Genomic DNA, 113,633 nt, shown 5'->3' on the forward strand with positions numbered 1-113,633 from the left:
CTCTAGAAAAACAAGTAGTATCAACCAACATTTTCCTGTGTTGAAAACTGTAAAATACTAAATACACAGCTGGAGTAAACTGACCCAATTCCATTTAATTGGAGATACATCAATTTATTCCAGAAGAAATTCAGCCAGTGAATGAACGAATAAATTTTCAGAGGGGAAAGGAAAGCCAACAAGACAAAACCGCAGAAAATATCCATGGGATCTCTCTGGCTTCATTCTATTGCCTTCTCTGAAGAATTAAAAAATGGATAATTATGTCCAATTTAAGTTTTGAGAGATACTGTTTGTTGATCAGTGCATTTCTTGAAAATTTAATTCAAAAGTTTCTTTCTCAGTCATTTGTCTTTGAAAACCAAGAAAACAACAATGTTCCTAGTGTTTTCTCCAAAGATGAACATAACAAAATTAATTTAGGTATTATTATAAAAAAAATAATTGAACAGTTTTAAAATTGGATGGTTTCTGAAATAAAGTCTCATGGAACATTTTTAATGTTCTGAGACATACCTATGCTAGAGCAGACTTTCAAGCCCTATTCATACTGAGAACTATTTTATTCCTTGACTGTTTGCACTGAAGTTACAGTGAATTCTCAAAGAGCAAATTAGTGTCAGCATACACTAGATATAGCTCCAGTTAAACTCCATGAACAGATACCATTAACTTCAGTGCAGGGTAGAGAGAGTAGAGAGCGGGGGCCTGCCTTTAACTTTCTCCTATATTCATATTTAAAAGTCTTGAAAATAGAATTTGAGTAGTTACACATCAGGGCTGCACATTCCACACTGGAGAAGAGCATTTTAGTGATGTATGTTCTTCTTGGGGGAAAAGACAGTCTTTATGATAAGTGTTAGAATTGTTCCCCATCAAATGGTTAAGAGACTTTCTGCATGATGGGAGAAAATGCAGTTGTGTGTGTAAGACAGCAAGCCTGGATCTGCACTCAGATCCCACTCCCCCTGGATATACAAATTTGTTCAGCCTTCATTTTTTATACTAGGGGGATTAAATTAAATCTTCATGGTTTTAGCCAAAGGTGTGTTCAAGAGTTAGTTTGTCCTCTGATTTTTATGGGCAATGTTGAACCATAGTGCTGCAGTCCTTGATAAGCAGATATGAATATCAGTGCTCCATTTAACATTTTAAACTCTAACTGTCATATACAGAAAATATTACAATGATTAATACATATTGTTGTGGGAATAACCATGTAACAACTTTTTTTTAAAGTGATGAAACATGATGCTCAATTTATTACTGAACTAGCTTTCACACTAACTTAAAAACAAAATGTGGTCCTATTTGTATATGAATAGGCCTTTTATACTTTGGAAGTCATAGTCATTCATTAAATACTGGTAGATGATTTTGCCTTTTTTACCTTTTATTGTGAGGGTAAAGTCAATGCCTGTTGTTTGAACTGGCTCCTTCCTCAGGACTAATACACTGCTTATCTTATCTGACCCATGACCTAATGTCACAGTGACCCAGTGCTCTGAAACTAAGGTATCACACACCTCATATATTCTGTACTGAGGGTAAGTTCATACTGAGCTTCCTCCTGACACCATAAATCTATCTGTTACTCTGACTCTAGAAAGGGATGATCCAGACCTGTCCTGTTCTTGCAGTGGTTCTGTGATGTAACAGAATAAGTTACATAGATGAAGGTCATGAAACAAACAAATAATCATCATTATACATAATATAAGTAGCAATGTTGAGAAATCATTATATATTTTTATAACTCTACACTCTGAAAAAAAAAACAATAAGCCCAATTCCTTTTTTGGGAGAATCTGAAGTTTTGCAGTGTAATACACTTGGACTGCTGTAAAGAAAAAAGCCTTGGGAATTTTCTTCTTTTTAAAATTCTTCCACCACTGACTTGGGCATTGTTCCTCCAGGGATAGAAAGGCATCCTGATGCAATATGACAGAGGATCATGGGTCGTTTTCTGAAGTAGCAGCTGTTTTGTGTGTTCACAGTGCTTCCTGAAAAAGGGTTGGGATGCTGAGTCCACTAAACCAGGTGTGTTCCCTCTTCCTGCTTTCAATCCTGAGGCACATGGGGTGGTCTGGGTTCTCCTCACCTCCCTGCAGCAGTGCCCACACTTTATACAGTCATAGTTCATCAAAATAAACATTAGACAAGTATTCTCCCCTTCAGATAAGTTAGCAGCCATGACAGCTGTAGCCAAGCATGCAATCACCAGCAGTACCTCAGCCTACAGAGCAAGGCCTAATCAGTGCAGGGCACAGAGTTCTCCATGTCCTATCTGTGGTGTCACCATTTCATCCCCAAACTGACTGAGCTGGAGTCATGACACAGCTAAATTTCAGGGCTACCTGGTTTCCTGTCAGCACCAACGCCACAGGAGCTAATCACTCTGTGACCGTGAAGTCTAAGGGTTAAGATAAACTTATTAGTTATCTTCTAGTGCAATGGAATTACATAGTAAACACCAGTCCTCAAATATGAAGTGACTCAAATCTCAGATGCAAGTTGTCTAACATTTAACCCTACTGAATGACTTGGGAAATAGTATGTCCTCAAAGGGAAGGGGAAATCCTGAAGCCACTGAAAACAGTATGCTGGCTGATGAGCCAATGATTATAGCTGCAGTGGTGGACTGTAAGGCTTCAGAATTTGTTTTCCATATCTGAATACAAATAAAACCCTTTGAGCTTCTTAGTAAAACTAAGTTGTGTCAAAACAATCTGTTTTCAGATTGAGAATGTCAGATTCCACACTCCTCTTCTTAATTTTATTCTTTTATCTGGAAATGACAGGCAATGCACACGACACATTAGGAAGAGTCCCACCAACTACTTCACAAAATGCACAAAGATGTGGCTTTATCTTAACAGCATATAATAGCAAAAATAAAATTTATATACAGCTATTCTATAAATCTAGACCAACAGTATCTTTCAAAACATGCATACACCAAAAGCTAGACAATATATAAATAGCATTCCTACCTGGTTTAGGTTTCAAACCTTGTATCCAATTCCCACAGTTATCACTCCATTGGTGGTGTGCCAACATCAAACTGGGATAACATTCAAAAAAAACCAAAAAGTACCGTTTAAAGCAATCTAATGTTTAAAAAATCCCTTTGTGAATGTACTAGAATAAGCATACGGCAATTTAGCCCAACCTAGAACACATTCTTATTCATTAGACAATATCTCTGGAGAGAATATCAAACATTATCTTGGAGGCTATGCCACACTTACAGATGCTGAATGTTTTGAGCAAAACATTCAAGGAGTGAATGTTAAATATGAAATAGGTGTGAAGCTTTCTTTTAAAAATCTTTTGAAATGAGGAAAACTGAAGGCTAAAAATCACTTTGCTTAGCCAGCTGATTATATCTATTTTATCCTGCTACGGTTGCTTGGGAGCTGTTTGGCTAATCTCTGCTTTGTAGTTAGGCTATCCATTAGCAGGATGGAAATGGCATCACTGCACCATAATTCAGCAATGTGAATACAGAACAAGGAGAGTGCAGAGCTATCTGTGGCAGTACAGCAGCAGGTAATAAGACTCTGTTACTCAAGCAGAATGTGTTATGTAAAGACAATTGCTGTGTAAAAGCAATAGCTCTAATCAGGTTAATTAGGCTGTGTTCATGTTTCATCTATGGTGCAAGTGCCCTGTAAATTCAAAGCAGTCTACCTCCTCTTACTGCACTCCTTATACAGCCATCACATTCTCCAAAACACTCAACACCATATATTTTCTTCTTAAAAAGAAAAGAATCCGAAGATATTGCCCATTGCTTTTTAACAATTCCTTTTCTACATTGTTTATGCCTAAAAGAAGAAAAAAGGAAAAGACACTGGTTATGTATAAAGCCTGTGCCCACATTAAATTGCCTTCCTCTGCAACCAAATTAGGCACTTGGAAGTTGTTTGTGGAGGGTCTGTTTAATTGTGGTTTATTTATTTTTCGCATATTTTCTTGTTCATTAACATGACCTGTTGAATGTGTAAGAAAAATTGTATTTCTTTTAAAACGTATGGCTCTTACCTTTCCTCCTTTTGTCCATTTCCTTAAAGTGATAAATCTCCTGTTTATTCCCTCAGAACTAGCTGGAATGAGGTGTCCACTTTGAAGAAAGGATTAGAGCCCAGTGCTGTGACCCTCAAACTCTAGCTGTGTCTCCTCTATACTTACTGAATTTATTAGGTAGTTCCTTTAAAGTAATAATGGGTAAAACAGTTCTGAGATCACTTTCTCCTCTCCCCCAAGAAAAAAAGCCTGGGTAGAGAGGAGTTATTTAAAAGAGAGAGTACATCCTGCAGATGAAGAGAAAATGGCAGCCTGCACCATCTTAATTATTGTAGTTGTTATTTTAGCAATCGGGTATCCACATGCTGATTGTAAGCTTGGACTCAGTGTGCTTCATTAGAAAAAAGAAATGCAGTATTTTCACTACCCATTTAGAACAAATCTGTTCATGTTACACCTTAATTATAAAACCTTTTATTAGACTTGAAAAATGCTGTAGTTCTGTTTTAATACGTATGTGTCCCTCACACAGTATTTCAACGTGCTATTATTAACAATGCTTAAGTAAATATTCTCTCTCATACAGTTCTGTATAAAATAAAAACTTATATATTCTGTCCTGTGGAATTGAGCTAGTTGAGCTCAGTATGATAGCACAATATTACTGCAGAGGTCAAGCTGTGGCATTGATGAGCAGTGTCATAAAAGCAGGGTGATCGAAGCAGGAGTTTTGCATGTTACCACTTACAGTATTACTTTGCTGCTGTGCATTTACTTCCATTCTGGCTGCAAAAAATGTAACTGTTTGTAAGGAATTTCTGACTACATCTGACAGCATCAAGGTGTGCTGCTGGATTTCACAGGGCTCTCTAACATGGTGTGTCTTGTCACAGCTCACAGAACTCAGCACCCTAGGAGAAAACATCGAGGCAAATCTGTGTGCACTTAATTTTCACCACCTGAGCTCACATTGAACCAACAACACAGTTATTAATCTCTTGAAATGGTTCATATGTCTACCATATATTTTAATATTTTACTAGAGAAATTTAATTTCAGGGAAGGTCTGACTACCCATCCAGTTCTGTATCATTCCCTTCATGAAGGAAACCTGTGATACTAAAATCCTCAGGATTTCAAGAGGTTTCGGTAGTGAAGGAGCCTAAGAAAGGGAGCCCTCACTTGACTCCTGGTGGAGCAATGATGGAGTAGAGGGACCATGCAGCTCCATCCCTGGCTCCAGCTCAGGTGCCCTGGCACCACAATAATGAACTTCATTATTCCTCAATCAGGTGGCACCACTCCAAGTAAATGAAGAAATCATGTAAAGGACTGTTTGATGGGGCTTGCAGTAAATGTACCTTCAGGCCTAAAGGTGAAGACCTTAGTACCTGAGTTTAGATTTCACCCTTCTCCACCCTGAAGAATAATACTAGCAGAGAAATCCTTGTTCTCCTCCTGGAAGATAAAGTCTGGTTGCCTGACTTAATGCAGTATTTGCTGTGTTGCACCTTCCACAGCCTCAAGGAAATACCAGGTATACATTCCTGAGCTCTCCTTCCTGTCCCCTCCGTAACCTTTGTAAGCAGGTGGTTTTTTACATGATATTTAATTTATCATTTGACCAAAAGACAAGCTTAAATTCAAAGTAAATGTTAAACACTTGCAAAAATTACGTATAACTGAAGTTAGGGAGCAAACTCCCTCCTGACATAATTTTGCTAAGGATTGATCTAAATGTTATTGCTGCAAGTGGGAAATTCTGGATATATCTCCCCAAGAGTGACAGCGGCAAAAACCCCATGAGAACCTACTGAGAAGCTTCCAGTGCTCCCAACTCACTGAGGTCCTGCTGGAAATGTAACTCGCTTTTTATTAGATTCTCCTTAAAAACAAAGAGATTAATTTCCCTCCTGTTTTCATAGTATAAGCTTCCACTATTAGCCACAGGCTAATGTGATGGTTGTACTGACAAGCTTTGTCTTTCCAGGTGTGGGTAATAAGATATGCTTGCAAAGACAGACATGGTAGATACCATGGAAAGGCAGTTTCTTGTTGCATGGCTATGAGCTCTAAGGGGTCTCAAGTCTACATCTATAAATCAACCAGAAATTCTCCTCTAAAAGTAGAGTTTCAATATGAGCAAGGTTTGTCTCCAAAGCAGTGACCCTTATGAAGAGTAAAATATCAGGAGATTGAAGACATGACTGTAAAAAAAGCTAAATTATTTCAGTTATGATGGAGGAACCATATTTGCATAATTTAAATTTTAGGGGATTTTTACTGTGTAAATAAGATGTAGAGAAATGGGGAAAAGTAGCAAGCAGGATATTTTGAAAATAAAACCTGTTTTCAGCACATACCTGCCAAGGTATGCTGCTGAATTTCACAGGGCTTGCAAACACAGTGAACTACACAGAAAGTAAGGTAGCTGAAATCATGAGGTGATTTGAAGTTGTCAGCATTCGTGACCTCAGAAATGTTTATTTTTTGATTGATCAATATGCATTCTAGAATACACTTATTTGTCAAACTAATGTGCCAAAAGAAACATGTGATATCACATGCCTTTATAAAAGAGAAACCCATCACGTTCACCTTTACTTTATCCCCATCATGAGGGGCTTGATATTAGCCCTGGTTTTAACCCTGGTGGGTAAGTATGCAACTTATATGCTTTGATGAATTTAAAATTGTATATTCAGGAAAAGGTTTCAGAATCTGAATACAGTTCACTTGCAGACATGAACTTTAAAATGTTGTAGGAAAAACACTTTATTAATTCTTTTGTTGTTTAGGGAACAAAAGGCATTTAGCTAGTGCTGAAATAGAAGTTAATTAGAAAGGGTTATGCTATATGTGCAAGATGAGATCTAGCCTTTTATACCACAATACATTAACATTTTGGAGTTGGTTTGGGTTTGTTTTGTCATTTCATGCCTCTATTTTTTTTCTCTTTCAGGGAGCCAGCATCTTAATTACCGTAAGTAATTTTCCTATCAACTAATATAATTATAATGAGTGAAATTAAAAATAGAATCTGAAAAGTATATCAATGTTTAATATAGCTTTACAACAGCTAATTTTGTTCAGGTGCAATGCAAAAATTAACAAATTCATCTTTTTTTGTTCCATACATTCTAATACAGGTAGTTTAATATGTTCTGTACCTTCTGTATAATATTTTATGGGAACCATTTCTTTGCAGAACCCGATTTCAGTGAAAACAAGGTTTATACATTTAATTACGAAACCATGCTTCTCAGTGGACTTCCAGAGAAAGGACTTGCAAGAGCTGGAATAAGAATAAAAAGTAAAGTGGAAATTAGTGGTATTGGGCCAAAACTTTGTCTTATTAGGGTAAGAAAATGTATTCAATTTGAAAGGTAAAATTCTCATCATACTTAGCTTCTTTTTTAAGCTTTTGTGAAGTAATTAGGTTTCATTGTGTGTTATGCTTACTAAGGGATAATGTAACTAACACTGTTATTTTTTTATACAGTGCCCTAAATTCTATTTGCACTTTGCCAGGTAATTCTCAGCTCAAGCCAGCCTTGGGCTTGAAGGATTTCTTTTGCTTTGTGGTCAGGGAGACAATGGAATGTAATTTGAAATGCACAATAATTTATTACTGGATCAATCAAATTGTTCCGAACTATACAACCTAGGATTATTTAATCAACTGATTTCATAACCAGCAGACAAAAGTCAATAAAATATGCCACAGTAGTTGCATGTGATTCAATGTTTAGCATAATTAATGTCATCTGGTAGCTTCTTTTTCTGAAGGGTCCTGAGTGACATTCTTTTCATCCTCAGTTGTATATTTTTACTGCATGCATAGTAGTTACTAAGGGTTTTGATTATGTGAAATTTACTTTTGCCTTTAATAGGAGCCTATCCCCACTTATAATGAGTGAATAGAAATGCACACCTCAACTGCTTTACACAAACTCCACTTAGTCCTCTGTATACAGAGAAGAAAAATGATCATTCTAAAAGCCTTAATTTGGCAAATTGAAAACTTTAGATTAAAAAGTACAGTGACTGTCTGATAAATGCTTGTAAATGTTGTAGCCTTCCAGCCTGAATTAGCCTGCTGTTGCTAGGTATTTTTGTAAGCTCAAATTATAACAGATCTAGATGGGAAACAGTTTTTCCATGACATTTGTAAGGGGATGGATTTCAAAACATAAAAAACAAGGAAATAAGAGTCATACATATGAAGTGGTGACTAGAAAGCTTCCCCATCAGAAAAGAGGAAGAAGCAGTCTTGTCCTTACCCCAGATCCTCCTTCATTCCTGCTTAAACAGCTTTTGGTGTGCCAGGGTGAGTCTTCACCGAAAATTGACTCCTGTTCTCTAAAACCTGCTAACATGATTTTACTGGCCCTACTGCATTTTTGAAAAGTTTCCATTTCAGAAATAATTTTGGGCAAGAAAAAGAGAAAAGACAAAAAAACATAACAACTTTCGGGGCAAGTTCTAAGCTAAAGGTAATAGTACATTTATTCCCTTCTTCTCTAGGAAAAGTTTATTTTGCTGCTGTTATATTTAAATTAGACAGTTTGGAGGGATGGTTCAGGGAATTAAACTTTCATCTGCAGCCTACTAGTTCACATTCAGCCCAAACAAAAAGCTCTGTTCCCTGGGCAGTTTCCAGCTGACAATTTTTTCATCACAAACCTACAAGTAAGAATTGCCAGCTGTGTTCAAAACCAAGCAGACAGCCTAAGTCCTGCCTGGGCCCCGAGGGCTGGGGAAAACTACCTCGCCCTGACCCTGCAGAGCAGTCCCAAACCTGCCTGTATGCAATATGCCAGAAGCATGTCCAAGAGGCAGCATGAGGGATTTGCTCTGTAACAGCCTTCCCTGTAAGCTTCAGTTACTGGGGTTGGCAGTGATCTCCACCAACAATAACAAAAATAAATATGAAAGTGCCGTCTCCAGCGATTTGCTGTATGAGGATTTAGTTTGTGTGGCTTTTTGAGAAACTAATCCGCATCTTGCACCACACTGCCAGCCTGAGGTGTCAGAGAAAAGTCTCTTTAAATTGTCAAAATGTATAGAAGGGAAGGGTCCTCTGAGAAACTAAGCTAAACATGCCTGTTCCCATGGGGTAGGAATTATTCAAGTTATGCATAGTTTAGCACAACTTTCTATTTGTTTGGATGTGCCCCAGTTTGAGGCTGGAGCATGAAGTGCAGAGTGGGGTTGGAGACAGTGCCTCAGCCTCTGGTTCCACAGCAAAACGTGTAGGGAAGTACAATTTCTGTAGCCTGCTGTCCACTGCTCAAACTAATTCCGTGTGTCTGGCTGGTCTAGAGGCCACGTGTTTATTAGTTTCAGGTTGCTGCCTGCGCTCTGTGACCTCAGTGAGGGAAATGGCAGAGTTCACAACAGGAGTTAATGATGCATTATGCAACATTAACTTTCTCCTGCAATTTCCTGCAGACCTTCCACACCACTTTTGGGTAGCAGCCTGCTTCATGTAGTTCTTCTCTGGCTCATTTCTTTGTACAAGTCAACCTTTGGCAATACGGATTGTCTATGAAACAGAATAGAGTGCAGTGGCTGTAGAAATACAGCCTGTAGAAATACTTCCTTTCATATATGGAAATACGTGTATTAACACTAGTTATGCTAAATGACAACTACTAAGTTTCCCCTTTGAAGAGTTTTTGTGTTCTATAAACAGGTAATTTTGATGTGATTAAAGCTCTAGATGCTTATTTATAATGAAAAAAAGTTAACTGGGGAAAAGAAATGAAAGAGGAATTGTATTTCCCCTTTGTTCTAGATTCACTCAATCGAAGCTGCAGAGTACAATGGTGTCTGGCCCACGAGCTCATTCTCTCGATCACTCAAACTGACCCAGGCCCTGACTGGGCTGCTCAGTATCCCCATCAAGTTTGAGTACAGCAATGGCCACGTGGGAAACATTATGGCTCCTGATTCTGTCTCCGATGATGGGCTGAACATCTACAGAGGGATTATGAACGTGCTGGAGTTGAGCATAAAGAAGATACAGAATTCATACAGTTTACAGGAGGTGAGTTTGGGGTTTGGCCATGGTGGTGGATCTGTAAATGCATAAAATTTCACTTCAGAGTCTTCTACCGCATTTTCTGAATTCATCCTTGATATGAACTTCAATTATAAGAAAGACCTAAGTGTGGGAAATCATGATTAATTTTCATATGGGACAACATTTGATAGAGATGTGATTAAACAGGACAACAGAGCAGCAGATTTTTAAACTGGTTGATGAAAGCATTTCAGAAAATGCATTTGCAGAATTAAACCCTTAGAAAATCTGGCTTCTAATTTCAGAGAAAGTAAAATGTGAAAGATGAAGCCTACATAAAATGTGAACACTGTATAAAACAAGCTTAACAATGCAGTTTAATATTAACTTTAAAATAACAGTAATTTGACTTTTTCTACCAATCATATATACTTTAATCTCTTCTAGCTCCTCTTTTAGGAAGAAAATAGTATATATGTCATAACATTACTGTAACAGCTTTGACAGTTGCAGTTGATGCTCTGTTGGAATTTCCACTGTTTTTCAAGTTTTAATATATTAGTCAAGGTCAATCATCTGATATTACTATTCACCACAGAAATTGCAATGTGTTTAGTTTTTGTGAAACCGTATTTACATTGATTAGACTACATTCAATTCAGAGATCAGCAAAAACCTTGAAATTATTATACTTTTATGTTACATTTATTGAAACTGTAGACCAGAGTAACCCTAAATTTTTTAAATTTATTTTTATGTAAGTAGAGTTGTTTCTGGGAAACGAACTGTATGATTTAATTTTTTTCATGCTGTTTGCCACACATAAAAATCTGTGTGGTGGTGTTGGATATTCTGTGGCACTATTTTCTCATATCTAGTTTCACATCTTAATTCTTTCTAATTCAGTTAGCAGTGTATACTACTCTCACTGCTAGGCAATAGATGTGACTTCACCTCCTAGAATAATTTCCAAGTTTTCTTTGCTTTTCTCAGGCAGCTGATTAATGAGTTTTGGCACCCTTGCTTGACAATCTCTAGTCACTCTGCAAAGGAAGATAAAAATTAGAAGTCCCAAAAATCTGAGCTACAGAAAGGTTTAAAGGACAAAGCTGGGAAAGTGTACATCCCATCCTGTGGGTTCATGGTTAGCCTATCTGAGCTAGCCATAAACTGCAGCCAGAAAGTTCACTTAGGCAGGAGTGTGCTTCATCCCACTAAATTCTCTGGGCTGGACATTCCCATTTAAAGTCTGGATGTCTCTACCACACCCTGCAGTGTGCAGAGCCCCACACTTGTATTTGCAGAGTACAAGTCTTTCAGAAAGCTTGGGCAATTCCTATTTCTAGCCTACCAAAGACACAGTGTCTCAGGGAATTCTGTTAAGCTGAAGATGACGTGGGTATGTCTTGCCTCCTAAACACCACGTGACCATTTCACTGCTCTCACATAGCCCAGAGCTGGTCTCTGCACTAGCTATGCTATCCATAACAATAAAAAAATAAAAAATCAGGAAAATATCTCTTCCTCCTAAAATGCAATGAAGCATTTTTTCTCTACAAAATAAGTCTCTAAGACTGTAGAGACTTAAAAGTTCTTATATATTCTAAAAATATTATTGCAGAGCTCAGCTGAAACTGTGAACTCAAGAAAACCCACAATCAAAACTCTGTTATCCTGAAATTCTTTTTAATTATTGCTGGTCATATTGTGACAGATCACCTGATATTGCAAGGCCTGTTCCATAGGCATTTGTAAGCTATCTATGAAAGCAAGTTTGGAGGGCAGAATGTCATCTCCAACCTTGAAATACTTTGCTGTTAAGATTTCATTCTGACTGGTCAAATTATTTTGGCACTTTTTAATTAATATTCCTCAAATCATATTTCATAATCAACAGCTCTAACTGAAAACTGTTACTCTTCTTTCCTGAGGCTCCAAGTGAAACTTTGGGGAGATTTAGTTCTCTCAGTGGGACTCTGATTTGGCTTACTGAAAACCTGTACATGTAAAAAAAAAGATGAAAGTAATGATCATCCTGATTTTGCTTCTGGAGAGTATAATGAAAAAAAAAGGTATTCATTTCTACTGGTGATTTTAAAAATGCAGAATTAAACAGGAAATTTCATATGGTGAAGTGAAGCTTTGCATAACTTCTCTGATCCTGTTCTCATTTTTGCCAGGCTGGGATTGGAGGTATTTGTAATACAACATATGCAATTCAGGAAAACAAGAGAGCAAACCTAGTCTATGTGACCAAATCCAAGGACCTGAACAGCTGTGAAAAGAAAGTTCAAATTGTCACAGGTTCAGCATACACTCATCCATGCAAGACCTGCCAGCAGGTAAATCAGAGTGGTATTATGTACATGTATTTTATATTCTTAGGCAGAACACCATTTGATATCCACATAATCTCTTCATTTGAAATACTAAAAATGAGGGAAGAATCAGATCTGCCGTATCCGGTTGTCAATATTTTCTTTCTGTATGAACATGATCCCACAGAGAAGCAGAGGTCTCTGCTGCACACTGTCATGTACTGCAAGCACACTTGAGCTAGCTCAAACTAGCTGGCTTGGAAACTGTTAATTATCAGCATGAGTTAATTCACCTATTCTGTTGAGTGAAAAAAATACTCACAATGTCCATTTTCTGCTATTCAAGACAGGTACTGCTGCATTTTACTATAATCCTGTCTTTGAAATAAAAAATTGTGTGGTTTATGCAGCTGCTCTCCTCCTTAGAAAATGTGTCTCCTTCTCAAGGGAATGACCAATTACTTATATTTGGGAAAAGGAAAAAGCAGCTAACACTTCTTAGCAGTAGAAATAATGGAGAAAGGCAGCATGCCTGACCTCTCCCATGGAAGTGAGTGTGCAGAATTCACATTGATTGCTCTTATGGCCAATGAACAAAACAGCCCTGGATAATAAATGGGTTGAAGTGGGTGAGGTAACATCCTCTAGTCACAGGATTTCGAAGTTCAATAACTTTTTATTTTCTTTGTTTCTTTCCTTTTTTTATATTGTAAAGAGGAACAAGAATTCCCAGGCAACTGCTACTTACAATTACAAAATTAAATATGCACGTAGTGAAGCTGTAATTACACAAGCTGATGTCGAAGAAATCCACCAGTTTGCACCCTTCAATGAGATAACAGGAGGGAATGCTATTGTAGAAGCAAGGTACCTTACATATTCCTTTGATTCGGCAACTAATTCAGCAACCCAGTAATCTGAGTAAAACTCCATAAGTGAAATAAATCCTTTACTTCCACAGCCTATTGTTTGCCAGTATTTAATTACATAAAATCCCAAACAGCTCATAAAAACAACCTTCACTGTTAGTTATAAACCTGAAACATGCACATCACTATCCAAAGTTTGTTAGCTAAACTTGGCAGGACTTGACTATTTTATTTCTCAGGGATATTTGATTTATGCCGTAAAAGCCAAAACAAATGTAATTCCATCTGAGAAATTGTGAACTAATATATTTGAAGTAAAATACTTTGAAAGACAGTTACTAAAGAAAGAGAATTCCCTGGAAAACAATAATGCAGTAAGAGGTCCTTGGAGACTAGTTCACAAGAAACCTAGATAGGACTTTGGATTCCTAAATACCATGGGCTGCTTGCAAATCTGCCATCAAAACAGTTTCTTGATAGGAAATTGGGTTTTATTGCAAAACAATTGGGCACAAAGCATGTTAAATGCATTTGCTTTTTTACAGCAAATTTTGCATACTTCATAATGAAATTTGGGGCAAAACAAGAATATGGTTGTCTATGAAATTGTGCTCCTAGCTCAAGCACTCAAACATTTAGTATTTGAAAATTTTTTCATCTATAAAATTCATCTACTGAAAAAAATTTCAGCTACCCATTTAATTGTGAGCTCTGTAAATAGGAGTGCCCTACTGAAGGGAGAGTTTTTTGCATAAATGTCACTGTGAAGAAGGTGTTCTTCAATCCTACCCTACAGCTGCTGTAATCTTCATTGCTCCATTATCTTCTGCAAGGATCTGTTGGTATAATATATGGTTTTGGAAACAGCAACATCAGAAAGTTCATGTCAATAACTCACTGAATAACTTCATTTATTTAATGATCATGTTCAATTTGGCTAACCAAGCAAAGAAAAAAACAAACAGAACAGTGAAAGTGGCTGTTTTATCTTTTGCAATCAAGGTGTAGATAGACATAACTGCAGTGCTCTTACTGAATTATAGGTTGTTGTGAGTCACCTACAGTCTGGAGACAATGGACTTATGAAGTTTTACACTCCCCTTCTGCAGCCTGTAGAGAATGTCTTCCATAAGTTCTTTCTCAGCTCTCAGAAGGGTAGTACCTTTACTTTTCCCATTTTCTCTGCATTTTTATCATTACCCAGCTGAAGGGGACAAATATAAGATAGTTGGGAAGATGTGAATATCTCACTCAAGTCTTCAGGAGTTATTTCCACAATGCATTCTCTGTTAAAAAAAAAAAAAAACAAAAAAAAGCCTATCAAGGCCTTAAAACACCTGGATCTGAGTTTTTCAGGCCTGTTCAGCATAAGACTCTTGTAGCACATTTCAAGGCCAAGAGAGGTTTTGCTATTGTTTCACCACTTTAATCCTATCTTTAGCACTCATTTTCTCTTCTCTTCAGAATATAACATTTTCCCATCTATTCTAGGCAACTATGCCACTTCCCAAAACAATGAAAATGAAGACATAATAGATGCATCATGATTTGAAGGGGAAGTTAAATCTGTCCAAGTGTACCTGATGTTATACTTTCTGACCCAAATGCCCTTTCAATAATATTGTACAAAATGTCAAGAGATAAAAGATCTCTGCTGATTCTGTAGCGATTTCTATTCAAATTCCAGTTGCTTGTCTGTAAAGCAGTTATATGCTATTTTTCTGCAGCCGTTCTCTGCAATCCATATGGAAGGAGCGAATAGAAATGATACAGAAGATCATAGAGATTCCAAAATAAACACACCAATTTTCTGCAGAGATTTTGAGATACTCTGTAGTACAGCAATATTGCTTTTGGAATGTTTTCAGTTGTTCAGTACAAATGCCTGACTTTATTATAGTGTCCTAAATGACCCATTTTAAACATAATTGGTAGGATAGGTTGCATATCTTTAGCTGAAAATGTAAAAAGATAGCAAATATTTGTAGAGACAGTCTTTCAATGAAATTATCCTTAATAACAAATGATGAAGGTTTGTTGGTTCTTAAAAAGTTTTCAGAAGGTTGAGCACTTTTCGAAAGACTAATCCTGAATGTATGTGGCCATTTTTGTTTGGTAAATCCAATTTAAAGCTTCAGGAGAACCTTCTTTTGTAGTCCTGAGGATATTCAGCTTACCAAACAAAATGGGGAGGAAATTGTAATAGTGCAAGTAAAACTATTGTAGCATTTCTTATTGTATCTAAAAACTTTCCATTTGAAGCTTCCAGGAGACACAGACACATAACAGCTTTTATGAACTTCTTAAAATGTTTAAATTAAATTATAATTTCTGAGCAAGTTTCCCATCTGTGTTTTTCTACAGTCCATAATTTACTCCTTAAGGCACAACACATCCTTCCTGTGATATTCTTCAGGCCACAGCTTCTCACCTCCCTCTTCTTCCATAAACTCTCAAGCCAGGTTATTCCCAAAGGAAGGCAAAGGCTGGCTCTGATTGGAGCCCCGCTGTGCAAGTGCATACCTCCTCAGAGTATGGTTCTGAGCATCACATCCAAGTGCATCTCTTTGTAAATATCTTTGCCCTGACAATAACAAAATTTTTTGTAGTTGTGGGGAAGTACAATTACTGGGGTTTTTTTTAGTTTGTACCCTGCATCTTGTGATGTTTTCTTCCTGGGGTTCTCCATTCCAGGCAGAGACTTGCTTTGACTGATGTGCAGAAGCAGAGGGCAGAGGTCCCACCAAAAGAGTACCAGAATCGTGGGTCCCTTCAGTACCAGTTTGGCAGTGAACTGCTTCAGCTTCCTGTCCACTTATTCAAAATAAAAGATGTGGAAAGCCAGGTAAACTCAGCCACTGGACAGATTCTTTGTTGGAGGCTAAAATCTGTGCATGTGGGATACAATGCATGTGAGCTTCCTGCATTTTCATCTTTCTGCAGATAGAGGAAAGCCTGCAAGAATTAGTAGAGGTGACCTCTGACCAGCTTCCCAGTGATGCACCCGCAAAAGCCCTCAAGCTTCTGCACCTCTTCCGTGCAGCAAATGAGGAGAATTACGAGTCGGTGTGGAAGCAATTCTCCAGTCGGCCAGCATACAGGTACAGGCAACAAAGGTGGTGCTTTTCTGCTGGAGAACCTCTAGAAAGCCTGTCTCCAGAGGCAGATCTGGAAAATGCTGCTTGTCTTTCCCATTACAGGCGCCACATTTTGGATATAATTCCTGCAGTGGCCAGTCACCGTGCACTCAGGTTCCTGCGGCATAAAATGGAGAGGCAAGAGCTCACCAACTGGGAAGTGACTCAAGCAGTGCTTGTGGCTCTGCACTCCAGCACTCCAACTCAGGATGTGATGGAGGAAGCAACGGTAGGATTCTCTAAACACTCTCTAACCACTCTTTGCTGATTCTAACATCTGTTGTATTTATTCCTTTGACAAGATAGTAAAGGCTTTGAAAGTATAAAGGTTTTATATCATCTAGTGAGGTTGAAAGGGCTTTGTTTCCTGGCTGTCTTAAGGGGAGGAGAATGCAAATCAAAAGGGCAAAAATTACTCCAGAATGAAACAGGAAATAAAGAGCCAAATAACCCCTGTCTCTGAGGGGTATTGCTGCATACAGTGGATTCTAGTTGCTCTTTTTCCAAATGTGCTTTATAGTTACATCAAATTAGTTCTCTGACTGTCTACAAAGACAAGGGAGCAAGAAATACATATTTGTTATATCCGCATGTTTGTCCTAATTGACCTAGAAGGATGGGTATGAATTTGAGAAGATCTGTCAAAACCAAGGGAATTATGTCAATGTGAAGGCCACGTAGGAGAAAGTGTAATTATTTTTGCAATTTTTTCTATATGAAACCCTATATGCAGGGTTTCATCCCAGTCTCAGATGCAAGAATTTATCTGTGCCTACCCTAGGCAGAGACAAGGAACCTCAGACCAGGGTTTTACCCTCAGCGAAAGCCATGACAGCCTGGTTGTTACTGTGTGGTGGTGCTCAGCTTCCCACATGAGAAAGCAGTGGGTTGATGCCTCCTGTCAGCTCCTACATTTATACAAAGTATTCCTGTCTGCCCAAAGCACTGAGGTCCATTCACAACAAATCTCAAATTCATTGTATCTACAGCTGAGGCAATCATAAAACATGATGAATGTTTCTTCAATAATGTGCATTTTTCTGTTCCATAACGGGGTGATTTCCTCCCTTTGGATTATAGCCTATGCCAAATTTAAATCTGAAACACTATAAAAGCAACAGATCTGCCTTCCAGATGTTACTTGGAATTGCTTTACAATTACACTATCAAATACAGTACTATCCACTGATTAACAGAAAATCCATCAACAAAATAATATCAAAAGCCTGGTTTTGTCTTTCATTGGGCAGAAACATATTTTTCAATAATGTTTCTCTTCATTAATGGGGGTAACGAACAACTGCCTTCTCCCCAGCTCATTGTAAAAAAGCATTGCCCGCGCTCGACCTCTGTGCTTGGGAAGGTTTGCCATCTCAGCTACGCCTCACTGTGCCACAAACAGTGCTCCTCATCTGACTCCTGCTCCGAGTGTCTCCAGGTAATCACACTGTTATTTATCATTTAAAAGAAAAATTAAGCCTTGAGTTCTTTCTTCATTATTCAGAAAGCTGTATTTCACTTCACTGCAGTGTTTCCTTTGGGGAAAGGAACCCCAGTTGGTTAAATACAACATTTTTATCTTTAGATTAGCACACAAAAGAGAGTGAGAGGAAGAAGCAAACAATTCATAACACTTTTTATCTGAGTATCTCTGAGTGCTTTATTGCCAATTATTAATGAAGTCCCATGACATTGCTCAAAAATACTTTAAATACAGGTATTATGCATATTTCTAAATTAACTAAGTGACACAAAAGCCTAGGTTTTTGTCAGAATTAATGTATCCCAGCCAGAAGCAGAGCCCAATCATCAACACAGACTATAAGGTTGTTACAACAGTAATACCCTCCCTGTTCTACACTGCTTTTAATCAGCAGGCCACGAAACAATTTGAGTAGTCATTAAATAGCATTTCCCAGTTCTAAAAACGCATGTCGTGGTTCACAGAGGCCAACTACCCAGCCAGTAACAAGAAGGGAAAGAGAAATGTGTGTTCAGTCTTTGGCACCCATCAATCCACCATCCCCAGTGAGAGCAGGGTGTTCCAGAAACACTGTGTGCCTGACATGATTTTTTTTCCTGTAGTACATAGGCATGGGCAACCTTCCTACACGTTGCCTGTGTTACAACTGCCACCAGTGCTCTTGAGCTAATTAAATCTGAGAAGCCCTATGTCAGAGAATGAAAATCCTTTCCTGAAGCAAGTGACTGTATAGGCTTATTCAATGAATTCAAATGTCCCTTCATTTGATTAGCTATATCAAGTAGACTGTTTCTACACCATCGAGGGATCTCAAATGTGTTTCTTTTAAAGTACAGAATCTGTATTTAAATTATTCTCTAATATCTCAGTTTCTTTTTTAGAGACATTTGTTATCATTTAAAACTGTTATCTATCAGGATTTAGTTCTTTTCTCTTATTCAGCCTTCAGACAACTACTTTTAATCTTGCCACACTAATGGAAGTGTGATCCAGTTGCTTACAATGAAGGCTGTAAAAAGATTTTCTGGCAATGATCTCATTTTCCATCTATTAATCCACACTGAAAAGAGGCTGTCATGTCTGGTTAAGGGCACCACCACTAGCCATGTATTCAGGGATCTTTTTTAAGGGTCTGAAGGTTTAATTGTACCTGTATTTTTGCACCTGTCTTCAACCATGAGACAGAGATGCTCAAGCATCATTGTTTCAGGGTTCCCAATTAACCCTGAGAGGCAGTGGGAACTAGGTCCTAGCCATTATTTTTTCCTTTAAAAATCTTACCTGATAACTTTAAGGTAGAGTGATGAAGAAGCTGTTCATTGCAGCTGTCTTGGCTATACTTGTTCTATGAATAAAATGTTCTATTCATGAGGGAAAAAAAGACTGAAAATATTTAAAATAAATGAATTGAACAAACTGAAATTATGGAAGTCAGACCCCTGAATAGGCTGCTGGATGGAATATAGATAAGAGCTGGAATTGAACTCAACAGATTTGTTTTCATTTTTCAGCTTCTTCATGGCTTTGCAGGAGAGGCGTTGAGCAAGTCTAGCACAGAAGAAATTTCCCTGGCTTTGAAAGCCCTTGGGAATGTAGGACATCCAGCCAGCATCAAGCACATCAAGAAGTTTTTGCCAGGATATGCAACTGGTGCCTCGGATTTGCCACTCAGGGTCCATGCGACTGCCGTGATGGCCCTGAAAAACATAGGCCTAAAAGACCCCAAAATGGTAGGAAAACAAAGCTTCCTCCTTTTCCCTTGTGACTTGCACTCACAAGGCTGTTAATAATGGGTGATGAAGGAAAAACAAGTCTTTTTTTCAAATATTGCATTATTTTTCAAAAAAAAACTTAGCCATTCCTTGTTTGGCATGCCTTGTTTCTTTTGACATTAACCTCCAATATTTCAGACTGCAACAAAAAAATCCCATTAAAAGGATAAATTCATTGTTGTTGAAGACAAATCAGCATTTCCATTGCAAACATTTTGTTTCCAAGGACATTAGACAGAAAACTAAATTATTGATCCAAATGTGTTTAGTACTACTTCACCTTTGGTATGTGAGAGAACCACAAAACAAGGTTTTCAGGGAATTGACATTGAATGCTGAGTGCCACATCTAATCGTAATTCAAGACCAGATTTTATTGTAAATAGACACCAAGGGCTTGCATCGTAATTACAAATTTACAGACATTGTGCGGGTTTAAGTCATAAACAGAGCATTTACTAAATGTGACTTGTGTCCCTCACTGGGATAATTATTAGATCCCACATACAATGGCTACACCAGCATACTCTCATCTACCACAGACCTCACTTTACAATCATTTTCACTTTAAAGCAGTCTGCTTTCAAAAGGAAACCTTTTCAAGATTTCCAAGATTTGGTCCTGATGTTGAAATTTGTTGTTTTATATAAGTAAAATCTTAATATAAAAAGTAAAATAAAAGCTTTCTTTAACTATTCACCCACTAATCAGTATCAGGGTTTCCATTACACTCATTTTTTGCATGTGACTCCCAGTTTGAGTGCACATATTGATCCACAGACAATAGTGCGCCAGGATATGCTTTTAACAAAAAGAATAAAGAAACAATTTAGTAGCGTGCAGGAGCTGGATGGGGAAATGCAGGGGAGGGAGGGGAGAGAATTGCAAGGGTAGGAGTTAAGGTATTTGCTGGGGAAGAAAAAAAAAAACCAATTTGGTGTTTGAGAACACTGCATCTCTGATTGCTCTTTGGCCTGGCTTTCCACATGTGCCCCAGACCACTCAGTTTCATTTTCTATGCATTTTCTTTGGAGAAAATTGATCTGCAGCAAGTTAATGATTGTGACCACTTTTTTCATTGTTCAAAAAGCAGTCTAATACCTGGTTTGTAGCTAGGTACACACCAGTATTTGGATTAAACATACTTAATTCATGGCCTTTTTTACTGTCTAATTTGAAAAGCCTCGTTTAGGAAGTGGCTTACTGCATCTTTGTCACCTCTTATACATTGGTATTTGATCACCATATTCAAATTAATAAAACCAATCAGGGTTTTTCCAAAGTTTGCTGAAGTTTTCTGGATCATTCTTCATTACAGCTCATGGATGTGCACTCTCCCTGGCAGGATAGGGCTGTGCAGATGGTTTGCCAGAACAGTGGCGCATCATCCACACCCATTTTAAAGCTTAGGACCAAAGGCCTCAGTCCCCGCCCTGGAAACTGCAAATATTCCAGTTCAAAATTATTCTTGGTTGTGAATATTGCTGAGGTCAAACACATCAACCACAAGTAGTACTGAGGAACTTACATTTATTGCATTAAATTTTGGTTTAAGCTGCCGATATGGCATAGAGATTTCTGGTAATAAATCAGGTTTTGTTTGTTTCATTCTAATTCTATTATTTAGGAGAAGATTCCCCAGAAGATCAAATTATTAGAAATAAGTTATACCTTTATGAGTAGGGATAAGTGATCACTGAAATCACTTCTCAGGTACGGAATGGATTCATGAAATCTTTTACCTAGCGTCAGATAGCTCAAAGAGGTGTAAAAGACTTGATGTAGAAGTTATCCAGTGAAGTTCCTCAGCTTTGATTGTGTAGGAAGTCAGACTACATTACCATAATGTCGCTTCCAGCCCTCAGACTATGAAACCAGGAACAGTGTTGCCATAATAATTAAATAATCCAAATTTTTACTGTGCTAGTGATGAAACAGATCATTCATTGGTGTTGGGTGGTTATCAGCAAAATGTTCAAACATACAGTAAAACTGAATATATCTATTGTTTTCAGGTCCAGGCTATTACCCTTGAGATTTTCCTGAATCACAAAATTCATCCTCGAATCCGAATGTTAGCTGCAGTGGTTTTGCTTGAAACCAAGCCAGGTCTTCCAATAGTGATGACATTAGCTGATGCTGTGCTGAAGGAGCCTAGCATGCAAGTGGCAAGTTTCATCTACTCTCACTTGAGGGCCCTGGGTAGAAGCACAGCTCCAGATCTTCAGGCGATGTAAGGAAAATTCCTTTCCTAGAAGAAAAACCTTGTTGCAAACTAATTGAAACGTTAATGTGCTCACTAAACTTTTTCAGGGCTTCTGCCTGCAGAATGGCTATCAGAGCACTAAGTCCCAAATTTGACAGATCTGGGTATCAGTTCAGCAAGGTTTTCCGCTTCAGTATCTTTAAAGGTAAGATCCAGAAGATTTTGTGGAGAAATATATACTGGTGAATGTGTGAAAAAAAAAATTGTATAGTATGAGAGCCCAGTTCTCCTATCCAGCTGTTAGGCTGCTTGCTGTTCCTCCATATTTACCTATCTTCAGTGAAAAAACTATAATCTCAGGCTCTCCATTTGAAGAGTGTTTAGGTCCCTGTGTGTTTTGCATTGTACACTGCCAGCATGAAATTACCAGAGGGGTTGTGGGGCTCTAACCCTCTGTTTTCATTAGTCGGGGAGGCACATGCTCCTGTATCAAACACCATAGTCTCAGTGGTGCTTAACAATTTCATACTATTGTTCAGCACCAAACAAACAGAAGGGACCTAAATTACTGCTGAAGTGGATTAATTTCTGCCGGTGTTGAACACCTACAACTTCTGCTGCATTCAAATATGATGCTAAATACTCTTCACCCTAACAACTGTGCCCAGTGAAACAGACAACTCTGAAAACATTCAGATGTGACAATTCATTGCACCCATGAGCAGCTACGTCAGGCTTACTGTCTAAAGATTTTTCTTGCATCTTCCTACCAAGATTCTTTACTAGAATGAGCAGATCCATGCATGATATCTGGAGACTGGCCAGCTACATCAGAGGGAGTTGCACATAAAAACGTAGCGAAAGCAGGGAAGGACCAGATTAGAAGACAGATTCTTGCTGGGCCACATTGTAGTTTTTGCTATTTTCCGTGTGTGTTATTTTTCTCAGTAGATTTTTTAAGCAACTCCCTTATGTAAATGACCATGACAGCCTCAGAGATTTGGCATATGTATCTGGCAGACTAGGGAGATTAAATCTCCAAACACAGTTTCCTTACACATGCTGTTTATCTATCAGGACTTGGATGTTTTTAGCACTTTTGTTATTCACTAGTATGTGTTAAGATTCTTTTCAAAGTAATCGATATTAAGAGACTCTGAAACATCTGAAATCCACAGGGCTTGAGTGTACAAGTACTTCTGCCTTCTTTTTAGAGACAGGGGTGTGGTTTGAAGGACTTTTGTAAATCTTATTATTGTTCTGCCCCAGTTTTGTGGGTTTTACTTGACAATTTAATGTGCTCTATAATAGAAATAAATATAATACATACTGCAAGCAGCACAGTAAAATGCTATACACATGCTTGCTGCCTCAGTGATGGAGACAGCAAGTGCCCAAAGAAATACAGTCACTAATATACACCATGTGAATTTTGTACTACTTAGAATACATTCAGGGATAGATACATTTTCTGTTAATATGAAGATACGTGCTTCTTGGTTTAGGTACTCATTTTGTCTTCTTATTTTTGCTTTTAAAATTAAGCCATCTAAATTTTCACACAGTGAGAAAGAAGGGTGCAATATGCATGAGGGATGCTGGCTGGGGGCTATGTGAAATGGAATACTTTATTCTGGCTGTAGCCTGGAAATGCAGTACAACAGGGAATTGCTGTTACTTCCTGGTGAAGCCCATTGTCAGAAATTTGGCTACCACACCTAGGTAGGTCCTCATCCTGAAGAAAAAAAAAACAAGATCTTTTTCTCACACATGCTAAACTTAGACTTGGATAACTCAGCTAAATTAAGTCAATCTCCTACTACACTGGTATGGGAAGAGGACCCATCCTCCAGCTTTCTGATTTGATTTGTTTCCACTAGCCACAGGTAAAACGTGTTTCAGTGAGTCCATTCTGGAGGAGTTACCATAGTGACGGCTGTAATACAGTACCTACCTCCTTGATAAAAACAAAAATCTGCCCTCAGCATCGCAGATCTTTGTGGTGCTAGATGCTGAATTTTTAATGACAGGCTATAATGTCAGCTGAATCTACCTCTAATCTGGAATTTGTCACACACGACCACCACAAATAGTGCTTCATGCTCTACACATTGCTACTGAAATCAAAGTGGTGACCCAGGTTCTTCTCAGTGTGAGGACTGAGAGAATCTGACTCTCAGTATGCACAGATTCATATAATTAAATGCAGACTAATGCTTATATTTACAAAAGACTGCTTTCTTTGCTCACTAAGTTTTCTTTCCCTCATCTTTGGGGCAAGACACTTAATCAGATATATGTAGGTGTCATCAAACTCTCACAGTGATGCAGCAAATATATTCTTAGATCATTAGCACTGTGTAATGCCTGAGGTATGGAAAATATTGCTGCTGTCTTCAAGTCAATGAATTCTATACAATCATTTCATCATTTATAAGCAGTACTTCTTATTAAGTATCAGGAAGTACCACGGAGTTTTTAACTAACAGTTTTTGTGGTTAGAACATAAAAGATAGCTTTAACAACTTCAGTAAAAGTATTGTGCCTTAGTTTTAGTGTCCTGTCCATGACGCATCTATGATTGCTCTGGCTAAGCTCATTCAGAGAAAAACTAGTCTTCACATTGCCAAGTTTCCTGTCAACTCACTAGTAATGTCCCAGTGTGGCATCATTTTTCTTTTTTATTTTTTTATAGGATCACCATTACTATCTACTGAATGTTCTTCACTTATTCCTCTGTCCAAAGTGGGGTGGCATAAATACCTGTGTCTTGATTGCATGAGCTGTTTCTGAACCTCACATGTTGTAGGTAGATAGTGCCCAGCGTTTTGGACAGACCAGCAGATTCCTACAGCAAAACAGTGAAGGCACTGTAGTAAAATTACAGTTCATACATACTTCCTTATCCTCCAAATGGTGTAGGAGCAGGGGAGGAGGGCTAGAAGGAAGCACAGCAAGGGTGCCTACATTTCCTGTCAGCCTTGTTCCTCTTGAAACCTAAGGAATCTTAGAAAAGCTGTAGGATTACTTTAATTCATAAAACAGGACAGGATATAACTGTGCCAAGACCCAGAAGAATTCCTGAGTGTGCTCTGCACTGATTATCGGTACCTAAGAACATTATAGATGATAAATCTAAGTAGAGACATAAAGAGAAACAAATCGTTTGCTCAAAGTTCACTCAATAGTTAACAATAATTTAACAATTGGTGCATTTCATGTGAGGGTTACAGCATTTGGAACTAGATGTATTAAATTGCTTCTGAGTCATTTGAGAGACAAATCTATAGCTCACCATCTGTCCTTACAGGACATCTGTATCACTTTCCCTAAACTATTAGCAAAGGATGGCAAATCTGTTTTCATTTCTCATCTCCTTTGTCAAGGTGCCCTAAATGATGTCTCATAAAAGCATTTCATAAGCTGATTTTACAGAGTGTGACGGGATGTAAATGATATGGACAGGCATATTTTCTGTACTTGGATAAGCTCAAGAGGTGGGCCCATAGGAATCTCAGGAGGTTTAACAAGACCAAGTGCAAGATGCTGCACGTGGGTCAGGGCAGCCCTCCACATAAATCCAGGCTGAGAATGAACAGATCAAAAGAGCCTTGCCAAGAAGGACTCAAGGTGCTGGGGAGGGAGAGTCTGGACCTGAGCCAGCATGTGCACTTGCAGCCCAGAACGGTAATCATGTCCTGGGTTTCAGCAAAAGAAGCCTGACAAGGGAGGAGATTCCACGCTTCTCCTCCGTTCTTGTGAGACCCCACCTGCAGTGCTGCATCCAGCTCTGGGGTCCCCAGCACAGCAAGGACATAAACCTGTTGGAGCAAGTCTTAAGGAGGACCAGCAAGATGATCAGATGGATTGAACACCTCTCCTATGAGAAAGGCTAAGAGAACTGGGATTGTTCAGTCTGGAGAAGAGGCAGCTTTGGGGTGACCTAACTGTGGCCTTCCAGCACCTGAAGCAAGCATGCAAGAGACCTGGAGAGAGGCTTTACACAGAGGCATGGAGTGACAGGATAAGGGGGAATGGATTCAAACTCAAAGGGAGTAGGTTTATATTAGATATTAGGAAAAAATTCTTTACTGTGAGGGTTATGAGACACTGGCAGAGGTTGCCCAGAGAAGTTGTGGACACCCCAGTTCTGGAACTGTTCAAGACCAGGTTGGATTCAGCTTTGAGCAAATTGGTTTACTGGAGGGAGCCCATGCCCATGGCAGGGGGTTGGAACTAGATTATCCTTGAGGTCCCTTTCAACCCAAACCGTAATAAGATTCTATGATATAGCAGAAGCAACTGGAAAATGGCATAACCACCACACAATCAGTAAGATTATAGCTTTGCCCATTATTAGTTAAAAAAGGCAGAATATTCTGTTTATAACTGTTATATAACATCAGTTTTATAGCTGGGTTTTCTGGCCTTGCTCATATGATGCTGATTATTAAATTAGTAAACAGATATGATCTGCACACTCTGACCTAGAAACTAACTGTGCTGTGTCTTACTGCCTATTTATCTGTAGATTTCCTTATGAGTGGGCTGGCAGCTAAATATTTGGTATTGAATAATGCGGGTACCTTAATTCCAACTGTGGCAATGTCTCAGCTGAGGACACATTTCCTTGGAAGAGTGGCTGATCCTTGGGAGGTAATTCAGTCTACCCACAGTTTGCCCTCTAATCCCTTTTTACAACCATCATCCAACTGGTATTTCTACTTTACTTCTTCCCACAGGTGGGAATAACAGTTGAAGGACTGCAGGAGATATTTGCTAAACGTTACTCTCCTGAGAGGGACTGGGAGACAGACTATGACTTCAAGAAAATCCTGAAAACGGTAAATTCTGAGGGAAAATAAAATCTCATATTGCTTTCTCAAATGCTATGAAGAATCAGGCTTTTTTCATCTTTTCACACAGCTCTCTGACTGGAAGGCATTCTCCAGTGACAAACCTTTTGCATCAGGTTACTTGAAGATGTTTGGCCAAGAGTTGTTTTTTGGTGGACTTGATAAAAACGCCATCCAAAATGCACTGCAGGTATCATTTTTAAAGCACCACTACCCAAGCATCAAAAGCTCTAAAATACTGTTACTTTCATACATTCTCTCCTTTTTTAAATTCATGGTTGAGTTTTTGTCTCTAGTATTAATCAAGGCAAATAAGGTCAAGCTTTGATCTGGGTTATTTACAATCATTGCTGGCAGAATTTCCCCTGAGGCATAGTTAATGACACGGATCATGATATTCAAGTTCTGCTTATTTAGACATGTTGAACTCTGTAATTGCAGGCATGGTATGGATCTGATGAAAAAATCCCTTCACTAAGGAGAATAATCAGTAGCCTCCAAAGTGGTGTAGGGAGGCAGTGGACCAAAGCTCTCCTGTCCTCTGAGATCCGTCGCATTGTGCCCACCTGCACCGGCTTCCCAACAGAGACCAGCTTCTATTACTCTTCTATCACAAAAGTGGCAGGAAATGGTAACATATCTCATTGCTTGAGCAATACAAATGTACTTTCTAGGACCAGAGGGCATTTTTAACGCTTTCTTTGCTTTCTTTGTAATAGTTCAGGCACAGATTACACCTTCTCCAAAGTCTGATTTCAGATTAACTGAGTTACTAAACACCAACATTAGGCTGAGATCAAAACTGAGTCTAAGGTAAGTATTTAGTATAAAATAAAAGAATAATATTTTCAAGTGACAGAGGCCATAAAAATTCAACAGCTGTTCGCTGCGTGAACATAATTATACCCTCACTCTACCTTTTCAGCATGGCCAAGGAGATGACCTTTGTAATGGGAATCAACACACGCACAGTCCAGGCAGGGCTGGAAGCACACACCAAAATGAATGCTCATGTACCTGCGAATGTTGTTGCCACTATCCAGATGAGGGAAAAAAATGTCAAAATTGAAATGCCACCATGTAAAGATGAGACAAACATAATTAGCATAAGGTAAGACATAGCACTTAGTATCTTTCTATGTAGCAAAGCAGAGTCTTCTAAGTAAACTGAAATATATTTAGGAATCTTGTCTTTGACTTACAGTTTGGATAAGTGGTGTTGATTGGTATAGTTTATGTTTCTTTTAAATGAAGTGACATGCACTAAATCTTTGCTTGAAAATATGTGTTACTTTCTGTGGTCTTCACCTGAAAATCCTCCTTTGGGCTATATCTCAGTTGTGGAGACCCATAAGCTATCTGAAACACAAATGACATAAAATTTCTATCTTGATACAATTATTTGAACTGGAAACACTAGGTAAGATATAAGCCAGCTGAATCCTATCAGTTAGAACAGTTAACCCGTCTATATTTGCATTTGATGTGTGTAGTGGTTTAGTCCAAAATACTCATTACTTTTTATCTTCTGTGACATAAGAATTAGGAGAAACGCAAAGCAGGCACCAAACTTGAAAGAATATAAAGAAATTTATAAAGAAGAAAAAAAATTATACCACACCTTCAAAACTCTTCTTCTCCCCCTACCTTTCTCCCTTCTCCCACTGACAATGTAAAAAGACAACCCTTGAGAAGTTCAGTCTGTTTACCACTTCCATAATAACCTTGTTCAGTCCATTTAGGAAGAGAAGTCTCTCTGCTCGCATGTGAGTCCCTTCCCCCAACTTGCAGTTTTTCCCACAACTGCTTTCGAGGGTCCACTCTTGAAGGTTTTTGGGGTACAATTTTAAGGTTGAGCTGTTCAGAAACAAAAGTTCTCTTCACCCATCTCTGGGAGCATTTCATCTCTAAGAACAGAAGCCTTTCTCCTTCCCTGGGAGCAAAAGGTCTTCCTCATCTTCATCGTTAGGACTATCTCTGGGAGCATCTCTAGGAACTGAGGTTTTCTCCTTTCCCATTTGGAGCAAAAGTCCTCATCACTTCCATCTCTCCCTGTCCAAACTTCTCATGGAATTACAGCTGCGTCAGCATCTGCTTATCTCAGTGCACGTGCTTTTGCTCACAAGCACGAGTTGAACCTCCCCTGCCCCCATATCTTCATGAAATTACAACGGGTACTCTGATATATCATAGCTTCACAACAGAATTTCAGCTTTAAGCATCTCCTCTTTCTCTTCCCTCAGGTTTTCAGCTCTTCACAGCACTAAAAGGGTTAATCTCACCTAGGCCTTGCAGCTGGAATGTGGCTTATTGCAGTGGGGATGGGGAGAGCTGAGCTGCTCCAGCTGCCCACAGCAGAGCTGTGGGGGGGGTTCCGTGGCTGGAACAGGTCCATCGGCTCCAGGATGGCCGTGGCCCGGCCCAGCCTGGCCCAAACAGAGCCTGGATTGCGCCCACTGGCCCCCACACGGGGCCCATAGCCACCTGTCCCAGTGCCAGAAAAACGAGACAGACCCTCTGCCTCGGGGTTTCTATTCTTAAGTGTGGATCACAGAGGTGGTCACAATTTTAAGTGGCTCAAAGAATTGTCCATATTCAAACTGTCCAGGTGATAGGTTCTGTCAGGTCCCAGAGGAAGCTGTAAGCACCCCTTTGCAAGCTGGGACTATGCTTGCTAACCTATGACAATGCCTTGAAGCATAGAGGGTTTGGTGTTTCTTATGGTTTTACCTTGTTCCCCTGTGGCTGCCATTTGGTTTTCTTACCTGTTAGGTCTCCTTGATTTATTATCAGTGCATGCAATTACAATGCACTCTGGAAAACTGTTGTAGCCAGATGCCAAACAAATGAAAACAGATGGAAATACAAGTGAAAAGAGTGGGAGGAAACAGGAAGTCCAAGGAATCAAAGCAGTAGACCAAACTTAGAAAACCTTTACACACCCACACATGAAAAAAAACCTGAGAAAGAGAAGCTGAAAATTCATCACCAAGGAAAAAGCTTCACTGACAACAGAAATCGGCGATTATACAAACCACTGAAATGTTAACAAGTTTCTACTCTAGGAATACAGCTGTAACAAAAGAGCTCAGTTGCTTGATCCAGCTGCAATTAGCATTCATGGCTGCTGGCCCAGAGATGCTCTGCAGGTCTCCTCAATTTAGCCACCAGTTAGGCTAATCATTATTTTCCCTTGCCCTTTGATAGTCACAGACCATTTGACGTGCATTTGACATCTCATCCTCCTCCCTAGACAATTCCTCCACTCCATCAAGTGTGATTGTAATAAGGTCCTCTCCGTGCAGAGTAGGGAGCATCTCAGCATTTCAGAGATCAAAAGTTAGCTGCATGGGTTTTTTGGTTCTGTTTCTTATGGAGGCCAGGACAGTCTGCTCCTAAGGTCATCAGGGACAGCAGGCACCAACTCTCACTAGTTCTCACTGTTAGAGAGGGTGAGGCAGATATTAATGAACTCAATAAGGACACTGAACTGAAATGAGAATATTGAATACTGATAGGGAGTTTAGAGCCTCAAGCAGAGCTAGAAATATTAGAAGGAGGATCTTCTCTGCAAACAAATAAAAAATATTTTCCTCCTTTGACTTAAGGGGAGATCAAATGAGACACAAAAAAGGGTTAAATGCATTGCCATAAAGCAGAAAGCAAGTCAGTATCAGAAACAAGCTATTACAGCAGAAAAGCCCATGAGTTCCAGCACAAGCCCTGCTCTAGACCCTGCAGCATTACCATTTATAAAGCGAAGTAGTCACTTGGAAATAGCTCCATAATGCCAAGTATATGAGAAAGCTAATACTCCCTAGATGACTTCTAGCACCATCAATTTCTCTCCAAAAAGCATTCCCATTCACTGTTACAAAACAAATGGCCAGTGGAAACCACACAGAGCAATGAAACAGCAATGAGTGCAAGTGAAGGCAAAGCAATAACTAGAGAATGTAACATCAAAGCACATCACTGAGGAGGTCAAAGACCAAGCAAAGTAAAATCTTAAAGGTGTAGAAGGCATGGTAGAGAGAAAGGAGATATATATATAGAGAGAGAGAGAGAGGGATGTGCTGTATAGAGTGAGTTAAAAATTTTAGTATAACATAGTCTTTTTCTTCCTTTTGGGTAGATCTAACAAATAATAAAGATCCAATTGAAGTCAATATTTTAGAGATATTGTGACACTTTCTCTTGTTAGCTTTAAATTCACCATTTAAAGAAATAGTTCTAGAAAGCTATTGATCTTTCATGTGTTTCTGAGCTCTGTTCACAATACTTTAGTATTGGGCACTGTCTTGATGGTCAGCGGGTTACCTTCTACAGTCCCATGTCATTAAAGCTAGGTAGGATGTGATATTATTTTCCCCATCATCTCTCACATTCAGACACAGGAAGCAAACAGTTTTCAATAGCATTAAGTTAATTTATATCCTACACACCATAGAGGTTATAACCTTTCACAGCAGTGGGATTTATATAAATTTTCAAGAGCCAAAGAGAAATTCAGGTAAGTAATCACAGACTCAAAAGGAAAAAAAAAGAAAACTTTGGTGATAGAGAGATTGTATTCCCAAGACAAATCAGCACATTATGGGCTCAACTCTCTCTGTAGCAAAAATCAGAGCAAAGTAATTAATCGTACTATGAAGAGAATATATAGCATGTGTTTCAATTCAATCCTATCAAAGTTAAATTTAATTAAAAATAATGGTTATTTTTAAGACTTTTAACATAATTATTTAGTATATTACAGATGGTTACTTCAACATACTTTTAAACAAAATTTACAAAAAGTAAAAATCAAATAAATTTCAGGGGAAATTAGAGCTTTGTGATTAAAGTATAAATATGGAGAAAGAATGCACTTTGCTAATATTCATAATGACATATGCACATATTCATAATGACAGGCTATGGAAGTATATACATAATCTTGAATAGAGCTTGTATCATAAGGTTTTTTGCTTGTTTTAACTGTAGGATAACCAGAAATTGCTTCACATGGGCATCTTACAAATAAGATGAACCAGGAAATTAGAAAATTCTTTGTCCAACATGTTTACACCAGGTGTAGCAGAAAATGCAGAAGAGGCAGTGTACATTGTGATGTTGTGAGGCAGCAAGGTGTGTTTGGGGGGCAGAAAAGGGAAACACCTGGGCCTCCAAGTCTCTGGTTTTGTAACACCTTTGCACTAAAGTTGGAAGGAAGATGCGTAGGAAAGGCAGAAGGTTTTGTTTCACCACAGCAGAAAGAGAGCTAAAGATGTGGCTGGCTGATTTTCTCTTGCATCTCACTTATTTAGATGTGATGTCATGCTGTGTTTTAAAACCTGGGAAAATAGTTTTTTGTTGATTGTTTTTTGTATTAAACAGACATTTGAACCCTTCTGTCCCCATGTTAGGGATGCATGTAAGGCCACACTCTCTGAAACATCAGTGGGTCCAACATAGCTGAGTTGCTTGTCCCTTACCCCTGCAGTGAGTTTGGCTTATATTATAGCACAGCTTCTTCTCTCATCCAAAAAATGCACTAATACATATTGGAAAATCTTCTTTTTATTTTTTCTCCCTTGTGCGGGATCAGAGAGAACAGATTCTTTCATACCATAGCTTTAGGCCTTCTTTGTGACTGTTTTTTCTTGTTAAAGCACCAGAGCAGGCACTTGTAGCCTATTTTTACTGTTCCGTGTGATTCTGACATGTGTCACCTGTGATGCAGCTACATTTGTCGGCTCTCTGTGCTCAACAGGGAGGAATCGATCCTCCACTTTCATTAGGTGGCAGGAGTAGACTATTGGCATAAAAATACTAAAAAAAATTGGAAGAGAAACCCCAGGGCTTTCTGCTTGGGGATCCAGCCCACAGTTCAGTGGTCATTTGAATTATTGAATGGTATTAAAATAAAACCATTTCCCTTTTTGTCTCTTTACCCAGATGAACCACCTGACATGCAAGTTGATTTGTATTTTCTTTTATCCCTCAGCTTGTTAGGGAGAATATTTTATTTCAGATTCCATTCTTCAAGGTTCTCCTATCACCCAGCGTGGAGCGTTGCTGTCATGTCCTTATCTAAAAAAAGAGAGAGATGGAAAAGAAAACAAAGCCCACAGGTGACACACGTTTTATTGAGGTGTTCCACATGAAGAGCAATTGTGCGCTTTACACTGCACACAGCACGGTAGGAGCCTTCAAGAGGAAGAGAGGGCTATCAAATGAATACAAATTCATCTTTCAAATAGGTTAGATCGGAATTGCTCAGGCTAGTACAGTGTGGACCGTATTAAAATAGAGACCATTTTGAGACCATCTTTCCATTCACTGTCACAGCAGCCACCTCCATTGGCAGACCACAAAAGCCCCAGGGCAAAGAGATCAGCTTCATCCTTGAGAAAGAGCACATGGGGAATTTTGAGATGGATGTTAACTGATAAATGGCTAATAAGATAGAGCTAGCACAGTGTTAATAGCTGAGAGAAATAGGCTTTCGTCTCTCAAAAGCACACAGCATTCGAGATGTTTCTCTGTCCCAAAACAAAACTCGTAGTTCACGGCACTGGAACAAGTTCCATGAAGAATGTGGGTATGAAGCCAGAGGGTCAGGATATTTTGCTGTGAGAGCCTCGGTCTCATGCTGCACTTTTTATCACTTATCCTGGATCCTGACTAATACAATTGGAGTTTACAACACTGGAAACAATGTACTGAATGTATTTACATAAAATGGGCTCTTTAACCTTCCTGCACAACTCTCCATGATGTCTTGCCAAGTCATGGCCAAGCCATGAGTACCAGTGAATTTAAATCAAGCTGGAGACACTTAATGATTTCATGCTCCTTTCTTCAATAAAAATTGTACAGGAAAGAGCTTTCAGTAGCCACCAGTCCCCAGAATGTTTTTGAAGTTACGGTAGTATTTTTCCAAATATAATGTTAAATTAGAACTAAGACTAGTGCAGCAAACACACAGAAGATGAGTTTAAAAATTTAAAAGTCCAGGAGATCAAAATAGGAGACTCAAAAATTTAATAATGTAATCCATAGCCAGGCTTCTAAGTGTGCTGTTTTTCATGGAATTACGGTATGAAGATCCGACCAACTGCAATGTTTTTAACCTGTACGCATGGTTCTAAAAGCCTAACTGAGCTATCTGCCCCTGAGATTGGTCTGGGTCTTTATTTACTCTTAGCAGTCCTTGAAACCACAGCTAACAGGAAGGATGCTGTAAATATCTGTAATGCAATTTGCAAGGTATGATACTTTATGCTGAGTGCAGGCTACAAGGCATTATTCAGGTCTTTTCCTCAGCAGTGCTTTATCAACACGTTTCCTCTAATGTTTATTCTGCAGGTCTAAGACATTTGCTGTTACACGAAATATTGGGGATTTGACTGCTAGTAAGATGACTGCAGTTCTTTTACCTGAAGCAGTGCCCGACATAATGAAGACGTCCTTCAATTCAGATTCTGCATCAGACGAGACTGATGACATCAGGGTAACTGATGTAGTGTTTGACTACTCTTTTTTGGGCTTTTAAACAGGAGGGAACCATTTCTTTTCTCTTTGGGAAAGGGCACAATTCATCTCTGACCAACGCTGCTTCACTCAAAATAAGTCAAGTTCAATCTAATAACACAAATAGCCCTATAGTAACGTTATTTTAAAATCTGGAGTGTAATACATCAGACTTGCAACACTTTTTCTAGAGCAAAAGTATTTTCTTTGGTAATTAATTTTGCACTGCCATCTACAGGCTCACGATCTTTAAAGGACTTTGCAACCATTATGCAAGTATCACATTCCTGCAACAGTCACAAATGTTCCACAAGATGCTCCACTGCTCAACTTGTACAGTTGAATTTAATGCTTATAAGTATCCTGATTCAAGGACAGATTGCAGTTTGTGTCACAACTTCCTGAGCCAGGTTTCCATAAAAGCCAGGATAGGCTTTCTAAGATGGGCAGCGTTGTGAAGGCATCGTGTGACCATTCGTTCAGTGAAAGACTGACAGAAGCGAGGAATACACTGTCTTGTTCTGGTTTTGTTGTCGTCCTGCAACTCTGAAGGGTTTTCAGATAAAATAAGAGATGCACAGAGGACAAGAGCAGCACTTTCCTATGAAGAAGTCAATAGACAAATGTGCTATCAGTGATAGCAGTTTCCAATATCCTGGAACAAGCTTTCTCCTGCTTTGTGTCTCTGTGCTGCCCTTCCTGAAAACTCGGCACTCCGCAGTTATTCTTAAATGAACAGCAACTGAAAAATGGCACTGAGTGGAGAATTTCCCAATATCACTAGAAATTACAGGGGTTTTGGTAGGGCTCATGCGAGGCTGGAATCTTGTGAGACATTATAAACTGCATAAAAAATTAATTGCAAACCTGAATTACATGTGAAATGAAAGCTTATGATTATGTGTCTTTAGGTATTTGCTTCATTGCTTCAGGAAATCATAGTTTTCATTTCATGGATTTGATTCCAATTTTAATTAATTTCAATTTGTTCTTCTGCAAGCATTGCTTAGTACATGTAAATTACATAGTTTTTAGAGGAAAGTTTTAATATATGATATGTTTTGACCGTTTAATTGATACAGTATCACATTCATGTCAGACCTCGTCTGAGTCAGAATTTTTGTGGATGTAGTCGAAAGTTGTCTGACACATTAAAAATCAAAAGAAAGACTCCAGTCAGTCTAAAGCACACTCAGTTTTTTCAAGAACATGTTAACACTGTCTAATATTCCAGGAAAACAAAATTAAATATTTAGAATTAATTTGTGATATAATTTTCCATTCTTATAGCCTGAAGCTCTTTTTACAGTAGGTAGTCTAATCGACCCATTCAGATGATAATTTTGTCCAATTTAAAACCAAATTGTCCTATGTCATGGCCTTGCTATCTCGAATAAACTGGTTAATTCCCCCTGCAGAATACATATAATGATTACCAAAATAAGATGCATAACATCCAGGTATTCCTCTCACTGTTGTCTGAGTTAACTTGACATATGTGCTATCTAACAGGACAGACAGTCTGCAGCAGATGTGTCATCAGGAAATCTTTTTTCTTCTGGACACTCTTCTTCCCGAAAAGAGCCATTTGTTCAGTCCGTGTGCTTCAATGCAAGTACATTTGGAATTCAAGTGTGCATTGAGAAGAAAAGTGTACACGCAGCATTTATCAAAAATGTGCCTCTTTATTACCTAGTTGGAGAGCATGCCCTGAAAATGAGCTTCAAGCCAGGTAAACACAACTGGGCACAAAAAAGAAAATAATGCGTGGGTGGTAGAGGCGTGTGTATATACACACAGATATATATAGATAGATGGATATAGATGTATATATACATATGTATTTTTTTGCATCTTAAGTACCACTAAATCTACCATTGGAAGTACCAGGCCTGCCAGTATTGGCCAACAGACTATGTTCACAGCAGAAATCCATTTCTCCCCCACTTGCCTGAGCAGCAATTTCCCAGCTCTCCCAGCAATGTCGCTCAGCATGGCCAGCGTCAAGCAGAGCTGATCTGTGCCTGCAGAGTGTGTCTGATGCATCCTGAATCATCGGATTTGGGATGCAAGCATGAAGCAATTGGACATGGGCAACAGATCTGATGCAGTGTCCTGTAGCTACATTCTAAAACCCAGACTCTAAAAGGGAATTATGGATTAACCCTGCCAGGATCTAGTCCTTAATGTCTTAATCCAAGATCATAAGAAATAAAAGCACAGCAGGCCACTGAATCTGGGTCTCCTAAGTATCAAACTAACGGCCTAACCATTGGGCCATTCTTTAGAGCTCAAGTGTTGAGCCTCAATTCCTCTCTGACGTTTACTTCTCTAACCCATGGTTTATGTCTTTAAGCAATCCAATTCGGTCAACTAAAATCTGCAAGATCATTCTGTTTATTGATTTGAAAAGAATCCAGTATCATGGTAATATTTTAAAATTTTGTTGCCAGTATGTGCTTTAGCTATTAGAGAAAATTTTATAACAAAGTTGCTCAATACCAATAATAATCATTGAACACTTATATTTGAGGAAAAAATGGCTAAATAAATGCTGGTAAAATTGGCTTATTCTCTCATTCAGTTGCTAAGAGTAACAGTAATATTAATTGTCATGCAATTTCAGTTTACACAGAGGCACCTGTTGAAAAAATACAAGTCACAATTCAAGCAGGAGACCAAGCTCCTACAAAAATGGTACGTCTAGTAACATTTGAAGATCCAGAGACACAAGCATCTTCCAGAAAAGAAGCAATTAAAAAAGTGAAGAAAATCCTTGGTGACACTGATGATCAGGTAGTGCTGCAAAATTCCACTTCTGGATTTGTGGGAGACATTACACAAAGTTTATTTATATTTCTTTTACTAAGTAGCTTCCTTTGTTTAGGTATTATGCCAAAATGGAAAATAAAGACAGGGTTTTGGGTACACAAGTCTTTCTGCAGGTCTTTTGTTTGCACTCATCCTTTCTGCAAGTGAAAGACATTAGAAAGAGCAGGTTGGTTTTGTATGCTTTTCTGAAAATCTCTTGTAAGAGATTAAATAGCTGTTGTGTGGCCAAAAAGTAGTCTGTTATTTCCAGCTACTGCAACTGCAGCAAAATGCTCTGACACCAGCTATACAACCTGCCCTGAGACAGTGACAGCTACACATTGTCATTACTGATACCAGTTACATGTACTTGTGCAGTCAACAACTGCTGCATGTGCTTCTTTTCACAAAAGTGTTTGGGGTATTGGTCTGCTTATGTGTGGGTTTAACACATTATTATGAAATTGCCTTTGAGTGATTGTGATGTGTTGCAAGAAGATTATCAAGCATACACCTTGTCTTCTAAGGCAGCAGAGATTCAGAGGTGTCTGCATCTGATTTTACTTAATGCCGTTCTGCAGGAACACAGGAAAATAATTTTGTTTTTCCAATGTTACCCTTGACTAGGGGACAAGAAAATACAGAAGCTCGTCCAGTGCCAGCAGCGCTAGTGGAAGTGCCGAGAGTACAAAGAGCAGCCCCTCCAGCAGCGACTCTGATGACAGAGCATCACAGGGAGGCACCCAGATAAATCTGAAAACAGGGCAGTCCAAAGCCAAAGAAAAGAAGTTCTACCCTTTTGGGGACAGTGGCAGTAGCAGCAGTAGTGGTAGTAGCAGCAGTAGCAGCAGCAAAAGCAGTAGCAGTGGCAGTAGTAGTGGTAGTAGTAGCAGCAAGGGCAGCAGTAGTAGCAGCAAGGGCAGCAGTAGTAGCAGCAAGAGTAGCAGTAGTAGCAGCAAGAGTAGCAGTAGTAGTAGCAAGAGCAGCAGTAGTAGCAGCAGGAGCAGCAGCAGTAGTAGTAAGAGCAGCAGTAGTAGCAGTAAGAGCAGCAGCAGTAGTAGTAAGAGCAGTAGTAGCAGTAGCAAAAGCAGTAGTAGTAAGAATAGCAGCAGCAAGCATAGCAGCAGTAGGAGCAGCAGAAGCAGGAGTGACAGCAGCCAGGGCAGCAGCAGCAGCAGTAACAGCAGCAGCAAAGGCAGTACCAGAGGCAGTGCAGGTAGCAGCAGCAAAGCATCTGGTATAAAGCATAAAGCTAAGAAGCAGTCCAAGACCGCATCATTTCCACTTATCAGTGCTGCTGAAGGAGAGAGAAGTGTCCGTGAGCAGAAGCCTAAAACACAGAGTAGCATCAGGAGCAGCAGCAGCGAAAGCTCTGGTGCTTCCCATCGTCACAGCAAATCTGACAAACGAGCTGACACAAAACACGTCAAGTCCCAAGTGAACAGTGGCAGCGGTCAGGACATTTCTACAGAATGGGTAAAATGTCTAATACTTTGACTTCTACTAGGAGGTGATCTTGACTGAGCTGTAGGTAATAACTTCTTTTGGGATTTTGCAGGACATTCACCTTCCAAAAGTCTACAGTCTCCGCTTCAGGTCTGCTCACATCCATTGGGTAGGTGCCTAATTCAAGTGCACATTGCCATGGTAGGTACAGTTGATGTGATCAAGCCTGTTGCTGAAGGGCTTTGTTTGGGCCATTTCCCTTGACCACTCCATAATGACCAATAATAATATTGATGATGAACAAAAAAAGCAGATTTATTACTAAAATGCTATTACACTACATTTTTTTGGTGTTGCAGCACTTGCAATCCTCAAATTTGGGTCAGGACACACAAAAGTTCAATGCAGCCAAAGCTAGGTTAACAAAGACTGTGGGGAAATGATAAAACAGCTGGACCTTCCTATGCAAATAGTTATGTCCACAGTTCTTAGGCAACCATGGCAAAATCATTACATGGGTTTTTTTCAGAAACCAGGTTCAGTATGCATTATGGCACAAGTTATTTTCAGCATATATTAGAAGGGTGATAATGGAGTGGCTTTTGTAGGTGTTACCTGTTACATCTATTACATATCCTGCTTGTGAAAGAGGAAGATGATGATTTATAGTGTTTTTCATAAATTGTAGTCTCTTTTTTTTTCTGGGTATGGATATATTTGACCACTTATTGAATGCCACTTTTCATTGTCCCTAGCATTAGACCTGAACAGTGTGATGTTGCCATCTGCAATCAGTGTCTATGCAGTCTTTCTTTCAGCAGAAATGTCGAGGTGGATCCAAGGCACATTCCAAGCCAATATATTTCATGTCTATATATGAAAATAAAAGTAACACTCTAGATATGTCTATCACCTATAAAGGGAGGCTGACATCTCTGATTTTGATAGTTACACTGTAAAACTAGAGGCCATCTCATACATTTTTAACCTATTTTTATTTCATAGCATCCAGATCATAAAGGATCAAGCAGTTCATCATCTTCCTCTGAGTCAGGAAGCAGCCAGAGAAACAGCAGCAGTAGCAGTAGCAGCAGCAGTAGCAGCAGCAGCTACCATCATGGAGAAAATTCTGCCCACAACTCAAGGAGGAGCAAAAGAGTCAGCATCCACCACCACAGCCATGGCTCCAGCCTGACACATGAGGTACAGCTCTGTGTGTGGTAGCCAAGAGTAGCCAGGCTTAGCTGGCTGCTGAGCGGGAGCTGTAGATGTGTTGGCACTAACCAGCTGAGGGGGTTAGGCTCAGGAGGGACACTAAAAGTCAAGTCTGTAAATTGAAAGTCGAAGTTCATTGAGATATTTCCCCTCCCCAAAAAAAATTTTCAAGTTCCCTTGTGTTCAGGTTTTTGTTTGCTGGTTTCTTTTCCTTCATTTCTGAAGGTGTTTGCAATATGTGAAAGCCTGGATTTGGAAATTATAAAAGTTGAAGGGAATGTAGTTGTGAGGGAAAAGAATGTTCTTTTTCCCATGAAAGCCCAGAATGCAAAATTAGTTGCTTTAGGTAAAAAGGAGGAGAAAATAAATAAGTCTGCCTAATTATTTCTAAATGTAGATTGGGGGTCATGAGTGCATGCAGAGTATAACTAAAGTCAGACTTTCCATGGACATTACTGGTTGGTAAATGTGAAGGCCCATTATGCACAGATCATCTTTACCTTTATTATGCACTTAGTATTCTATAATTGTACTGCATAAAGGTATCTACATAATAATAGAACAAATAGCTCTGCAAATGCAGGCAATGTCTAGGGGAATTCTGGTACTAAGAAGGATTTCAAAATATTTGATTGGCTTGAAGAGACTGTAGTATAGTAAAATAAGCTGTGAATGTGTATACTGCTCTGAATGTCTCTAGTAGACACTGCAGGCAGCTATTTGAAACATTAGAATAATGAACAAAATCTTACTATGCATAAAGATAGCTTAGAAGAGTCTTGGATCCCTCATCAAAATAATCATATCTTTAAATAATTAAGTTTCCAACCATATTTATCCTTAACTGTTGGGGATATGGAAATATGTGCTGCAAACTAAACTGATGAAGGACAAGGGCTGCTGCCTGCGATCAGCGCACATTAACTGGGCTGCAGGCTCTCCGGTGAATACACAGAAATACTTAAGCACAGATGGTTGGGGGCTGTTTTTCAGCGCAGCTTCCTGGGAGATGTAATTCCACCCGGCATTACGATTGTGGCACAGGCAGTAAGGAGTGACAACAGAAATCAAGGTTATCAAGCTACAGCATATGTTCGTTCTGATGCTGCCAAAGTTGATGTGCAACTAGTTGTGGTTCAGCTGGCTGAAACCAATTGGAAAGCATGTGCTGATGCTGTGATTCTGCCTCTGAAAGCACAGGTAAGTGCACAGGCAGCTTTGCACAGAGAGACATCTACAAAGCCCAGAGTAAGCACAGAGAACCTGCTGATTAGGAGTATTAAACAGGAAAGGCATACTTATTTTTAAATGTTTCACAAAGTTGGTGAAGTTTCAGAAAATATTCCTCGCTTTCACCATTCTTTGGAATTAGAAATAGATTAAGAGTAAAAAAAAATTTACTCAGACACTTTAAAATCTGGCAAAAAATATTGATTTTCAAGATAAATCAAAATATAACCAGTAGAAGCATAAAATTATTTGAAAAATTGACTTCTTCACCACTATTTATTATTTGCTCTACTATGAGTTTTCTTGTCCAGGAGTCTGCCTGTTTTTCTGTATATAATTTATTGACCCCTGGATTAGCTCAGTTGGTTAGAGCATGGTGTTAATAACAAGGACCCTGGATTTGATCCCTGTATGGGCTGTTCACTTAGGAGTTTAACTCCTTCTGGATGGAGTTTTATGATCCTTCTCAGTCCCTTCCAAGTCAGACTATACTGTGATTTCAAAAGACTCATAATGCAAATGCATTTACAGTGTTGTATTTCTTAGGATTTTTATGAAAAGATGGAAAAAGCAAAGCTGGATAATGGGTTGATGCCTGAGAGAGCATCATAAATGAAGGAACAGGTCTTTCCTTTTTTTGCATATCCCTGTGTTTCCCATGACCCTTTTAGAGTAAGAGATCTTTGTGCAGAAATTTACAAACCTTTGCTCTTTGCAGCTGTAATTAACAAATTCAGCATGATATTCAGTATTGAAGAAAGTGGGGTGGGCTCAAATCAGGAGGTCTTGGGGAAGGTGAAGAGAAATTTTAGTGCAGCCCTCTTCTAGGAAAAAGGACATATTGATTAAGAAGTTACCACATCTAAGGAAATCTCAGCATGTTTCAGTGGCTGTTTTGAGACAGGAACATGTATATGTACTTCTGCACAGACCACAAAACCTTTTTCCTACTATGTCTCAGATTTTGCATGAAGAAGTCAAAATTTCTCTGTCAGCCTGTTTTGAGCAAAAGAAAGATTGGAAATATTAAGCATCAATGCACAAACTGGTGAAAGAAAATTTTGTGTTTTGAAATGGTCAAGGTTTGTTCTGGGATTCTTTTCCGAAATTTGGCTGACTGTTTCCCTGTTTATAAAGGCCAGACTGAGGTGGGGCAAGGAGTGTCGGGATTACAGGATAGCAACCGTGGCTACCACAGGACAACTGGCAAGGAAGCCAGCTGCACAGCTGAAGGTGCAATGGGAAAAGCTTCCATCCTGGATTAAAAAGACAAGCTCAGTGTATGTAATTCATTCTTTCATAACTGTTTATTTTACTTTTTTACTGTATTTGGCATTTGAAAAAACACTGAAAGAATGGAATGAAATTTCTTAACCCAAACATACTTGTCCGGGCAGTGTTTGGATGGAAACCACAAGTTCAGTGGCACACAAGTCTTTTATGAATGTGTTCTACTTTATCCACATGTTTCATATTAAATGATAGCCTCCAAATATTTAAAAAGCTTAGTATGCTTGATTTCATTTTCCTTATTTAATCATTTCATATTTCAGTTCAAAATGCCTTTTTGTTTTAAAACGTTCTTCTATTCAGTCTCAAAAAATAACCATTTTAAACAGGCAAAATAAAACCAATGTATTTCTTCTGGATAAAATCAACCACTTAATTTGACCCAAAGTATAATTTCCTTGACTTTTCAGTTCTTCCATTTTTTCACGATTTTTCAGATCTGTCAGTAGTTCTTACCATCCCATGTGTGCTTTTGTTCATGTACTTGAGTTTGTCACATCTTGTTTATCTCTAGATTCATGCAATACGTTCCTGGTGCAGCACTCGTGTTGGGCTTCTCAGAAATACATCAGAGAAATCCATCTCATGAATTTGTAGTAAGAGCAGCTGCAACATCTCCACGAACAATTGATACAGTAATTAAAGCTCCTGAGGTACCTTAAATTTATATTTTCCTATTCTTACCTTGAATGATTTTCAACTTAGAATGTTTTGACACTTAATGTAAAGAAACAAAAAGCAAAATACTCCCTTTTAGAGAAGCTGCTATATACCTGACTACATTAGGTGGGTGTTGAAATACATACAACAGTTCTCTTGATTTTGTGCTGCTTTGGTCCAGTGTAGTAGTGAGCTGAAAATCAGACTCTGTAGTCAAATACTTTATTTGCATTCTGAGAACAGCAGTGAGGCCCAAATTGTCTCAAGTATGACTGCTCTGTACTCACACCTGTATGCATTTTACCCAGCGTGACTAGTTCTTGAATGAAGGTCTCAGAGCAGATGGTGGGGGCCTTGAGAACACTTTACACTCTGCTGCACCCACAAACAGCATCTGTGTGTGTTGGCACTCCAGTCCCACATTTGCAGTAACCATGCCTGATGTGACTGGTCTGAGAAAGCCACAAATACAAATCTGCCCTAACCAAACTGGAGTAGTTACCCACCCTCTCAGAGCAGCTTGCACAGGCAGGGTCTGAAGACTCCCACTGATTAATTGGTCTTTCTCCACCAAATCCCTCTGCGCTTCTTTGAAAAATTTCCCCTATGGATCTCTGGTAAATTAATAACAGCTAGCTATTCACACACAGAAATTAGTGTGTCTTTAACCCTCCATGGTGCTTCAGTATTGCAGGATCTTTAATGTGTGATAATGAAGAGGTAGGCACATTAGGCATTCATTTGATTCTCTTGGCAAATATAATTTGTAGCTACAGTGAAGGATCTTACACCAGTGCTGAACATGCTGGTTTTCAGCCCTTAATCGATGATATTCATTTTTCCAAACACATCCATCATCTCAGTTACTCAACTTGTTACCTTATTTTTCAAGTCACTCAAATATCACTTAAACTCATCTCCATCAGTTACTCTTCAATGTTCTTAACAATTTCTCAAAAAGTCAAGAAGTATGACTAGAAGAGATGATAATGATTCCTCACAAAAGGTGAAGGTTTGGTTGCATTCTGCAGAGACTAACACAACTGTAATCATAGAAATACATCTTCAAGAATTTTTTTTTTTTTTTTCAAGAAAAGAGTAGGGCTTTTTTGCAGTCATATCTTGAGCATATGGTTCAATTTATCTTAATGTATTTTCATTTCTGCTTTTTCAGGTAACACTTTATTGTCAGGGATTCCGATTGCCATTCACTCTGCCCTTAGGCCCATCTTCAGCTTACGAGACTCGAGATATCACTGCCTGGAATTTATTTCCTGAAATAGCTTCACAAATAGCACAAGAAGATCAATGTAAATGTTACTTATATGTTTGTCTCATGAATAAGCAATGTGTGTAGATCCATACTCTGCCATGGCTGGGCCTTGCCTTTTCTTGTGATGGTCTTTTAGGGAAGCATAGCATCTCTAGCCCTGCTTTCAGCAGTGCATTCCCTCATGGAGAAGCAGGTTTTCTGGCAGGTGAATGAAGAGACTTCAAACTGCTGTAAACATTCAGAGTTTGGAAGTCACTCCTGTCTTCAAGGACTATAGGTTGTTTTTTGCCCCTCCTGAGAAGGTGCCAACTCTGCATTGAGAAGCATGAGATGATGGGTACAGAAGAGTCCCTGTATTTTTCTGCCCAGTTGATTTTATTCGAAAACGAGGCAGCCGTGTGAGTCTTACCTGGTTGGTGCCTACACTCCTGTGGGAAATGGGGAGTTTTTATCACAGTTTGCTATGGCTTCCAGTTTCTCAAGAATTTCGTACATTTTAGTCCCTGTTAGATGGAGTTTTGCGTTTGGCACATAATCAAAATCAACACTAGTATAGCCTATGGCAGGTAGTTATTTTGTAGTGCTCTCATGTCCTTGCAGACTTTGGCTTCTGCCAAGAAGGTGAGGAAGTTTCCTTCCTGTTTGCTGGCTAGTTCAACCTCATAGGGGTGTCTTTCAATAGTTCACAGCAGCATAAACAGTGGCCATATCTGCCATTTCTTTTCTGGTTTTGTTTTGCAGCTACTTGTGAAATCAGGGAGAGAGATTTCAAAACATTTGATCATGTGAGCCATTCATATTCTTTCAATGAAAGCTGTAACCTGGTGGTGGTTCAAGACTGTACTGAACACCCAAAATTCATCATTACTACAAGAAAGGTTGATCCTCAGTCTTTCTCAAGAGAGGTTCACATAAATACAACATCAGCGTAAGTGTGGTTTATACTGAGGGCTCAGAAATGAGGTATAAAGTTTCAGGGAGTTAGTCTGGGAGTGGGAGATTTCTAGTTCCAAGGTGAAGCTGATTTTCAATGAGACATCTGTGGAAAGACAGAATTTCCAGAAGGGATCCTCATCTGAGGCTCTTTGGTGTAGTTGCTCTTGTCTTGAATTCCACAGCCACCAATATCTGATAACTTGCTCACTAAGTCCCCCTGCTGTCTTTTTTTAAAAGGTTGAATATTAAAGCCCAAAGTACCAATGAATTTTGCCCTTTGGAAAGAAAACTGCTTGTTCTTCCATTCAAAATTCAGATAGTCACAAATATCTGTACTTTTCACATTTTAAATTAACCACTAATTTGACCTCTTTGATTTTTGCTTTTTCTGAAGGAACATCACAATTTGTCCTGCCTCAAATTCATCTCTCCTTGTGGCATGCAATGAAGAACGAGTTCTATCACACAGTGGAGGTTCTGAGTATGAAAAAGGTAAGCTGTGATACCCAGTTTTCCAGGACTGACCCGGGAACTAAATAACAAGTTTTTATAAATTTCACAGAAAAATCTCAGTGTAAAGAAAACACAATTGGAATTAATTCGAAGAAAAACTAAAGACTACTTTCTTAAGATTTGTATTGACTTATGTTCATGTTTCCTGTGGTATATACACTCTTACCTTCCTCCAGCATAAGTGACAGGTGAATAAATAAAGCCCTTTCTTATCATATACCCAGGCTGGTGATTGTTCAGAAAAATGTTCATGTTTTAGTCACAGAGAGATGCTTTGGTTCAGACATTTAGCTGGAGCACCACCATCGTCATCATCATTTCAAAATTTAGCACACTGGATACAGAAGTCAGTTCCAACTATAGGTAACAGCAGTAGAATATATTTGAAAATATGTTATTTCTTCTATTTTTGGTTTTCCTCTCCATTTAGATACATATATTTAACTGTAGCAGCAAAACGATCATTGTGAAGGAAAACGCTTTGTGGTGAGTTTTGTGCTACACAGTTTCTCCATTAATTTAAGATGATCACTGTATGATTCACCATCTTATTACAGACAATGTTAAAATTTATAAAAATGGAGCAACCGTTACTGTGGAAGTTCCAGCACTGGGACTGAAGAAGGTGACTTTTGATGGTGTAAATCTTAAGGTACTGCACTCACTTTCAAGGTTACCACTTTCTTTCTGCCTAGTACCTTACCAGTGTGATAGACCAGCACTTCAGCATTCACAAAAAAGATGTGCTATTTTGCAGGTTACTGTTGCTTCATGGATGAGAGGAAAGACCTGTGGAGTTTGTGGTAATAATGACAGGGAAAAGGCCAATGAACTCCTCATGCCAAACCATAGGCTGGCACACAGCTGTTCTGCGTTTGTTCATTCGTGGGTACTGCTAGAAGAAACCTGCTCTGGTGGTGAGTGTATCTGGAAAAACTTTATGCTTGGATAGATTATAATTTCACTTTTCCTCTGCTGAAAGCTAGAAAAGAGGGGTTTTTTTAAGGAGCAGATATCTTTTACTTAGAAATCTCAATAGCAATATGTATCCATTTTAGCTTTATTAACCACTGACTGTTTAAAACACAGCTTGTGAATATATACTCCAGCAAAAGTCTTTGTCTCTTGTGCAATTCAATGTTAAATAATTTATTTTTATTTCTTACACTGAGTAGCTTTTTTCTTGAGAGGCAAAATCAGCCCTAATCCTGCTCCCACTGAAAAAAAGTACGATTTTCACCACTGTATCAAAACTGTTTCAGCTGTTGCCTGCAGAATTAATTTAACCACACAAGTTGCAAACTATGAATGCAGTGTCAGATCATACATTACTGTAAATTTCCAAAGCACAAAAATTTTCACTTTTATTCTGCACCACGTGAGGAAATGTGGTGCAGAACAAAATCTCAGGAAAATATTTAGAACTACTCCTTCAGTAAAGAGCTTCATCTCACATGTAGATGGAAAAACAATGTTAGACTCCCATAAGATCAATACAGTTTTGTTTGGTAGGTCTCCATTTACCGTGGACCTGAAATAATTTTATTGAAGTTAATGGTTGCTTTCTCCTTGACTTCAGTGGCAGCAGAATTGTACTTATCTGTGTGTCAGGAAACAGTCATAGCTGAATCCTGTTAAGTTACATTATACCTTTCTAGTGAGATAATTGCAGCATTATAAAAATCATCCAATACAAAAATTATTCTTGATGTTATTATATAAATGCTGCCTTTTTTTTAATCCATTCACTACGGTTGACATTTTTCCTAATGCAATGAAGTAGCCATTGTGCTTGCAGTATCTATTCTTAATAGCTTTCAGACATAAGAGGTTATTTTCTGTGTATTATGTAGTTCTAAAAAACTGAGTATACATGATTCCATTTGGGTTATATTGTGCAATTAGATTTTAAAAATAGCTCCCCTTTCAGACTCTTTCCTCAACTTATTATTGTCCTATCTTGATAACCTCACTACTGTGAAAATGGTTTGTCAGATACCCGTGTTTTAATAAAAGCTGAGGAGAAAATATGGACCTTTATTATTGCAAGGATCGATTGGGATTTATTTCTACAATTTTAACTACCTTTCCTTTTCCTCTTAGGGTGCAAGCTGCAGCGCAGCTATGTGAAGCTGAATCGAAATCCCACTATTGATGGTGAGGAATCCACGTGCTACTCTGTTGACCCAGTACTGAAATGTATAAAAGACTGTACTCCAATCGAAAAAGCTTCAGTAAAGGTTGGCTTCCACTGCTTCCCAAAAGGTATGGTATTTTTCTCCCTCTGCATGTCACGTACTGCAGGAGCTGTCAGAGCACTCAAAAGAACAAAACACAGCACAGCCATGCACAGACCTGTATTGCTCCAGCTCCTCTCCAAGCTGCTGTTTTTAATCCCATTAGTATTTGCTATAACTGCTGACAGTGCTGGCCAGCTAAAAGCTGGGTTAGGTGATGGCAGGTAGCATCATCTGAGAAAAACACTTGAGGTGGTAGAAGGGGCAGCAGCGATCAATAAAATCACAAAATAAAATTTGTCATGTCTTCAGGACCTCCATAAAGTTGAGGTAAGCAACACTGAGTCCTTTTATGCACATTACAGCCTGCAATTTTGTGTAGACCAGGGCAAGCAAAGCAATCCAAAGTCAGTCAAGTAGTGTGACATGACTGCTGTGATTGGACTGCCATGCTATGCCACTGTGCAATACATCAGCAAAAACACATTGCTGGAAGTTTCTCTAGCTTGTTCTAAAAAATGGTTTGTATTTTAAGGTACTTTATACACACATTCTCATACCTTTAAAAAAAAAAAAAACCACCACAGGCCTTTTTCTCCTTTCATTTATATCAGGATATGAGGCACTGTGTAACAGGTTCACACTGAAGTTATATAATCATGGAAGGAGAATCCAGCCTGGAACCTACAGATATTTCTGGTGCATTCTTTCCAAATCTTTCAATTAAATACCTATATAGCTTAGAGCAAAACCTACCATTAGGAAGTACCTAGCAAAGTGGTTTCTTCTCTGTTAACCATTGTTGGCGAAATCCATTGTTAGCTGGGATAATCCAGTGTAGTTTCGCTGGAGCCAATGCACCCCTGTGTTGAGTAGTACTGGAGAGGACAGGGTATTTTATGTCTGAATTTAAACATCTGTGTAGAACTTTGCACTTTGCTTGTGTTATTAATACCTGCAATGTGCTGAATCAGCAGCCATAAAAGCAGAGAGAATCTCTCTATAATAGTCATCTGCAACAGCCTATTCAACAAGTAGCACAGTGATAGTGTTAATAGTTTTCTGATGGCTCCCTGAAATGAGAATAGATGCATTCTTTCATGAATAGAAAAACCCACCCTCAACAAAAAAACCCTTCCAAAATCTTGTTATATCCATGTTTCACAGATTTCTATTGTGTATCCCAGTCTGTATCTCTGAAGTGTCATAACCCTAGACCACTCACTGCCTCAGAATATTAGGCTATAATAAAGCTGTCTCATTCTCTCACAAAACTGTTTGAGAAAAGAAGAAAATCAGAAAAAAAAATGTTAGTTGTTGCAGCCAGTGCTGCTTTTAGAGGAACTGCAGGCTTCTCTGGTTCATTTACCAAAGCAGAGACTGGGAAGTCTGCTATCAACACTTCTAATCAAGGGCTTATTTATTTATTTATTTGTCTCTTTATCCTGAGGAGGAGATAGAAAAAGAGGAGAAGGGAGAGAAGGAAGAAAAAAGATGCCATTTATTGTTGTTTAGCTTGGTAAATCGATTGCTTTTTCTTAGGCTAAGGATCAATAGAAATACAAGGCCAGCACTTAAAAACTGTTCTGTCTTTGCCTGATGATTTGGAGAAGCAGTAGAAGTCCTCATCTTTCTCACTCTAGGAACATACATACACTGGACAAAGAATTTTTCTCTGCTCTTTATATAAGAACTCAGACATGATAGTTTGATGTTTCAAAATAGAAGCACCCCATCACTGCCACCAGCAGAGAAAGGATAAAATGAACTACAAGGATGCAGAATTTCTCCTGTTGTACTCAAATCAGCAAGACTGTAGCCTTAGGAACTTGACTGAGGCAGGCATCACTCCAAGTTTAAGTCCACGTATTGGTTTATATTTCAAACATGCCACAAGGCCTACCCATGGGGATCACAGCTACTCAGCCATGATCCAGTTTGTGAGGAAACTGTTTCTACATGGATATGAATGTGCTGAGACCCACAGTGTGCCCAAGAGAAAGAGACATAATGTATATCAAAAACAGAATTCAGACATTTTATAGCATTTCTCATCTCACAGCCTGAAAATATAATATATATATTTTAAAAGCATCTCCAGCATCATTCTGGGAAATATTTATTATCCATTTTATTATGCAAAACCCGTGCTTAATGTTGGACAGTAATTTAGCCAAGGAGAGTGTTAACCTTTCAGAAGATAAGTGACTGATACAACCTGAACTCATACAGCAGTCTCCATATTTCCCTGTGATGAGAGATGGCATGTTATAAATGTACTGTCCAACTTAGGAATAAAACAAATGGAAGTAAAATTATGAAAGCTTTATGCACTCTCATTATACAAACTTAATCTAAATGGATGTCCTAATATTCTTTCAGATGCAATGATAAACCTCCAACTAGCTAGGAATATTTATTGGGAGGATGAATATCATTATTCCATTTAGATTATTTGAGCATTAAGGGATATGGCTTGTTCAAGCTGCTGTTGATAAAGCAGTGTGGTAAGGTTAATACTGCAACTGACAATGCTCTGCCAGATTTCACAGTATATGGAAAACTTTAATTAGAAGCTTATGAACCTCTGAAAATTCTCCAAAGGGCTTACCCTTCAGAAGTGAACTTCGACAAATAGTCAGCTGAAATACCCGGTGATATGCAGCACTAACATAAAAAGCGATTGCTGATGTGGATTGGTACGTGGTGGTCTTACATTGACAGGGGCTACCTCCAGCACTTTCACAGCCTCCTGTTGTCTTTGTGCTTCACGAAATGTGATTCATTTTGGTTTTAGGGAAGTATTACAGTAATTATATCATGGATGAAAATCTTGTTCCAAGTCAATGAATCAGTTAGATGTCAGTCGTGAGGGCAGGATTTCATTCTTTACTTGATGAGGGAGTTGACAGCCATCAAAACTGTGTTTTTTGAAATGTGTTAATTTGCTTGATGTTAGTTAACAATGGCTTCACTCCTCTGACAGAAACTGCTGTAAGCCTGTTGGAATGGCAGAAAAGCAGCGATAAGAAATCTGCATTTGAGGATGTTGTGGAGTCTGTGGATGCTGACATTGATTGTACCTGCACTGGCGGCTGTAGTTAAGCTAAACTCTTTGGCATTGTGCTATAGACATACCACACAAATAATTGAATAGCTGGACAGATAAGAAGGGAACATAATAGCTGTAGTAAAATATTAAGAAAGGTGCTTGAAGAGAATAAGCCTATTGCAAAGTCAAATGCATTATGTACAGTCTGCACTGCTTAATAAATATGTTCATTAAATAAGTATTCATGTGGTCTCTCTTTATTTTTCCCTATCAACAAAACAATCAGGCCGACTCTAATATTATACAGAAATTCTACTCCCTTTTATCTGTGATATAATTACAGCAGTCCTCTCTTAAAATTACATTCACTAGGTGATGAAAGGAAAACATGATTATGGCTACTGCTAACATTCCATTGTGTAAAGAATTTCATATTTAGCATACTAAAGACACAGTAAGCATTTGTTTTCTTTTATGTTTTCTGGTAAAGAGCAACGTCTGTTCCTGGCACTGTTCTGCAAAAAAGTATATTTTACTCCCAGCAAGACCATTAGCCTTAGTACATTCTACAAAGGAATGAATTGGACTGCTAGACTCCCACTGTAGCTTTCCAGAGAGCTATAGTGTGTGACACAGTCCCCATTTTCATTTAAATTTCAATGGATGTGCTGTTGCTTCATGAACTAACTGAAAGTGTGAATAGGAACTTTTTTTTTGCTTTACCATCTCCTATTGTATATTTATGAAAATGATGGCTTCAAAAACTTCAGGGAACAATAATGCATCAAGTAGCATTCCAAATACTCCAAAAAGCAATATATAGAAAGATATGTAAGATCAATAGCATCATAAAGCTAAAATAAAATACAAGCAGGACAGTCAGACTGTGTTTAACCTGTAAAGAGTCAATCTGCTAGCTTTCACTGTGCAGAAAGGTAATTCCCTCCCACCCCAGGGGACTAGGAATAGGTGGCACCTTCAAACCCCGAGCAATGGCACAATATCTCTTCACCCTGTGTCACAAATCAGCCTTGCACCAAACCATGGTATGTTTTCCATAACAGGCAGTAGCAGCCAGCACACTCTTCCAAGAGAAGTCTTAGCATGGGCAAGGTACAGCTGAACGCAAACCCTGGCAGGAAACTGTCATTAAAGAAAATAAATTTCTTTCTAACTAAAAACTGATCTATCAGAAAGATGATTGAAGACTAAATAGTTGAACAATTACAGCATAACATTTCACAGTGCTGTTCTTTTAAGAGCAGAAACATGAGTAATGTATGGTGGTACTCCTTTTACTCTCTCTCAAGTTGCAACTTGCCACCAACTTCAAGTCAGAAAAGGCCCGGTTTTTCTCCATGTACAGCCACAACATCATTACTTCCAGAAGTAAGCTATTACAAGTTTGTTCAAACCAGATGGCTGGTGCACACCCTGGGGCAAGCGCATTTGCCTCTGCCCCAAACCTTTCTCCTGAGGATAACCTACAAAAGGCAAAAGGTGGTTACCTGCCTCTTTCTCTTCCCCTAGCCTTAATTTAGTCTATATATTGTATTTGAAAATATGTGCAAATAGCCAGCACTGTATTCAATAGCTTTTTTCATGCATGTATCTTTAAACTAAGTCCAGTAACATGAATTCTTGCCCTGTGCTTTTATTTGTTATAAAGCATTCACAAATTCCCTGTACAAAAACTGTGTTTTACTAGCTCATCAGAAGTGCCAGGCTGCAAAACAGATAGCCTCAAACACGAGGGGAGATGAAGAATATTGCATTCCGCTTTCCTTTAAACTCATACTAGTCTTTTCTTCCTGGTATTGTTTTCACTGTGGCTTATGGGAGATTTGACATTGACTTTCATAGGATCAGACTGTCATCTTTAATCCAACACCTTTCTCTTTAATCCGTTTGTTTACAAAAGAGAAACTTTTGCCAGTCAACCACTTCAGATAAGACAAAGGTAGTAGGGAGACAAGAAAAATGAAGTTTCATGCTCAACTACTAGAACAGGAATTTAGTAACAGCAAAGAGCCATCTTTAAGAGAAGAAATTCTGCTCACAGGGCAGGGAATTCCCCCACCATCACCCCACCAGCACTGCAGCCTGAGCTGCGGTGCAGGCTCAGCCAGGAGGAGAGCAGTCACAGGCACAGACCTTTCTCTGGTCTGCACAGGGCACAGGTGGGACACAGCTCTCATTATTTCCATTTTGTAGGGGCAGCTTTCCTTTCTGTCCAGCTCCTGTTCGTTAGTGCCCTCTTGCTGAGACAGCTGAATGCCTTTGACTGACTGAAAGGCTTCACTGCAGCTGTAAAATCACAATGTAATGAACGTTGGTAAAGCCTGAGGTTGGCAGTGAGCACAGCAAAGCAAAAGACTTAGAACCAGCTCATTTTGCCAAAGGAATTAAGAACATTAGCAGTACAAGTGTGAAAAAGCCCTTCTGGAATTTCTAATGCACCACACAGACATTTCCAACCCATCTGGGAGAATATCTGCAGTCCAGACTTAAATCTCATTTGGAAATCATGCCTGTCCTATCTTATAAAGCAAACCAAAGCTATGTACCCAACTGAGTATTAAAATGTGTACTACATGGACTGAGCTTTTATGCATTCTACTTTTCATTCCTAGTGCTTCTCAATGATATGTATTAATGAATTCTGGACTTCACTGCAGCGACCAAGTAATATAATCTTGCAATTATGGTACTCTAGTATTGTTTAAATAAAAGTGTCAGAAAAAAGATGCAGACCTAAGCACAAGCCAGACTTGTGTCCTAATCCTGCCCTTGCAGCTCTGTAATGTGGTTTTGCATGAGCCTGGGGACTTCTGTGTCTCATTTTCTGCATCAGAAAGATATGACTACTTACCTACTTGATGGAGTCAGAAATGCTTATGAATTTATAGTCCCATATGTCTTTTGCAAGTTCTTCAGTGATTCTAGAAATGAAAAGTAAATTTTTCCACTAGATCTCCTAACCACATGAGTATATTTTATTGCTAAGTTGAAGGTTTTCATTTTCAGATTCATCCAACTGTAAAATAAATATACATTTGGAAAAAATCAAAACAATATTCTTAATTTGTTCACGGTCAGCTTTGGTTAAACCTTAGTGGATTATTCATAAAAGCCTAGAATTGGATGGTGCTATTACAGAGAGATAGGCAAAAGGCTATTGGAGAGACAGCCTTTTGTATCCTAGACAAAGAAAACAAACCTTTTGTCCATCAGACCTGGCTCTTTTGATTCACTAATTTTAAAAGACACAGTGACTCTCAGGAAAGCATGATCATTCTGCTCCAGAGAAAGGAGCTGCAGTGTGATAGGAAAGGACAAAACCACTAATACCAGACCCCTCCTGGAAATGAAATACCAGCTCTGCAGTGTGAGCATTAAAAAAAAAATAGCATCTACAATTCTAACCCCACTGAAGCCAATGGTTAAACTCAACAGAGCTAGGCTTTTACTCAGCATGTTTGAATGAGTTATTAAATGAACTTTAGTTGTCCCTAAAAATAAATGTACTGTGTGGATCTAAGTGCAGCTGATGAATAAGAAACCTCAGGAATCTAGCAAATACGATAGTTAGGGCTAAAACCAGAGACAGCTCAGAAGGTTGCAGAAGTGAGTAGCTATTAGTGGCCAGCTGAGCTTTATGTCGAATCTCAAGGTCTCTCATGCCATCTACTGGCGCTTTTATTTAGTTACAATGGTTTAAACCTTTTTCCTTTAGGTTTATTTATAGGTTTGATACATTCCAGGTAGTTTTACATAAAGTCCAAACAAGCTTTGGGGTGGGGTGTTTTTCCTTCTAATCTCCACACTTGATTACTATGTGGTTTTTTTCCTGCAAGTACATAACAGTTTGGTACCGTTCTGAATACCATTTCACATTGTCCCCAGAGGAAAAAGACATTGCAGAAGACATTCTTATTTCTGTTATTGCTGGCTAGGCGATAATTATACTGCAAGCAGTACTGCAAGAACAGTTTACTAAGAAAATCCAGAGCTTTTCAAAAATAGTACTTACAGTTCATCCTGAATTAATATGAGAAAGTTGTTATTTTGGTACCTGAAAATGCTTAATATACAAAAAAATCTGGTTATCACTCTTTTTTGCTTGCAGCTCACTCTAGCTGTAATTCACAGCAAACACTTCTGTATTAACATTACTAAGTTGCTTTTCAGATGGGGTTTGGGCAGCAGGAATTAATTATCTATATCAACAGATCTGACACAGAGCTTTCCCTTCATTATCTGTAGCCTGTTTCTTCCTGCCATCCCAGTTTTCCTTCCCTATTTATGTGTCCACTGGTCTGGTCAGGACAAAAGCAGGCACCTCAACACACCCTCGCCCTGCTGTGATGTTGATGTTATGAAAGGTTGGAGTTCAGGCCCCAGAACACCCAAGTTTGAACATCCAAAACTTCTGTGGATTACTGTGGATGACACCAATTGCCATCCGCATACCATAGGCAAAATTAATTCAAAATCTTTACAGTAGCAGCTAACCCAAGTATATTTGGGTCCTCTTACTGAAAAGCCATATTCTCCACCATCTTTCATGTATTTGGTCTTTTTGAGAGTGCTTTGGAGAAAAATACTAATTGGATACTTGCACCATCAAACCCCAAGTCCTGCATAAACTCTGCAAGGGTCACTATAACAGCTATAGTGCTAAACTAGGGTGCTGAAATAATAATCCTCAGGCTTTTGCCACATGTCTGTTTTGTTTCACTTGGAAAAAATGATAACAGTTTCTTTTCATACTAAAGTGTCAGGACATTTGCGTGACTCTTAAAATCTTCTTGGGAATGAAATTAATTTCAAAACAGAGTAAATGGTGAGAAACACATTAAATGTTGTAACTAGCTCCTCTCAAACTTATCTCCTTTTTTTTTTTACATTATTTCCTCCATGTATCTTTTTAACTTTCACAAGTAGAAGCAACTCAACATTTCTTATACACATTATATGAAACAATCTTTAAATGCCTTGTGTAACCATGGTCATATCTGTCTCTTATATGGTTGAGAATTTACTCTAATTAGAGCTGCTTTGATGCTTTGTTTTTGCCAGCTGATAAAAAAGATAATTACAGCAAAAGAAACAGAGCCAAGAATTTGAGCTGAATAAGCTAACATGCTAGAATTCTACTCAGATTCCTGCTTCTGTGGTCAAAACAAAACTATTAATATTCAAGATCTGTTCATGATTTGGGGGATGATATACAGATTAGATTCACTATGGGCATGAGAAATTAACAGAGGCTCAGGCTGGGGCTAGAACTGGCAGACAAATGCTTGTCTCACCATGACATTAACCTGCCTACATTACTGCAGACTCAATGCAGATACATCAGTACCTCTGAATGTCGTTTCACCTTTGAGAAATACCACCACTTCCTTTTGATCTACACCATGAGTCACCATTGCCTCTGGCACTGGGAGTCACTGTATTACGAGACCCGATTTTCATGTGTCTGAAGCCAGAGTTCAAGGTTGTCCCCAGAGCAATGTACTGAATTCTGTTACTAAGGACAGTTAAGCACTTAAGGTGGGATCTAAGGTACCTTCCCCTCCAGCCTGACACCTACCAAGACTTCAGTAGGAAATGCTGAAGGTGTTGTCATACACATCACATTTCACAGGGTCCTGGGCTCCCTGGGAACAGGTTTCCATACCTGACATCCCCTTCTAGGTTTTGGCACCTATATTGCCCATTCTGAAACAGAGCCGGGGGATGGTGGGCCAGGGAAGGAGGCTCACATCTCAGATGATTGTTCAACCTGTGAAATCATTGAATGAAAATAGGCAGGAACACTGAATAAGCATAATCACAGGTGCTCTGCTTTAGTGGGGTTTACTGGTAGAAATTAAGGGGTACAGAGAGAAGAGCAAGTTGTGCGGTCCTTTTCATGTCTTACATGTGAGAAGGGACTGAGCCCTGCAGATTTTCCACCATTTCTGAGCAGAGGCAAGGCTGCTTTTTAGGATGCTGGAGAGCTCTACAGCTTGTGAAAGTTAGGCACTAAAAGAATTTGCTATTTAAAGGTATAGAAGGGAGTATTAAGGATTTTAGTCTTGAGTATAAGCACCTGCATTGTACCTGAGTCTTATTCTTTCCTCTGTGAAGCTGGGCATCAATCTCTACAACACTACAGCTTCACATTGGAAAATCCTAACGCAACCAAACTGAAATGCTCCAGAGGAATTAATTGGTGACCTTGCCTGACAGACCAAAATAAATCTGGCAGGCAGGTTGCCCCCTTTGCCAAGTCCTCAGATCCCCAGCTGCAGCCATACGGATTACACTGCTCCCTGGGCTGGGTAAGCTTGCCAACTCCAAGTCCAGCTACCAGCCAACTCCCCCGCGCTGCCTCCTGCCTTCAGCTTGGCTCTGCAGGCTCCTAAGCATGCCCAGGGCCAGCTGGTTAGCACCAGGCAGACAGGGAACCTGGCACTGCCCCCACCCTTTGGCCAGCTGGTAGATCGACAAAATGGATTGCTCCACTCATGAGAAATGCTGGGATGCCGATGTCCCCCTCCTGCACAGAGCGAGGCGCAATGTGACAGCCCCAAACTGCCCTGGGAAGAGGATTCTTTCTGCAGCACCTGCAGGCTGCTCTCTGCCTCACCTTCTTCACTCAGGCAGGGGACAGAGAAACTTTTCAAGGGTGCTGAGATGAAGTTATTTCATTTACATTTCTCAAAGGATCTGAAGCACTCAAAGCACTAAATTTTTGCACAATGTTTGGCAATTCAGCTTTCTCTTAATGAGTAGGCACAGACTGGCTGAATTAAAGGTCATGGTTTAGGTTATAGGCACAGGCAAAGCTCTGTGCTCTGTGTTCTACCAAATCCGCAGCTTTACATGAACAAGTATCTACAGAGAGAACCCTGTCCTGGCCGAGCAGAATCATAGCTCAGACTAGAGTACGGCTCTATATCATGTCAATATAAATATAAAAATAATTAAGGAGGATTTCTCATTGCTTGAACAGCTTCTATTATCAATTCTAAGGGTAAATCCTTTATGGTACAAACATTTGAATGTCACCTTCACTCACCTGCCTCATCTTTTCAGCGTGGTGCTGAAGAGTAGTTGAAAAGTGTAAGTTTTGCTCCTCCTGAGCTTGTTCCTCCTTAAAAGTTTCATTTTAAAATAAGTTTTTTAATTATTTATATATGCATCTGATTTTTTTTGAGATTAGATGATCGGGACTCTATGCCTGAATGGCCCCGTAAGAGCAATAGAAATATTTCCTGTAATTGTGTCCATCCCTTCACCATTGTTCCAGTCATCAAGTCCCCTTTTAACTGTAGCTCCATATGGAGCAGAAGAAGCAAGCAGTGCCACAACAGCTTACATTTGCATAACCTCTGGGCTGTAGACAGTGTGAGATTTTCACAACTGCTAGCTGGAAACGTATTTGTTTAGCCAAGCTGCCAAAACTCATATTTTAGCTTGGGAAGTCTCTCATCCAACAAGGCTCTCATTACACTTCCACTGCTCTACAAGCACTTCATCCTAAGGCAATCAAGGCAGTAATAAACAGTGCTTTTTAAGAACCAGTGGCCCTGAGTCATGGGTGTCTGGAATACAGATGGAGTGGGATCACCCAGAGTCAGCCCCCTCAGGAAGATACCTGGTAATTTCCTCATTACATCATCCTTAAATGTCAACCATTTCCTCTATAGTTGCACTAACACTGAAAACATGAGCCTTGCTGTTTACCTCCACATCAATATGCACTTAAGGGAAAAAGGAGAAAAAGTTTCTTCTGCTGCAAAAATGTTGCTAGATATTTTAAAGCAGTATGTGAGGAATAAAATGTGTGGCATAGTCTGCCTTACTATACTAATGTCTCAAGACTGAAAACTGCAATAATTTTTCTGAATGACAAACCAAGCGGTTTTCTTGCTTGGTGATCAACACAGCAATTTCACAGCTACTAGGTTTCATCACCCTCTTCCCTCCCCAGAAGATTTCCTTCATATGAAAAGACCTTCCCACTTTAAGTTCTTCTCTTTGCCCGAATTCTGCATTATGCTATTTGCAGGGCTTGTTTTTCCCTTGTTAGTTTTTAAGTAGGGTTGTCAGGAAAGCACTACAAAATCAAGTGCGTCTCAACAAGCTGAACCGATTCCTACAGCAAACCCTCAGGAAACCAAACTGCAGCCCCCTCTGCTCCTACCAGCTGCTGCTGCATTTACCTTCTAGATAAGCGATTCGGTGATCTCCTCTACGGTTTTACCCTTGAGGGAATGGAGCAGCAGGAAATAGGTTTACTCACACTTCACCCTGACCTCTAGGTGAGAGGAAGCCTTCTCTATACAGTTACATGCTCACAGTAGAGGCTGATAAATAGACAGAACCATAAAACAAACAACAGAGTTAAATAAAATCCATTAGTGATATTCTGAGCTCCTCTTGGCTGCTTCCTGGGGGTCCATCAGCTGCAAACTCACTGCCACTAGAGGGCAAACCAAGCATTTAACAAAATTAATCCCTGTACATTAATATATAATCAGTTTTCATTATGGCTAATTTTGCCCACCTGTACCTTCAGAAAAGATACAGTGATGGTATCTTCTACCAGAGATGCTGATGTCAGACACACTAAAAATATTCGTGGTTTGAACTCTCCCAAAACACATTGACACTTCATTACATGTGTCCCTAAAAAATTTTATAACTGCAAGCAAGCCAAACACTCTCCTCAAATACTCAAGTAAAAATGTGGTATATGTATTAATGTTCTTCAAACCAATGCAAATGAAAACAAACTAGATATTGTACATCCTATCAAAGATAATTATTCTGAAAAAATATAGTCACAGTAACTAGTCAGAAACCTTCCAGAAAATTGTTGAGATCCCATTCTAAGTGTTTCCTATTAATGTAAGGGGTGATACAATGAGACATCCAGACTGACTCACTCTACAAGGCACTTGTCTGGCTTTTATCTCATTCTGAATGAGCACATAGGCAGCTCAAGTCTTGTTCAATAACTCTTCATAATGGCTTCAGGGTCTGTATGTGGAGTTATTCATTATCACATAATATGGGCATTTAGCTATTCAACTATTCGAGATACAGAGGGTAGTTTCTGGTGCAGCAAAGTGAAAGGAAGAAAGTAAAGAACACTGTGTAGGGGAATCATTCAAGACGTAATTTAAACTATGAAGAGGAAGCAGTATTTGTTTGATAATTTCTTGAAAGATTTGTGCAGGTGATTTTTCTAATGGAAAGAAATGATAGGTTTAGAAAGATCCTGCAGAATTGGTATCAAAGTTCAGAAGCTGGTGACTCTGTTTTCCCTTTAATGCAAGCAAGGCAATATTTTTTGTTAACAGGAGGTCCAACTCCCTAACTACAATGAGATTCAGGCTCTGGAGTTGCATTTGCCTCTGGTATCAGTAAGTGACCCACCAACATCAGAATTTTACAAAGATTAGCCCTGGAAGCACATAAAATGTCAAAAGCAACAGAAATTTTCAGCATTTTCCTCCAGCTTCTCAGAAGGAAAGTTGTCAAAGTAGCTGTCTGCTAAACATATCATCTGACTTACTATAGAAAGAAGGATGTCAACACTGTATGTCAAATCCAACACTGAGATATATTTTTTAATGGGCAGGATCTGACTTAGACAGATCCCAAATCTCTCTGCAATTACCTGCATCTGCAGGAAAGGCACAAAAGGACTTATCTTAAAGAGCTCTCAAACTATCTTCTAGCTGTTCTTTTTGTGGCAAAAGCAAAGTAAAAATCTTAGGAAAATATTTTCAAAGGCGCTGTTTGAGGAGACTGTGTTAGCTGCTCCCTTGCCTTCACACCAGCAATGGTGCCACTTGGATGCAGTTTGGCTGATGACATTTGCTCTCAACCACCACCCCTTTCCTGGGTCTGGAGACCTTACCCACATAAGCTCCAGCCCTTTGTCAGCACCCAGACACCAGGACACATGGCAGCTTTCAGGAAACAGGCTGCTCTCAGGTGGGCTAATGCCACCAGAACTATTCACCTACTACAGCAGCCAATGACCTTCAGAGAAATTGTTTGGGATAATGCAATGAGAATTGAAATTATTCTCTCTGCACCGTCCCTTAGCCCTCCCTCCAAACATAGGCACAGAAGTGCAAGAATATTAAAAATAAAAGCTGGGCACTTTCAAGGTATTTCAGCTTGATGAGTGTAACCTATTGAGTATGTCAGTGGTCCCCTGACATGGCCACCAAGGACATGCCACAGCAGTGGGAACAGACACTGCTTCCTGAAGCCAGTGTTCACACAAGTGTAAGAAGCAAATTGATTCATTCCTGCCAACATGGACTATCATCTGCTCCCTGCTAGGTTTTCTTCCTGTTCAAAAGCAAGCAGTAATGTGACCTGAAGTCTAAATTGTGCTACAAGGGCAGTCATGGCAGCCAGATGTGAGAGACACCATGTTTCACAGCTGGTTTCTCAGCTATCCCCCTGCAGATGGTCACTCCAGAGCTGTATCCAGCCACTACAACTAATTAATCACCCAGTATTAGCCCAAGAGCAGGTCTAGAGATGCAAAGCACTAATGAGGGCACTTTAGGATTATGACAAGTGATCATTTACATCCTTCTTTTTGTGTGTCATTTTTACACCCACACAAGGTATGTACCGAGCCCTAATGTGTCTTTTTACAAAAACTTCATGAATGTCCACAGAAGGGAAAAAGAGAAGACACAAGCCCTTCAGGTTCAAGCAAAATCTTTGCCTTGGTAACTAACACTCTCCTGATTAGATTCACCCAGCATACAAAATGTGCTTTGGTGGCCCAGGAAAGAAAAGCTCTACACAGGTTTTGCAAGCACCCCTAATGAATCTTAAGTGGAACATGAGGGAATGCTCATATTTAAGCGAGCAGTGTGCAGATGTTAGGCAATGAGACAGTACATTATCTAAGAGCCAGCACACCTCACTCCCTTTCTCCTTCTTTCCTTAATTATACATGAGAATTTGAAAAAAAAAAAAAAAGAAGAAAGAAAAAAGTAGAGGGAGTTTTTTAGAATGTGATTGTCCAAAAACATATTAACAAGAATTTGTTCATTCTAGGGAAATCCTCAGCTGGATGGGTAAATTCCTGCCATTCTTGATTGGGCTGGATGCAGCAAGACATGCTAGCCTTTACTTTTCCTAAGCTTGTCTTTTTCTCTGCTACCAGAAGACAATTTATTCTTTAAGGAATATGCATCTATTTAGCATATCTTAATTTTTTAGAAGGTGAGAAAAGACTTTGAATTGTCACATGACTTATGTATTCAGAGTATGGTGATGATCATTAATGGGAAAAAAGTATGGCAGAAATAGAGTACAACTGCATTGTCCTTCTCAGCTGATGTGCTTGAGTATGTGGTCTGAGCACCTTCATCAAAAGAAGGAAATGTTTTCCTCATTCTAAAGGAAAGCATGCTCTGGCACCAAACAAATGGGCAACCTTCTAGGAACTGCTCCCCAGGAAGCCTCTCAGCAATTGCTTCTGGTTGAAGATCACACAAGAATTCAGTTTTTCACAAAGGCATTAGTTAGAAAAGCTTTAATTATTAAAAGAGTGTGAATTAAGCAGCCACTGTGCTGCACCTACAGTGCCTTGGTGAGAAGGCGCTCTGTAAACAGAATTATTATTTCATCAACACAGTAGACTCCTCACTTAATGGCTCACTAACTGGGCCAGAGACGAGATTCGATGCGAAGAAATCAATGACTCAAAGCAAGAGATTCAGCAAATATGAAACACCTAGCACTTAGCTCTTAGGATTGCATATTGTCTCCTGTGGAAGTGACTTGTATCATGCAGGGAGAAAATAACACTCCTGCTGTTGCATGCAACTGTATCCATAGGAGATAAGACTGAACTGGTGCTTGCTAGCACTACAGTCCCATACTTCAGAGGGGGGTTATTTGCTTTTAGGTGTTCTTCTTCTGTGCTATATCTGCTAAATTAGTAAGCATTGCTACTTCATGTTTTCAAAATGGTCTTACTGCTTTCTTTCTTCTTTTTGTAATTCATGACATCAAAGTCAGTATTTCTTAGTAATGGTAGCCTTATTTTGGTGTCCACCAGATGTATACATCAATCAGAATGACTCTGCTGTACCGCAGAGCCAAACCACCAAAGGGCATCCTGCAAAATTAAATGGGGAGAATAATGAAAGTCCTTCACAATTCCTCTCTGTTCTAACCATTATAACAACTTGAGAGAGCAGAGAAGATATTTTCAACATGTGGCTATAGGTGCATGACTCTTCTTCAGACAGCTGGCTAGAGGGTAAATGGCAAGAGCAATAAGTATCTATCTCTCCTCCCCAGGAGTGAGCATGATTCATGGATGAAGAATACTTTATTTTCCTACTCACCAGCACACTGAAGCTTTACTGTGAAATTACTTCTTAAGTTTTCCCCTTCTCTCCAGTGCTAATTTAGGGATATAAAACTCACCATGCCAGCCAACTTCTCACTGAAGTGATTTCAGCTTCGCTTCCAGATTCTCAGGGAAAATCTCAGCTTTACATTCATCAGCTCCTAATGAAAAACAGCAAATCTGACTCTGTAAAGAAAGGTTCCTGGTGTAGTGAGGAGTGTCTGTGCAAAGAGGGAGAGATGAGTTAAACTGCAGAGGAAATCCTACATTAATAGTACCAAAGGACTGCAAAAACCCAACTAATTCTCTGAACAAAAGAAGGATTAATATCCCATTTTATAGGAAAGGAAGTGAGATAACAGAGCAAACACCCAGAAAAATTAACAGACAGGATCACTGTGGCTTCAGTTCCACATCCATTCCCGTGGATGGAAAGCCAAATTTGGGCAGAATCTCTTCTATTGGTACGGCAGTTTGTTTATTTGTTGCACTAGAAGGAACAACCCAGCAAAATTTCTCACAAGCAATTCTCTTCAGAAAATCCTGCCATTTCTCGTTTGAAGTTTTTAACTATCAACATGTGTCTTTACCAAACAGGAGAGTTAACAGTTAATGTGACAGAAAACAATCATAAATTGCGCAAAACTGTGTTGAAATCAGACTGACACCTTTCATGTGTTTTTGAAGATAATGTCTTTCTGACACACCTTTCTGTCTGCTTTTTGTAGGGAGGAATAATACAGCACAGAAATACAGCACTGAAAAATGGCAGCTTACAGTGCCTTCCTCAAAAAAAGCAATAACCTTTTTCTACACGTAATTGCACTAAATTCACCAAGAGCACATAATGGACAGGAATACAAAATGAATCACAGCATTTCTATATGAAACAGATGTTCCATGAACTGGCCATGTTCCATGAAATGATGATTTTTGACTATATGACTGCATCTGTAGTTTGGAAACAATTAGCCAGGAGCAATTATTTATCTTGAGTTGTCACATTTGTTTTATCAGCTCTTTAGGGGGTTCTCTTGTAATCATAGAACTTGGAGAGCTGAAAAAGCAGCCTTTTCCTACTCCAGTTGGACCAAGAAATAAAATGCAAATCAATGACAGCGTGTTTAAATAAAATTTGTGACATCCAATTTCATCCATCATTTTCTTCCTTTCCTTGTTAAAACAAAAAAAATATTACATTCTCACTAAGACTCAGGGGATCTCAAAATATATTTAGTAGTCACACCAGTATACTGGAATCAGGAGAATGCAAATAAATCCTATCCTTCATTGCCTCATACTTTCCACTCCTCTAATTTGCAGTGGTAAATTTGAAATCCGAATAGTGTCATTTTTCAGCAAGCACTGAGCACTCCTGGGTGCCTTTTGCTGCCACTGGGACATGCAGCTGTGACATCCAACACCTATGCAAATCTGGGCTGAGTTATCTGCAGTGAGATAACTAATGCAGCTGAGAAAAAGAGTTGCTTTACCATCTCACAAGGGAATGAAATCTCAGTAGTGAGCTGCTGGCTCTGTTAGAGGTAACTCAACAACTTTACAATAACGTAAGCAGCCTCAGGAATAGGCTAAAAGTCATTAGGAGGTTGGTTTTCAGAGCATATCAGGAGATGATACAGGGCATTGGCACACATTCAGGAAATCATGTTCAGGTTTTATAAACCACATATGTAAATAAGGCCTGGCAATCCTCATGCTATGAACACATAAATAGATTTAGTATGTGTAAACCATTGTGTAACTCAGTTGCAGAATTAATACTGTCTGGGAAAAGATGCCAGAGTAGTAAGAAATTTCTGAGTACCCAGGACAGACATATCAGGCTTTCTAATTCCACATGTCTGAGACAAGAACCAAGACACAAATGTTGTTGGCATTAGACATCATTTCCCAGGACATGGGGAGCAGTTAGCCAAGTGCAGCATAGCTGCACAAAAGAACTTGCTGTTGCTTGTTATTATCTGGCTGCTTAGGTATGGGCCACAGCCTCTGGACAGTCACTCTTAGTGCCCAGTGTGTAAGCAATAAGCATCACTTTTCAGGAAACTAACAAGGGTGAGACGTTAACTGCCCAAGTGTGTATTAAAAGGCTGTTTCCTTTCACAACTGAATTAAAATTTGGGCTTATACAGTTCTTTCAAAATTAACCTCTTTGTTCTATCTATAACCTTTTTTCTCCTTTTTTTTTTTTTTTTTTTTTTTTTTAGAAGCAGCTTTTGAACATGTCAGCAGACTGGGAATCTGTTTGTGCTTTCCCTCTTGATACATTCACCAGTCTCCTGTTCTGAATTTTGATTCACTGGGTGCTGTCCTCTGCCAGGCTTGTGCCCTCTAACAGTCCAGCACTGCTCCTGCTCTCACTGCACTGCTGCTCTTTGGCCACAAATCCTTTTACAGGAAAGGGGCCCGGGTGCAGCTGCTATAGGTGCACAGGACAGGCAAAGAACCTCATCCTGAATGCCAAACACGAATACTCCGCCTCACAGCTCAGGGGGTAATGAAAACTGAAGACACAAAGGGATTTTGCACTAGATTTCTGAAAAATCCAAGCTGAGCTGACAATCTAAGCACTTCTCTGTCAACAAAGGCTGCTTGGGATTTACAAACTAGCTGTCCCTCCTGAAGAGCCTGATTTATTTGGTATGCTTTGAGCAATCTTAATGTATACCAAGTTTTTATTCACAGACATGGCCTTTTACATAATACCCGAATAGAGTGTTTGCTCAGGAAGTGGTAGACCTGAATTCCAGGCTTTTCCCTGCTGAGGAGAGCTGAAACTACTGTTTCTACTTCCTGGGGGAAAACGCAGAGCCTGCAAAGAAGGACAAACCTGGATTTGAGTATAAGAGACCTGGGACCCAGTTTCTGCTCCCTCGGATGTTCAAATATCTAACATTAGATGGCATCTGGATTAAAAAACAGATACAAGCCAGAAATAATCAAGGACATAGAGACTGGGACCAGGAATACCTCACTCTTGGCCAAGCTCCATAATCACTAGGTTAGATAATGATGCCAATCCTCTTGGCAGACCTTATTTGCAACGCGCTAGTGCAATTATATTATTTCAGTTCTGCAACAGCTTGAATGTCTCTGCATTGCCCCTCCATGGCACAGTGCAGACGTACTTTCTTCTCTTCCACTGAAGTAGTTTGGTACAAGCTATTATATTTCCTGGGTCAGAGAGAAGTTATGTGTAATAGTAACATTAATGTAACTACTGCAGCCTCACTATCGTTAGGCATTCCTTTTGGGGACGGTACATATCCTTGGTATCCATGGTACTGCCTGCACCTGGAACAGGAATCCTTTCTATTAAATTTAAAAAATGTTCTATCATTACAGCAGTCATCCATTTAATTGGGGCATCCTACCCCCCATTTCAAGCAATATTTAATTAGGTTGCAGTAAAAGAAAAGCAAAATTGATAATCCCCTATCCAGGAATGAATAACCTAAAGGATTTAAGAATAAATACCCTCGAGTATTTTAGAGTAAAGATGATTTGACAAGGAATAATATGTTATAACTCACCTGCCCTTATCTTTTCTAACACATCTTACCCTCCCTAAAATGGGGATGAGATTTTCTGGACGGCTGCATTTCCAGGTCAGCATCCCAAGATCAGGGAGCATGAGGCAATGCTTCATTCGTCCTCCTCCCTGGGTGGAGCTTTGGTGTACAAAGATTTCCGCCTCTCCCTCAAAGTGCCTATGTGGGGGAAAGGACATTTCCTCCTGGCCTACTGAAGTGGCTCTGAGTACACGAGCTTCCAAGAATTCCACCCTTAAGCCCTACTGATCCTGTGGGGTATCAGGACAATCAAGAGTTACATGTCTTGACTGCAAGCATAAGAACTCTTGTATGTCCTTAGAGAATTAGCCCCCAGTTTCACTCTGCAATATCCCATCTAACTGAAGCAGTTTGGGCATAGAGGCACTCAGCCTTCAAGGCACTTGGATTTCATAGGAATGGACAAGCAACTAAAATTCAAGTATCAAAGACAACTAAACGACCTCCTAGGAGAACATGAATGTACTTTAGTTAGTTCCCAAGAGAAGGCACTTTCCCAACCACAGTCAGGAGGAGCTGCTGCAAGGACTATCTGCCATGCAATTTGTGTCCATGTCAGACACTTGCCAGGAGACAGAGCAGTGAAACATTCAAAGTGGATCACCAGAGTTTTTTAAGTTAGCCTGCCTTTGACTCACACTCCACCAGATTTAGGTCATTTCCAAAGAAGTCTGTCACACTGAATGTGCAGTTTTTTAAACCTGATGTTATGGCTGTGCTATTATTGTGCAGCATGTGTTGCTTGCACAGCAAGATTAGAGATTCATTTCCAAAATGAGGGTCAAATTTATAAACCTGCGTACAGTGCATTGTCTTTAATAGGATATTTTTCCTTTGCACTCTTTCCTGTTTAATGCAAAGTGAAACTCCATTTCATCTTCAGCAAACCTTTCAGCTGGAATATAATTTTTACCAATAAAACAACTATAAACACCATCACTTTTATTATGCATGGCTGTACCTTGATAACAACACTTGGCATGACTGACAGCAGCGAGGTAACCATGGACACTGCTCTTATTAAGAAGAGATAAAAAATTACACTCCAGTAATTTAGAAATACTTCTTTTCTCTTGAAAGGGAAAGTGAAAAAAAGTATTTCCAGATATATTTCCCATTTCAGATGCCTTGCCTATTACTGATAATATTAATATTGTTATAGTTTTAACTGCAGTGCTTCGAAACACCAGCCTGAGGTCAGGGCTACTGAGGTCAGAGAGATGCCTGAACAGAAATTATGGTCCTTGAAATTCAAGGCCCAGGGTTGGAACAAACAAGGCACACAAGAGTAAAGGAAACTGTTTTATCTCCATTTGTAAGATAAAGGAAAAGAAACACAAGAAGACAAATCTTTACCTAGTCTCAAGGACTTTGTCATCTTTAGAATGACTTTTTCTGTATCTATTAAGCATAACAAAGGCATCAAAAAGTGCTAGACTAGTCAGTCCTGAACAAGTAAAATCATATCCATGTCCTCGCTAATATTTTGCATTACTTATAAACTTTTTATAGACATATTTTAAATAACAGTTTCTATAAAGACTGATCATGCAGCAGACTGTTGTGCTGACATTTTTATGGTCTACAAAAAGCTCTTGAGATCTGGAATTTCAGCAAGCTGCAGCCCCTAGGGAGCACATCAATTTTATCTGTGCATTTTTCTAGCCAACTTGCATTTTCCTCTTTGTGCATGGGTGTCAAAAACTAGAATATGGGTTGACCCAGCTCAAACCAGCTGTAAGTTTTCTTGTTTGAATTATTTTTCTATCACACCCTGCTTTTGCCCTTTGCCCTTCTCCATACTGACAGCTTTGCCAAATAAATCTTCGCTGTTCAGCCAGATGAGGAAACAGCCAGCAAACAAGGTTATTGTCCTTTTTTGCCCAGGTATGAATAGCCCAGACTGCTAAGTCTTGATCAGTGGTTCAGGCTGTTTTCATATCTATTATTCTGTGTTATCAAAAGTTGTCTTTGAGTCATCTACCTCTAAGTAAACCAAAATTTTGATAAAGATGCTAAAAAATAAATCTTCATGTGGCAGGATGTTTTGTCTCAAATACGTACAACGTTATCTCCTCTCAGTCCCAGATAATTTAAAAGAATCTTTCCAAGATTCCCTGAGTAACCTAAATCCAGGCAGAATAAAAATGATACAAAAGATATAAAAGGTAATAAACCTGTAGTTCATCATAGCCCACGGAGTGCTCCCTAACACTTGTTGTTTTGAAATTACTTCTGTCACAGTGGCGAGCAAGTGTCTGTGCTTTCATCTGGAAACAAAGACTGAATTATTGTCTCTGATGTCAAGGGAATGTTTTAATTTCTTGTGGTACTGTTGCTTGAAAGTGTGTCCCCTAGCCTGCAGACAGAGAGAAAGGGCTGGGGTTACACACTCACTAGTGTTCCCCACAGAGATTTGTGGCTGCTCTCTGTCTGAAACTCATCACTCTGGTTCTCACAGACAAAGCATGATTTCATAAATACAAGCGTTGGGTTCAGCTATTCAGTGATAGACCTCACTGTGTGTTTCTTGAAAATGTTCCTTATAGGGGCTATTTCTTTGGAAAATTATATTTCTTCATGCAGTATTTGCTTCTAAAGAGGTGTCTTCTTCCACTCTGCACAAACCGTGAGATACCAGTTTCGTTATGTCGCATGCCTTCTTAAAACTATCACTGGAGAAAGGATGGGATTTCCACTAAGATTTTAGCTGATCAGAGAATGGCATGCAGAAAAGCCCTCCCTGAGATGGCTGAAAATGTCTAGCAGTAATATTAAGGCCCCAGTCACCAATTCTATGTATATATACACACTAAAACACAAATAGATTCTGAACCAATGGAAGTCAAGGGTTCATAGCCCATTCTTCTGTATTTATAACAGCATTTAACTAGTATGAAATTTAAATGCAACTCTTTCCACATCTATATAATATCTATGTAGACATGGCTCATCCATTTCATTTTTAAAGACATCAGGTTTGCTGAGACTCCCTTGCCTTTCCTCTCACACATACCTTGCAGTCCCCTTTATAAAGAGGATTGTGAAGTTCCTCTGGATGCCACTTGGTTTCTTTCATCTCTGTGTTGAAAAAAATGTACACAGCTAAGAGTGAATACTCTCAATCTGGTCTGCAGCTTTGGACTCTGAAGCAATTTGGGGTTAATATTTTTTGTTACAGGGTACTTTTTTCACTGTGGAGCCTTAGATTTCCTTAAACCTCAAATCCACAGCTCTATAGCATTTATCTACGTCTTTCAGTGAGCAGGAGTGAGTCAGTGAGGGTTGGGCTCTGTCCTGGACATCCTTATGGTCTGTAAGTTTCAACACAGAAATGAAAACACCAGCAGCTTGAAGGGGCAGAAAACAACAGAATGAATAGCAGGATGCCAAAATGAGATGGCTTTCACTGTTACCAGCTGCAAAGAAAGAAGATTCATTAACCTGGTTCCTCAGTTTGGTAGCTGGGTGACAATGTGTTCACATACAGCCCGGTCCAGGCAGGCAATATTTTGTTCCAGTAGCTCAAACCTAATGAGGATCTCCCTTCACAGTATATGTAGGCTTTAGAAACAGAAGAGGGTGACAACATTTGTACTGACTCTTTTGCTGGCACAATGCTATTTAAATAGAGATCAGTATTATCTGTAAAGTCATTTTGTAATAAAACACGCACCACAGCAAATGTTCTCAGGTTGTATAAGAAAACCTTACATAAGAACACCTGACACTAAGAAACATCTTCTTCCTTGATATATATAGAACACAGAAAGTCCCTTTACATGTTCATCAACACCCCACTTACAGGTAAGTAGCTATGTAAGCATAGGTAGCAAAGTACTAACACCTCAAAAGTCTAAAGACCCTCAGGAGGATGGAGAGCCCCATCCATCTCTCCCAGCAAAGGGGACAGCATAGCAGATCAACAAATGGGCAAATTCAAAGTGCTCACAGCAAAACTGTGTTTTGCTACAGTTGTGTGCTCAACAACAAATACATTCTTGTCCCTGTCCTCTGCAGGTGCCTTGTTCCCAGAAAACAACTCTTGCTGCAACAGGGCTCAGAAAACAGAGATCACAGTCCTTTGTCTTCCCAAACCAATGTTCAAAGTGAGAAATAGCAGGAAAGTTAGAAGCCAAAAATTCATGCAAATGTATTCTATGGAATTCAGGGAATTCAATGCCACAGGATATCAACAAACGGAGATACTGCAGATAGTTCCACTGCTTACACAACATACAGGCAAAAGCTCATCAGAACTCCTGCAAAATCTAAGGGATGAGAAAATGAGGTTCCTTTCTCTTCTGTAGTGTGGTGGTGGGTGCAGTGCTGGGCACACAAATGCTGCTTGCCCTGAAGCACTGCAGTGGTCACCTCCCGATGTTCCCAGGTCTGTGGTTTGAACAGGCACAGAAGTTCCTGTGACCCCCAGCTCTCCAGAGACAAATCACTGATACAAATTGTAAAGTTCAAATGTTTGTTCCTCAAACTTTGTTTTCACTTCCACCATGTTCCATTTAAGTATTTTGCCAGCACACATTGTACCTCACATCTCTAACGCTTTTTTCCTGGTTTGGAGCATGTCTTTTAACCTAAGCACGTAAAAGTTACATTGCTATTAATAGACTATGAACCACTAATGCAATTATCATTTTAAGCAAAAAATAAAATCATTTTTTAAAGTTACTAATCCACCATATGTACCATTAGAAAGAACAATATAATTTCCTGCGTATTTAAAAAAATTAATTAGAACTTCACTTCTTCGATTCTTACTAATTAAAAAAAAATCCCACAGATTAAAAATGCGGAATATAAAGATATTAAAATATCTCTATTGCCTGCAAGGCACTGTAATTTTAGATAATGTTATTCTCCTGAACTTTAAGTTGTACTAATTCTTCTCTCTGTACTTCCATATTATTCTCCTCGGGCACAGATCATGCATTTCCTCCATCTTATGCTTCTACTTCAAGTTTGATTTTTCTTAGGGAATGCTTTGTTCAGCAGCAAGCAGGCAGTCATTTTAGCGTCTTTATTCCCCTCATCCCCCATTCTCTTTTGTGGATCTAAATGATACACCTAAGGTGAGTTGAGACACTATTTGTGAGATCTTTCTGTCCACCCCCACCCCAATAACAATAATCACAGACAAGGTGTCCTTGTTCTTTCCTTGCTACCAGAACATTCAAGATTGACAACTCTATACCAAGTTTCTCAGTTAATCATACACGTTCTGGTGGAAATTATTACCTTTATTGCAAAGCTGTGTATAGATAGAATTAAATGCTCATCTTTGCAATAAAGAATGAGCTCTTCTGTAAAATAATTACTCCATTATCAGGTCTGCTCTAAGTATTGTGAAGTTGCTAGTAATTTTTCTCATTCTGTGAGGATTATAAAGACAACCTGAATTTCCAAAGTACAGGATTGAGACTATCAATTATTTCCTTCATGGATCCCTCCCTTTCCAAAAGAAAATAATCTCCTCTGAAGAAGGTGTCATTCTTATGACAACAGAAGGATTGCAATATCACACTTTCAATGAGAATGTTAGACCTGATTCAAAGTCCAAAAATCCGAACTACATGAAAAGTGTCCTATTAACATCAGTGAGCTGTTCATCAGCTCTACTGAACAAAAGCTTCCCCTCACTTAAGGTCCTGCTGATAGCTGTCAGGCCCTTCAAAGTTTTGACATCCTGGTTCCAGTTACATCACCTCCCCCAGTAAGATTTATGCAGATTTTCTGCCCATCTTCACTGGTTAGGTATATTTCTCTTTCCTCGCTTCAGAGGCATGTTTTATACAGCTTAACTTTTAAAAGTCTATTAAAATGACAAGCATTATAAGAGACTGTGCTAGCAGTAATACCCAAACAAAGTCATAGCCCTTTTAAGATATATAAATTTTTGAAACCAAAGTTTCCCCCATGCCTTGCAATACATGTGATAGTAAAACTTGAAAGAAATTACTGTTGTATAATTATCATTTTCTGAAAAAAAAAAAACAAAAACCACTAAAATAACTTACAATTGTGAATATTAGGTGTGGCTGAACATATTTACGCCTTCAGAAACATCAGGAAGTTTTTTTATTCTATAAACACTCTTGAGAACTGATGGGCTAAACAAGGCTTCCCTGCCAGGTGTACTCTTTTATAAAATAAAGCATCACAGGAGCATGTCAAGAAAAAACACAATTAAGACACTTACAAGTACCGGGTGCAGACAAAAGAGAAATAAATACTCTGGCACTAGAACACAAAACAGGAAATCCAGCCTGGAAAATGACAGTTAGGTAACAGGCCTTACAAGTAAAGCAGATAAAGGAAAGAAAATAACATATGCACGTTGTCATGATATCCAATCCCCCACAAACCAATTACTTCCATTCTTTTGCATCCAAAATCATTGTTGCAAAATTTTGTGATTTGGAAATGGAAGGTAAAACAGAAATCATGCTGAAAACAAAACTGCACTGGAAAACGTCCCTATCCAACTGAGCACTAAATATTTATCCCCCAGAGGAGAAAAAAGGCCTTAATCAAAGCTAGTCCAAAACCCACAAACTTTCAATCCTCTCTGTTGAAAGGCAGCAAACAGCAATAATTCAACCCCCATGAACCAAAGCTGAAACATTGTCCCTGCCTGTGCCCAAAAAGAAGAATCACAGTATGAGATACCCAGGACTTTTCACAAAGGGTTGATTTTTGGTTCACCATAATCTGTAACACCACCACAGGCTTCCCCCCACCACCCTCACAGCCACTGCAGCACCACGGAAATTCTGTCAGAGCCAGGACAGAGTGGGTAATGCCAGCTGAACCCAGAAAAGCCAAGCCATAAAACCAGCAGCAGCTGCAGCATTCAGCCCCCAGCCAGGCTTGCTGACCTTGCCAGGGCAGCGGCTGAGCCCCTGCGGCCACAGCCTGACCACCTCCAGCTCCCATGTGTGCTCTCTGGTGCTGCACAGGAGGAGCAATGGGTACCTTGGGATGTCACTGCAGACAGCAGGAAACTCTCCCATGGTTTGGAGCACAGGGTCTTTCTGGACATGTTGGCCATAGTGTTTTCTGGATAGTCACCATCGCCTTGAAGGACATGCTGGTATTTGATCCCAGATGGATGCATTCTGCTCCTCCAGCTCATTAATGCCAATCTCTTCTACAATAAATAAGCTCAGTATCTGGTCTTCTCTGGCCTCTCCTGCATGATTTATGTCATGGGCTTGCAATAAGTCATGCTGAAGTTTCTCTGACCTAGATTCACTCCAACGTTGTACCTAGTTTGGTGACTTCTTTCCAGTCTTTCAAATCCATTATTCAGCGAGCTGGTGCTGATGATGCACTTTCAGCCAGGTTGCTTTCATCTTTCATTTTATTAAATGCAAATTGGATTTGAAAATGAAGGCGGACACTGCTGTAATCATACTGGCAGGTAACACTGTTACTCAGCTGTCAACAGAATTCAGCCTAAATAGATCATGGCACAAGAAAGAAATTGTATCAATGACTTTGCTTTGCTTGTATTTAAATGTTACATCAAACCTATACTGTCACAGGGGACAAAAAAGTGAACACAAGTTGCAAAAATAGCACTCATTCTATATCCTTTCTCTTTTCCCTTCCTCCTTCTCCTTAGCTAATCTAAGGGGAGTTATTGCAGCGTGAAATTTGTGTATTGCTTGCCAAAAAGGTAGCAGAATAATAATAAACTAGACAGCACCAATGCCATGGGTTCCACTTTCTATCACTGGTTTAGATAAACTAATTAATTAAAATATCAAGAGTGTGTTTTACACATGAATATTCTTGAGTTCCGGAAAGCTAAAAGTAAATCAATATAAAACACTAGCTACAGATATACACTGCTAACACTGATTTGCTTGCCCATATGTCATTTTGTAATAAACAACATTATGGTCTGCTTTTGTAAAAGTAACTATTAATAACTAATTAATTGCATTAACACCTTCTGAGCAATATCCTTATGTAAAATAAGAGCCAGCTGTGGCACAGTCAAAAATATCAATGAGTATTAACCAGATTACAGCAATTAATTTGATGAGGCCTCATTCATGAATTGGACTGTGTTAGTTTTTCCTATCTTTGCTAACATTTTAATACTAAGGAACATGTCAGTGCTCTTTGTTCTTTGCTATTGATATGAAAATATGCTGAGACTTTTATTAGAGAGTGTAGTATATAATAGTACATAGATGTTTGACTGTATTTTTTTGCAAAAGGGCAATTTTTCCCTAGAAGGAGGCAGGCAATGCAACTACAATGCCCCCAAAGAACAGACCAAATACTCTGAAACGTCTCAGCACAGGACACAGCATTTAGCACAGTCCCAGATGGGAAAAAAAACATATTTTCTTTAAGTGGGGACATTTTATTAACAAGTGGCAATGTCATAAGAAGATGGGAGGGTAAACATCTGCTCTGAGGTCTGGCAAGATTGTCCTAAAGCTTTAGATATGTCGTCAGAATAATTCCTGACATGTCTCATTTATTCTGTTCTTCACAGCACCAAAGTCTGCTGTCAAGAGTCTGTCTCACTTTGATTGCAGCAAGCAGCTTTCTCACCCGCTACAGAGCTATAATTTTGTGTGCTCACCACTTACTACAAATGCTCTCAGGAATGGAAATGAAATGAAGTACTTACATTCTGCCATCCTTCCAGTGCAATGAAAAAGCAGAAGGGATTAAACAATCCTGTTGGCATGGTGAGAAAGGGGACTCAGACTCTTGCCTTGACTCTCTCCTGGCCAAGACACAAAATCCAGCAGCACAGTCCATTCACAACAAGCTCCCCCCATACCCAAAGGGTTTCAGAGGCGGCTGCTGCCCTAAGCAGGGTCATTGATTCCTCATTCCTCTGCACAGTTTCCCTGAGAAAACTGAAATCGGGTTTCTCCATCTTCTGGGGAAAACTTCAACTAGACTAAAAAAAGTCATGAAGCCAAGCTGCACAAATTTACCTCAGAGTCAAGTACCTTTTCCCTTCCAAAAGCTGCAAAAATGTGTCAAAATGCCCCCTCAGGTCCTCACATACACCTGTGCTGACAGAGTCCCTAGCGAGTTTGGACCCAGGTGTCTTGCAGTTGAAGGATCTTGATTGTTACAGGGGTAAAGAAAGAAATCGATCAACTTTGCATATATGCATATCTATCTAAATATTTGTTCTTTCATCTGAAGAAAATTTTTATTTATTTGAAACAGTTCTAATCTGAATTTCTTAAGGGTTCCTTTTCTTTATTTTAATTCCTTACCAGACCATTCAAAAACATAAGAAAGTGTGCTGTGTACACAAATTATATACATATATCCAGTGCACTTTCTACACGGCTCTGTACTCCATCTCTGAGGGCCTCAGTGATTCAGCATTACAAGAAAAATCACAATATCTCTATTAAGTATTCTATACTTGTGTAATTCTATACTCCGACAGGTAGATGCAAGAAATCCTTCTGGCTTCTTAAAAAATACAAATTCTTAAATACATTTTAATGCCACAACTCACTCAGCTCACAATCCCTCTACTGTGTCAGGGATTTCTTTGCACATGGACACACTTCAGTGCTGTGGTCTGGCTCCCTGAGCAGTACCTACTTTCCCAGCTGATGCAGAGCAGACCGAGGGCTCTGCTGTGATTCGAATCAAGAGCCTGCAGCAGAGGGCACTGTGAAAGCACCAGAGCTGCAGCCCTGCACAGAAAGAGCTGGAAAGGGAGAAGGGACATCCCCTCCAGGGGACACGTGTACCATTCTAACCGATGCTGCTCTCATTTCTCCTCCAGGAAAGGTGATGGTCATTCCTCTGAGCAGGTGTCCAGGAGCCAGGCTGTGTTATCACACCATGATACAAGGCCAGCTGAGCATTGACTGAAAAGCTGCTTTGCTGAAAGCTTATCCCAGGTGAGGTCTCTCCTGGTCTGGTTCATGCCTAGTGCAGACAGCCTCTCTCCAGAGCAGGCAGCTGGGAGCACTGCTGAGAAGGTGGGCAGAGAGCTATAAAACTGTGACTCTGGGAGCTGGTACCCACACTACCAGTGAGTGACATGTGCCTGTACAACCCATGGATGTGCCTGGTCCATAAAATCTGGGACTTTGCTGACTTAACTTCCAAATGTTCGTGGGAGAGACAATGCCATTAAAATACAGATTTTTATAATCAGTCATTTTCATTTGGAAGCTGAAGGCAGCTCTCCCCTGTTCTGCTTTTATACTCTGCACTATCAGATATTCCCAAACACTCTACAAAGAGGCTAAGCCTGCAGAGCTGAGATAGTGAATATTTACAGCAGTGCTCAGCAGCCAGCATCTCTGAATCTATCAGCAGCTCCTTGCAGGAGGAATCAACCTTGTCTTTCCCCATCTGCACAAGTACTTTAAAGAATAATTTTAGGAAGCAAATGAACCATTGCAGAGCCATTAAAAGAATTAAATAATCCATAAGCAGCAGTTAAACAGTACAATAAGGAACACTTAATGTTATTAGAAAAGTCAGTTGTGTGTGGACAAAGGCTGACTGACAAATGAGAAAAATATTTGTTCACTGTAAGTGATCTACAGCAGACCTGCAGCCAATGGTACCAGATGGTGGGGCTGGTATTTTGTAAACACACCTCTTCTAGAACCAAAAAAGCCTGGTTAATTGACCATGGATCATAGTCCCACATAAAATAAGCAAAGCTGTGCCTGTCCAGCACCATTGGCAGACGGTTCCCATTAGGAAAGCAGTAAAGTTCCTGGGTTCTTTGGGAGGCATCTGGATTTACTGGGAAGCACACAAAAAAAGGAAATGGAGTCATTCTGAATAGATCAGGTGATACAGAGAAGATCGTATTCAACTGCCCGTGTCTGTGTTGGATAATACATTTAATTTGAATGGACAGTCTTCCTTTTAATTCATCATTTTTAGTCTTTCATCAAGAACACAGGGATACAGAAATAAAGAGGCGTGCAGCTGAGAACTCCATCTCACACAGGCTGGGTTCATTGTGACAACCATGCAAAGGATGTTGGTTCTTGGTTTGAACTGTTATTTGACAACAAATAATAGCATTCTTAACTCTAGCACTGTGATGGTATTTAATCCGTGGATTTCAAAAAGCTTTTATACAATTTAGACGATAAAAGAAATTTCCAAAGCAGATAGTTATAAAATATTCATCAAGGGAAAACTCTGAATCTAGTTACTAATCTACAACAGCCTTCCCAACACGTGGAACATCTTATTTTGTTTACTGGCATGGGATCACAGCTAACTGTGCTGTCACTTGAGTATTAATGATCCAATTAATGACCAGCAGCAGAGCAGCTCTATCTGTTACAGCATATCACAATCAATTTCTAATTTTGACCCTCTGGAGGAAAGGGATGCCACCCAGAGTGACCTTGACAAGCTGGTGAGGTGGGTCTGTATAACCTTCAAAGAAGTTGAGCAAGGCCAAGTGCAAGGTGATGCATCTGGGTCAGGGCAATCCCAAGCCCAAACACAGGTGGGGCAGACAATGGATCAAGTGCAGCCTTGGGAGAGGAACTTGGGGTTGTTGGTGGATGAGAAGCTCAGCATGATCCATCAATGTGCATTTGCAGCCCAGAAAGCCAACTGTGTCCTGAGCTGCGTCAAAGGCAGCGTGGGCAGCAGGCTGAGGGAGCGGATTCTACCTCTCTACCCTGCCCTTGTGAGACCCCACCTGGAGCCCCAGCTCTGGGGCCCCAGCATAAGCACAGGGGCTTGCTGGAGTGAGTCCAGAGGAGTCCCCAAAGTACCTCTCCTAAGAAAACAGGAGAGAGTTGTGGTTGTTCAGCCTGGAGAAAATAAAAAAGCACTGCAGAGACCTTAACATCAGTTTCCAGTTCATAAAGGAGGCTACAAGAGAGCTGAAAAGAGACTTTTCACGAGGGCCTGTAGTGATGGAACAAAGGGGAATGGCTTTAAACTGAAATAGTAGGTTTAGAGATTAGAAAGAAATTTGTTACTGTGAGGGTGTTGAGGCACTGGAATTGTTTGCCCATAGAAACTTTGATGCCCTATCCCTGGAAGAGTTCAAGGCCAGGTTGGATGGGGCTTTGAGTAACCTGGTCTAGTAGAAGGTGTCCCTTTCCATGGCAGGGAGGTTGGAGCGATGTGACCTTTAAGGTCCCTTCCAACCCAAACCATTCTGAGGTTCTAAGAATTACAATGTAGCTGACAGTATCTTCAGGTACATAAAAAAATTTCTGGGAATTTTTTTTTTTTTTTTTGCTGTGCTCACAGAGAATAAACTGTCTCTGACCACAAGATGGCCCTCATGGTATATTGTCTGTGCCGTGGTACACAATATGCTTGCCTTATTCATCATGCACAGCTTGCAATATTCTAGTTTCACTTCATTTATATATATGTATAGTCTATTTCTCCCTGCTACCTTCTGTTAGCAGAAGAAAAAGCAAAATTCCTGAATCTGTCAGATTAATTCACACGCTCTGGGGCCAGTCAGGCCAAGTTTGTGGCTGTGCTGTCCCAACATCCTGGCCCCAGCACAGTCACGAGCACACGCTGTCACTCCCCACTTCAACCTCCACATGGGCACACACCCCACAGCGTAGCTACTGCACACCCATGGCCACTGGGAGAGAGAGCTGGAGAAGAGTCCTTTCCCATCACAAGGGCTGGCTGCCACCACATCAGATGCGGGGTAAGCAGCGCTCCTCCTCACTCTCCCATCATGATGTTTTGCATCTCCTACTTGTCACTGTTTTCTTAAGGATTCTTGGTATTGCTTGGCATATTTGACCTGGCATTGTTTCATTTCCTGTGCTTTCTCCCCCAAATGCCACGTGATTGGGCACAGTGATGTCAAGCAAGGAAAAGAAATTGTTTCGTTCCGTCTCTGGCTTACACTTCAGCTGTAGTGACAGGGCTCAGGGATATCTCTTTTTAAGGCTTCTGCTGGTCTAAAATTGGGGAATTTCCATAACATTTCCTGAAAGGTTAGATTAAGGTGATTCAAAGCAGGCCAAGGAATTAAATATATTGCCTCCTGCCTAGAAACCTACTGGTTTCCTGACTGTGTTCAACATTGTAACATGCTACAACAGGGAGTGCCAGCAGGATGAAGGACAGCCCTGTCTCAGCCCAGCTGAGCTGGGATCATTTCAGGACAACGTGATGCTGATTTGGTAAAGCGTAGGAATATCCCAGAATAGGATGGGGTACCAATCACACTTCAAATGTGTCTCTTGAACAAAAGATCAGCAATAACTTATGGTCCATACGTCAGGCATGCCTGTTTCCCGTGGGCCTCCGGTGTTCCAAAACGGTGACAACAAGAACAGTTGAAAAAAAACAAAGAAACCACTACAAATTTCACTAGAGAATGTTTTGTTGTTTCTAATTCCACACTGTGGCGACAATCTTTAGGACTTGTCTGTTACACATGGCAAGAAAATAAACTGCAGGTCAGGTCTTTCCATCCTTTTTAGAAATTGACTTGAGTGCTGAGGTTTTGGGGATGCCAAACCTGCCAGGTTCACCCTCTCCAACTTTAGTCTGTAACTCATCTCTGATCTGTGCCTGCAGCTAAAATGTAGATAATTCAGCCAGTAATGGTAATCTTTGCCAGTATATTTTTTACCAATATCTGCATGGCTGACTGCTGATCATGAATCATTCAGTATAATGAAAAGCTTGTGAGAGGTATAAGAAAACAGCAGTTCTTTAAAGGATGCATCCTTGAGCAGTTCCAGAAAACTTAGCAGAAGTATTGAAGACACACTGAAACAATTATTTCTTGATTATCACCCCAAAACATAACTTGAATACAAAAGCAAAGCACTGCATTCTGTTAAAGAGCAATAAATTTTAGATCTGTAAAACTAGAATAAATTCTTTGTAGATAGATAACCTGCCAAAACCAGTTAAACAGCACAGTTATCATTTAATGCAATCAGTGTATTTTTACATCCCTTTCAGACAGCTGAGGATGTTGACTGATGCCAGTAATGCAAACTAGGAGTTCTCTATAAGGAATAAAATCTAATTCCCTCCTTCCCTAAGGAAAAAAAAAATTTACTTGTTCAGCTTTGAGCAGCCACGTTATGGTATTTTCATGGCATATCAGATCTTAAATTTCTGACCTGTAAAAGAGTTTGGAATACCAAGAGAAGCCAAGCATTAAATGTCCATATATCAGACCAAAGTCAATTTAGCTCTGTACTCTCTCTTGAGTTAGTGACCATCCAACAAAGGGTGGAAGAAGGGAGGAAGCATCCTCCCCTGCAGCTCTCTCCTGGCACTGTTAATGCTGCTACTGGGCCTGCTGAACTCTGCCAGTACTGAGTTCAAACCTAAAGGCTGCATATTTCTCTCAGCATTATTAGTTCACACACACATCAGTAGGAGGCTTCTACAGTCCTAAGCACAGGATGATTTATAAAGTGCAAGTCTCTTGCACTTTATAGATCACAAGTATTGCACAAGGAAATCTAGGTCTAAAAGAAATTTTCCTTCGTTTCATGGCAAATCTGAAAATTAGCCTTGGGTTTTTTCATTGTTTTTCTCTCTTCCTTTTTTTTTTTTTTTAAAGAGTTCTTGAAGGTCTCCCATGAATTTGTAAGTCACAATGAATCAAGCTGCGTGTTTACATGAACTTAGAGTACACTCAGCACCCTTATATGCTTACAATCAGTAACCTGGCTTCATGTCTTCAGTTTGTTAGAGACTGAGTTTGAGCTTTTAGGTCACTCTGAATGTAAACCATGGAGGGGAGAAAATTCAAAGCAAAAAACAAATCAGCAAATCCCCACATAAGATGTGCTTCATTGGTTCATTCCAATGCCAGCAAAACATGTCTGGATCTAGATCTGAACTGAGATGATTCACTATTGCAAAGAAAATTCATTGATGACACTTTCTCACCAAGTGTAATAAACCAAAGGTAGCTACAGAGAAGTATAGAATAAACATTAAAATGGCACCATATAATTTTTGCACTACTTCAGAAAGAAAAGATGCAATTAAATCACTTCAGGCTTTTCTAGAAAAAAAGAGCCCATAAAGGTACCAGTAACAGGAATTAAACACCTATTCTTTAAAACCCCTTTTTTTTTTCTTTTAAAGAAAAAAAGTATGTTTTCAATTTCAGGTTATTCTGAAGTGAGCTTCAATTTTTAATAGGAAAGCTGACTGACCTGAAAGAACTTGTTTAGAGAACCTATTACATTATTTTCTACCTGTTTGAGACATGGGTTTCAACCACAAATTAAATTCCATTCTCAGGAGCTTTGATTTGAAAAAAAAATTCCAGAAAACTCCAAGACAGCCACTGCCATTACTAGCAGCTTTCAGCATTCCAGCTCCCACAGCTCTCTTCTACTGCTGAAATAAGACTGTGAGTTATCCAAAATGATTGTGTAATACTGGCAGCTAGAACAAACATTGCATTGAAACTACTGAAACTAATTCCTTTCCCTGATGTCTTGAATGATACAAGACATTGTATCACATTGCACCCACCAATATTTTGCAGACCATTTCTCTTAATGATGATATTTTATCACAGGTCTTCTGTTGAGAGGATATCATCTGTCAACAGAGACTCTCTCTCTGCACACCAAAAGAGAACCACAGCACAAGGCTGCATCTGAGAGGAAGAAGGCTGGAGAATGCCCTGAATGCACACCTTGCACCAGAGTACCATGGCACAGTGTAGTACACCCTCATCTCGATCAACATTAGATGGACACACTTTTGACTAATCCATTATGGTTAATGCACTATCTCTCCTTAGTCTTGTGATAGTACAAATCAAGAGTAATGGTCCAAAAAATAATATTAGTACGCAACCAAGAAATTAACATAAGCTGGTGAAAATCAGAATGAAAACTGAGCAGCTTGACTGAGTCTTCAGTGAAGATCAGCCTGTCAAAATATTATATATTATCAATTATTATTACTTTGTTCTGCTGTGATTATTCTGCTTTCTTGCAAAAAATATCACAGCTTTTCAGAAACACTGAAACATGTTAAAATTACAGTCTGCCTTTTAAAAATCCACATCCTCAAAATTTTGCTTGTTCAATCTGCCAGTTTGAAGCAATACTTCTTTGAGAACACCTTTAAGGTCAGCTCTTGTAGAATGACTGGCTATTTGGGGATTCTCCTTGAAAATCATTTGCTCTGTTATTCCCATATTCACTTCTCTGAAGAAATGTAATATTCATACACACGTGTATATATAAAATCTATACTCACATATGTATACTTATTTATATAAACATCCTCATACTCTGGCTTTGTTTGATGGTCTTTTGTGGCTTGTGTCCATGGAAATGAACAGTTGCATTTGTTCCAGCAACATCCATCACAGAAATCCTTCTTGATGCTGGGAACAAATAAACCAGCAGCAGCTCCCAGTTCCTGTGCCCCTGCACCTAGGACAGGTGTGGGAAGCAGCTGACTGCAGCAGTTACACGATTTACACTCTGTACAAGGGCCATGAAAGCCTCTTCAGCATCTGTAGTACAGGCGAGCAGAGCTTAGGCACTGCTGGGGTACTTAGATTTTGAGGGTTTTGAACAAAACTGGGGACAGATTTGGGTACTTGTTGAAACAACTTGCTCCACTAAGCCCCAGAAAGGTGGTTCTCAGGGGAGGGCAGAGGGAAACATGTTATGGCAGAAAGGGAGGGGTATGGAGTACACAGAGCACCCTCTAGCAGAAATGTCCTTTTGAGACAGCCATCCCTTTGAGCTGCAGCCAGGAGCCCTTGACTATCTCAAATTAACAATGAAAGCGTGCAGAAGCCTGCACCAAGTGTTAGCTTATGACATGTGAAGGTTAAAAAATAAAATCTTGGAGATATATACATCTCTGTATGAAGAATAGTTTCTTTTTCAGTATTTCTGCAGCATCATACTTATCAGTTATTTCCCTAATCTTTGCCGTAAGAAACATAGCCATACCACTTCACTGTAGCCCTAAGACCATTTCCTATTCCACTGAGTATCAGCCTTTTCCTCCTCCAGGGTATCTATTATTCTGCAGTGCTATCAGATATGCTGCCTGGTAGCAGCCCAGTTTTGCTCCTGTTTTGATGCTACCAGACTATCAGAAAAGGTTACACACTTTTGTGGGAGCATAATTTGACCTGATGACCACTTATTACTGGTAATGAAATAGAAATAAAGAACACGATTTTACTTCCAGGGCCAAAAATTAATTTGCTAGGCTGGCAGTTACAGGAAAAAAAATCTTTCCATTTATGTACTGAAGATTTTTTTCTTTAGTTCCTGGCACATAATTTTAATAGACCTCTGAAACATATTTGAGATTGAAATAGGCCTTTAATGTAGATCAAATATGGGAGACAAGGAACTCTCTGGTTTCAATATTTCAAAGTTATCCTTCCTAAGTTGCAATAAATGTCCTTACTCTCTTTCCAGACTCACTTTGCCCAGTGTTCTGGTGTTAACCTATTTAGCTGCCTGTCTGACAGTGATTAGAGAAAAGGCATCGTTTTTGTGGATGTTTGATTGAACAAAATCTTGGGCAATGTCCTTTGACAAGAACTTCAAGAAAGGCAAGAATAAAACTTTGTAGAGCTTAGAGTCCAAGGACTATACACCCTATTCCATCACAGCAGGTCTTCCTAGGGCATGCTGAGCATGTCCTCACTGCCCCTGAGGGAACCTGCACATGACCGTGCAATTTTGATTGCCAGTGCTGAGAAGTAAAAGACAAACCAGCCCAATTTCAGACACGAAGCAAACGTGTCAAAAGTGAGCTTACATTTTCTTCTTGGGTACTCTGAATTGGTGTGACTAAAAGAATGAGGGTGAGCCATGATTAAACTCATTTCTACTGTTAAATCTGTTTGATCTGGCTGTGTGAGGTGCCTAAGACCTATCTATACCCACATATTATTCCCCTTGCCAACCATGAGGTTCAGTCTCTGACTGCTTTTTGTTCTGTCAAATATATTTATAGTCAAGAAGACTGAAAGAAACTGAACTTCAACAAGACATAAGAAATTCACAGCATACTACTAATACTACTAGTAGTAGTAATAATAATAAAAATAATAAAGGATATAATACTATGAGTTGTGTTTGGAAAGCTTGGTGGAAACTCCAGTACTGCCATGATTTACTTTGCTGGGATCCAGTATTCATAGCCAAATGCACAGCACTTTATTGTAGGACTCCTCTATAGAAAGGAAGCTTCTCACTTGTTCAGAAATATGACTTAATTATGCCAGAGAAACAAAAAAGCACTTTGAGAATCCAATAGCTTGAAACACACTGTTGCTTTTTCCAGCTCTAGGTTCATTATAGCTAGAGACCAGAGTCTTAAAGTGAAATGTTTTGGAGTCAATATTTGGAGAAGCACATGCCTCTGCTCCTGGCTCACTTTTTGAGTATTCACTGTACCATTCCTCACAGCTAAACAGCTGCCCAAGAAGGATCATCACTACATCTATTTAATCACATTATTCAAAAACAAGTGCTTTCCAGATATCTTATGGAATGAAGAACTTCAGAACATTGTTAAGTTCTAAATGTGTCTTCTCAGTCCTTCGATTTATATCACCAAATGCTAACTCCAAAATTCCCTCCTTAACTTCCCAAACTTCCCTAATAGCAATCCTTTTTATAAAGGCTACTCTAGCTAGACTGCAGCCTTGGATCCGGTTTCTCCTCACTTCCTCAAGGATATGTGGATTTTCTGGTGAAAGCAGCACATCAGCACTTCTAATGTGTTATCATTTGCCTTAGTTCTTTTATAAAAGATAAATTATCATATCTTAGTTTAGGAGAACTGTATGCATTAGTGGATATTTAAGGTAACTTAGAAATAGACTTATTAAACCCAAATATCCTACATTTATCTTCTATCTGGCTACATAGGCAATTCATAGGTTTAATCTATAGCATAAAATCTCATTTTTTCTACAATGAAACTGTCTAATTCTCGGTGGATAGTATGAGTTTTATTCCCCTCTTTAAATATTCCTACATAAAACAGTAAGTTGAAATTTTGTTGAAGCCACTTACTTTGCCCTAACCCCTTACATAAGCCATCTTTTGGAAGAGTGTTCAAGTAGAGTATCAATTCCTCACCTGCATGGGGTGTTTTAGGCAATACTTTTCCTTTGTGTTACACCAGTGAGTGCTACAATGCCAGTCCCAGCAAGCTCATTTTTCTTTTTAACTTCATTTTTCTAGTTGTACTTTCTGTGGCAAGTTCCCTGATGCTAACCAACGTGTCTCACATCACACGTGGTGGAAAAATCATCCCTCCTCCCTGCTCAGTGTACACTTTACCACTATATTCAATACTATTAGGCTCTCACTCAGAGATAGCACAAAGAGCCCATTCACCCTTTCTCCTCAAGGTGCAGAGGGAAAGGACTTCATGAGTACATCTCAGTTCTAAACATTTCCAAGATGACAGAGGAGTTCATGGTTTCTTTTTTCTCATTTAAACACTTTAAAAAGGGCCATAGGTCAGATTCGTATTAAGGTCCTTTTCTTTGGAAATGCTCTGGTTCCTACAGGAAGCACAATGGCTCATATGACTTAATTCTACCTCAAAAACTAACAAGTAAATGAACAGAGAATACTTGAATAGCTTTTCAGTGATCAAATTGAGTCTTTTGCCAGACAGGGTCTAACTTATGCAGCTTTCTTTTGTGTGTGAAAAATCCATTTTTCTTTGCTCATTTAACAGTGAAAGTCACCAGTCCCAGGCGGTCACTGAGGCAGTTATTACATGCTCTGGGTTTTAAAGCAGTGCTCTTAACAACGCTATGAAACTGCACTACCTCAAAGAAGCTTTCCCACTTTCCTAGGAAGGGCCAAACAAATTATGGGGGTAGAAGAAGAGAAAAATAAGCACAGCTGGTGAGTGACGAGTATCATTCAAAATGGAATTTAAGGTTTTGACACTTATTAATGTCAAATCCCTTCTCCTAAAAGACAGAGGCTCCTGATAAGACAGATTTATATATTCCACACTGTAATTTGTTCATATAGAGTGGAAGAGATCCACATTTAAGGGCCTGCTCTGTTCTTCAGGACTGGAATCTCATTCTCGCATAAACTCCATAGCTGTCCCATTAGAGGAGCTTTGGCACCCCTCTCTGTTCTCTAAAAATTATTAACTACTCCTATCAAGCCTTTACATGGAAAATATTCTCAAATATTTACGTGCGTATGCATAAAGTGAGGCTATAAAAGTACAAAATTATTGAAAATAGCAAAAACATAATAAATATTTTTAAAAGGGGGGGGACCGGAGAAGGGAGGTAGGTTTCTTGGCTTGCTGAACACTTTTAATTGAAAATTTGGCAATAACAAGAACGAGAAAAAGTACATTTCCAGATGAATCTGCTCTTCCTAAATCTGGTTTGGGAGGAAGCCAGCAGAACAGAGAAATTAGAAAAGCAATATGACTACACATTTCCCACACTACAGGTCACAGGAAAATTGAATGGTTTCCTGATATTAGATGCTCAGTCCCACCCCTCACTGGTACCCTGATGATGTAAAGTTCTATGAGGAGAAAAATGTTGAGAAATAAGTTTGTTTCCACAGAACCCTGTCCACTGCTAAAAAGAGCATCTGAAAACAATGAACCCCAAAACAGACATGAGAAAGTAAAATTTGTGTTTTACCTTTGAAATATCATCTCAGATGTACGCTGTGATTTTGAAAGAACAAAGATCTCACCAAATATATATATTATTAACTTTTTTAAAATTAGATTCCATGTCTGAAGTAGTTTTGCCATCTCTTGCTTTACTGCAGCATAGAAGAAGCAAAGCAACATTTCCAATGTGTTATCTTTTGCCTTAGTTCTTAGTTTATCATAACTTAGTTTAGGAGAACTGTATACATTAATGGAAATTTACAGTAACTTAGTAGAAATAGATTTATTAAATGAAATATCCTATATGCATCTGTACACTAGATAGACACTAGCATTTATAGAGCTAAAATGTGTGTTGAAAGAATTTCAGATGTGTAAACATAGCTAGTAGAAATAAACTCTGAACAGATAACTGCACTGAGATCTTTCCAGATGTGCACAATCAGTATACACTCTACCAAAAATAAAAAAGAACAAAAGCACATCCTAGTGCTTTAATCCTTCAGTATTATATGCCAGTGTCTTATTATTCAATCCATTTAACCTTATTTTTGAGGTTAATTTCTGTCAGTAAAAAGACAGACATACTGAGACTCTCTTCAAACTTACAGCAGTATCCCTCCGAAACAAAAGTCCCTAAAGTTCAAACATGAAATAGAACACAGTTTTACAGCGATGTGCATCAAAATTGGCTTGTCAGGATAATTTGAAGTTAGTGGACTACACAGCAGCAATACTGATGAGATATTTACTAGTGATTAAATTATTCAATACTGATTGTTTCTTTACATGAAAACATCCCTTGAGTCCTGACTACTACTTTTTCATCATGCCATTCGAGGCTACACAGCTTTGAAAATCCAACTTCTTATTGAGGTCTTTCCCAAGCCACTGATTCATCACAGCAATCCCAACTCTGGTAACCACCTGAATGTTGAGTGTTAGACTGGTTTTTCTCCTAAAATACATCCAGCCCTAGCTCTGCACCACAGAAATCAAAGAGCATTTTACACTGATGTTACAATTTCCGTCCTTGAGGATAATCAGAATTTGACTGTGCAAGGCCCTAAGCAAACATATCTAAAGTTAGACCTACTTATACTGATGGTTTGGAACAAGCAACTTCCTGAGGTCTCTTCCTACCTACATTATTTTCTGATTCCCTAGAAAAAGAAAAAACAGTAGCTGAAATGAAAAGTTGCAGAAGCAGAACATGAGAGGTTTTCACAGCGTACAACAGAAATATTGAATTATTCAAAAAATTGAATAATATTGCTAGAAATAACATCTTTAAGTGAAGGGACAGAAATAACAGCTGGAAAATATTTTGTTGAAGTGTTACTCAAGAGTTACTTAAAATGGTCAAGTGAGCCTTTCAAGGCACATGATAGCACAGACTTTATACACGTAAATTCCTCTCTTTCTCCAGCATTTTAAAACAGATGTTTTGATGTTCTACTTTTTCCCCTTTCCACATACATGAAAGACAGGACTGCCCAGGTTATCTGAGTTAACTTCTTTTTCTTTTTTTTATGTTCTGATTATAATCAAGCAGCAAAATATCTAAAGGGTACATCACAAATTCTTTGAACTCAAGTGGGGTTGAAAACATTGGAACACACTAAATACCTTTTTTCTTAGCTGAGAACTAGGATGTGTGCAACAATTCCAGGACTTTGCATTTAAAATTTAAAAATTTGAATTTAAAAATTCGAAGTTCACAGGGGAATGGTAAGGAAAGTGCATGGACATTTCTGGTTCAAATATGTCAATCTTGGTACTTTCACTGACAAGCACAACAAAGAGCAATAACATAAAGTTCACTTCTTCACAGGGCGATCCCTACAAGTCTCAGAGCAGAAAATATTGGCATATTTATCAGCAAGAAATACTGAGCTCTAAAGCAGATAGTTAAGGATAATTTACATGTCAATAAAAGAGCAACATTTTTTTCAGGAATTGCCAGTGAGAATTTTTACTTACGGGGGAAAAAAAGATGTATTGAAGACTTAGATGTGAACCGATAGAAAAAAAATCATCAACAATTGGGAAATTAGATTGAGTTGTGGAAGTTCTGATTAAAGAGACAGGCTGAATATTGGATTTTTCTACAGAAATCCAGCTCTCCTGCAACAAAAAAGAAGCTTGAACTGAGAATATACGATTAAAAAGAGAACTCTACTTTCACCTTTAATTTTTGGCAAGATGCTTTTGTTCCTTTGTCATAGTTTCCTGGCTCATTAAAAGTTTTAAACTGGTTTATTTTTCCATGTCCCACTCTGTCTCACCAAGGTTTGGTGTTCAGGTGCTCACACCTATGTTTAGAAGCTCATCACATATTGCTACCAAAACAAAGTCCAGAAGGGATGTTAGCAGCACCTTCCTCTCCCAGGCTCCAGCAAACCACCACTGAAGCACCTGAGCAGCAGAACCAAGCACAGTAAAAGCCTCAGCTGCACCCAAGACAAGGCAGAAACAATCACAGCCAAAAGGGAGAAAGAGCAACTCCATGACTCTGACTTTTGGTTACAGTGACCAGAATGGAAAACTAAACACACAGAAACAAGGACAAGATACGTGACTGTGAGGCAGGACAGAACTTCCCAGCAGATCCATACCCACCTGTGAGAGGGGGCTGGGTACTCCCCCCTCTGCAGTTGCCTTGCATGCACCTCTCACTTCAGCCAGACAAAAAAACCCCTCACTCTCTTCATTCCCACCCATGCCTTATCAGCTGAAACTCCTGATTAACTTGCATGCCAGATTGTAGCCCAGAGCTCATGCTCTCTTAGAGAGCATCTCAATTATGCCAACGGAATACAAAGCAGTCCTGCTTAATTACAGCAAATCACAGTCACATGTTATGGCTTTGATATGACTCTAGAGCCCCTCAAAATGAAAAGAAAACCACAGAATACTGGAGGAAATCCAAAGGGCCTTCTCTTGACCAAGGATAAAACATCACTATGAAATGAAATTATCATCTGATAGTACACTGCCACGACTTCTAATCATGCATTTCAAGCAGGCTTCTAAAAATGTTTTCATGTTAAAAAGAAATTCGCTACCCGAGTAACAGTGGTTTAAGAGTTTACTAGACATTCATAAGTTAGAAAGCAAGAAAATGACAAATGCTCTTTATAAAGAACAAGTATGGCAACATCACCCAAAAGAGAGAATAGTCCCACATAAAATTCAGATTAAACCCATTCCATCAGGATCCTAAGGTCAGAGTTCATGGCAACGTTTGTTTACTCTTGGTCCCTCACAGCCCTTGCCACATCTTTACATAGTCATAAATAGCAGAGTCTCACTCAAATTTTTGAGAGAAATATGCCACACCTTGCTGCAATATGCAGCCTGTCCTCCAAGGAAGTTTTCTGCTTCAGATCGTGAGTGGACCATTATGCCAACTACCACCAAAGCTGAAGGTTTAGTGCTCTCCTCCACACTTGTGTCAAAATCCCAGAATGTTGTCTGCTGAGCATGGAATGCAAGTATGTCACAGCACAGAGTGGGGTAATTTTTTTTTTTTTTAAAAAGACATCTTTGCAGAAATTTAAATTAGCATTTCCTGACTATTGTGCTAATTTTTGAGATTGTATTTTGGTAAGTTATATTTGTAGTTCCTCTTATGCCTATATAAGAAAGGTTATGAAGGACACAAATTATCTGATTTACTCTGAGAATTTTGATAGAGGATTTAATAGTTGATGAAGATGCAAGAATTGTGGAGGTTATTTATTTACTTCTGATTTCTTCAAGATCTTCCCAAGGCTCGCACAGATGCCCCAAAACTATGTCCACTCATCTTTTTATATAAATGACAGTCTGGCAGGGAACTGGGGAATTTTCTGCTATCCTTCTTCCTGAGGATGCTCACCAAACAAGATAATTTTCCTGTTCAAAATCTATTTCTCAATTTTCAGAATTAAAAACATCTGGGTTTTCCATGTCAACTTGTGACGTTTTGAAACTGTTCTGAAATAAATGAAAGATCATTTTTCCACTGCTGAATATTCTGACCAAGGCTGAAGAGTAATTTTGCAGTAATTGGAAACCAAATATTATTGATTGTAAAACAAGAATTCGAAATTGAATTGGCTTATTAAGTCAACATGTTTTTCAGCAGCAATCCATAATATTAGTTTCAGTAATGCTCCTAGAAAAGGTCAGTGAGTGTAATTGGGCTATTTCTGCCCAGGGCACAGGACTAGGCCCCAGTAGAACCATGTTCTATTTCCCATTTAAGGTGACTGACCTTCAGCACATCAGTGTCTCCCTGAGGAACAGGGATGCTGACTTGCAAAGGGCTTTGTGATGAGCAGGTGAAAAACACTTTATCACCCCTTAGTCTAATCCTTACTAATTAATGACATAATAATTAGCTTGGTCTTGTTGCTCATTAAGTCTTGATGTGTTTTATCGTGATGGCTTTATTGAATAGAGCACTTCCATGAGATGAATTTCCCATCAATGAATAATACACAACCCATTTTCTTACAGCCATGTAAAGCATGTGTGTAAGGCTGTATGACACTGGCTTTATGAGTACAGTCTGAAGTACTAGAAAACCAAATTTAATCTTCATCCAGTTAGTTCTTTCAGAGACAAGATGTGTGAACCTTGTTATATTAATTCACTGACAGAGTGGAGGTTTCTCCACCCATGACAAATCCTATCTTCCAATTCTCAAGCCAGTAATAAGGCATAAAATTCAGTAAAAGAGCCTAGTTTCTTTACTGTGAGTCCTCTGAATCCTTCCTGAAACTCTACTGTTCCAAAATTTTCCTCCTGCATAAGTGATCCTAAATCAATGTTATGCAAAGATGTAGGAATTTCCTTCACAACATGTAAAAGAAAACACCTCTAAGGTACAGAAACTGTTATTTTACTAATAAATTAATTGCCCTTTTCCCAAAAACATTATTTTAAACTACTGCTCTGATCCTAAGAAAGAGAATGTAAAACATGAAAAGTGATATCCTTCAGCTGAACTTCCTTTCTGAAATGATTCTCTATTTTTAAGTGGATATCAGATATGACTCACAGTATTAAGATACGCAGTTTGTCTGAAACTTTGAAGAACAAGAGATACCATTAATTTCTCTTCAGACTGAGATAACTCATACAGGGCTTTGTGCATGACAAATAGAAACTGCTTTTCCAGTCTAAAGCAAGCAGGAGATACTCAAATGAGTGTACTGTAGCCAGGGCTGAGAAGAGCAAACAAATTTGAATTCCAAATAAATACTGGGTCCTCCTGATGTTGTTTCCTTGCCCACCTCCCCATGTCAGTCAGCACACAGCCACCACAGAAGCCAGAGCACCAGAGCTCTCTCGATCCTTGCCCTCCTACACAGCCCTGACACTGCACTGTTCTCTCCCCTAGGCCTTTCCCTGCCTCAACTCTTCTTTGCTAAGGACAGAACTAGCAACGAGCCAGGCAAAAGCACACAATTATATTTGTGCTGGGTCTTTTGATGCTCCCTGATTCCCAGCAATTTATAAGTTTCTCCTCATATTTTACTCTATTTTTTCTTACTACAAGTTAGAATGCACTAGACTGGTTTTTTGTGTCTGCTCCCCACTTACATTTCTGGCTGTTCAAGTGGATTGCAGATGTTCCTAGAAATTTTCTCCATGCTTTTTTTCATCTATATAATCTTGAATTTGTCCCAATTCTTTTTAATTCATAGCAAAGACAAAAGATTACTTGGAGATGTTCTGAAGCAATTTTCAATCATTTTGGAAGTATCTACTCTAACATACTGAACCATTGCCAGGCCAGAGCACTGAAATCAAAGATTAAAAACCAAAATAACTCATGCTTTTTCCATAATTAGGAGGAAGCAGGTGTTTGCATTGTTTCAGGACATTATTTCAACACAGCACTATATTGCCCCATGTTCTCTATTACAGCATTACCATGTAACTATCCATCATGTCCATTAGAAATAAAAAATACACCAGTAATTAATTATAGTCAATATATTATTAAGATTTAATACATAGGAATTATGCCTAATTAGCATGAAGAAATGAATGCCAAAACCCAGAGAGTGCACTAACACCCAGGGAAACATGGATCTTAATCAGGGCAGAGCAAAAGTGAGAACTTGCCATCAAGCTCCTATCTTTATCATGAGTAAGACAGTGTCCTAGCAGCCACTGTGTGTTTAAACACAAACCCGGTATCAAACAACTGAAAACCCACTCTATCTTCTGTATCTATGTAATACATAAATTACCTTTTCTTTTTCTGCGGCTCAGGAAAAGGAAAAGTGAAAAATTAAAAATTTGTATATATATATATATAACATGTAAAAGCTATAGCATCTTTTTCCTCCTTTTTTGTAGATATTCATTGGTTCTGAAGGATAATACCGCCATAGCTTCTACTGTAACACCTAAGAACAAGAGGAAATGAAAATGAAGCAGGGAAGAGTTGAGAGAGAGAGTATGAAACAGAAGAAAAGGCAGACTTAGAGAAGAGAGAAAATTAAACAGAAGGAAAAAATAGTTTGTCTTGACATTTTTTTCATTGCAGTTTCATTTCATTCTGGTCTCTACACTAAAGAGAGAGATGCTAGCTGAGGATAGTATCTTCACAGCTGATTGGAAGAATCAACCATTTTTAGTTTACTAAGAGGAGCAAATATATTTACTGAACCAGCCACAGCACACACATGAAATGTGCTATTGTGAAAAGGCACTCAGTGCAACTGGTGGCATAGAGAAGCTCTCAAGAGAAATCTATGAAAGTTCTTGCACAAAATATAAATCATATCACCAAAGCAAAGCAAGCAAAGGGCAATTGTTCCAGACACCTGCATTCTGCTCATCAGTTCGCTGATCACAGCCTCGTGATTCAGTTTTGTTAGAAACCTGATGATCTCCACAACAGCCTCTCATTAAGCACTAAAACCTCCACACCCAAATTTGTTCAAGCATGAGAAAACATATGGCACAAATTTATAATTTGAGTATTGTGCCTTTGCTGTTGCTGTTAGAGGCCACCTTTTTCCTCTAACCCCAGATGGAGACAAGAAGTAAACACAGACCCAGTGATTTCCTGCTGGGATTGCCTTGTTATGGGTTTTCTAGTTTATTTTGTCATGTAAACACTTTCACACATCTGACCACCTCCTCTAGTTCCATTATATTCCTCTTCTCAGCAGCAGATTCTTTGTGCTGGGGATTGCTTACCTGGGGTGAATGTTTGCTCCTTTTTGCGTGGAGCACTCACAGATGTTGAGGTTGTTATAGATTTGTGTCTTAAAGGCCAAGTTCTCTCCCCATATGGCCATGCACCCCATCTCCTGTGCATGGTGAGCAAAAACAAAATCATAGGCAGAAAACAAAACAGAAGAAAGCAGCAGAAGACTGAAAGAGCAAGTGCTAAGTGACATAGAAACTTAGAAATCCTTTGAAGCAAGTCTACATCAGACTGTGTGAAACTGTGGAAAAACAAATCACAGAAGGCAAGAGCAAGCTAAGACTTTTTAAAAATGTCCCAACAGAGTAAAAGTAACATGAAATGTGGGAACAGCAGAAGCAGAGGCTTTCAGCAAGCAATGGGAGTGAGTGAGAAAAAAGATAAGCAGAAGGTAGTTTTATTCCTGGATATTTCTATTTCTGAAACTGTTTTCTCTAAGCCTTGCTCTGGTTAGATGGACAATTAACTGAGATACTATGTACTGACACATGACATCTACCACACTCAAACTTACAAGATATCCTTTTAGAAAGTGTAAAATGGAAGTAAACTGTGACTACTTTAAAAGTGAAGACTCTGAGCTCTTTCAGACTGTATTACATTTTGGGTCTACCATAGGACATTCAGAAGGACTAGAAATCTTAGGAATTATTTCCTGGCAAGCAAAAGTTAGTCAAGTTTAAAGCTGAATATATCTTGACATCAAGAACAAGAAAGAATTAAAAATAATGCGGGAGATAAAGAGAGAAATTTGAACTTCAATCCTCAAGACAGCGAAACAAAACAGAAGGGTAAAATATCACTAAACAAATTGCTGTATTTGGGGGAAGATGCAAAAACTTCAAAGGATTCTATCGCTTTGCAAGAATTTGGGAATATCAACAGAGTTTTCACAGCATAAACAGAAAGGATAACCAGAGCAACAGTAACTCCAAGGAATTTTTCAGTAACTGGTGAATAATATTACAGCAGAAGACAAATGAACTACAATCTGAAAGGCAGTACAACGTTTAAATTTAAAGGCATACATTCTTGGCTTCACAGTAAGCAGGCTCAAAAGCCAAGCCAAAGGAATACTCCAAAGTGCCAAAAAGTTTCCAGATCAAACTGATCTTTGCACATTTCTACTGCTTCTCATTATCTGGAATTTATCATATTGTTCCTGCCCAATAAATATAAAAACTAAGTTTTCCTCCAATTTATTCTAGCAGATGCTTTTTTTCAGGCACCTTAAAGCCTCAGTTAAAAATAGATTCAAATCTGGAAGAAGCTATAATGAAGTGCTTGCCAGATCTGATAGCACACTGTCATGCAGTGGCATGAATTTAAGCAGCTCTCAGCATAGTGTCATTTCAGATGTGTTACTCCAGTTCTCTGACAGAATTAGATGAACCATCTTTATCAATGTTTTACAAACTGCAAAAACTACAAAGCTCTATCTCAAAGCAAACAATGTCAGTAACTAAGTTTTATTTAACTAAAACCTCAAAATATCTGGTCACATTACTGAGAAAATGCAAATACAGAATAAAAGGAATGCAAAAATAAAATCCACGTGATAGGGGTCTGCACTTAAAGCTAATACTACTGTTGTGGATATACAACAGCAAATAGTATTTTCAAATACACTTACTAATATACTCCTTGGTCTTTAAATTCACCCTTAAAAATGTAAGCTATTTAGTTGGTGAACAAAATAGAGCAGGTACCTCCCAGATGACAAAATTTCCATGTGCTGTTGCATGTGCAACGATTACGGGATACCCAAATATACCCCAAAGAGGAACCTTTTGTAATTTATTTCACAAATTATTATAGATATAACATTAAAATTCAGCTGCAGAGCATTTCCAAATGCCTACCAACAAACCTATATTTCACATACCACAGAGAACACACACACCCAAGAAATCTGACAGGCAAAAATAAGAAAAACATGTGACATCCCCCAGTCAGATTTGTTTAATAATCTTTGTGACTAGAGTTATCCTCTAAAATGTGAAACTGGAAGACTTACACAGGCAGCAAAGTTTTAGGCCCTATCTGGTTTGTATTTTCCAGGAACATTATTATACAGACACTGTACAAAGGCAGCATTATATTGGACACATAGTTTCCAGGCAATGCAAAAGAATCCCAAAATAAAATTAGGTTAAAGTTACTTCACACTGGATTTTGCCATTCTCTTTCAAAAATGATGAAGAAAGTATTTCCTTACCATCTGCCCTGGTACAACTCTGTTTATACATCATGTCAAATTTACAAACCTCCCTTCATTTGATTTGTTGACACAGGGTCCAGGAAAATATTCTGGATCATTAACCAGACCTAAATATTTTTTTCTGTTTTGTTTTACATAAACATGTGGTTGGTTGGTTGGTTGGTTTTAATTCAGAATTTTTCAGTCATTCTAAAAATGATACAATATGCTTAAGGCATGCTTGAGAATAATTTTACAAAGAGGGATTTTCCTGTTTTACACATTAAACCTGTGGATCAGATGGAAAGTATGACCAACAGCTTGTTTTCTTGTTCTGCTCTAGACATTTTCAGGACTTAGGAAAAAGAAGCTGATTTTCTCTTTTTAAATATCTGAGACACAGAGCACATCTCCAGCTGTTCCTGCCATCACCCAGACAGACTTTGGCTGTTCCTCTCCACACGAGGAATTTTATCACTGATGCAAAGCGAACAAGATGAACTGATGGTCCCACAAGAGCAGCAATTCATGATTCCATCTTTCTTCATGGGGAACAGGTTTCCACTGCCTCTCTACAGTTACCCATTGGGCTCTGGCTTCATAACTGTTTGTGTCTTCCTTGCTGAGAGCTGGGCTTTAGGCACCCTGTCATAATTTCAAAATCGAACAGATATAGTGATAGCTTCTAGTGACTCCATCTGTTCAGCTATGAGCTTCATCCTACTGGGATTGTAAATGCAGATGGGAAAGAAAATTACACTCAATTGCTTTGGGTTTGGGATTTTTATCTGTACAATCTCCTGAGTGCAAGTGCACTCCCTTCAAGGTCCTTTAGGATACCACAATGGAGAGCTGGACACACCAGTACTTTGCTAATTGGTCCTATTGTCTGAAGCCACTTCTCACAACATTAAAAGGAAAACCAATGTCATCTGGTTAGGGATAGCTAGAAATTTATCATATTAAAAAATATTGACTCAGAAAGAAAAAAAAACAGTATTTTTAATAAAATATTTTTTTAAAAAATCCCAGTTGAAATCATCATCCCTCTTAACTCAAGAAGAGGTAAAACACATTCAGACTTACTGTTCCTGGTCCAATTTATTTGTCTACAGGCTTACCTGAACAACAACACACAGCTGAAGGAATTACAGAATTACACACAATAATTCAAAATGCATCAAAATTCCTGTAATACAAAGGCTTTGGGTTTTCAGCTGCAGCATTTTAATGGTCAGAGTTTTTTCTCTGACAGTAACCAGCAAAACAGAAAACAAACAATTTCATTTAGAAATAACAGTAGCAAAATTAATAGAGATCAGACTGCAGGAAAGAATAAATATATCTTCATCTTTTTCTGTGTTTAAAACTGACTTAGAACAGTGCAATGCCTTGCACTGCTATAGGCAAAGTATCACATTTCCCATGTGATTTCCTAATCATAACTGAGTAAAAAGATGGTCAAAATTGCATACAATTAAATTATTTATTAGGTAAATTGAAATCAGTGCAGAGTCAAAACAACCTTCCAAGATGAACTTACAACATAAGTAATAAAAGTATTCCAGACGAGGATAAAAATACGTCAGGCTAAAATGATGCAAATAAGAATCCTTTTTACAGAGAACAGAAAAGTTTTGTTCTTCCCTCTGCAGCAATAAAAGTTCCAGATGGCTTGTACATTGATGTATTTTATTTACACAGATTGTTTTCACATAATTAATTGTTCCACACAGAATGTGTCCCTTCCCTTGACACACAAGCCATTTTAATAATTATAAAGGGGAGGGCAAGGCTTAGATCTTTCTTCAATTCTTTTAAACTTTTTTGCTGTGTTATACATACTTATCTGTGTGTGTTCACATTTGTTTATGTACAGACACACTCCATTCAGGAGAAAAAAAATGTTTAAATAATTTGTCTCCTTCACCACTTGAATAGCAATATTAATTAATAGCAATTAATAAATAGCAATTAATAGCTATTATTAATAGCAATAACATTGGTATTAATTTTTAACATTGCATATACATTATCATTTGGTGTATGATCCCAAGAAAGTATATATATCTGTGATAAAAATATGAACATCTAGAAATAGTTAGATGTGATTAGTTTGCTGCTGGTAGTTATGGGACTAGCAGTACCTTATTTGAAAGCAGATAAAACGGGGGGGGGGGAGGATAATTTGAAGCAATATTTTTTCTAAAATCAAAGTTTTCTATATATTCTTAATTTTTACTTTATGTATAATCTGATTAAAATTTATTCTGTAGAACTAGGAAACAGAGGAAGCAGGAAAACAGTTATTTTTTAAGAAATAAAAATATTTCCTTTCCAACAAAGAATGCTAGAAGTTTTATGAGCTTTTAATATTTTTTTGTGCTCAAAAGTAAGTTTTATTTCCAAAAAAAAAACCTGTCCTTTTGACTTAAAAATTTTGTCTCCTAAAAGATAGAAGATAAGAATTTACCTCTTCATCATAACTGCATCAATGGAGTAATTCAGTGATAGAGGTTCTCCTGTCAAAAAGGTGTTTTTACACCACAGCCTCCATTTTTACACCAAGCCTGAAGTTCAGGCTGCCAGCAAGCAGCACTCCAAGGACCAGGACCTGTGTGGTGCTCCTTAACCCGAGTCCCAAACCTCCTCATTTCCCACACAACCCTGTGTGCTATCTACCACAGCCTGTCCCTTCCACAGGAACTCCCTACATTGTTCCCTTCATGAAAGGCACAAAAGTGTTGCAATTCCAGAGCAATTCAGAAGGGATACAGCCCAAAGAAAGACTATCTATTTTCTGTCTGGTGAACACCTCAGATAATTTCTGATGGGGTTTTATGTTAATCGAGTTTTTTTATGAAGGCAAGTTTTTTATCACATTTACAACTAATGAAAAACTTCATTAAAGACATGAAGATTTTAAAATTAAGCTCTCAGAAGTTAGAAAATTCCTAATAATTTAGACAGCCTTTGCAGCCAAACTTCATGGTTCATGTACATATGCACCACAAAACAATCCTTCGCTTTTTTTCCCACCGGCTGTGAGCCAAATAACATATTATTCCCCAGTCCTGTCTTCACAGACAGCTGAACCACTTTAGCTGATTTTTTTCCCAAAAAGACTCCCTTCAGGAAGCCATCCAACACAACTATTTCAAGCAAAAGGTTAAAGTTTCAAACTTCAGCAAGTGCAACTGCTGGTTGTATTTGGAGTTCTCACGAGGTCTCCCAGATGGGCTCATTGCCACCTCCTTGCAAACACGTAGACAACAAACATCCTTTGTGAGGATTCAGGGACAGAGAATTCATTAGAAGAGAAAAGGGTCCAGCCAGTGCCCAGCTCACCCACCCTCCCCTGCCATACCCGGAGCAGGAAGGGGCTGGGATAGGTGATTGGGGACATTACACTCGGGCCACTGAGCTCCTTCAGGACTGAGATCACGTTGCCTGAGCCTGATCCATGCAGATGCTCATCACAACACCTTGAATGACTGAGCCACCTGCCCGTTTTGAGATCTGCCTCAGCTGCTATGAGTCCTCACTCAGTTGTGCTAACCTGTCCCACACTGTCCTGTTTCCTGCCTGCTATCAAGACAGACTACATGTATGTGCTCAGCAAGCCTGGCTGCCACTGTTTATAAACCATATTTCTGCTTGCTCTCTCTGTTCAAGTCAACATTATACTGCTATTTCATATTTGTAGCAAAAAAATAACCAAAGACAGGCAGGTTTCTTCTGCCTAGAAATTTCTGAACTAGAAATCGTATCAGAATTCCTGCCCCATATAATCCAACCTAACAAGAGGTCTGTATTAAATTTCATAAAAAGGACTTGCAAATAAATCTTATCTCTCTTGTAATTATTAAATCTACTACTAAGTAATATGATTGTGTATCACTTGTATGATATGACTTAGATTACCTACTAACTCCATAATTTCAATTCAGCTAGAACATAGAACCAAATGAGTCAATTTTACAGCATACTAATTTCTTTCATGTTCATTTAAACCATGTACATTTATTATGAGCCAATTTCCTGGATGAATTCAAGGCCATCTCTTGGATTCCATTACAAAATGCCTGCCTGCCTTGCAAGGCTTCATACTGCACAGGCACTGCTCCTGATACTCCTGCTACATTATTTGAACTGAGATAAGGTATCACTCCACTGCACACTGGAGCACAAAGTGTTGGCATATCCTTAAATTGCTTGGTGCGGTTTCTTTTTCCATTAAATGCTTTTTATTTCCATCACTATGAGAAGAGAATCAAATCCAAGACTGAATCTTTCTGCAGATTTAATCATGCCTCCCTCATTTTAATAGCCATTTAAAAGCATATTAATACCTATTTACACACCTATCTTTATTGTACCAGCTCAAATAAGTAATTTCCTGCCTTCAACAAATTATTCCAAGGCAGATAAAAGAAGTACAAGTCAATGCTTTAGAAAGTGCAGATGTGGCTGAAGTGTTCACACACTGCTGGTAGCAGTCAGAATTTCCTAATGGCATCTAGATAAGGGATTCACTTCTAGCTCCTTATTGTTCTCACAATTTGGACTCTGAACTTTTATAGTCTGCTCTTACACAAATGGGGCTGTCCCTCCCAGGTAAACACAACTTAAGTGATGGAGACCAAGGTCTCTTTCAGTTTACTTTCAGGGGTTTTTTTTATTTCAAGTTGTTTTCCTTTCAAGGCATGAGAGATACATACTGCTCTATTCACCACACATACTTACTGTATAGCACACAGAGTCCACAGCTTGTGATGGTAACAAGGAGATCAGCTTACTTTGATTGAAGGTGGATGTGAAAGTTCTCTTGCCTTCTGAGACTTAAAAATACAGCCCTTCATTTCCTCAGGACTTTTGCTTTTCAAATATAAAAGCTCATAGGGCTTTTTGTGGCTGAGTTTGAATAATATTTTTTAAATTAAAATCCTGTGAGCCTCTTTGCCTGTTTTGACTGCTGTATCATTAAGCATCTGTTGATTTACTGACATATAACTGAAAGGAAATCCCTTTATCTTCTCACTGAGAATAATGAAATTAAGATAAGGTGACCGTCATTAAAAAAGATCTCCATGGCTTCAGTGCCCAAATATATTCCTAAACATTCAAGAGAATCAAAAGCCTTATTTCTTGGTACATTAAAAAAAAGAAAAAGAAAACTTAAAAATCAACCATGGCACCAACACAAAGGACAGCACTTGAATTTCCACACCAAATAAGTGAAAAAGTAAAATAAATTGTGTTTCCGCCATTTCTGAATTCTGAAGTGTAATGGGAAGTTGAACTTCACATAAATCTTTATCACACCTTTCAGGTTATTTCAAGAAACATTTTCTATTAAAATAGAATACAAATGAAATGAAAACTAGGTGTTAGTAAAAGGAATTCTCACTAGTGCCTTCAGAACTCTGTGTCTCATTCTACATTTACTGAGAATGCCAAGATCCCACAAGCCAAAAACAATGTGGATAGTTAGGGAACATCTTACCCTTGGCATTTCACCCTGAGTGCTCCAGTGATACAACAAACAGGTTATATGACTATTAAAAAGAGTAATACATGACATTTTCCAGCTTCCAATGAACATGGACTCTTATTATATACGACTCAGTTGGGACTGAATAACAATTGTGCCCATTACTAATATTTTGAAAATAAAAAAAGTGGGTTTTTTAATAAAAATGTTAATTTTCATTAGCTTTCAAAATCTCTTAAAGCTGCCTAAAGAAAATCTTTATTCTGTCTTGCTTTTCTTACCCAATCCCAGCTTTTTCCTTCTGTTTAGAGTCCCACAACACTTTTAACTCGAAAGATTCAAGTTAGTTACAATTATCATGCAGAGTTTTGAATAAATTAGGAAAACATGCAGCCTGGAGGAATGAAGCTGGCTGGAAGATTTGGATGTTGGCATTACAACATCCAGTTTGGGCCCCAAAGAAGGCACCTGTGTTTTGTTGTTGGATGAAAGACAATAAAGTCTTCTAATGGGCTCATTTACAGCCCTGGGATATTTTTAAAGACTCAAGGATCTATTTTTGTGTTTTGTCATGTTGTGTCAAGAGGATACCTGTCAGATTAGTCTTTTAGTGCATATGGGATTTTGTTCAGAGATTAATAAATTTAGAGTAATTGCAAAGATTTTGATAAATATTTGTCAGATCCCTGCTGCTGTAGGGAATTTTTAATTAAAAATTATTTTAAATATAAATAAATTGTGCTCTATCCAATTAAAAAAAAAAAAAAAGAGCAGAGTCAAAGAAAGCAACAAAAATGTACATTTTTAGTGGTGCAAAAACAGCCAGAAACCTGTGGAGCCTGTGTTCTGTGACTGCATTTTTTCTTGCATCCCCCAAATTGTTTTGGTGAAGAGTAGAATAGTGGCATGTTGCCTCACACATACAGAGCTATTAGCAAATACTGAACAAGTGTATGTCTACTTATGCATCTTCCCTAGACAAGCAGAAACTTCCCTCATAACCACAACTGAAGAACTCACCCAGACCCTCCTTTCCTCTGGATGGAAAAACTTGAACATACTGTCTTCAGCACAAGAGACATTACTGAGCATCATTGTTTTAACCCTACTCAGGCATTTATTTTTATCTTAGGCAGGCTATGCAGTTGTGGACTGTCGTGTTTACTTGAGGCATTAGAGAGGCGAGCAGACACGAGGCACTCATGAAAGATTGTGATGTGAATCATCATGGGTTAGTAGCAGTGGAATCCATCACAGTAAATATAACTCATCCCCAACGCAGAATAAGCCACTCGAAACTGGTAGCAGAGTTTATGGCAACTTGAAAAGACATTGGAGAACCCATTTTCAGAGCATGACCACCGTCATCTCCCATTTTGTCTGCAAGCAGTAATAAATGTTTGTTAATACGGGGGAAGAAAAAAAAAGGAATTAGCAAGCACAGCTCATAAAAGTAATTTAATTAGTGGCACAATCCTCATTTCCCCTCATGCTCTCACTGTTGTTCCTGGTGGAAAAAGCAGGGGAAACACAGCAAAGCTGTTGGGATTCCTTTGGCCAAGCAGACCCTCCTAGTGAGGGGATGGGACTACAGGCACTGTTCATGCCCCCTCAGGTGAGACTTAGTTCCGTCCAGCATGTGCCCTCCAAGGAGAAATATTCTCAAAAAGGTGACAGACACAACACTGGTCCTTGCAGTCCTTTATCTGCACAGCAGACAGGCTGAGAGGACAGCAACTGTGAATGTACAGTACAAAGAACTGTAACATCATGTTGCACTCAGTCCTCTGCCATGTGTGTTTGACTGATAGTGGTTCTCAGTTTCTTTATTCTGTTGTAACTCAGTGTTTTTACATCACTTCTCATTCTGAAAGACACTGTACATTGAGTTTGCTGGTATCTGCTTATGAAAAAAATGGTGGAGAAGATGAGCATTTCATCATCCCAAAGATAAGCAGTAGAGATGGACAGCTGGGAAAGGAACTAGGACACAAAAGCGTACCAGAAGGGTAACAGGGTCAGTTCTCACTACACCTGCCATAAATCCCCACCAAAGACAATGAAAATACAAAGCACTTAGAAAAGAGGCTTAAAAATAGAAGAAAGATGAAAAATAGAAATTACAAGACAGCTTGGCAATAGGAGTGCTGAATGAAGTGCTAGGGGTAGCTTTTCCTCTTTCTAATGGATTGCTTTGGCGGTCGTTTCTTCTGTAGTAGACTATGATTACCAATTACTGTTTTTCCATGTGAGTAAAAATGATTCAGTCCCAATTGGGCAACATTTGCATTTAATAAACCTGAATTTGAAGGGACATTGTTACTGTATGTGGATTTATAGAACCTGAGGTCTCCTCAAAAATGAGTCCCACTTTCATAACAAATGAAATGAAAAAGAATATTTCTCCCCTATCAGGTATAATATAACAGAAGAAAGACCATCACAAAATCACCCAGACTCTCTCTAATTTCTCTTCAAATTTACAAAAGTAGTAGTACTTTCCACAGAAAATGCTAATGTCCCTTGAATTTAGGTAGACTTTTTACTTAGGTGTCTACTCACCTCTCTCTGACATTGCTACACTCCAGGTGAACACCTTGACAAGAAATTATTGACCACATTGCAGAATGATTTTATTAAGTCATCTGGGGCAGGAAAACCAAGTGCATCAAGTAAATAAGGAACTCCTGTTCTGCTCCCAAGAGCTGCCCCTACCTTCCACACAGGCTTGTTTGAGAAATTTCTTTGTTCTGACTGCACATAGTCAGTAAGATTTGAGATAAGTAGGAACATTTATAATTATTTATTACTCTCAAGTGGCCTCAGTCTCCCTGAGAAATGAGTACCTTACCAGTGCTGCCCTCTGGGTAGCAGGTTCTTACAGAACTGTATTTCAAATGAAATGTTCTACTATTTTTAAAAAATCTACTACAGGAGTGACTTTTTTCCCTCTTTTTTCACAATCATCTCACCATCCCGGCTTTAGGCCAATGTTTCTCATCCTGGCTGAGCATAAGAGATTTCACCCACCACGCAAGTTGCAGAGTGGATCTGCAGATGTTGGAGGCTGGCAGGACTTTCTGCTGCCCCACCCAGCCCCCCGAGGATGCTCACACGTCACAGCAGCTGTGCTCAGCAATGTCCCTCAGCCCCAAAGGGCTTCCTTGGCGTCCTGCCACTGCTGAAGCATCACATCCCGACCACTGCAGCATCACTCGGAAGGCCGTGGGGAGTGCTGACATGTGGGATTTATCTGGGGGCTCTGTGAAGCAACCTGCAGCATGAAACAGATGGGAAACGCTGCCCATGGCCTTGTCTCCTGGCCAGAGCACAGGCACAAACAGGGGCTCCTCTGATGGGGCTCGGCTGCCATGTGTGTGACACCATCATTTAACCTGCTTTAGACAATTTTCCTTGTCCCCAGCCAAGTTTTTTCCTTGTTTGGAGATATGGGTTAAGATATGAAGATAGGGACTAAGCTCATCCATTCAGGTCAGGGCATTGGACTCTGTCAAAAGCTGGTTTGAAATGCAAGGCAGCTACAGCTGTAACTTTCCCCATCTGTTCTTTGCATAATTCTTCTGAAAACAAGTATACCAGACAACAACACACTTGAGAGTTTTTTTACCTTGTATGAAGTCTTATTGGCTTGGTTTTGTCATCCAGGATTTTTCCAGATGTTCTGTGATCTCACTCACAATTAACATATCCAGGATCCAAGTCTCACACTAGCACTGCGATCAGACTTAGACATGTACTTTCTAGAGTATGACATGATTCTTGATTTGATTTACATTTCCTAAGCAAGAAAATTTTCTATGTAAGAAAATTAAAGAGGCATGCAAATAATGACTTTGAATATCATTGGCAACTCCTAATCTATTTCACTGCTGAACCTTTACACTACAAAATTATCATAATTCTGTATTTCTTTGGAAAACATGCTGTGCACAGACACATTCATCCTGGGTTGAGTCTCCTGTTATTCACAGCTCTAAGATTAAAATGGCATTTCTAATTTTTATATCTGAGAAAGAGAAATGAACTAAGCAAAACATAGTATGCATGACCTTACAACACTAATTACTCACTGGCAGGAGCCACCAGCACTCACACATAGCTGTAACAAGGCTTTGACTCAGGATGTTATTTTTCTGCAGATTACCACCCTAAACTCAGACCATTTATCATGAACTGCTGACATTTCAGCACTAGCACAACAATACACAGCACAAACTGCTGACCAAAAACGAGCACAGCTTTTTGATGCAGCAGATGACAGTTCATTATTAGGATATCCCCGTAATAATAATTCATTTCCCCTTGATAAAAATATCATCCTCTAAAATTAGTTATAGTGAGTTGGATAATTCTTAATAAAGAAGAGGCATGCAAGTTAGAAGAACCACCCCTGCTTAATTACAGCAAAAAGCAGAGTTCCTGCTTGATGACCTGAAGTGATTTAAGAACAAAAGCAAATTTTAAAATATGAATGATGCTAATTTTCACTTGGCTTTTTTTTTTTACTTTCTTTGAAATCAGAACTTTTTGAAACAGCTTGCTAAGGCTCCACGGAGAAACCTGGTTGTCCTCTATGTATTTGCAAATCATATAGTGCATTCCTTTTAGATCACCAGAAGCATGTAAACTATTTCTTGGGAAATAAATTGTTTTCCAAGATGACACTTAGGAGAGCAAAACCCAGCAGCCAAACATGGTGAAATGTGAACATTTGTTTGGGAGTGAAATGAAGCAGTGAGTGATATTTTATGGAATTATCTTGTGTCAAGTTTTCAGTTATTTGGTAGAAGGAAGTAATTTCAAAACATATCAGTATTTCTTCAAGCAGGGAATGTTTTGCTACAGCTCTGTCAAATCTTCTAGAACTGAAAACCATTCCATCAAAGTCAATATGAACTCTGACAGTAGTTACAAGAGGAATAGGCTTGCAGTAAGCATACCACATAAAATGTAATTTTTAACAAAATAATTTTACTTTAAAAGGGATTGCATTTCTTTCTTGAAGATTTTGCTACATTTCTCAAGAATCCTCACTATTTGCACAACATGAGTCCTTGCATGATGGTTGTAAATGAGGGAGGCAGAGGACCAGTAAGGCACCATATGTAAGATTAAGATTCAGACACCTTAGACTATTTTCTAAATCACTCAGAAAGAAAATGCAGGGTTTTTCATTTCAGCTTTACCCAAAAAGACTTTTACCATTGTTCTTCCATATGCTATTAATCTGCAAGTTTCTGATTCTACAGACTGCTGTAGAGCAGTAAAAAGTATCTCCAGGTTAAACGTATTTGCAAAGAACCAGGTAACACATGGGTGCATTTGAAGGAGACAAATCTGAAGGAGATATTTTATTTTACACTGTGTAAAATTTGATACTGCCATTGCATTCTCATAAAAGTGATTATTCTCTTGTAGGAAATGATGTAAAACAATAAAGGAGTGGTGTTAATGTGCTCTGTTAAATGTTTCAGGATGTGCAATCAAAGAGGTTGTTTGGTTTGCACTGCACAAAGCTGAAACTAAAGGGGATCACTGCTGAAGTCCCATGGTTGCAGGCAACACAGCTGCAAGAAGGGTAACCACAAAGAATTTCACTTATCAGAAATACAGAGTGCACCAAAGATTTTGTCAGAAGGCACAAGTGTGTCCAAAAGTAAGCACAGCAACAAGAAATCCTGTTCTATCAATCACAAATACGGATTAGAATTAGCTGCACTGAAAACAAGTCTGATTTGGGACACGTGGCTGAGAATTTGTGCAAGAAACATAAAATAATTTAGAAACATAACCCCCCTGCCCACCTTCCACTAGACCAGGTTTCTCAGAGCCCTATCCAGTCTGATCCCGAACACTTCCAAGAATGGGGCATCCACAACTTCTCTGGGCAACCTGTGCCAGTGCCTCACCACCCTCACAGGAAAGAACTTCTTCCCAATATCTAATCTAAATCTACCCTCTTTCAGTTTAAAGACAAAACAAAATATCTTCCACAGAGATGAAAAATGCCAAATTACTCTTTTAGGAAGCAGGGGTTGAATTGCTTCAGGCAATCATGGAGTTAAGTTTTGTGTTCTTCATCTTCCTCTTGCGCCTGTGCTACATAGACCAGGAGCAGCAGATAGCACATGGTGTTTCAGGCACTTGGGGAACTTCATGGATAAAAATTAAGGCATCCTAGAAATTACTAGATGTCACTGCTGGTCAGGAATTATAAAAATAAATTTGAATCCTGAAATTAAACTTAGACTTTCTCATTTGGCCAAGTGTCATTGCAAAAGTTCCACTCTAGGCTACCAGGCTGCTTTGGTGTGTTCTACTGCTGGAGCCCTCACTTCCACAGAGCTCTGCCTTCAGCATGTCTGAAGCTAAAATAGGACTGAAAGATGCAATCCAATTAAGAAATTGTTTCAGATTATAAATATCTTATTTATAATTTACAACAGAATTTAAAGTATTTTTCTGCTGCTGCCTTTAGAAGAAAGTAAATACACACACAAGCTTCTGCTGGGAAGGATAGCTGCTTTGTAGAGATGTTTTACTGTAACAATTTTTTGCCTCAAGTATTTTAACTTTTCAACCTCCTACTGAAAGTATGTTGGTTTTTTTAAAAAAATTGAAATGGATTAATTTTCATAAACTTCTGTAGAAAGTATTTATTTTGCAACCATGGTGCTGAAATTAAACAGCTAGATAGATACATGTTTATATTCCTGCAACCACAGGACTTTTTTTTAAAGCCTCCATGAATGTGTTGCTAAGAAACCAAGTCTTTCGTGTATCTATGTCACTCTTTAACTTATCCTAATTATAAACAGTTTTTTAAATTGCATTGAAATTATATTTTTAATATCTAGCCATTGTCCAATCACTTCAGATGTCAATTTATTTACAGGAGGCAGTAGAAAGGGACAAGTGAAGTAAATAGGGTTTTTCTTAAAGTTTACTTAAAGTTTTCTTGGAGTTGCTGAAGTGTTTACAGGAAGCCTCTCCCCCACACGAGGAGGGTCAGATCTATTACAGCAAACGGTTGTGATTGACTCGACCTTTGGCATTTTTGTGTTATTAATTCTTCCTGTAACTTGCTGCAAATATTATGTTTGTTTTCTGTTTCTTATGAATAAATTGTACTGAGTAAGAACCTAATGGTTTAGGGCTTGCACAATTTTCAGGCTCTCTGCTCAAATCCCTGTTTCTGCCAGCAGATCTATTCCTCGATTGCACTGCCTACCTCTTCTAAACATAAATCACTTCTGCATTTCTCCAGAGCTGGATGGAAATTCTTCCTATGGCATCCCTTAAGGGAACAAAAGAAACTAAATAAAACTAACAAACTTTGTACTCAGAGGTAGCATTCAAGACACTTGAACCAGAAACTGTAGACCACATATGTGTATTGCATCCATCTGCATAAAAGCAGAGCACCAGCTACAAAAGGTTCTGTTTTGATTTCCCAGACACTATTACAGTGAACTGGAAACCAGAAAAAGCACGGATTACTACTTACCAAAGACAAGCCAATAACAGACAATAAAGACCTGCAACTGTCATTGCCTTTCAGCCTTCGCCATAAAAAATTGAGAGCTAATTAAATAACCAGGAAAGCTTGGAAAGCCTAAAGAAAGTACGAGCTAAAGAATCTGTGAGTTACATTTAAGGATCTCTAATGATAAGCAAGTGTAGGTCCTGCTCACTAGCCTGACCTCTTCCCACCAAGGGCATGGGGTCCCAAAACAACTGAGTGAAAATAACAGCAAACATTTTGGTGTAGAGAGAGCAGTTTACTGGATAGTCTGAACTGTTCTGTTTAGAACATAAAAATGTCTGCCTCCAAATTATCCATCTGGATGTATTAATGGTCACCAGAAAGCAAGCTGTGATAGTGGCTGTTCCATGCAGACAATCAAATATGATATTTTACATGTTGCTTGCCCAGCTCCAGCGTCCAAGACAAGAAGCTGTGTGACACACACCACCTGTCACCACCAATCCCCACACTGCTGCAGCCACTGGTAAGGAGCAAAACACCTCTAAAAAGTCATTTTTTATGAGAATACAAAGCATGTTGCTACTGAGCCAATCAACACAGCACCAATGGGCAACATTTCCCACCTGAGATACACCCTCAATATGAGCTGATGGCCAAGGAGTACTGGAACTCATGATGGGTTTTTTTTCCTTGCAGCTATTCCTCACCATAGCAGTAAATTTGGGGTTATCTCAAGAACACAAAATGCATTTTAAACAGCCCCTCTTTGATCTCACTTTTGAAACAGCATTACATTATTAGTATTTTAAAATTTCCTAGTACCAAAATTAACTGACATTCAGCAGGAAAACATTGTCTGTTCAAGGAGTAAATACTTCCATCAATATAATGCAGGAACCCTTAACAGAAAGTCATTGTTTGCTGGAATGAAAGACCAGTTTTGCCATTTTTAATGGTGGCAGATTGCAGAAGTTAAAATTGAAAAGCATCTGGGGTTTTTCAAGGAAGCAATAAAAGTCACCATGGGCATTGTAAATTCCCTTGGCATTTGAGCACTTTTCCCAGGAAAATCAAATCTCATTCCAATCTATGCCATTACTCAGTGAAGTGCTGTGTTACCTGGAACATCCTGGAGCAGTGCATTGGCAGATAAGGCACATCTGAAAGGTCCCAACATCTTGTCCTAAAGTATCACCATGGCTACAGAACTGGTACATACTGCTCTTCCTGAAATTGTTGCTAATACATCAGACTAAACTAATAAAAACACTTAATATACAGATATCTGAAAATAAACACACAAGGTGGACCCTTTGTCTCAAGAATCACATCTAAAAGATCTTGAACCTTGCTCTCCATCTTTGTATCCAGGTAACAAACTACAGGTATTTGCATAATAGTGATGAGCATAACCAGTGATGAGCAACTGGTTACTGATGATTTCTTTCCTTCAGCAGGCTGATTCAGGCCAGGCCAGGACCTCATTTTAGGATAACGCGCCTCCTTATATAGCTTGCCGTTGCTTAAAATCCCAATTAGATTAAAATATTCTCCCACCCTGAGGATTTCCTCAGTCATTAGTCAGAAATGAGATTCACTTTCGTCCCACCAGAGCACTTACTGCCCCGGCGTGCTCTGGAGGCACTAATTATTGCCAGCAGTAAATCGGCAGCTCATGACTGCTCACATCGTTAGCCACCCTCTAAGGAGATCATCAGCACATCACTGAGCAGCCTGTCCTTTGCTCCCTGCCTGGCCAACACTCAGATCCTAATGTGAAGCCATCCCACTGTTTTTTTAATAATCTCATATTCCATAAAACATATAACTTGCTAATCATACAACACAGCACATTGCTGGCTCTCCTGTGAGATGAAATGAAATGATAATCCAATCATTTTCAGTGGTAACAGGTCCTTGGGTGATTGTATCCTGAGCTGCCTCTGTAGGTTCTCACATCACTGAGAAAGGCAAAATATTAACAGCAAAACTCACATTTTTTTTCAGGATTCATAGTATATGTGAAACACAGGAAGATATTTGGATAAAAATACTTTCATCCCAAGCACTAAACTGCCTCAGTTCTGCTTTTATTTGCATTTTCTAAGCATGGGTCATCAGAACGTGACCTTGTCTGCCTCAGACCACCAACTGCCCTGAGCTGCTCGTGTGAGAGCTGTGTACAAACACTGGTACCTCTTATCTGAATTCTCCCTGGCCTCCTCTCTGCCTTCACAACTGATAGCACATGTAGAAATGTTAGTGGTTGGCTGTAATCAAGTGTGAGGTTTTTTGTCATAAGGATTATTTTTAATAACTTGGGATCTTTTTTGTTACACAAAAACACCGTAACAGCATACAGTTTGATAACTTTAATGAGGCTTTGCAATTTACATTCAATGTGTATTAGTACACAAAATATAAGAAATCACATATACACATAAACTTTGCTTTGTTGTTTTACAAACCAACCAGAATGAACTACACAAGCTACATTTATTCACACAACAAAATGGAACATTTTCAAGCTTTCTTCACCGATCAAATATCTCAACAACTTATGGACCAACATTATTTTTCAGCTGCTAAAACAACAATCTTCCATAAGGAACAAATAATTTATGTCAACAGGTACACTGACATCGCATTCTACGAAATGAAAAGCCAAGTTGAGCACTGACTGAATGCTTCCAGATTTCAGCAGAACTCACGTGAAGCAATAGTGCAGAACTTACACTAACATCAAATCTCTCCACAGTTTATCAGCCCTATGACTGAGAAAAAAAAAAAATCACATACAGAAATTCTTTAGGGTAAATGAAGCCATTTCATTACAGGGTTATTTAACCCACTTATTTTTCAACCTTTTTAAAACAAAAAGGAAATAGCTTTAAAAAAAATTTTAAAAAGAAATACTTAAACCTTTTGGGTTTTCATTTGCTGACTTATAAACTATATTCACATACAACATGAATTTGTACTTTGTGAATAGTTTTGGTCCCTCAGACTGTCTTATTAGTGAATCTGTTTTTAACTACTTTGTTCAAATATACCAACACTTCACTAATATAGTTATTTGAAGTTAAGTAGGTAAAAATTTGAAGTTAAGTAGGTAAAAATAACATAGACCTATCTTAAAACAGTATCTCTCATTTTTGGCTTCTGAACAGCACACAGTCACAAAAACCAAAGCTTCTTTTAGCAGCATTAAAGGTGAAGTGTGAACTTCTGTGTGAAGCTGTCCTAAAAATTTTCTGGTACTTTCAAATATATTGAATGCGCTCAGCTCTTCAGACACAGACCCTGCAAAACCTGAGCATCCAGCTTGCTTTCACAAATAAAACCCTGCTCCCAGAGCAGTTCCCTGCAGAGGTGCTCATTTGGTCACACACATTTTCACGACACACATGTGACTTTTTACAAATGAAACCAATGTACCACATGAGTATTTCAGTACATGCACTAGGGGAACGCTTCCAGAATCATCCTTCAGTTTGGTAAGGAGGGGAAAACTACAATTTTCACAGACTAACCACTGCTTAATGCCTGTTAGTTTCAACAAAATGTGTTGAAAGGACTAAAAGCTCACCAATACATCTCAAAATATAACTGTAAGGAAGCTGAGCTCCTCTGCTTCTGTGTTCCCACAGGGAACCTCAGGTTTTGTCAGTGATTTGAAAGGAACACTAACACTGA

The 113,633-nt window shown here is 39.0% G+C and overlaps 1 protein-coding gene across 1 annotated transcript; it reads left to right on the forward strand.

The window, feature by feature from the left end:
* Positions 1-6,645: 6,645 nt before the first annotated feature.
* LOC309576330 (vitellogenin-1-like) lies at positions 6,646-50,931 on the forward strand (the record flags this gene model as incomplete). Its single annotated transcript, XM_082287560.1, has 36 exons — positions 6,646-6,685; positions 6,992-7,012; positions 7,238-7,389; positions 9,830-10,081; positions 12,238-12,399; positions 13,091-13,242; positions 15,939-16,089; positions 16,188-16,345; positions 16,445-16,610; positions 17,697-17,819; positions 19,376-19,594; positions 21,651-21,868; positions 21,949-22,046; positions 26,373-26,497; positions 26,584-26,685; positions 26,768-26,887; positions 27,139-27,328; positions 27,417-27,510; positions 27,623-27,808; positions 34,051-34,195; positions 35,728-35,947; positions 36,842-37,011; positions 37,654-38,086; positions 38,243-38,502; positions 38,585-38,641; positions 39,478-39,675; positions 40,681-40,887; positions 42,055-42,197; positions 42,722-42,860; positions 44,042-44,177; positions 44,882-45,068; positions 45,471-45,568; positions 46,147-46,241; positions 46,347-46,506; positions 47,693-47,854; positions 50,813-50,931. 36 exons carry the CDS (start codon positions 6,646-6,648, stop codon positions 50,929-50,931), a joined length of 5,658 nt encoding a protein of 1,885 aa, XP_082143686.1.
* Positions 50,932-113,633: the final 62,702 nt, after the last annotated feature.

This window comes from Coloeus monedula, assembly GCF_965178545.1.
Source record: "Coloeus monedula genome assembly, chromosome: 9".
Lineage (NCBI taxonomy): Eukaryota > Metazoa > Chordata > Aves > Passeriformes > Corvidae > Coloeus > Coloeus monedula.